Consider the following 144,179-nt stretch of genomic DNA (forward strand, 5'->3'; position numbering starts at 1 on the left):
ACAACGAGAACAGCGAGAACAACGAGAACAACGAGAACAACGAGAACAACGAGATCAACGAGAACAACGAGAACAACGAGATCAACGAGAACAACCAGAACAACGAGAACAACCAGAACAACGAGAACAACAAGAACAACAACAAGAGCAACAAGAGTAACAAGAACAACAAGATCAACAAGAACAACAAGCACAACAAGAACAACAATGACAAGAACAACAAGCACAACAAGAACAACAATGACAACAACAACAACTACAACAAGAACAGCAAGAACAACAAGAACAACAAGAACAACAAGAACAACAAGAACAACAAGAACAACAAGAACAACAAGAACAACAAGAACAACAAGAACAACAAGAACAACAAGAACAACAAGATCAACAAGAACAACAAGAACAACAAGAACAACAAGAACAACAAGAACAACAAGAACAACAAGAACAACAAGAACAACAAGAACAACAAGAACAACGAGAACAACGTGAACAACGAGAACAACGAGAACAACGAGAACAACGAGAACAACGAGAACAACGAGAACAACGAGAACAACAAGAACAGCAAGAACAACAAGAGCAACAAGAACAACAAGAACAACAAGAACAACAAGAACAACAAGATCAACAAGAGCAACAAGAGCAACAAGAGCAACAAGAGCAACAAGAGTAACCAGAACAACAAGATCAACAAGAACAACAAGCACAACAAGAACAACAATGACAACAACAACAAGGACAACAAGGACAACAAGAACAGTAAGAACAACAAGAACAACAAGGAGAGCAAGAACAACAAGAACAACAAGAACAACAAGAACAACAAGAACAACAAGAACAACAAGAACAACAAGAACAACAAGAACAACAAGAACAACAAGAACAACAAGAACAACAAGGACAACAACAACAATAACAACAAGAACAACAAGAACAACAAGAACAACAAGAACAACAACAACAACAGGAACAACAAGAACCACAACGACAAGAACAACAACAACAAGAACAACAAAAACAAGAACAACAAGAACAACAACAAGAACAACAAGAGCAACAAGAACAACAAGAGCCACAAGAACATCAAGAGCAACAAGATCAACAAGAACAACAAGAGCAACAAGAGCAACAAGAACAACAAGTACAACAAGAATAACAAGAACAACAAAAACAACAAGGACAACAACAACAACAACAAGAACAACAAAGAACAACATGACCAGCAAGAACAACAAGAACAACAAGAACAAGAACAGCAAGAAAAACAACAACAACAACAAAAATAAGAACAACAACAACAACAAGAACAAGAACATGAACAACCGGAACAACAAGAACAACAAGAACAACCAGAACAAGAACAACAACAACAACTAGAACAACAACAACAAGAACAACAAGAACAACAAGAACAACAAGAACAACAAGAACAACAAGAACAACAAGAACAACAAGAACAACAAGAACAACAAGAACAACAAGAACAACAAGAACAACAAGAACAACAAGAACAACAAGAACAACAAGAACAACAAGAACAACAAGAACAACAAGAACAACAAGAACAACAACAAGAACAACAAGAGCAACAAGAACAACAAGAGCCACAAGAACATCAAGAGCAACAAGAGCAACAAGAGCAACAAGAGCAACAAGAGCACCAAGAACAACAAGAACAACAAGAACAAAAAGAACAACAAGAACAACTAGAACAACAAGAACAACAAGAACAACAAGAAGAACAAGAACAGCAAGAACAAGAAGAACAACGAGAACAACAAGATCAACAAGAACAACAAGACCAACAAAAACAAATAGGACAACAAGAACAACAAGAACAAGAAGAACAACAAGAACAACAAGAAGAACAAGAAGAACAAGAAGAACAACAAGAACAACAAGAACAACAAGAACAACCAGGACAACAAGAACAGCAAGAACAACAAGAACAACAAGAACAACAAGAAGATCAACAAGAACAACAACAAGAACAACAACAACAACAACTAGAACAACAAGAACAACAAGAACAACAAGAGTAACAGGAGCAACAAGAGCAACAGGACCAACAAGAACAACAAGATCAACAAGAACAACAACAACAACAAGAACAACTAGAACAACAACAACAAGAACAACAAGAACAACAAGATCAACAAGAACAACAAGAACAACAAGAACAACAAGAACAACAAGAACAACAAGAACAACAACAACAACAAGAACAACTAGAACAACAACAACAAGAACAACAAGAACAACAAGAACAACAAGAACAACAAGAACAACAAGAACAACAAGAACAACAAGAACAACAAGAGCAACAAGAACAACAAGAACAACAAGAACAACAAGAACAACAAGTACAACAAGAACAACAAGAACAACAAGAACAACAAGAACAACAAGAACAACAAGAACAACAAGAACAACAAGAACAACAAGAACAACAAGAACAACAAGAACAACAAGAACAACAAGAACAACAAGAACAACAAGAACAGCAAGAACAACAAGAGCAACAAGAACAACAAGAACAACAAGAACAACAAGAACAACAAGATCAACAAGAGCAACAAGAGCAACAAGAGCAACAAGAGCAACAAGAGTAACCAGAACAACAAGATCAACAAGAACAACAAGCACAACAAGAACAACAATGACAACAACAAGGACAACAAGGACAACAAGAACAACATGAACAGTAAGAACAACAAGAACAACAAGGAGAGCAAGAACAACAAGAACAACAAGAACAACAAGAACAACAAGAACAACAAGAACAACAAGAACAACAAGAACAACAAGAACAACAAGAACAACAAGAACAACAAGAACAACAAGAACAACAAGAACAACAAGGACAACAACAACAATAACAACAAGAACAACAAGAACAACAAGAACAACAAGAACAACAAGAGCAACAAGAACAACAAGAACAACAAGAACAACCGGAACAACAAGAACAACCAGAACAACAACAACAAGAACTACATAAACAACAACAACAAGAACAACAACAAGAACAACAAGAGCAACAAGAACAACAAGAGCAACAAGAGCAACAAGAGCAACAAGAGCAACAAGAGCAACAAGAACAACAAGATCAACAAGGACAACAAGCACAACAAGAACAACAATGACAACAAGAACAACAAGAACAAGAACAGCAAGAACAACAACAACAAGAAGAACAACAAAAACAAGAACAACAACAACAACTAGAACAACAAGAACAACAAGACAACATGAACAGCAAGAACAACAAGAACAACAAGAACAACAAGAACAACAAGAACAACAAGAACAACAAGAAGAACAAGTACAACAAGAACAACAAGAACAAGAAGAACAAAAAGAACAACAAGAACAACAAAAACAACAAGAACAACAAGGACAACAACAACAACAACAAGGACAACAACAACAATAACAACAACAAGAACAACAAGAACAGCAAGAGCAACAACAACAACAACAACAAGAACACCAACAACAAGAACAACAACAACAACAAGAACAACAAGAACAACGAGAACAACAAGAAAAACAAGAACAACAAGCCCAACAAGAGCAAAAACAGCAACAAGAGCAACAAGAGCAACAAGAGCAACAAGAGCACCAAGAACAACAAGAACAACAAGAACAAAAACAGCAACAAGAGCAACAAGAGCAACAAGAGCAACAAGAGCACCAAGAACAACAAGAACAACAAGAACAACAAGAACAACAAGAACAACAAGAACAACTAGAACAACAAGAACAACAAGAACAACAAGAAGAACAAGAACAGCAAGAACAAGAAGAACAACAAGAACAACAAGAGCAACAAGAACAACAAGAACAACAAGAACAACCGGAACAACAAGAACAACAAGAACAACCAGAACAACAACAACAAGAACAACAAGAACAACAAGGACAACAACAACAACAACAACAAGGACAACAACAACAACAACAACAACAACAACAACATGATCAACTAGAACAACAAGAACAACAAGAACAACAAGAACAACAAGAACAACAAGAACAACAAGAACAACAAGGACAACAACAACAACAACAAGGACAACAACATCAACAACAACAACAACAAGATCAACAAGATCAACATGAACAGTAAGAACAACAAGAACAACAAGAACGACAAGAACGACAAGAACGACAAGAACAACAAGAACGACAAGAACAACAAGAACAACAACGAGAACAACAAGTACAACAAGAGCAACCAGAGCAACCAGAGCAACAAGAACAACAAAAACAACAAGAACAACAAGAACAACCAGAACAACAAGAACAACAAGATCAACAAGATCAACAAGAACAACAAGAACAACAAGAACAACAAGAACAACAAGAACAACAAGAACAACCAGAACAAACAAGAACAACAAGAACAACAAGAACAACAAGAACAACAAGAACAACAAGAACAACCAGAACAAACAAGAACAACAAGAACAACAAGAAAAACAAGAAGGACAAGCCCCACAAGCCCAACAAGAGCAACAAGAGCAACAAATGCAACAAGAGCAACAAGAGCAACAAGAACAAGATCAACAAGAACAACAAGCACAACAAGAACAACAAGGACAACAACAACAAGAACAACAAGGACAACAACAACAACAACAAGAACAACATGAACAGTAAGAACAACAAGAACAATAAGAACAACAAGAACAACAAGAAGAACAAGTACAACAAGAACAACAAGAACAACAAGGACAACAAGAACAACAAGAACAACAAGAACAACAAGAGCAACACCAACAACAAGAACAACAAGATCAACAAGAACAACAAGAACAACAAGAACAACAAGAACAACAAGAACAACAAGACCAACAAGAACAACAACGAGAAAAACAAGAACAACAAGAACAACAAGAACAACAAGAACAACAAGAACAACAAGAACAACAAGAACAACAAGAACAACAAGAACAACAAGAACAACAAGAACAACAAGAACAACAAGAACAACAAGAACAACAAGAACAACAAGAACAACAAGAACAACAAGAACAACAAGAACAACAAGAACAACAAGAACAGCAAGAACAACAAGAACAACAAGAACAACAACAACAACAAGAACAACAAGAACAACAAGAACAACAAGAACAACAAGATCAACAAGAGCAACAAGAGCAACAAGAACAACAGGAACAACAAGAACAACAAGAACGGCAAGGACAACAACAACAACAAGAACAACAAGAACAGAAAGAACAACAAGGACAACAAGAACAAGAACAGCAAGAACAACAAGGACAACAAGAACAAGAACAGCAAGAACAACAACAACAAGAACTACATGAACAACAACAACAAGAACAACAAGAACCACAACGACAAGAACAACAACAACAAGAACAACAAAAACAAGAACAACAAGAACAACAACAAGAACAACAAGAGCAACAAGAACAACAAGAGCAACAAGAGCAACAAGAGCAACAAGAGCAACAAGAGTAACAAGAACAACAAGATCAACAAGAACAACAAGCACAACAAGAACAACAATGACAACAACAACAAGAACAACAAGGACAACAACAACAACAACAAGAACAACATGAACAGTAAGAACAACAAGAACAACAAGGAGAACAAGAACAACAAGAACAACAAGAACAACAAGAACAACAAGAACAACAAGAACTACAAGAACAACAAGAACAACAAGAACAACAAGAACAACAAGAACAACAAGAACAACAAGAACAACAAGAACAACAAGAACAACAAGGACAACAACAACAATAACAACAAGAACAACGAGAACAACGAGAACAACGAGAACAACGAGAACAACGAGAACAACGAGAACAACGAGAACAACGAGAACAAGGAGAACAACAAGAACAACGAGAACAACAAGATCAACAAGAACAACAAGATCAACAAAAACAAATAGAACAACAAGAACAACAAGAACAACAAGAACAACAAGAACAACAAGAACAACAAGAACAACAAGAACAACAAGAACAACAAGAACAACAAGAAGAAGAACAGCAAGAACAACAACAACAGGAACAACAAAAACAAGAACAACAACAACAACAAGAACAACAACAACAGGAACAACAAGAACAACAAGTACAACAAGAACAACAAGGACAACAAGAACAACAAGAGCAACAAGAACAACAACGAGAAAAACAAGAACAACAAGAAAAACAAGAACAACAAGAACAACATGAACAACAAGAACAACAAGAACAACAAGAGCATCAAGGGCAACAAGAACAACATGAACAACAAGATCAACAAGAACGACAAACACAACAAGAACAACAAGAACAACCTGAACAACAAGAACAACAAGAACAACCTGAACAACATGAACAACAAAAACATCAAGAACAACAAGAACAACAAGAACAACAAGAACAACAAGAACAACAAGAACAACAAGAACAACAAGAACAACAAGAACAACAAGAACAACGAGAACAACAAGAACAACAAGAACAACAAGAACAACTAGAACAACAAGAACAACAAGACAACATGAACAGCAAGAACAACAAGAACAACAAGAACAACAAGAACAACAAGAACAACAAGAACAACAAGAACAACAAGAACAACAAGAACAACAAGAACAACAAGAACAACAAGAAGAACAAGTACAACAAGAACAACAAGAACAAAAAGAACAAAAAGAACAACAAGAACAACAAAAACAACAAGAACAACAAGAACAACAAGAACAACAAGAACAACAAGGACAACAACAACAATAACAACAACAAGAACAACAAGAACATAGCAACAACATCAACAACAAGAAGAACAACAACAACAAGAACAACAACAACAACAAGAACAACAAGAACAACAAGAACAACAAGAAAAACAAGAACAACAGCCCAACAAGAGCAACAAGAGCAACAAGAGCCCCAAGAACAACAAGAACAACAAGAACAAAAACAGCAACAAGAGCAACAGGAGCAACAAGAGCAACAAGAGCACCAAGAACAACAAGAACAACAAGAACAACAAGAACAACAAGAACAACAAGAACAACAAGGACAACAAGAACAACAAGAGCAACAAGAACAACAACGAGAAAAACAAGAACAACAAGAAAAACAAGAACAACAAGAACAACATGAAAAACAAGAACAACAAGAACAACAAGAACAACAAGAACAACAAGAACAACAAGAACAACAAGAACAACAAGAACAACAAGAACAACAAGAACAACAAGAACAACAAGAACAACAAGAACAACAAGAACAACAAGAACAACAAGAACAACAAGAACAACAAGAACAACAAGAACAACAAGAACAACAAGAACAACAAGAACAGCAAGAACAACAAGAGCAACAAGAACAACAAGAACAACAAGAACAACAAGAACAACAAGAGTAACAAGAGCAACAAGAACAACAAGAACAACAAGCACAACAAGAACAACAATGACAACAACAACAAGAACAACAAGGACAACAACAACAACAACAAGAACAACATGAACAGTAAGAACAACAAGAACAACAAGGAGAACAAGAACAACAAGAACAACAAGAACAACAAGAACAACAAGAACAACAAGAACAAGAACAACAAGAACAACAAGGACAACAACAACAATAACAACAAGAACAACAAGAACAACAAGAACAACAAGAGCAACAAGAGCAACAAGAACAACAAGAACAACCGGAACAACAAGAACAACCAGAACAACAACAACAACAAGAACAACTAAAACAACAACAACAAGAACAACAAGAATAACAAGAACAACAAGAACAACAAGGACAACAACAACAACAACAAGAACTACAGGAACATCATGAACAGCAAGAACAGCAAGAACAACAAGAACAACAAGAACAAGAACAGCAAGAACAACAACAACAAGAAGAACAACAAAAACAAGAACAACAACAACAACAAGAACAACAAGAACAACACGAACAACAACAAGAACAACAAGAACAACAACAACAACAACAACAACAACCAGAACAACAACAACAACAACAACAACCAGAACAACAAGAACTACAACAGCAACAAGAGCAACAAGAGCAACAAGAGCATCAAGGGCAACAAGAACAACAAGATCAACAAGATCAACAAGAACGACAAGCGCAACAAGAACAACAAGAACAACAAGAACAACATGAACAACATGAACAACAAGAACAACAAGAACAATAAGGACAACAACAACAATAACAACAAGAACAGCAAGAACAACAAGAACAACAAGAGCAAGAACAGCAAGAACAACAAGAAGAACTACATGAACAACAACAACAAGAACAACAAGAACAACAACAACAACAACAGGAACAACAACAACAACAACAACAACAAGAACAACAAGATCATCATGAACAGTAAGAACAACAAGAACAACAACAACAACAGGAACAACAAGAACCACAACGACAAGAACGACAACAACAAGAACAACAAAACCAAGAACATCAACAAGAACAACAAGAGCAAAAAGAACAACAAGAACAACAAGAACAACAAGAACAACAAGAACAACAAGAACAACAAGAACAACAAGAACAACAAGAACAACAAGAACAACAAGAACAACAAGAACAACAAGAACAACAAGAACAACAAGAACAACAAGAACAACAAGAACAACAAGAACAACAAGAACAACAGGAACAACAAGAACAACAAGAACAACAAGTACAACAAGAACAACAAGAACAAAAAGAACAAAAAGAACAACAAGAACAACAAAAACAACAAGAACAACAAGAACAACAAGAACAACAAGAACAACAAGAACAACAAGAACAACAAGAACAACAAGAACAACAAGAACAACAAGGACAACAACAACAATAACAACAAGAACAACAAGAACAACAAGAACAACAAGAGCAACAAGAACAACAAGAACAACAAGAACAACCGGAACAACAAGAACAACCAGAACAACAACAACAAGAACAACTAAAACAACAACAACAAGAACAACAAGAACAACAAGGACAACAACAACAACAACAAGAACTACAGGAACATCATGAACAGCAAGAACTACAAGAACAACAAGAACAACAAGAACAACAAGAACAAGAACAGCAAGAACAACAACAAAAAGAAGAACAACATAAACAAGAACAACAACAACAACAAGAACAACAATAACAAGAACAACAAGAACAACAACAACAACAACAACAACCAGAACAACAAGAACTACAACAGCAACAAGAGCAACAAGAACAAGATGAGCAACAAGAGCAACAAGAGCAACAAGAGCATCAAGGGCAACAAGAACAACATGAACAACAAGATCAACAAGAACGACAAGCACAACAAGAACAACAAGAACAACCTGAACAACATGAACAACAAGAACAACAAGAACAACAAGGACAACAACAACAATAACAACAAGAACAACGAGAACAACGAGAACAACGAGAACAATGAGAACAACGAGAACAACGAGAACAACGAGAACAAGGAGAACAACAAGAACAACGAGAACAACAAGATCAACAAGAACAACAAGATCAACAAAAACAAATAGAACAACAAGAACAACAAGAACAAGAAGAACAACAAGAACAACAAGAAGAACAAGAAGAACAACAAGAGCAACAAGAACAACAAGAACAACAAGAACTACAAGAACAACAAGGACAACAAGAACAGCAAGAACAACAAGAACAACAAGAAAAACAAGAAGAACAACAAGAACAACAACAAGAACAACAACAACAACAACTAGAACAACAAGAACAACAAGAACAACAAGAGTAACAGGATCAACAAGAGCAACAAGACCAACAAGAACAACAAGATCAACAAGCACAACAAGAACAACAAGAGCAACAAGAACAACAAGAAAAACAAGAACAACAAGAACAACAAGAACATCCAGAACAACAAGATCAACAAAAACAACAAGAACAACAAGAACAACAAGAACAGCAAGAACAACAACAACAAGAACAACAAAAACAAGAACAACAACAAGAACAACCAGAACAACAAGAACAACAAAAACAAGAACAACAAGAACATCAAGAACAACAAGAACAACAACAACATGAACAATAAGAACATCAACAACCAGAACAACAAGAACAACAACAGCAACAAGAGCAACAAGAGCAACAAGAGCAACAAGAACAACAAGAACAACAAGAACAACAAGAACAACAAGAACGGCAAGGACAACAACAACAACAACAACAACAAGAACAGAAAGAACAACAAGGACAACAAGAACAAGAACAGCAAGAGCCACAACAACAAGGACTACATGAACAACAACAACAAGAACAACAAGAACAACAACAACAACAGGAACAACAAGAACAACAAAAACAAGAACAACAAGAACAACAACAAGAACAACAAGAGCAACAAGAACAACAAGAGCAACAAGAACATCAAGAGCAACAAGAGCAACAAGAGCACCAAGAGCAACAAGAACAACAAGAACAACAAGAATAACAAGAACAACAAGAACAACAAGGACAACAACAACAACAACAACAAGAACAACAAGAACAGCATGACCAGCAAGAACAACAAGAACAAGAACAGCAAGAAAAACAACAACAACAACAACAAAAATAAGAACAACAACAACAACAACAACAAGAACAAGAACATGAACAACCGGAACAACAAGAACAACAAGAACAACTAGAAAAACAACAAGAAGAACAAGAAGAACAACAAGAACAACAAGGACAACAACAACAACAACAAGGACAACAACAACAACAACAACAACAAGAACAACAAGATCAACATGAACAGTAAGAACAACAAGAACAACAAGAACGACAAGAACGACAAGAACAACAAGAACGACAAGAACAACAAGAACAACAAGAACAACAACGAGAACAACAAGAACAACAACGAGAACAACAAGTACAACAAGAGCAACCAGAGCAACCAGAGCAACAAGAACAACAAAAACAACAAGAACAACAAAAACAACAAGAACAACAAGAACAACAAGAACAACAAGAACAACAAGAACAACAAGATCAACAAAAACAAATAGAACAACAAGAACAACAAGAACAAGAAGAACAACAAGAACAACAAGAAGAACAAGAAGAACAACAAGAGCAACAAGAACAACAAGAACAACAAGAACTACAAGAACAACAAGGACAACAAGAACAGCAAGAACAACAAGAACAACAAGAAAAACAAGAAGAACAACAAGAACAACAACAAGAACAACAACAACAACAACTAGAACAACAAGAACAACAAGAACAACAAGAGTAACAGGAGCAACAAGAGCAACAAGACCAACAAGAACAACAAGATCAACAAGCACAACAAGAACAACAAGAGCAACAAGAACAACAAGAAAAACAAGAACAACAAGAACAACAAGAACAACAAGAACATCCAGAACAACAAGATCAACAAAAACAACAAGAACAACAAGAACAACAAGAACAGCAAGAACAACAACAACAAGAACAACAAAAACAAGAACAACAACAAGAACAACCAGAACAACAAGAACAACAAAAACAAGAACAACAAGAACATCAAGAACAACAAGAACAACAACAACATGAACAATAAGAACATCAACAACCAGAACAACAAGAACAACAACAGCAACAAGAGCAACAAGAGCAACAAGAGCAACAAGAACAACAAGAACAACAAGAACAACAAGAACAACAAGAACGGCAAGGACAACAACAACAACAACAACAACAAGAACAGAAAGAACAACAAGGACAACAAGAACAAGAACAGCAAGAGCCACAACAACAAGGACTACATGAACAACAACAACAAGAACAACAAGAACAACAACAACAACAGGAACAACAAGAACAACAAAAACAAGAACAACAAGAACAACAACAAGAACAACAAGAGCAACAAGAACAACAAGAGCAACAAGAACATCAAGAGCAACAAGAGCAACAAGAGCACCAAGAGCAACAAGAACAACAAGAACAACAAGAATAACAAGAACAACAAGAACAACAAGGACAACAACAACAACAACAACAAGAACAACAAGAACAGCATGACCAGCAAGAACAACAAGAACAAGAACAGCAAGAAAAACAACAACAACAACAACAAAAATAAGAACAACAACAACAACAACAACAAGAACAAGAACATGAACAACCGGAACAACAAGAACAACAAGAACAACTAGAAAAACAACAAGAAGAACAAGAAGAACAACAAGAACAACAAGGACAACAACAACAACAACAAGGACAACAACAACAACAACAACAACAAGAACAACAAGATCAACATGAACAGTAAGAACAACAAGAACAACAAGAACGACAAGAACGACAAGAACAACAAGAACGACAAGAACAACAAGAACAACAAGAACAACAACGAGAACAACAAGAACAACAACGAGAACAACAAGTACAACAAGAGCAACCAGAGCAACCAGGGCAACAAGAACAACAAAAACAACAAGAACAACAAAAACAACAAGAACAACAAGAACAACAAGAACAACAAGAACAACAAGAACAACCAGAACAAACAAGAACAACAAGAACAACAAGAACAACCAGAACAAACAAGAACAACAAGAACAACAAGAAAAACAAGAAGGACAAGCCCCACAAGCCCAACAAGAGCAACAAGAGCAACAAATGCAACAAGAGCAACAAGAGCAACAAGAACAACAAGATCAACAAGAACAACAAGCACAACAAGAACAACAAGGACAACAACAACAACAACAACAAGAACAACATGAACAGTAAGAACAACAAGAACAACAAGAAGAACAAGTACAACAAGAACAACAAGAGCAACAAGAACAACAAGAATAACAAGAACAACAAGGACAACAACAACAATAACAACAACAAGAACAGCAAGAGCAACAACAACAGCAACAACAACAAGAACAACAACAACAACAAGAACAACAAGAACAACAAGAACAACAAGAAAAACAAGAAAAACAAGAACAACAAGCCCAACAAGAGCAAAAACAGCAACAAGAGCAACAAGAACAACAAGAGCAACAAGAGCAACAAGAGCAACAAGAACAACAAGAGCAACAAGAACAACAAGATCAACAAGAACAACAAGCACAACAAGAACAACAATGACAACAACAACAAGAACAACAAGGACAACAACAACAACAACAAGAACAACATGAACAGTAAGAACAACAAGAACAACAAGGAGAACAAGAACAACAAGAACAACAAGAACAACAAGATCAACAAGGACAACAAGAACAACAAGAACAACAAGAACAACAAGAACAACAAGAACAACAAGAACAACAAGAACAACAAGAACAACAACAACAACAAGAACAACAAAAACAAGAACAACAACAACAACAACAAGAAGAACAAGAAGAACAACAAGAACAACAAGAACAGCAAGAGCAACAACAACAACAACATCAACAAGAACAACAAGGACAGCAAGAACAACAAGAACAACAAGAACAACAAGAACAGCAAGAACAAGAACAACAAGAACAACAAAAACAAGAGCAACAACAAGAACAACAAGAACAACAACAAGAACAACCAGAACAACAAGAACAACAAAAACAAGAACAACAAGAACATCAAGAACAACAAGAACAACAACAACATGAACAACAAGAACATCAACAACCAGAACAACAAGAGCAACATGAACAGTAAGAACAACAAGAGCAACAAGAACAACAAGAACAACCGGAACAACAAGAACAACCAGAACAACAACAACGGCAAGGACATCATCAACAACAACAACAAGAACAACACGAACAACAACAAGAACAACAAGAACAACAACAACAACAACAACCAGAACAACAAGAACTACAACAGCAACAAGAGCAACAAGAACAAGATGAGCAACAAGAGCAACAAGAGCAACAAGAGCATCAAGGGCAACAAGAACAACAAGATCAACAAGATCAACAAGAACGACAAGCACAACAAGAACAACAAGAACAACCTGAACAACATGAGCAACAAGAACAACAAGAACAACAAGGACAACAACAACAATAACAACAAGAACAGCAAGAGCAACAAGAACAACAAGAGCAAGAACAGCAAGAACAACAAGAAGAACTACATGAACAATAACAACAAGAACAACAAGAACAACAACAACAACAGGAACAACAACAACAACAACAACAACAAGAACAACAAGATCAACAACAACAACAACAGGAACAACAACAACAACAACAACAACAACAAGAACAACAAGATCAACATGAACAGTAAGAACAACAAGAACAACAAGAACGACAAGAACGACAAGAACGACAAGAACGACAAGAACAACAAGAACGACAAGAACAACAAGAACAACAACGAGAACAACAAGAACAAAAACGAGAACAACAAGTACAACAAGAGCAACCAGAGCAACCAGAGCAACAAGAACAACAAAAACAACAAGAACAACAAGAACAACAAGCACAACAAGAACAACAAGAAGGACAAGCCCCACAAGCCCAACAAGAGCAACAAGAGCAACAAATGCAACAAGAGCAACAAGAGCCACACGAACAACAAGAGCAAAAAGAGCAACCAGAGCAACAAGAACAACAAGAACAACAAAAACAACAAGAACAACAAGAACAACAAGAACAACAAAAACAACAAGAACAACAAGAACAACAAGATCAACAAGATCAACAAGAACAACAAGAACAACAAGAACAACAAGAACAACAACAACAACAACAACAAGAACAACATGAACAGTAAGAACAACAAGAACAACAAGAACAACAAGAAGATCAAGTACAAAAAGAACAACAAGAACAACAAGAACAACAAGAAGATCAAGTACAAAAAGAACAACAAGAACAACAAGAACAACAAGAACAACAATAACAACAAGGACAACAAGAACAACAAGAACAACAAGAACAACAAGAACAACAAGAACATCAAGAACAACAAGAACAACAACAACATGAACAATAAGAACATCAACAACCAGTACAAACAAGAACAACAAGAGCAACAAGAGCAACAAGATCAACAAGAGCAACAAGAGCAACAAGAACAACAAGAACAACAAGAACAACAAGAACAACAAGAACAACAAGAACAACAAGAACAACAACAACAACAACAACAACAACAACAAGAACAGAAAGAACAACAAGGACAACAAGAACAAGAACAGCAAGAGCAACAACAACAAGGACTACATGAACAACAACAACAAGAACAACAAGAACAACAAGAACAACAACAACAACAGGAACAACAAGAACCACAACGACAAGAACAACAACAACAAAAACAACAAAAACAAGAACAACAAGAACAACAACAAGAACAACAAGAGCAACAAGAACAACAAGAGCAACAAGAACATCAAGAGCAACAAGAGCAACAAGAGCAACAAGAGCAACAAGAGCAACAAGAACAACAAGAACAACAAGAGCAACAAGAACTACCAGAACAACAAGAACAACAAGAACAACAAGAACAACAAGGACAACAACAACAACAACAACAACAACAAGATAACAAGATCAACATGACCAGCAAGAACAACAAGAACAACAAGAACAACAAGAACAACAAGAACAACAAGAACAACAAGAACAAGAACAACAAGAACAACAAGAACAAGAACAACAAGAACAACCGGAACAACCGGAACAACAAGAACAACAAGAACAGCAAGAACAACAACAACAACAACAAGAACAACAATTACAACAAGAACAACGAGAACAACGAGAACAACGAGAACAACGAGAACAACGAGAACAACGAGAACAACGAGAACAACGAAAACAACGAGAACAACAAGAACAACAACGAGAACAACGAGAACAACGAGAACAACGAGAACAACGAGAACACCGAGAACAACAAGAACAACAAGAACTACAAGAACAACAAGAACAACAAGAACGACAAGCACAACAAGAACAACAAGAACAACCTGAACAACATGAGCAACAAGAACAACAAGAACAACAAGGACAACAACAACAATAACAACAAGAACAGCAAGAGCAACAAGAACAACAAGAGCAAGAACAGCAAGAACAACAAGAAGAACTACATGAACAATAACAACAAGAACAACAAGAACAACAACAACAACAGGAACAACAACAACAACAACAACAACAAGAACAACAAGATCAACAACAACAACAACAGGAACAACAACAACAACAACAACAACAACAAGAACAACAAGATCAACATGAACAGTAAGAACAACAAGAACAACAAGAACGACAAGAACGACAAGAACGACAAGAACGACAAGAACAACAAGAACGACAAGAACAACAAGAACAACAACGAGAACAACAAGAACAAAAACGAGAACAACAAGTACAACAAGAGCAACCAGAGCAACCAGAGCAACAAGAACAACAAAAACAACAAGAACAACAAGAACAACAAGCACAACAAGAACAACAAGAAGGACAAGCCCCACAAGCCCAACAAGAGCAACAAGAGCAACAAATGCAACAAGAGCAACAAGAGCCACACGAACAACAAGAGCAAAAAGAGCAACCAGAGCAACAAGAACAACAAGAACAACAAAAACAACAAGAACAACAAGAACAACAAGAACAACAAAAACAACAAGAACAACAAGAACAACAAGATCAACAAGATCAACAAGAACAACAAGAACAACAAGAACAACAAGAACAACAACAACAACAACAACAACAAGAACAACATGAACAGTAAGAACAACAAGAACAACAAGAACAACAAGAAGATCAAGTACAAAAAGAACAACAAGAACAACAAGAACAACAAGAAGATCAAGTACAAAAAGAACAACAAGAACAACAAGAACAACAAGAACAACAATAACAACAAGGACAACAAGAACAACAAGAACAACAAGAACAACAAGAACAACAAGAACATCAAGAACATCAAGAACAACAACAACATGAACAATAAGAACATCAACAACCAGTACAAACAAGAACAACAAGAGCAACAAGAACAACAAGATCAACAAGAGCAACAAGAGCAACAGGAACAACAAGAACAACAAGAACAACAAGAACAACAACAACAACAAGAACAACAACAACAACAACAACAACAACAACAAGAACAGAAAGAACAACAAGGACAACAAGAACAAGAACAGCAAGAGCAACAACAACAAGGACTACATGAACAACAACAACAAGAACAACAAGAACAACAAGAACAACAACAACAACAGGAACAACAAGAACCACAACGACAAGAACAACAACAACAAAAACAACAAAAACAAGAACAACAAGAACAACAACAAGAACAACAAGAGCAACAAGAACAACAAGAGCAACAAGAACATCAAGAGCAACAAGAGCAACAAGAGCAACAAGAGCAACAAGAGCAACAAGAACAACAAGAACAACAAGAGCAACAAGAACTACCAGAACAACAAGAACAACAAGAACAACAAGAACAACAAGAACAACAAGGACAACAACAACAACAACAACAACAACAACAAGATAACAAGATCAACATGACCAGCAAGAACAACAAGAACAACAAGAACAACAAGAACAACAAGAACAACAAGAACAAGAACAACAAGAACAACAAGAACAAGAACAACAAGAACAACCGGAACAACCGGAACAACAAGAACAACAAGAACAGCAAGAACAACAACAACAACAACAAGAACAACAATTACAACAAGAACAACGAGAACAACGAGAACAACGAGAACAACGAGAACAACGAGAACAACGAGAACAACGAGAACAACGAGAACAACGAAAACAACGAGAACAACAAGAACAACAACGAGAACAACGAGAACAACGAGAACAACGAGAACAACGAGAACACCGAGAACAACAAGAACAACAAGAACAACAAGAACAACAAGAACTACAAGAACAACAAGAACAACAAGAACAACAAGAACAACTAGAACAACAAGAACAACAGGATCAACAAGAGCAACAAGAACTACCAGAACAACAAGAACAACAAGAACAACAAGGACAACAACAACAACAACAACAACAAGAACAACAAGATCAACATGACCAGCAAGAACAAGAAGAACAACAAGAACAACAAGAACAACAAGAACAAGAACAGCAAGAACAACAAGAACAACAAGAACAACTTGAACAACAAGAACAACAAGACAACATGAACAGCAAGAACAACAAGAACAACAAGAACAAGAACAACAAGAACAACCGGAACAACACGAACAATAAGAACAACCAGAACAACAACAACAAGTACCACTAGAACAACAACAAGAACAACAACAAGAACAACATGAACAACAAAAACAACAAGAACAACAAGAACAACAAGAACAACAAGAACAACAAGAACAACAAGAACAACAAGAACAACAAGAACAACAAGAACAACAAGAACAACAAGAACAACAAGAACAACAAGAACAACAAGAGCAACAAGAGCAACAAGAGCAACAAGAGCCACAAGAACAACAAGACCAAAAATTGCAACAAGAACAACAAGAACAACAAGAACAACAAGATCAACAAGATCAACAAGAACAACAAGAACAACAAGAACAACAAGAACAACAAGAACAACAAGAGCAACAAGATCAACAAGATCAACAAGAACAACAAGAACAACAAGAACAACAAGAACAACAAGAACAACAAGAGCAACAAGAACAACAAGAACAACAAGAACAACAAGAACAACAAGAACAACAAGAACAACAAGAACAACAAGAACAACAAGAACAACAAGATCAACATGACCAGCAAGAACAACAAGAACAACAAGAACAACAAGAACAACAAGAACAAGAACAGAAAGAACAACAAGAACAACAAGAACAACTAGAACAACAAGAACAACAAGACAACATGAACAGCAAGAACAACAAGAACAACAAGAACAACCGGAACAACAAGAACAATAAGAACAACCAGAACAACAACAACAAGTACCACTAGAACAACAACAAGAACAACAACAAGAACAACATGAACAACAAAAACAACAAGAACAACAAGAACAACAAGATCAACAAGAACAACAAGAACGGCAAGGACAACAACAACAACAACAACAACAAGAACAGAAAGAACAACAAGGACAACAAGAACAAGAACAGCAAGAGCCACAACAACAAGGACTACATGAACAACAACAACAAGAACAACAAGAACAACAACAACAACAGGAACAACAAGAACCACAACGACAAGAACAACAACAACAAGAACAACAAAAACAAGAACAACAAGAACAACAACAAGAACAACAAGAGCAACAAGAACAACAAGAGCAACAAGAACATCAAGAGCAACAAGAGCAACAAGAGCAACAAGAGCAACAAGAACAACAAGAACAACAAGAATAACAAGAACAACAAGAACAACAAGGACAACAACAACAACAACAACAAGAACAACAAGAACAGCATGACCAGCAAGAACAACAAGAACAAGAACAGCAAGAAAAACAACAACAACAACAACAAAAATAAGAACAACAACAACAACAACAACAACAACAAGAACAAGAACATGAACAACCGGAACAACAAGAACAACAAGAACAACTAGAAAAACAACAAGAAGAACAAGAAGAACAACAAGAACAACAAGGACAACAACAACAACAACAACAAGGACAACAACAACAACAACAACAACAAGAACAACAAGATCAACATGAACAGTAAGAACAACAAGAACAACAAGAACGACAAGAACGACAAGAACAACAAGAACGACAAGAACAACAAGAACAACAAGAACAACAACGAGAACAACAAGAACAACAACGAGAACAACAAGTACAACAAGAGCAACCAGAGCAACCAGAGCAACAAGAACAACAAAAACAACAAGAACAACAAAAACAACAAGAACAACAAGAACAACAAGAACAACAAGAACAACCAGAACAAACAAGAACAACAAGAACAACAAGAACAACAAGAACAACCAGAACAAACAAGAACAACAAGAACAACAAGAAAAACAAGAAGGACAAGCCCCACAAGCCCAACAAGAGCAACAAGAGCAACAAATGCAACAAGAGCAACAAGAGCAACAAGAACAACAAGATCAACAAGAACAACAAGCACAACAAGAACAACAAGAACAACAAGAACAACAAGAACAACAAGAACAACAAGAACAACAAGATCAACAAAAACAACAAGAACAACAAGAACAACAAGAACAACAAGAACAACAAGATCAACAAAAACAACAAGAACAACAAGAACAACAAGAGCAACCAGAACAACAAGAACAACAAGAACAACAACGAGAACAAGAACAACAAGAACAACAAGAACAACAAGAGCAACAAGAACAACAAGAACAACAAGAACAACAAGAGCAGCAAGATCAACAAGAACAACAAGATCATCAAGAGCAACAAGAGCAACAAGAACAACAAGAACAACAAGAACAACAAGAACAACAAGAACAACAAGAACAACAAGAACAACAAGAACAACAAGAACAACAAGAACAACAAGAACAACAAGAACAACAAGAACAACAAGATCAACAAAAACAACAAGAACAACAAGAACAACAAGAACAACAAGATCAACAAAAACAACAAGAACAACAACTACAACAAGAATAGCAAGAACAACAACAACAACAAGAACAACAAGAACAACAAGAACAACAAGAAGAACAAGAACAACCGGAACAACAAGAACAACCAGAACAACAACAAGAACAACCAGAACAACAACAAGAACAACCAGAACAACAAGAACAACAAAAACAAGAACAACCAGAACAACAACGACAACAAGAACAACAAAAACAAGAACAACAAGAACAACAACGACAACAAGAACAACAAGAACATCAAGAACAACAACAACATGAACAACAAGAACATCAACAACCAGAACAACAACAACAACAACAACAGGAACAACAAGAACAACAACAACATGAACAACAACAACAACAACAACAACAAGAACAAGAAGAGCAACAACAGCAACAAGAGCAACAAGAGCAATAAGAGTAACAAGAGCAACAAGAGCAACAAGAGCAACAAGAACAACAAGAACAACAAGATCAACAAGAACAACAAGAACAACAAGAGCAACAAGAACAACAAGAAAAACAAGAACAACAAGCCCAACAAGAAGAACAAGAACAACAAGAACAACAAGAACAACAACAACAACAACAAGAACAAGTAGAACAACAACAAGAGCAACAAGAACAACAAGAACAAGAACAGCAAGAATAACAACGACAACAAGAACAACAAGAACATCAAGAACAACAAGAACAACAACAACAACAACAACAACAACAACAAGAACAACAAGATCAACATGACCAGCAAGAACAACAAGAACAACAAGAACAACAAGAACAACAAGAACAAGAACAGCAAGAACAACAAGAACAACAAGAACAACTAGAACAACAAGAACAACAAGACAACATGAACAGCAAGAACAACAAGAACAACAAGAACAAGAACAACAAGAACAACCGGAACAACAAGAACAATAAGAACAACCAGAACAACAACAACAAGTACCACTAGAACAACAACAAGAACAACAACAAGAACAACATGAACAACAAAAACAACAAGAACAACAAGAACAACAAGAACAACAAGAACAACAAGAACAACAAGAACAACAAGAACAACAAGAACAACAAGAACAACAAGAACAACAAGAACAACAAGAGCAACAAGAACAACAAGAACAACAAGAACAACAAGAACAACAAGAACAACAAGAACAACAAGAACAACAAGAACAACAAGAACAACAAGATCAACATGACCAGCAAGAACAACAAGAACAACAAGAACAACAAGAACAACAAGAACAAGAACAGAAAGAACAACAAGAACAACAAGAACAACTAGAACAACAAGAACAACAAGACAACATGAACAGCAAGAACAACAAGAACAACAAGAACAACCGGAACAACAAGAACAATAAGAACAACCAGAACAACAACAACAAGTACCACTAGAACAACAACAAGAACAACAACAAGAACAACATGAACAACAAAAACAACAAGAACAACAAGAACAACAAGAACAACAAGAACAACAAGAACAACAAGAACAACAAGAACAACAAGAACAACAAGAACAACAAGAACAACAAGAACAACAAGAACAAGAACAACAAGAACAACAAGAACAAGAACAACAAGAACAACCGGAACAACAAGAACAACAAGAACAGCAAGAACAACAACAACAACAACAAGAACAACAATTACAACAAGAACAACGAGAACAACGAGAACAACGAGAACAACGAGAACAACGAGAGCAACGAGAACAACGAGAACAACGAGAACAACGAGAACAACGAGAACAACAAGAACAACAACGAGAACAACGAGAACAACGAGAACAACGAGAACAACGAGAACAACGAGAACACCGAGAACAACAAGAACAACAAGAACAACAAGAACAACAAGAACTACAAGAACAACAAGAACAACAAGAACAACAAGAACAACTAGAACAACAAGAACAACAGGAACAACAAGAGCAACAAGAACTACCAGAACAACAAGAACAACAAGAACAACAAGGACAACAACAACAACAACAACAACAAGAACAACAAGATCAACATGACCAGCAAGAACAACAAGAACAACAAGAACAACAAGAACAAGAACAACAAGAACAACCGGAACAACAAGAACAATAAGAACAACCAGAACAACAACAACAAGTACCACTAGAACAACAACAAGAACAACAACAAGAACAACATGAACAACAAAAACAACAAGAACAACAAGAACAACAAGAACAACAAGAACAACAAGAACAACAAGAACAACAAGAACAACAAGAACAACAAGAACAACAAGAACAACAAGAACAACAAGAACAACATGAACAACAAGAACAACAAGAACAACAAGAACAACAAGAACAACAAGAACAACAAGAACAACAAGAACAACAAGAACAACAAGAACAACCAGAACAACAAGAACAACAAGAACAACAAGAGCAACAAGAGCAACAAGAGCCACAAGAACAACAAGACCAAAAATTGCAACAAGAACAACAAGAACAACAAGAACAACAAGATCAACAAGATCAACAAGAACAACAAGAACAACAAGAACAACAAGAACAACAAGAACAACAAGAGCAACAAGAACAACAAGAACAACAAGAACAACAAGAACAACAAGAACAACAAGAACAACAAGAACAACAAGAACAACAAGAACAACAAGAACAACAAGAACAACCGGAACAACAAGAACAACAAGAACAACTAGAACAACAAGAACAACAGGAACAACAAGAGCAACAAGAACTACCAGAACAACAAGAACAACAAGAACAACAAGAACAACAAGGACAACAACAACAACAACAACAACAACAACAAGAACAACAAGATCAACATGACCAGCAAGAACAACAAGAACAACAAGAACAACAAGAACAACAAGAACAAGAACAGCAAGAACAACAAGAACAACAAGAACAACTAGAACAACAAGAACAACAAGACAACATGAACAGCAAGAACAACAAGAACAACAAGAACAAGAACAACAAGAACAACCGGAACAACAAGAACAATAAGAACAACCAGAACAACAACAACAAGTACCACTAGAACAACAACAAGAACAACAACAAGAACAACATGAACAACAAAAACAACAAGAACAACAAGAACAACAAGAACAACAAGAACAACAAGAACAACAAGAACAACAAGAACAACAAGAACAACAAGAACAACAAGAACAACAAGAACAACAAGAACAACAAGAACAACAAGAACAACAAGAACAACAAGAACAACAAGAACAACAAGAACAACAAGAACAACAAGAACAACAAGAACAACAAGAACAACAAGAACAACAAGAACAACAAGAACAACAAGAACAACAAGAACAACAAGAACAACAAGAACAACAAGAACGACAAGAGCAACAAGAGCAACAAGAGCAACAAGAGCCACAAGAACAACAAGACCAAAAATTGCAACAAGAACAACAAGAACAACAAGTACAACAAGATCAACAAGATCAACAAGAACAACAAGAACAACAAGAACAACAAGAACAACAAGAACAACAAGAACAACAAGAGCAACAAGAACAACAAGAACAACAAGAACAACAAGAACAACAAGAACAACAAGAACAACAAGAACAACAAGAACAACAAGAACAACAAGTACAACAAGAACAACAAGAACAACAAGAACAACAAGAACAACAAGAACAACAAGAACAACAAGAACAACAAGAACAACAAGAACAACAAGAACAACAAGATCAACAAAAACAACAAGAACAACAAGAACAACAAGAACAACAAGAACAACAAGATCAACAAAAACAACAAGAACAACAAGAACAACAAGAACAACAAGAACAACAAGAGCAACCAGAACAACAAGAACAACAAGAACAACAACGAGAACAAGAACAACAAGAACAACAAGAACAACAAGAGCAACAAGAACAACAAGAACAACAAGAACAACAAGAACAACAAGAGCAGCAAGATCAACAAGAACAACAAGATCATCAAGAGCAACAAGAGCAACAAGAACAACAAGAACAACAAGAACAACAAGAACAACAAGAACAACAAGAACAACAAGAACAACAAGAACAACAAGAACAACAAGAACAACAAGAACAACAAGAACAACAAGATCAACAAAAACAACAAGAACAACAAGAACAACAAGAACAACAAGAACAACAAGAACAACAAAAACAACAAGAACAACAACAACAACAACAACAAGAACAACAAGATCAACATGACCAGCAAGAACAACAAGAACAACAAGAACAACAAGAACAACAAGAACAAGAACAGCAAGAACAACAAGAACAACAAGAACAACTAGAACAACAAGAACAACAAGACAACATGAACAGCAAGAACAACAAGAACAACAAGAACAAGAACAACAAGAACAACCGGAACAACAAGAACAATAAGAACAACCAGAACAACAACAACAAGTACCACTAGAACAACAACAAGAACAACAACAAGAACAACATGAACAACAAAAACAACAAGAACAACAAGAACAACAAGAACAACAAGAACAACAAGAACAACAAGAACAACAAGAACAACAAGAACAACAAGAACAACAAGAACAACAAGAACAACAAGAACAACAAGAACAACAAGAACAACAAGAACAACAAGAACAACAAGAACAACAAGAACAACAAGAACAACAAGAACAACAAGAACAACAAGAACAACAAGAACAACAAGAACGACAAGAGCAACAAGAGCAACAAGAGCAACAAGAGCCACAAGAACAACAAGACCAAAAATTGCAACAAGAACAACAAGAACAACAAGTACAACAAGATCAACAAGATCAACAAGAACAACAAGAACAACAAGAACAACAAGAACAACAAGAACAACAAGAACAACAAGAGCAACAAGAACAACAAGAACAACAAGAACAACAAGAACAACAAGAACAACAAGAACAACAAGAACAACAAGTACAACAAGAACAACAAGAACAACAAGAACAACAAGAACAACAAGAACAACAAGAACAACAAGAACAACAAGAACAACAAGAACAACAAGAACAACAAGAACAACAAGATCAACAAAAACAACAAGAACAACAAGAACAACAAGAACAACAAGAACAACAAGATCAACAAAAACAACAAGAACAACAAGAACAACAAGAGCAACCAGAACAACAAGAACAACAAGAACAACAACGAGAACAAGAACAACAAGAACAACAAGAACAACAAGAGCAACAAGAACAACAAGAACAACAAGAACAACAAGAGCAGCAAGATCAACAAGAACAACAAGATCATCAAGAGCAACAAGAGCAACAAGAACAACAAGAACAACAAGAACAACAAGAACAACAAGAACAACAAGAACAACAAGAACAACAAGAACAACAAGAACAACAAGAACAACAAGAACAACAAGAACAACAAGAACAACAAGATCAACAAAAACAACAAGAACAACAAGAACAACAAGAACAACAAGATCAACAAAAACAACAAGAACAACAACTACAACAAGAATAGCAAGAACAACAACAACAACAAGAACAACAAGAACAACAAGAACAACAAGAAGAACAAGAACAACCGGAACAACAAGAACAACCAGAACAACAACAAGAACAACCAGAACAACAACAAGAACAACCAGAACAACAAGAACAACAAAAACAAGAACAACCAGAACAACAACGACAACAAGAACAACAAAAACAAGAACAACAAGAACAACAACGACAACAAGAACAACAAGAACATCAAGAACAACAACAACATGAACAACAAGAACATCAACAACCAGAACAACAACAACAACAACAACAGGAACAACAAGAACAACAACAACATGAACAACAACAACAACAACAACAACAAGAACAAGAAGAGCAACAACAGCAACAAGAGCAACAAGAGCAATAAGAGTAACAAGAGCAACAAGAGCAACAAGAGCAACAAGAACAACAAGAACAACAAGATCAACAAGAACAACAAGAACAACAAGAGCAACAAGAACAACAAGAAAAACAAGAACAACAAGCCCAACAAGAAGAACAAGAACAACAAGAACAACAAGAACAACAACAACAACAACAAGAACAAGTAGAACAACAACAAGAGCAACAAGAACAACAAGAACAAGAACAGCAAGAATAACAACGACAACAAGAACAACAAGAACATCAAGAACAACAAGAACAACAACAACAACAAGAACAACAAGGACAACAACAACAACAACAATAACAACATGAACAGCAAGAACAGCAAGAACAGCAAGAACAACAAGAACAGCAAGAACAACAACAACAAGAACAACAAAAACAAGGACAACAACAACAACAAGAACAACAAGAACAACACGAACAACAACAACAACAAGAACAACAAGAACAACAAGAACAACACGAACAACAACAACAAGAACAACAAGAACAACAAGAACAACAAGAACAACAAGAAAAACAAGAACAACAAGCCCAACAAGAGCAAAAAGAGCAACAAGAGCAACAAGAGCAACAAGTGCAACAAGAGCAACAAGATCAACAAGAGCAACAAGAGCAACAAGAGCAACAAGAACAACAAGAACAAAGAGAACAACGAGAACAACGAGAACAACGAGAACAACGAGAACAACGAGAACAACGAGAACAACGAGAACAACGAGAACAACGAGAACAGCGAGAACAACAAGAACAGCAAGAACAACAAGAACAGCAAGAACAACAAGATCAACAAGAACAACAACAAGAACAACAAGAGCAACAAGATCAACAAAAACAAATAGAACAACAAGAAGAACAAGGCCAACAAGAACAAGAAGAACAACAAGAACAACAAGAACAACAAGAACAACAAGAACAACGAGAACAACAAGAACAACGAGAACAACGAGAACAACGAGAACAACGAGAACAACGAGAACAACGAGAACAACGAGAACAACGAGAACAACGAGAACAACGAGAACAACGAGAACAACGAGAACAACGAGAACAACGAGAACAACAAGAACAACAACGAGAACAACGAGAACAACGAGAACAACGAGAACAACGAGAACACCGAGAACAACAAGAACAACAAGAACAACAAGAACAACAAGAACAACAAGAACTACAAGAACAACAAGAACAACAAGAACAACAAGAACAACTAGAGCAACAAGAACAACAGGAACAACAAGAGCAACAAGAACTACCAGAACAACAAGAACAACAAGAACAACAAGGACAACAACAACAACAACAACAACAAGAACAACAAGATCAACATGACCAGCAAGAACAACAAGAACAACAAGAACAACAAGAACAACAAGAACAAGAACAGCAAGAACAACAAGAACAACAAGAACAACTTGAACAACAAGAACAACAAGACAACATGAACAGCAAGAACAACAAGAACAACAAGAACAAGAACAACATGAACAGCAAGAACAACAAGAACAACAAGAACAACAAGAACAACAAGAACAACAAGAACAACAAGAACAACAAGAACAACAAGAACAACAAGAACAACAAGAACAACAAGAACAACAAGAACAACAAGAACAACAAGAACAACAAGAACAAAAAGAACAACAAGAACAAAAAGAACAAAAAGAACAACAAGAACAACAAAAACAACAAGAACAACAAGAACAACAAGAACAACAAGAACAACAAGAACAACAAGAACAACAAGAACAACAAGAACAACAAAAACAACAAGAACAACAAGGACAACAACAACAATAACGACAAGAACAACAACAACAACAATAACAACAAGAACAACAAGAACAACAAGAACAACAAGAACAACAAGAGCAACAAGAACAACAAGAACAACCTGAACAACATGAACAACAAGAACAACAAGAACAACAAGGACAACAACAACAATAACAACAAGAACAACGAGATCAACGAGAACAACGAGAACAACGAGAACAACGAGAACAACGAGAACAACGAGAACAACGAGAACAAGGAGAACAACAAGAACAACGAGAACAACAAGATCAACAAGAACAACAAGATCAACAAAAACAAATAGAACAACAAGAACAACAAGAACAAGAAGAACAACAAGAACAACAAGAACAACAAGAAGAACAACAAGAGCAACAAGAACAACAAGAACAACAAGGACAACAAGAACAGCAAGAACAACAAGAACAACAAGAACAACAAGAAGAACAACAAGAACAACAACAAGAACAACAACAACAACAACTAGAACAACAAGAACAACAAGAACAACAAGAGTAACAGGAGCAACAAGAGCAACAAGACCAACAAGAACAACAAGATCAACAAGAACAACAAGAACAACAAGAGCAACAAGAACAACAAGAGCAACAAGAACAACAAGAAAAACAAGAACAACAAGAACAACAAGAACAACAAGAACATCCAGAACAACAAGATCAACAAAAACAACAAGAACAACAAGAACAACAAGAACAGCAAGAACAACAACAACAAGAACAACAAAAACAAGAACAACAACAAGAACAACCAGAACAACAAGAACAACAAAAACAAGAACAACAAGAACATCAAGAACAACAAGAACAACAACAACATGAACAATAAGAACATCAACAACCAGAACAACAAGAACAACAACAGCAACAAGAGCAACAAGAGCAACAAGAGCAACAAGAACAACAAGAACAACAAGATCAACAAGAACAACAAGAACGGCAAGGACAACAACAACAACAACAACAACAAGAACAGAAAGAACAACAAGGACAACAAGAACAAGAACAGCAAGAGCCACAACAACAAGGACTACATGAACAACAACAACAAGAACAACAAGAACAACAACAACAACAGGAACAACAAGAACCACAACGACAAGAACAACAACAACAAGAACAACAAAAACAAGAACAACAAGAACAACAACAAGAACAACAAGAGCAACAAGAACAACAAGAGCAACAAGAACATCAAGAGCAACAAGAGCAACAAGAGCAACAAGAGCAACAAGAACAACAAGAACAACAAGAATAACAAGAACAACAAGAACAACAAGGACAACAACAACAACAACAACAAGAACAACAAGAACAGCATGACCAGCAAGAACAACAAGAACAAGAACAGCAAGAAAAACAACAACAACAACAACAAAAATAAGAACAACAACAACAACAACAACAAGAACAAGAACATGAACAACCGGAACAACAAGAACAACAAGAACAACTAGAAAAACAACAAGAAGAACAAGAAGAACAACAAGAACAACAAGGACAACAACAACAACAACAACAAGGACAACAACAACAACAACAACAACAAGAACAACAAGATCAACATGAACAGTAAGAACAACAAGAACAACAAGAACGACAAGAACGACAAGAACAACAAGAACGACAAGAACAACAAGAACAACAAGAACAACAACGAGAACAACAAGAACAACAACGAGAACAACAAGTACAACAAGAGCAACCAGAGCAACCAGAGCAACAAGAACAACAAAAACAACAAGAACAACAAAAACAACAAGAACAACAAGAACAACAAGAACAACAAGAACAACCAGAACAAACAAGAACAACAAGAACAACAAGAACAACAAGAACAACCAGAACAAACAAGAACAACAAGAACAACAAGAAAAACAAGAAGGACAAGCCCCACAAGCCCAACAAGAGCAACAAGAGCAACAAATGCAACAAGAGCAACAAGAGCAACAAGAACAACAAGATCAACAAGAACAACAAGCACAACAAGAACAACAAGGACAACAACAACAACAACAACAAGAACAACATGAACAGTAAGAACAACAAGAACAACAAGAAGAACAAGTACAACAAGAACAACAAGAGCAACAAGAACAACAAGAATAACAAGAACAACAAGGACAACAACAACAATAACAACAACAAGAACAGCAAGAGCAACAACAACAACAACAACAAGAACAACAACAAGAACAACAACAACAACAAGAACAACAAGAACAACAAGAACAACAAGAAAAACAAGAAAAACAAGAACAACAAGCCCAACATGAGCAAAAACAGCAACAAGAGCAACAAGAACAACAAGAGCAACAAGAGCAACAAGAGCAACAAGAACAACAAGAGCAACAAGAACAACAAGATCAACAAGAACAACAAGCACAACAAGAACAACAATGACAACAACAACAAGAACAACAAGGACAACAACAACAACAACAACAAGAACAACATGAACAGTAAGAACAACAAGAACAACAAGGAGAACATGAACAACAAGAACAACAAGAACAACAAGAACAACAAGAACAACAAGGACAACAAGAACAACAAGAACAACAAGAACAACAAGAACAACAAGAACAACAAGAACAACAAGAACAACAAGAACAACAACAACAACCAGAACAACAAAAACAAGAACAACAACAACAAGAAGAAGAAGAACAAGAAGAACAACAAGAACAACAAGAACAGCAAGAGCAACAACAACAACAACATCAACAAGAACAACAAGGACAGCAAGAACAACAAGAACAACAAGAACAACAAGAACAGCAAGAACAACAACAACAAGAACAACAAAAACAAGAGCAACAACAAGAACAACAACAAGAACAACCAGAACAACAAGAACAACAAAAACAAGAACAACAAGAACATCAAGAACAACAAGAACAACAACAACATGAACAACAAGAACATCAACAACCAGAACAGCAAGAGCAACATGAACAGTAAGAACAACAACAGCAACAAGAACAACAAGAACAACCGGAACAACAAGAACAAACAGAACAACAACAACGGCAAGGACATCATCAACAACAACAACAAGAACAACAAGAATAACAAGAACAACAAGAACAACAAGGACAACAACAACAACAACAAGAGCTACAGGAACATCATGAACAGCAAGAACAACAAGAACAACAAGAACAACAAGAACAACAAAAACAAGAACAGCAAGAACAACAACAACAAGAAGAACAACAAAAACAAGAACAACAACAACAACAAGGACAACAAGAACAACACGAACAACAACAAGAACAACAAGAACAACAACAACAACAACAACCAGAACAACAAGAACTACAACAGCAACAAGAGCAACAAGAACAAGATGAGCAACAAGAGCAACAAGAGCAACAAGAGCATCAAGGGCAACAAGAACAACAAGATCAACAAGATCAACAAGAACGACAAGCACAACAAGAACAACAAGAACAACCTGAACAACATGAGCAACAAGAACAACAAGAACAACAAGGACAACAACAACAATAACAACAAGAACAGCAAGAACAACAAGAACAACAAGAGCAAGAACAGCAAGAACAACAAGAAGAACTACATGAACAATAACAACAAGAACAACAAGAACAACAACAACAACAGGAACAACAACAACAACAACAACAACAACAACAACAACCAGAACAACAAGATCAACAACAACAACAACAGGAACAACAACAACAACAACAACAACAAGAACAACAAGATCAACATGAACAGTAAGAACAACAAGAACAACAAGAACGACAAGAACGACAAGATCGACAAGAACAACAAGAACGACAAGAACAACAAGAACAACAACGAGAACAACAAGAACAAAAACGAGAACAACAAGTACAACAAGAGCAACCAGAGCAACCAGAGCAACAAGAACAACAAAAACAACAAGAACAACAAGAACAACAAGCACAACAAGAACAACAAGAAGGACAAGCCCCACAATCCCAACAAGAGCAACAAGAGCAACAAATGCAACAAGAGCAACAAGAGCCACACGAACAACAAGAGCAAAAAGAGCAACCAGAGCAACAAGAACAACAAGAACAACAAAAACAACAAGAACAACAAGAACAACAAGAACAACAAAAACAACAAGAACAACAAGAACAACAAGATCAACAAGATCAACAAGAACAACAAGAACAACAACAACAACAACAACAACAAGAACAACATGAACAGTAAGAACAACAAGAACAACAAGAACAACAAGAACAACAAGAACAACAAGAACAACAAGAACAACAAGAACAACAAGAACAACAAGAAGAACAACAAGAACAACAACAACAACAAGAACAACAAGAACAACAAGAACAACAAGAACGACAAGAACTACAACAACAACAAGGACAACAACAACAACTACAACAAGAATAGCAAGAACAACAACAACAACAAGAACAACAAGAACAACAAGAACAACAAGAAGAACAAGAACAACCGGAACAACAAGAACAACCAGAACAACAACAAGAACAACCAGAACAACAACAAGAACAACCAGAACAAGAACAACAAGAACAACAACGACAACAAGAACAACAAAAACAAGAACAACAAGAACAACAACGACAACAAGAACAACAAGAACATCAAGAACAACAACAACATGAACAACAAGAACATCAACAACCAGAACAACAACAACAACAACAACAACAGGAACAACAAGAACAACAACAACATGAACAACAACAACAACAACAACAACAACAAGAACAAGAAGAGCAACAACAGCAACAAGAGCAACAAGAGCAATAAGAGTAACAAGAGCAACAAGAGCAACAAGAGCAACAAGAACAACAAGAACAACAAGATCAACAAGAACAACCAGAACAACAAGAGCAACAAGAACAACAAGAAAAACAAGAACAACAAGCCCAACAAGAAGAACAAGAACAACAAGAACAACAAGAACAACAACAACAACAACAAGAACAAGTAGAACAACAACAAGAGCAACAAGAACAACAAGAACAAGAACAGCAAGAATAACAACGACAACAAGAACAACAAGAACATCAAGAACAACAAGAACAACAACAACAACAAGAACAACAAGGACAACAACAACAACAACAATAACAACATGAACAGCAAGAACAGCAAGAACAGCAAGAACAACAAGAACAGCAAGAACAACAACAACAAGAACAACAAAAACAAGGACAACAACAACAACAAGAACAACAAGAACAACACGAACAACAACAACAACAAGAACAACAAGAACAACAAGAACAACACGAACAACAACAACAAGAACAACAAGAACAACAAGAACAACAAGAACAACAAGAAAAACAAGAACAACAAGCCCAACAAGAGCAAAAAGAGCAACAAGAGCAACAAGAGCAACAAGTGCAACAAGAGCAACAAGATCAACAAGAGCAACAAGAGCAACAAGAGCAACAAGACCAACAAGAACAACAAGATCAACAAGAACAACAAGAACAACAAGAGCAACAAGAACAACAAGAAAAACAAGAACAACAAGAACAACAAGAACAACAAGAACATCCAGAACAACAAGATCAACAAAAACAACAAGAACAACAAGAACAACAAGAACAGCAAGAACAACAACAACAAGAACAACAAAAACAAGAACAACAACAAGAACAACCAGAACAACAAGAACAACAAAAACAAGAACAACAAGAACATCAAGAACAACAAGAACAACAACAACATGAACAATAAGAACATCAACAACCAGAACAACAAGAACAACAACAGCAACAAGAGCAACAAGAGCAACAAGAGCAACAAGAACAACAAGAACAACAAGAACAACAAGAACAACAAGAACGGCAAGGACAACAACAACAACAACAACAACAAGAACAGAAAGAACAACAAGGACAACAAGAACAAGAACAGCAAGAGCCACAACAACAAGGACTACATGAACAACAACAACAAGAACAACAAGAACAACAACAACAACAGGAACAACAAGAACCACAACGACAAGAACAACAACAACAAGAACAACAAAAACAAGAACAACAAGAACAACAACAAGAACAACAAGAGCAACAAGAACAACAAGAGCAACAAGAACATCAAGAGCAACAAGAGCAACAAGAGCAACAAGAGCAACAAGAACAACAAGAACAACAAGAATAACAAGAACAACAACAACAACAACAAGAACAACAAGAACAGCATGACCAGCAAGAACAACAAGAACAAGAACAGCAAGAAAAACAACAACAACAACAACAAAAATAAGAACAACAACAACAACAACAACAAGAACAAGAACATGAACAACCGGAACAACAAGAACAACAAGAACAACTAGAAAAACAACAAGAAGAACAAGAAGAACAACAAGAACAACAAGGACAACAACAACAACAACAACAAGGACAACAACAACAACAACAACAACAACAAGAACAACAAGATCAACATGAACAGTAAGAACAACAAGAACAACAAGAACGACAAGAACGACAAGAACAACAAGAACGACAAGAACAACAAGAACAACAAGAACAACAACGAGAACAACAAGAACAACAACGAGAAAAACAAGTACAACGAGAGCAACCAGAGCAACCAGAGCAACAAGAACAACAAAAACAACAAGAACAACAAAAACAACAAGAACAACAAGAACAACAAGAACAACAAGAACAACAAGAACAACAAGAACAACCAGAACAAACAAGAACAACAAGAACAACAAGAACAACAAGAACAACAAGAACAACCAGAACAAATAAGAACAACAAGAACAACAAGAAAAACAAGAAGGACAAGCCCCACAAGCCCAACAAGAGCAACAAGAGCAACAAATGCAACAAGAGCAACAAGAGCAACAAGAACAACAAGATCAACAAGAACAACAAGCACAACAAGAACTACAAGGACAACAACAACAACAACAACAAGAACAACATGAACAGTAAGAACAACAAGAACAACAAGAAGAACAAGTACAACAAGAACAACAAGAGCAACAAGAACAACAAGAATAACAAGAACAACAAGGACAACAACAACAATAACAACAACAAGAACAGCAAGAGCAACAACAACAACAACAACAACAAGAACAACAACAAGAACAACAACAACAACAAGAACAACAAGAACAACAAGAACAACAAGAAAAACAAGAAAAACAAGAACAACAAGCCCAACAAGAGCAAAAACAGCAACAAGAGCAACAAGAACAACAAGAGCAACAAGAGCAACAAGAGCAACAAGAACAACAAGAGCAACAAGAACAACAAGATCACCAAGAACAACAAGCACAACAAGAACAACAATGACAACAACAACAAGAACAACAAGGACAACAACAACAACAACAACAAGAACAACATGAACAGTAAGAACAACAAGAACAACAAGGAGAACAAGAACAACAAGAACAACAAGAACAACAAGAACAACAAGAACAACAAGGACAACAAGAACAACAAGAACAACAAGAACAACAAGAACAACAAGAACAACAAGAACAACAAGAACAACAACAACAACAAGAACAACAAAAACAAGAACAACAACAACAACAACAAGAAGAACAAGAAGAACAACAAGAACAACAAGAACAGCAAGAGCAACAACAACAACAACATCAACAAGAACAACAAGGACAGCAAGAACAACAAGAACAACAAGAACAACAAGAACAGCAAGAACAACAACAACAAGAACAACAAAAACAAGAGCAACAACAAGAACAACAAGAACAACAACAAGAACAACCAGAACAACAAGAACAACAAAAACAAGAACAACAAGAACATCAAGAACAACAAGAACAACAACAACATGAACAACAAGAACATCAACAACCAGAACAACAAGAGCAACATGAACAGTAAGAACAACAAGAGCAACAAGAACAACAAGAACAACCGGAACAACAAGAACAACCAGAACAACAACAACGGCAAGGACATCATCAACAACAACAACAAGAACAACAAGAATAACAAGAACAACAAGAACAACAAGGACAACAACAACAACAACAAGAACTACAGGAACATCATGAACAGCAAGAACAACAAGAACAACAAGAACAACAAGAACAACAAAAACAAGAACAGCAAGAACAACAACAACAAGAAGAACAACAAAAACAAGAACAACAACAACAACAAGAACAACAAGAACAACACGAACAACAACAAGAACAACAAGAACAACAACAACAACAACAACAACCAGAACAACAAGAACTACAACAGCAACAAGAGCAACAAGAACAAGATGAGCAACAAGAGCAACAAGAGCAACAAGAGCATCAAGGGCAACAAGAACAACAAGATCAACAAGATCAACAAGAACGACAAGCACAACAAGAACAACAAGAACAACCTGAACAACATGAGCAACAAGAACAACAAGAACAACAAGGACAACAACAACAATAACAACAAGAACAGCAAGAACAACAAGAACAACAAGAGCAAGAACAGCAAGAACAACAAGAAGAACTACATGAACAATAACAACAAGAACAACAAGAACAACAACAACAACAGGAACAACAACAACAACAACAACAACAACAACCAGAACAACAAGATCAACAACAACAACAACAGGAACAACAACAACAACAACAACAACAACAAGAACAACAAGATCAACATGAACAGTAAGAACAACAAGAACAACAAGAACGACAAGAACGACAAGAACGATAAGAACGACAAGAACAACAAGAACGACAAGAACAACAAGAACAACAAGAACAACAAGAGCAACAAGTACAACAAGAACAACAAGAACAACAAGAACAACAAGAACAACAAGAACAACAAGAACAACAAGAACAACAAGAACAACAAGAACAACAAGATCAACAAAAACAACAAGAACAACAAGAACAACAAGAACAACAAGAACAACAAGATCAACAAAAACAACAAGAACAACAAGAACAACAAGAACAACAAGAACAACAAGAACAACAAGAACAACAAGAACAACAACGAGAACAAGAACAACAAGAACAACAAGAACAACAAGAGCAACAAGAACAACAAGAACAACAAGAACAACAAGAGCAGCAAGATCAACAAGAACAACAAGATCATCAAGAGCAACAAGAGCAACAAGAACAACAAGAACAACAAGAACAACAAGAACAACAAGAACAACAAGAACAACAAGAACAACAAGAACAACAAGAACAACAAGAACAACAAGCACAACAACAACAATACCAACATCAAGAACAACAAGAACAGCAAGTGCAACAACAACAACAACAAGATCAACAACAACAACAAGAACAACAACAACAAGAACAACAAGAACAACAAGAACAACAAGAACAACAAGAACAACAAGAAAAACAAGAACAACAAGAACAACAACAACAAGAACAACAAGAACAACAAGAACAACAAGAACAACAAGAACAACAAGAACAACAAGAAAAACAAGAACAACAAGCCCAACAAGAGCAAAAAGAGCAACAAGAGCAACAACAGCAACAAGAGCAACAAGAACAACAAGAACAACAAGAACAACAACAACAACAAGAACAACAAGAACAACAAGAACAACAAGAACGACAAGAACTACAACAACAACAAGGACAACAACAACAACTACAACAAGAACAGCAAGAACAACAAGAACAACAAGAACAACAAGAACAACAAGAACAACAAGAAGAACAAGAACAACCGGAACAACAAGAACAACCAGAACAACAACAAGAACAACCAGAACAACAACAAGAACAAGCAGAACAACAAGAACAACAAAAACAAGAAAGACAACGACAACAAGAACAACAAAAACAAGAACAACAAGAACAACAACGACAACAAGAACAACAAGAACATCAAGAACAACAACAACATGAACAACAAGAACATCAACAACCAGAACAACAACAACAACAACAACAACAGGAACAACAAGAACAACAACAACATGAACAACAAGAACAACAACAACAACAACAAGAACAAGAAGAGCAACAACAGCAACAAGAGCAACAAGAGCAATAAGAGTAACAAGAGCAACAAGAGCAACAAGAGCAACAAGAACAACAAGAACAACAAGATCAACAAGAACAACAAGAACAACAAGAGCAACAAGAACAACAAGAAAAACAAGAACAACAAGCCCAACAAGAAGAACAAGAACAACAAGAACAACAACAACAACAACAACAACAACAAGAACAAGTAGAACAACAACAACAAGAGCTACAAGAACAACAAGAACAAGAACAGCAAGAATAACAACAACAACAAGAACAACAAGAACAACAAGAACAACAAGAACAACAAGAACAACAAGAACAACAAGAACAACAAGAACAACAAGAACAACAAGAACAACAAGGACTACAACAACAACAACAATAACAACATGAACAGCAAGAACAGCAAGAACAACAAGAACAGCAAGAACAACAACAACAAGAACAACAAAAACAAGGACAACAACAACAACAAGAACAACAAGAACAACACGAACAACAACAACAACAAGAACAACAAGAACAACACGAACAACAACAACAAGAACAACAAGAACAACAAGAGCAACAAGAACAACAAGAAAAACAAGAACAACAAGCACAACAAGAGCAACAAGAGCAACAAGAGCAACAAGAGCAACAAGTGCAACAAAAGCAACAAGATCAACAAGAGCAACAAGAGCAACAAGAGCAACAAGAACAAAGAGAACAACGAGAACAACGAGAACAACGAGAACAACGAGAACAACGAGAACAACGAGAACAACAAGAACAGCAAGAACAACAAGAACAGCAAGAACAACAAGATCAACAAGAACAACAACAAGAACAACAAGAGCAACAAGATCAACAAAAACAAATAGAACAACAAGAAGAACAAGGCCAACAAGAACAAGAAGAACAACAAGAACAACAAGAACAACGAGAACAACGAGAACAACGAGAACAACGAGAACAACGAGAACAACGAGAACAACGAGAACAACAACGAGAACAACGAGAACAACGAGAACAACGAGAACAACGAGAACAACAAGAGCAACAAGAACAACAAGAACAACAAGAACAACAAGAACAGCTAGAACAGCAAGAACAGCAAGAACAACAACAACAACAACAACAACAACAACAAGAACAACAATTACAACAAGAACAACGAGAACAACGAGAACAACGAGAACAACGAGAACAACGAGAACAACGAGAACAACGAGAACAACGAGAACAACGAGAACAACGAGAACAACGAGAACAACAACGAGAACAACGAGAACAACGAGAACAACAACAACAACAACAAGAACAAGTAGAACAACAACAAGAGCAACAAGAACAACAAGAACAAGAACAGCAAGAATAACAACGACAACAAGAACAACAAGAACATCAAGAACAACAAGAACAACAACAACAACAAGAACAACAAGGACAACAACAACAACAACAATAACAACATGAACAGCAAGAACAGCAAGAACAGCAAGAACAACAAGAACAGCAAGAACAACAACAACAAGAACAACAAAAACAAGGACAACAACAACAACAAGAACAACAAGAACAACACGAACAACAACAACAACAAGAACAACAAGAACAACAAGAACAACACGAACAACAACAACAAGAACAACAAGAACAACAAGAACAACAAGAACAACAAGAAAAACAAGAACAACAAGCCCAACAAGAGCAAAAAGAGCAACAAGAGCAACAAGAGCAACAAGTGCAACAAGAGCAACAAGATCAACAAGAGCAACAAGAGCAACAAGAGCAACAAGACCAACAAGAACAACAAGATCAACAAGAACAACAAGAACAACAAGAGCAACAAGAACAACAAGAAAAACAAGAACAACAAGAACAACAAGAACAACAAGAACATCCAGAACAACAAGATCAACAAAAACAACAAGAACAACAAGAACAACAAGAACAGCAAGAACAACAACAACAAGAACAACAAAAACAAGAACAACAACAAGAACAACCAGAACAACAAGAACAACAAAAACAAGAACAACAAGAACATCAAGAACAACAAGAACAACAACAACATGAACAATAAGAACATCAACAACCAGAACAACAAGAACAACAACAGCAACAAGAGCAACAAGAGCAACAAGAGCAACAAGAACAACAAGAACAACAAGAACAACAAGAACAACAAGAACGGCAAGGACAACAACAACAACAACAACAACAAGAACAGAAAGAACAACAAGGACAACAAGAACAAGAACAGCAAGAGCCACAACAACAAGGACTACATGAACAACAACAACAAGAACAACAAGAACAACAACAACAACAGGAACAACAAGAACCACAACGACAAGAACAACAACAACAAGAACAACAAAAACAAGAACAACAAGAACAACAACAAGAACAACAAGAGCAACAAGAACAACAAGAGCAACAAGAACATCAAGAGCAACAAGAGCAACAAGAGCAACAAGAGCAACAAGAACAACAAGAACAACAAGAATAACAAGAACAACAACAACAACAACAAGAACAACAAGAACAGCATGACCAGCAAGAACAACAAGAACAAGAACAGCAAGAAAAACAACAACAACAACAACAAAAATAAGAACAACAACAACAACAACAACAAGAACAAGAACATGAACAACCGGAACAACAAGAACAACAAGAACAACTAGAAAAACAACAAGAAGAACAAGAAGAACAACAAGAACAACAAGGACAACAACAACAACAACAACAAGGACAACAACAACAACAACAACAACAACAAGAACAACAAGATCAACATGAACAGTAAGAACAACAAGAACAACAAGAACGACAAGAACGACAAGAACAACAAGAACGACAAGAACAACAAGAACAACAAGAACAACAACGAGAACAACAAGAACAACAACGAGAAAAACAAGTACAACGAGAGCAACCAGAGCAACCAGAGCAACAAGAACAACAAAAACAACAAGAACAACAAAAACAACAAGAACAACAAGAACAACAAGAACAACAAGAACAACAAGAACAACCAGAACAAACAAGAACAACAAGAACAACAAGAACAACAAGAACAACAAGAACAACCAGAACAAATAAGAACAACAAGAACAACAAGAAAAACAAGAAGGACAAGCCCCACAAGCCCAACAAGAGCAACAAGAGCAACAAATGCAACAAGAGCAACAAGAGCAACAAGAACAACAAGATCAACAAGAACAACAAGCACAACAAGAACTACAAGGACAACAACAACAACAACAACAAGAACAACATGAACAGTAAGAACAACAAGAACAACAAGAAGAACAAGTACAACAAGAACAACAAGAGCAACAAGAACAACAAGAATAACAAGAACAACAAGGACAACAACAACAATAACAACAACAAGAACAGCAAGAGCAACAACAACAACAACAACAACAAGAACAACAACAAGAACAACAACAACAACAAGAACAACAAGAACAACAAGAACAACAAGAAAAACAAGAAAAACAAGAACAACAAGCCCAACAAGAGCAAAAACAGCAACAAGAGCAACAAGAACAACAAGAGCAACAAGAGCAACAAGAGCAACAAGAACAACAAGAGCAACAAGAACAACAAGATCACCAAGAACAACAAGCACAACAAGAACAACAATGACAACAACAACAAGAACAACAAGGACAACAACAACAACAACAACAAGAACAACATGAACAGTAAGAACAACAAGAACAACAAGGAGAACAAGAACAACAAGAACAACAAGAACAACAAGAACAACAAGAACAACAAGGACAACAAGAACAACAAGAACAACAAGAACAACAAGAACAACAAGAACAACAAGAACAACAAGAACAACAACAACAACAAGAACAACAAAAACAAGAACAACAACAACAACAACAAGAAGAACAAGAAGAACAACAAGAACAACAAGAACAGCAAGAGCAACAACAACAACAACATCAACAAGAACAACAAGGACAGCAAGAACAACAAGAACAACAAGAACAACAAGAACAGCAAGAACAACAACAACAAGAACAACAAAAACAAGAGCAACAACAAGAACAACAAGAACAACAACAAGAACAACCAGAACAACAAGAACAACAAAAACAAGAACAACAAGAACATCAAGAACAACAAGAACAACAACAACATGAACAACAAGAACATCAACAACCAGAACAACAAGAGCAACATGAACAGTAAGAACAACAAGAGCAACAAGAACAACAAGAACAACCGGAACAACAAGAACAACCAGAACAACAACAACGGCAAGGACATCATCAACAACAACAACAAGAACAACAAGAATAACAAGAACAACAAGAACAACAAGGACAACAACAACAACAACAAGAACTACAGGAACATCATGAACAGCAAGAACAACAAGAACAACAAGAACAACAAGAACAACAAAAACAAGAACAGCAAGAACAACAACAACAAGAAGAACAACAAAAACAAGAACAACAACAACAACAAGAACAACAAGAACAACACGAACAACAACAAGAACAACAAGAACAACAACAACAACAACAACAACCAGAACAACAAGAACTACAACAGCAACAAGAGCAACAAGAACAAGATGAGCAACAAGAGCAACAAGAGCAACAAGAGCATCAAGGGCAACAAGAACAACAAGATCAACAAGATCAACAAGAACGACAAGCACAACAAGAACAACAAGAACAACCTGAACAACATGAGCAACAAGAACAACAAGAACAACAAGGACAACAACAACAATAACAACAAGAACAGCAAGAACAACAAGAACAACAAGAGCAAGAACAGCAAGAACAACAAGAAGAACTACATGAACAATAACAACAAGAACAACAAGAACAACAACAACAACAGGAACAACAACAACAACAACAACAACAACAACCAGAACAACAAGATCAACAACAACAACAACAGGAACAACAACAACAACAACAACAACAACAAGAACAACAAGATCAACATGAACAGTAAGAACAACAAGAACAACAAGAACGACAAGAACGACAAGAACGATAAGAACGACAAGAACAACAAGAACGACAAGAACAACAAGAACAACAAGAACAACAAGAGCAACAAGTACAACAAGAACAACAAGAACAACAAGAACAACAAGAACAACAAGAACAACAAGAACAACAAGAACAACAAGAACAACAAGAACAACAAGATCAACAAAAACAACAAGAACAACAAGAACAACAAGAACAACAAGAACAACAAGATCAACAAAAACAACAAGAACAACAAGAACAACAAGAACAACAAGAACAACAAGAACAACAAGAACAACAAGAACAACAACGAGAACAAGAACAACAAGAACAACAAGAACAACAAGAGCAACAAGAACAACAAGAACAACAAGAACAACAAGAGCAGCAAGATCAACAAGAACAACAAGATCATCAAGAGCAACAAGAGCAACAAGAACAACAAGAACAACAAGAACAACAAGAACAACAAGAACAACAAGAACAACAAGAACAACAAGAACAACAAGAACAACAAGAACAACAAGCACAACAACAACAATACCAACATCAAGAACAACAAGAACAGCAAGTGCAACAACAACAACAACAAGATCAACAACAACAACAAGAACAACAACAACAAGAACAACAAGAACAACAAGAACAACAAGAACAACAAGAACAACAAGAAAAACAAGAACAACAAGAACAACAACAACAAGAACAACAAGAACAACAAGAACAACAAGAACAACAAGAACAACAAGAACAACAAGAAAAACAAGAACAACAAGCCCAACAAGAGCAAAAAGAGCAACAAGAGCAACAACAGCAACAAGAGCAACAAGAACAACAAGAACAACAAGAACAACAACAACAACAAGAACAACAAGAACAACAAGAACAACAAGAACGACAAGAACTACAACAACAACAAGGACAACAACAACAACTACAACAAGAACAGCAAGAACAACAAGAACAACAAGAACAACAAGAACAACAAGAACAACAAGAAGAACAAGAACAACCGGAACAACAAGAACAACCAGAACAACAACAAGAACAACCAGAACAACAACAAGAACAAGCAGAACAACAAGAACAACAAAAACAAGAAAGACAACGACAACAAGAACAACAAAAACAAGAACAACAAGAACAACAACGACAACAAGAACAACAAGAACATCAAGAACAACAACAACATGAACAACAAGAACATCAACAACCAGAACAACAACAACAACAACAACAACAGGAACAACAAGAACAACAACAACATGAACAACAAGAACAACAACAACAACAACAAGAACAAGAAGAGCAACAACAGCAACAAGAGCAACAAGAGCAATAAGAGTAACAAGAGCAACAAGAGCAACAAGAGCAACAAGAACAACAAGAACAACAAGATCAACAAGAACAACAAGAACAACAAGAGCAACAAGAACAACAAGAAAAACAAGAACAACAAGCCCAACAAGAAGAACAAGAACAACAAGAACAACAACAACAACAACAACAACAACAAGAACAAGTAGAACAACAACAACAAGAGCTACAAGAACAACAAGAACAAGAACAGCAAGAATAACAACAACAACAAGAACAACAAGAACAACAAGAACAACAAGAACAACAAGAACAACAAGAACAACAAGAACAACAAGAACAACAAGAACAACAAGAACAACAAGGACTACAACAACAACAACAATAACAACATGAACAGCAAGAACAGCAAGAACAACAAGAACAGCAAGAACAACAACAACAAGAACAACAAAAACAAGGACAACAACAACAACAAGAACAACAAGAACAACACGAACAACAACAACAACAAGAACAACAAGAACAACACGAACAACAACAACAAGAACAACAAGAACAACAAGAGCAACAAGAACAACAAGAAAAACAAGAACAACAAGCACAACAAGAGCAACAAGAGCAACAAGAGCAACAAGAGCAACAAGTGCAACAAAAGCAACAAGATCAACAAGAGCAACAAGAGCAACAAGAGCAACAAGAACAAAGAGAACAACGAGAACAACGAGAACAACGAGAACAACGAGAACAACGAGAACAACGAGAACAACAAGAACAGCAAGAACAACAAGAACAGCAAGAACAACAAGATCAACAAGAACAACAACAAGAACAACAAGAGCAACAAGATCAACAAAAACAAATAGAACAACAAGAAGAACAAGGCCAACAAGAACAAGAAGAACAACAAGAACAACAAGAACAACGAGAACAACGAGAACAACGAGAACAACGAGAACAACGAGAACAACGAGAACAACGAGAACAACAACGAGAACAACGAGAACAACGAGAACAACGAGAACAACGAGAACAACAAGAGCAACAAGAACAACAAGAACAACAAGAACAACAAGAACAGCTAGAACAGCAAGAACAGCAAGAACAACAACAACAACAACAACAACAACAACAAGAACAACAATTACAACAAGAACAACGAGAACAACGAGAACAACGAGAACAACGAGAACAACGAGAACAACGAGAACAACGAGAACAACGAGAACAACGAGAACAACGAGAACAACGAGAACAACAACGAGAACAACGAGAACAACGAGAACAACAACGAGAACAACGAGAACAACGAGAACAACGAGAACAACGAGATCAACGAGAACAACGAGAACAACGAGAACAACGAGAACAACGAGAACAACGAGAACAACGAGAACAACGAGAACAACAACGAGAACAACGAGAACAACGAGAACAACGAGAACAACGAGAACAACGAGAACAACGAGAACAATGAGAACAACGAGAACAACGAGAACAACGAGAACAACAACGAGAACAACGAGAACAACGAGAACAACGAGAACAACGAGAACAACAAGAACAACTAGAACAACAAGAGCAACAAGAACTACCAGAACAACAAGAACAACAAGAACAACAAGAACAACAAGGACAACAACAATAACAACAACAACAACAAGAACAACAAGAACAACATGACCAGCAAGAACAACGAGAACAACGAGAACAACGAGAACAACGAGAACAACGAGAACAACGAGAACAACGAGAACAACGAGAACAACGAGAACAACGAGAACAACAAGAACAACAACGAGAACAACGAGAACAACGAGAACAACGAGAACAACGGGAACAACAAGAGCAACAAGAACAACAAGAACAACAAGAACAACAAGAACAGCAAGAACAGCAAGAACAGCAAGAACAACAACAACAACAACAAGAACAACAATTACAACAAGAACAACGAGAACAACGAGAACAACGAGAACAACGAGAACAACGAGAACAACGAGAACAACGAGAACAACGAGAACAACGAGAACAACGAGAACAACGAGAACAACGAGAACAACGAGAACAACGAGAACAACGAGAACAACGAGAAAAACGAGAACAACGAGAACAACAACGAGAACAACGAGAACAACGAGAACAACGAGAACAACGAGATCAACGAGAACAACGAGAACAACGAGAACAACGAGAACAACGAGAACAACAACGAGAACAACGAGAACAACGAGAACAACGAGAACAACGAGAACAACGAGAACAACAAGAACAACTAGAACAACAAGAGCAACAAGAACTACCAGAACAACAAGAACAACAAGAACAACAACAACAACAAGGACAACAACAACAACAACAACAACAAGAACAACAAGAACAACAAGAACAACAAGAACAACAAGAACAACAAGAACAACAAGAACAACAAGAACAACAAGAACAACAAGAACAACAAGAACAAGAACAACAAGAACAACAAGAACAAGAACAACAAGAACAACCGGAACAACAAGAACAACAAGAACAACCAGAACAGCAACAACAAGGACCACTAGAACAACAACAAGAACAACAACAAGAACAACATGAACAACAAAAACAACAAGAACAACAAGAACAACAAGAACAACAAGAACAACAAGAACAACAAGAACAACAAGAACAACAAGAACAACAAGAACAACAAGAACAACAAGAACAACAAGAACAACAAGAACAACAAGAACAACAAGAACAACAAGAACAACAAGAACAACAAGAACGACAAGAACTACAACAACAACAAGGACAACAACAACAACTACAACAAGAATAGCAAGAACAACAACAACAACAAGAACAACAAGAACAACAAGAACAACAAGAACAACAAGAACAACAAGAACAACAAGAACAACAAGAAAAACAAGAACAACAAGAACAACAACAACAAGAACAACAAGAACAACAAGAACAACAAGAACAAGAAGAACAACAAGAACAACAAGAAAAACAAGAACAACAAGCCCAACAAGAGCAAAAAGAGCAACAAGAGCAACAACAGCAACAAGAGCAACAAGAACAACAAGAACAACAAGAACAACAACAACAACAAGAACAACAAGAACAACAAGAACAACAAGAACAACAAGAACAACAAGAACAACAAGAAGAACAAGAACAACCGGAACAACAAGAACAACCAGAACAACAACAAGAACAACAAGAACAACAAGAAGAACAAGAACAACCGGAACAACAAGAACAACCAGAACAACAACAAGAACAACCAGAACAACAACAAGAACAAGCAGAACAACAAGAACAACAAAAACAAGAACAACAACGACAACAAGAACAACAAAAACAAGAACAACAAGAACAACAACGACAACAAGAACAACAAGAACATCAAGAACAACAACAACATGAACAACAAGAACATCAACAACCAGAACAACAACAACAACAACAACAACAGGAACAACAAGAACAACAACAACATGAACAACAAGAACAACAACAACAACAACAAGAACAAGAAGAGCAACAACAGCAACAAGAGCAACAAGAGCAATAAGAGTAACAAGAGCAACAAGAGCAACAAGAGCAACAAGAACAACAAGAACAACAAGATCAACAAGAACAACAAGAACAACAAGAGCAACAAGAACAACAAGAAAAACAAGAACAACAAGCCCAACAAGAAGAACAAGAACAACAAGAACAACAACAACAACAACAACAACAACAAGAACAAGTAGAACAACAACAACAAGAGCTACAAGAACAACAAGAACAAGAACAGCAAGAATAACAACAACAACAAGAACAACAAGAACAACAAGAACAACAAGAACAACAAGAACAACAAGAACAACAAGAACAACAAGAACAACAAGAACAACAAGAACAACAAGGACTACAACAACAACAACAATAACAACATGAACAGCAAGAACAGCAAGAACAACAAGAACAGCAAGAACAACAACAACAAGAACAACAAAAACAAGGACAACAACAACAACAAGAACAACAAGAACAACACGAACAACAACAACAACAAGAACAACAAGAACAACACGAACAACAACAACAAGAACAACAAGAACAACAAGAGCAACAAGAACAACAAGAAAAACAAGAACAACAAGCACAACAAGAGCAAAAAGAGCAACAAGAGCAACAAGAGCAACAAGTGCAACAAAAGCAACAAGATCAACAAGAGCAACAAGAGCAACAAGAGCAACAAGAACAAAGAGAACAACGAGAACAACGAGAACAACGAGAACAACGAGAACAACGAGAACAACGAGAACAACAAGAACAGCAAGAACAACAAGAACAGCAAGAACAACAAGATCAACAAGAACAACAACAAGAACAACAAGAGCAACAAGATCAACAAAAACAAATAGAACAACAAGAAGAACAAGACCAACAAGAACAAGAAGAACAACAAGAACAACAAGAACAACGAGAACAACGAGAACAACGAGAACAACGAGAACAACGAGAACAACGAGAACAACGAGAACAACGAGAACAACAACGAGAACAACGAGAACAACGAGAACAACGAGAACAACGAGAACAACAAGAGCAACAAGAACAACAAGAACAACAAGAACAACAAGAACAGCTAGAACAGCAAGAACAGCAAGAACAACAACAACAACAACAACAACAACAACAAGAACAACAATTACAACAAGAACAACGAGAACAACGAGAACAACGAGAACAACGAGAACAACGAGAACAACGAGAACAACGAGAACAACGAGAACAACGAGAACAACGAGAACAACGAGAACAACGAGAACAACGAGAACAACAACGAGAACAACGAGAACAACGAGAACAACGAGAACAACGAGATCAACGAGAACAACGAGAACAACGAGAACAACGAGAACAACGAGAACAACGAGAACAACGAGAACAACAACGAGAACAACGAGAACAACGAGAACAACGAGAACAACGAGAACAACGAGAACAACGAGAACAACGAGAACAATGAGAACAACGAGAACAACGAGAACAACGAGAACAACGAGAATAACGAGAACAACGAGAACAACGAGAACAACGAGAACAACGAGAACAACAACGAGAACAACGAGAACAACGAGAACAACGAGAACAACGAGATCAACGAGAACAACGAGAACAACGAGAACAACGAGAACAACGAGAACAACGAGAACAACGAGAACAACAACGAGAACAACGAGAACAACGAGAACAACGAGAACAACGAGAACAACGAGAACAACAAGAACAACTAGAACAACAAGAGCAACAAGAACTACCAGAACAACAAGAACAACAAGAACAACAAGAACAACAAGGACAACAACAATAACAACAACAACAACAAGAACAACAAGAACAACATGACCAGCAAGAACAACGAGAACAACGAGAACAACGAGAACAACGAGAACAACGAGAACAACGAGAACAACGAGAACAACGAGAACAACGAGAACAACGAGAACAACGAGAACAACAAGAACAACAACGAGAACAACGAGAACAACGAGAACAACGAGAACAACGGGAACAACAAGAGCAACAAGAACAACAAGAACAACAAGAACAACAAGAACAACAAGAACAACAAGAACAACAAGAAGAACAACAAGAACAACAACAACAACAAGAACAACAAGAACAACAAGAACAACAACAACAACAAGAACAACAAGAACAACAAGAACAACAAGAACGACAAGAACTACAACAACAACAAGGACAACAACAACAACTACAACAAGAATAGCAAGAACAACAACAACAACAAGAACAACAAGAACAACAAGAACAACAAGAACAACAAGAAGAACAAGAACAACCGGAACAACAAGAACAACCAGAACAACAACAAGAACAACCAGAACAACAACAAGAACAACCAGAACAACAAGAACAACAAAAACAAGAACAACAAGAACAACAACGACAACAAGAACAACAAAAACAAGAACAACAAGAACAACAACGACAACAAGAACAACAAGAACATCAAGAACAACAACAACATGAACAACAAGAACATCAACAACCAGAACAACAACAACAACAACAACAGGAACAACAAGAACAACAACAACATGAACAACAACAACAACAACAACAACGACAACAAGAACAAGAAGAGCAACAGCAGCAACAAGAGCAACAAGAGCAATAAGAGTAACAAGAGCAACAAGAGCAACAAGAGCAACAAGAACAACAAGAACAACAAGATCAACAAGATCAACAAGAACAACAAGAACAACAAGAAAAACAAGAACAACAAGCCCAACAAGAAGAACAAGAACAACAAGAACAACAAGAACAACAACAACAACAACAAGAACAAGTAGAACAACAACAAGAGCAACAAGAACAACAAGAACAAGAACAGCAAGAATAACAACGACAACAAGAACAACAAGAACATCAAGAACAACAAGAACAACAACAACAACAAGAACAACAAGGACAACAACAACAACAACAATAACAACATGAACAGCAAGAACAGCAAGAACAGCAAGAACAACAAGAACAGCAAGAACAACAACAAGAAGAACAACAAAAACAAGAACAACACGAACAACAACAACAACAAGAACAACAAGAACAACAAGAACAACACGAACAACAACAACAAGAACAACAAGAACAACAAGAACAACAAGAACAACAAGAAAAACAAGAACAACAAGCCCAACAAGAGCAAAAAGAGCAACAAGAGCAACAAGAGCAACAAGTGCAACAAGAGCAACAAGATCAACAAGAGCAACAAGAGCAACAAGAGCAACAAGAACAACAAGAACAAAGAGAACAACGAGAACAACGAGAACAACGAGAACAACGAGAACAACGAGAACAACGAGAACAACGAGAACAACGAGAACAGCGAGAACAACAAGAACAGCAAGAACAACAAGAACAGCAAGAACAACAAGATCAACAAGAACAACAACAAGAACAACAAGAGCAACAAGATCAACAAAAACAAATAGAACAACAAGAAGAACAAGGCCAACAAGAACAAGAAGAACAACAAGAACAACAAGAACAACAAGAACAACAAGAACAACGAGAACAACAAGAACAACGAGACCAACGAGAACAACGAGAACAACGAGAACAACGAGAACAACGAGAACAACGAGAACAACGAGAACAACGAGAACAACGAGAACAACAACGAGAACAACGAGAACAACGAGAACAACAAGAACAACAAGAACAACAAGAACAACAAGAACAACAAGAACAGCAAGAACAGCAAGAACAGCAAGAACAACAACAACAACAACAACAACAACAACAACAAGAACAACAATTACAACAAGAACAACGAGAACAACGAGAACAACGAGAACAACGAGAACAACGAGAACAACGAGAACAACGAGAACAACGAGAACAACGAGAACAACGAGAACAACGAGAACATCGAGAACAACGAGAACAACGAGAACAACGAGAACAACGAGAACAACGAGAACAACGAGAACAACGAGAACAACGAGAACAACGAGAACAACGAGAACAACGAGAACAACGAGAACAACGAGAACAACGAGAACAACGAGAACAACAACGAGAACAACGAGATCAACGAGAACAACGAGAACAACGAGAACAACAACGAGAACAACAACGAGAACAACAACGAGAACAACAACGAGAACAACGAGAACAACGAGAACAACAAGAACAACTAGAACAACAAGAGCAACAAGAACTACCAGAACAACAAGAACAACAAGGACAACAAGAACAACAAGGACAACAACAACAACAACAACAACAACAACAAGAACAACAAGATCAACATGACCAGCAAGAACAACAAGAACAACAAGAACAACAAGAACAACAAGAACAACAAGAACAACAAGAACAAGAACAACAAGAACAACAAGAACAAGAACAACAAGAACAACAAGAACAACCGGAACAACAAGAACAACAAGAACAACCAGAACAACAACAACAAGGACCACTAGAACAACAACAAGAACAACAACAAGAACAACATGAACAACAAAAACAACAAGAACAACAAGAACAACAAGAACAACAAGAACAACAAGAACAACAAGAACAACAAGAACAACAAGAACAACAAGAACAACAAGAACAACAAGAACAACAAGAACAACAAGAACAACAAGAACAACAAGAACAACAAGAACAACAAGAACAACAAGAACAACAAGAACAACAAGAAGAACAACAAGAACAACAAGAAGAACAACAAGAACAACAAGAAGAACAACAAGAACAAGAAGAACTACAAGAAGAACAACAAGAACAACAACAAGAACAACAACAACAACAACTAGAACAAGAAGAACAACAAGAACACCAAGAACACCAAGAACAACAAGAACAACAAGATCAACAAGAACAACGAGAACAACGAGAACAACGAGAACAACGAGAACAACCAGAACAACAAGAACAACAAGAAAAGCAAGAACAACAAGAACAACAAGAACAACCGGAACAACAAGAACAACAAGAACAACCAGAACAACAACAACAAGGACCACTAGAACAACAACAAGAACAACAACAAGAACAACATGAACAACAAAAACAACAAGAACAACAAGAACAACAAGAACAACAAGAACAACGAGAACAACGAGAACAACGAGAACAACGAGAACAACGAGAACAACGAGAACAACGAGAACAACGAGAACAACGAGAACAACGAGAACAACGAGAACAACGAGAACAACGAGAACAACGAGAACAACGAGAACAACGAGAACAACGAGAACAACGAGAACAACGAGAACAACGAGAACAACGGGAACAACGAGAACAACGAGAACAACGAGAACAACGACAACAACGAGAAAAACAAGAACAACAACGAGAACAACGAGAATAACAAGAACAACAACGAGAACAACGAGAACAACAAGAACAACAAGAACAACAAGAACAACAAGAACAACAAGAACAACAAGAACAACAAGAACAACAAGAACAACAAGAACAACAAGAACAACCGGAACAACAAGAACAACAAGAACAACTAGAACAACAAGAACAACAGGAACAACAAGAGCAACAAGAACAACCAGAACAACAAGAACAACAAGAACAACAAGAACAACAAGGACAACAACAACGACAACAACGACAACAACAAGAACAACAAGATCAACATGACCAGCAAGAACAACAAGAACAACAAGAACAACAAGAACAACAAGGACAAGAACAACAACTACAACAAGAACAGCAAGAACAACAACAACAACAACAACAACGACAACAAGAACAGCAAGAACAACAACAACAACAAGAACAACAACAAGAACAACAAGAACAACAAGATCAACAATAACAACAAGAACAAGAAGAACAACAAGAACAACAAGAACAACAAGAACAACAAGAACAACAAGAACAACAAGAACAACAAGAACAACAAGAACAACAAGAACAAAAAGAACAACAAGAACGACAAGAACAACAAGAACAACATGAACAACAAGTACAACAAGAACAACAAGAACAACAAGAACAACAACAAGAACTACAACAACAACAAGGACAACAACAACAACAACAAGAGCAGCAAGAACAACAACAACAACAACAAGAACAACAAGAACAACAATTACAACAAGAACAACGAGAACAACGAGAACAACGAGAACAACGAGAACAACGAGAACAACGAGAACAACGAGAACAACGAGAACAACGAGAACAACGAGAACAACGGGAACAACGAGAACAACGAGAACAACGAGAACAACGACAACAACGAGAACAACAAGAACAACAACGAGAACAACGAGAACAACAAGAACAACAAGAACAACAAGAACAACAAGAACAACAAGAACAACAAGAACAACAAGAACAACAAGAACAACAAGAACAACAAGAACAACCGGAACAACAAGAACAACAAGAACAACTAGAACAACAAGAACAACAGGAACAACAAGAGCAACAAGAACAACCAGAACAACAAGAACAACAAGAACAACAAGGACAACAACAACGACAACAACAACAACAACAAGAACAACAAGATCAACATGACCAGCAAGAACAACAAGAACAACAAGAACAACAAGAACAACAAGGACAAGAACAACAACTACAACAAGAACAGCAAGAACAACAACAACAACAACAACGACAACAAGAACAGCAAGAACAACAACAACAACAAGAACAACAACAAGAACAACAAGAACAACAAGATCAACAATAACAACAAGAACAAGAAGAACAACAAGAACAACAAGAACAACAAGAACAACAAGAACAACAAGAACAACAAGAACAACAAGAACAACAAGAACAACAAGAACAACAAGAACAACAAGAACAACAAGAACAACAAGAACAACAAGAACAACAAGAACAACAAGAACAACAAGAACAACAAGAACAACAAGATCAACAAAAACAACAAGAACAACAAGAACAACAAGAACAACAAGAACAACAAGAACAACAAGAACAACAAGAACTACAACAACAACAAGGACAAGAACAACAACTACAACAAGAACAGCAAGAACAACAACAAGAACAACAACAAGAACAACAACAACAACAACTAGAACAACAAGAACACCAAGAACACCAAGAACAACAAGAACAACAAGAACAACGAGAACAACGAGAATAACGAGAACAACAAGAACAACAAGAACAACAAGAACAACAAGAACAACAAGAACAACAAGAACAACAAGAACAACAAGAACAACAAGAACAACAAGAACAACAAGAACAACAAGGACAACAAGAACAACAAGAACAACAAGAACAACAAGAACAACAAGAACAACAAGAACAACAAGAACAACAAGAACAACAAGAAGAACAACAAGAACAAGAAGAACAACAAGAACAACAACAAGAACAACAACAACAACAACTAGAACAAGAAGAACAACAAGAACACCAAGAACAACAAGAACAACAGGAACAACAAGTACACCAAGATCAACAAGATCAACAAGAACAACAAGAACAACAAGATCAACAAAAACAACAAGATCAACAAGAGCAACAAGAACAACAAGGACAACAAGAACAACAAGAACAACAAGAACAACAAGAACAACAAGAACAACAAGAACAACAAGAACAACAAGAACTACAACAACAACAAGGACAACAACAACAACTACAACAAGTACAGCAAGAACAACAACAACAACAACAAGAACAACAAGAACAACAATTACAACAAGAACAACGAGAACAACGAGAACAACGAGAACAACGAGAACAACGAGAACAACGAGAACAACGAGAACAACGAGAACAACGAGAACAACGAGAACAACGAGAACAACGAGAACAACGGGAACAACGAGAACAACGAGAACAACGAGAACAACGAGGACAACGAGAACAACCAGAACAACAAGAACAACAAGAACAGCAAGAACAACAAGAACTACAACAACAACAAGGACAACAACAACAACTACAACACGAACAGCAAGAACAACAACAACAACAAGAACAACAAGAACAACAAGATCAACAAAAACCACAAGAACAACAAGAACGACAAGAACAACAAGAACAACATGAGCAACAAGTACAACAAGAACAACAAGAACTACAAGAACAACAAGAAGAACAACAAGAACAACAAGAACAACAAGAAGAACAACAAGAACAACAAGAACAACAAGAAGAACAACAAGATCAAGAAGAACAACAAGAAGAACAACAAGAACAACAACAAGAACAACAACAACAACAACTAGAACAACAAGAACACCAAGAACACCAAGAACAACAAGAACAACAAGAACAACAAGAACAACGAGAACAACGAGAACAACGAGAACAACGAGAACAACCAGAACAACAAGAACAACAAGAACAGCAAGAACAACAAGAACAACAAGAACAACAAGGACAACAAGAACAACAAGAACAACAAGAACAACAAGAACAACAAGAACAACAACAACTACAACAAGAACAGCAAGAACAACAAGAACAACAAGAACAACAAGAACAACAAGAACAACAAGAACAACAAGAACAACAAGAACAACAAGAACAACAAGAACAACAAGAACAACAAGAACAACAAGAACAACAAGAACAACAAGAACAACAAGAACAACAAGAACAACAAGAACAACAAGAACAACAAGAACAACAAGAACAACAAGAACGACAAGAACAACAAGAACAACATGAACAACAAGTACAACAAGAACAACAAGAACTACAAGAACAACAAGAAGAACAACAAGAACAACAAGAACAACAAGAAGAACAACAAGAACAACAAGAACAACAAGAAGAACAACAAGATCAAGAAGAACAACAAGAACAACAAGAACAACAAGAACAACAAGAACAACAAGAACAACAAGAACAACAAGAACAACAAGAACAACAAGAACAACAAGAACAACAAGAACAACAAGAACAACAAGAACAACAAGAAGAACAACAAGAACAAGAAGAACAACAAGAAGAACAACAAGAACAACAACAAGAACAACAACTACAACAACTAGAACAAGAAGAACAACGAGAACACCAAGAACAACAAGAACAACAGGAACAACAAGTACACCAAGATCAACAAGATCAACAAAAACAACAAGATCAACAAGAGCAACAAGAACAACAAGGACAACAAGAACAACAAGAACAACAAGAACAACAAGAACAACAAGAACAACAAGAACAACGAGAACAACAAGAACAACAAGAACAACAAGAACAGCAAGAACAACAAGAACGACAAGAACAACAAGAACAACATGAACAACAAGTACAACAAGAACAACAAGAACAACAAGAACAACAGGAAGAACAACAAGAACAACAATAACAACAAGAAGAACAACAAGAACAACAAGAAGAACAACAAGAACAAGAAGAACAACAAGAAGAACAACAAGAACAACAACAAGAACAACAACAACAACAACTAGAACAAGAAGAACAACAAGAACACCAAGAACACCAAGAACAACAAGAACAACAAGAACAACGAGAACAACGAGAACAACGAGAACAACGAGAACAACGAGAACAACGTGAACAACGAGAACAACCAGAACAACAAGAACAGCAAGAACAACAAGAACTACAACAACAACAAGGACAACAACAACAACTACAACAAGAACAGCAAGAACAACAACAACAACAAGAACAACAAGAACAACAAGAACAGCAAGAACAACAAGAACGACAAGAACAACAAGAACAGCAAGAACAACAAGAACTACAACAACAACAAGGACAACAAGAACAACAAGAACAACAAGAACAACAAGAACAACAAGATCAACAAGAGCAGCAAGAACTACAACAACAACAAGGACAACAACAACAACTATAGCAAGAACAAAAACAACAACAAGAACAACAAGAGCAACAAGAACAACAAGAACAACAAGAACAACAAGAACAACAAGAACAACAAGAACAACAAGAACAACAAGAACAACAAGAACAACAAGAACAACAAGAACAACAAGAACAACAAGAACAACAAGAACAACAAGAACAACAAGAACAACAAGAACAACAAGAACAACAAGAACAACAAGAACCACAAGAACAACAAGAACAACAAGAACAACAAGAACAACAAGAACAACAAGAACAACAAGAACAACAAGAACAACAAGAGCAACAAGAACAACAAGAACAACAAGAACAACAAGAACAACAAGAACAACAAGAACAACAAGAACAACAAGAAGAACAACAAGAACAAGAAGAACAACAAGAACAACAACAAGAACAACAACTACAACAACTAGAACAAGAAGAACAACGAGAACACCAAGAACAACAAGAACAACAGGAACAACAAGTACACCAAGATCAACAAGATCAACAAAAACAACAAGATCAACAAGAGCAACAAGAACAACAAGGACAACAAGAACAACAAGAACAACAAGGACAACAAGAACAACAAGAACAACAAGAACAACAAGAACAACAAGAACAACAAGAACAACAAGAACAACAAGAACAACATGAACTACAACAACAACAAGGACAACAACAACAACTACAACAAGAACAGCAAGAACAACAAGAACGACAAGAACAACAAGAACAACATGAACAACAAGTACAACAAGAACAACAAGAACAACAAGAACAACAGGAAGAACAACAAGAACAACAATAACAACAAGAAGAACAACAAGAACAACAAGAAGAACAACAAGAACAACAAGAACAACAAGGACAACAAGAACAACAAGAACAACAAGAACAACAACAACAACAACTAGAACAACAAGAACAACAACAACAACTAGAACAAGAAGAACAACAAGAACACCAAGAACACCAAGAACAACAAGAACAACAAGAACAACGAGAACAACGAGAACAACGAGAACAACGAGAACAACGAGAACAACGAGAACAACGAGAACAACCAGAACAACAAGAACAGCAAGAACAACAAGAACTACAACAACAACAAGGACAACAACAACAACTACAACAAGAACAGCAAGAACAACAACAACAACAAGAACAACAAGAACAACAAGATCAACAAAAACCACAAGAACAACAAGAACAACAAGAACAACAAGAACAACAAGGACAACAAGAACAACAAGAACAACAAGAACAACAAGAACTACAACAACAACAACTACAACAAGAACGGCAAGAACAACAAGAACAACAAGAACAACAAGAGCAACAAGAACAACAAGAACAACAAGAACAACAAGATCAACAAAAACAACAAGAACAACAAGAACAACAAGAACAACAAGAACAACAAGAACAACAAGAACTACAACAACAACAAGGACAAGAACAACAACTACAACAAGAACAGCATGAACAACAACAAGAACAACAACAAGAACAACAACAACAACTAGAACAAGAAGAACAACAAGAACAACAAGAAGAACAACAAGAACAAGAAGAACAACAAGAAGAACAACAAGAACAACAACAAGAACAACAACAACAACAACTATAACAAGAAGAACAACAAGAACACGAAGAACACCAAGAACAACAAGAACAACAAGAACAACGAGAACATCGAGAACAACGAGAACAACGAGAACAACGAGAACAACGAGAACAACGAGAACAACCAGAACAACAAGAACAGCAAGAACAACAAGAACTACAACAACAACAAGGACAACAACAACAACTACAACAAGAACAGCAAGAACAACAACAACAACAAGAACAACAAGAACAACAAGATCAACAAAAACCACAAGAACAACAAGAACAACAAGAACAACAAGGACAACAAGAACAACAAGAACAACAAGAACAACAAGAACAACAAGAACTACAACAACAACAACTACAACAAGAACAGCAAGAACAACAAGAACAACAAGAACAACAAGAACAACAAGAACAACAAGAACAACAAGAACAACAAGAACAACAAGAACAACAAGAACAACAAGAACAACAAGAACAACAAGAACAACAAGAACAACAAGAACAACAAGAACAACAAGAAGAACAAGAACAACAAGAAGAACAAGAACAACAAGAACAACAAGAACAACAAGAACAACAAGAACAACAAGAACAACAAGAACAACAAGAACAACAAGAACAACAAGAACAACAAGAACAACAAGAACAACAAGAACAACAAGAACAACAAGAACAACAAGAACAACGAGAACAACAAGAACAACAAGAACAACAAGAACAACAAGAACAACAAGAACAACAAGAACAACAAGAACAACAAGAACAACAAGAACAACAAGAACAACAAGAACAACAAGAACAACAAGAACAACAAGAACAACAAGAAGAACAACAAGAACAAGAAGAACAACAAGAAGAACAACAAGAACAACAACAAGAACAACAACTACAACAACTAGAACAAGAAGAACAACGAGAACACCAAGAACAACAAGAACAACAGGAACAACAAGTACACCAAGATCAACAAGATCAACAAAAACAACAAGATCAACAAGAGCAACAAGAACAACAAGGACAACAAGAACAACAAGAACAACAAGAACAACAAGAACAACAAGAACAACAAGAACAACAAGAACAACAAGAACAACAAGAACAACAAGAACAGCAAGAACAACAAGAACGACAAGAACAACAAGAACAACATGAACAACAAGTACAACAAGAACAACAAGAACAACAAGAACAACAGGAAGAACAACAAGAACAACAATAACAACAAGAAGAACAACAAGAACAACAAGAAGAACAACAAGAACAAGAAGAACAACAAGAAGAACAACAAGAACAACAACAAGAACAACAACAACAACAACTAGAACAAGAAGAACAACAAGAACACCAGGAACACCAAGAACAACAAGAACAACAAGAACAACGAGAACAACGAGAACAACGAGAACAACGAGAACAACGAGAACAACGTGAACAACGAGAACAACCAGAACAACAAGAACAGCAAGAACAACAAGAACTACAACAACAACAAGGACAACAACAACAACTACAACAAGAACAGCAAGAACAACAACAACAACAAGAACAACAAGAACAACAAGATCAACAAAAACCACAAGAACAACAAGAACAACAAGAACAACAAGGACAACAAGAACAACAAGAACAACAAGAACAACAAGAACTACAACAACAACAACTACAACAAGAACTGCAAGAACAACAAGAACAACAAGAACAACAAGAACAACAAGAACAACAAGAACAACAAGAACAACAAGAACAACAAGAACAACAGGAACAACAAGAACAACAAGAACAACAAGAACAACAAGAACAACAAGAACAACAAGAACAACAAGAACAACAAGAACAACAAGAACAACAAGAACAACAAGAACAACAAGAACGACAAGAACAACAAGAACAACATGAACAACAAGTACAACAAGAACAACAAGAGCAACAAGAACAACAAGAACAACAAGAACAACAAGAACAACCGGAACAACAAGAACAACAAGAACAACTAGAACAACTAGAACAACAGGAACAACAAGAACAACAAGATCAACATGACCAGCAAGAACAACAAGAACAACAAGAACAATAAGAACAACAAGAACAACAAGAACAGCAAGAACAACAAGAACAACAAGATCAACGAGAGCAACAAGAGCAACAAGAACAACAAGAACAACAAGAACAACAAGAACAACAAGCACAACAACAACAATACCAACAACAAGAACAACAAGAACAGCAAGTGCAACAACAACAACAACAAGATCAACAACAACAACAAGAACAACAACAACAAGAACAACAAGAACAACAAGAACAACAAGAACAACAAGAACAACAAGAAAAACAAGAACAACAAGCCCAACAAGAGCAAAAAGAGCAACAAGAGCAACAAGAGCAACAAGAGCAACAAGAGCAACAAGATCAACAAGAGCAACAAGAGCAACAAGAGCAACAAGAACAACAAGAACAACAAGAACAACAACAACAACAACAAGAACAAGAAGAGCAACAACAGCAACAAGAGCAACAAGAGCAACAAGAGTAACAAGAGCAACAAGAGCAACAAGAGCAACAAGAACAACAAGAACAACAAGATCAACAAGAACAACAAGAACAACAAGAACAAGAGCAGCAAGAATAACAACAACAACAAGAACAACAAGAGCAACAAGAACAACAAGAACAACAAGAACAACAAGAACAACAAGAACAACAAGAACTACAAGGACAACAACAACAACAACAATAACAACATGAACAGCAAGAACAGCAAGAACAGCAAGAACAGCAAGAACAACAAGAACAAGAACAGCAAGAACAACAAAAACAAGAACAACAAAAACAAGGACAACAACAACAACAAGAACAACGAGAACAACAAGAACAGCAAGAACAACAAGAACAGCAAGAACAACAAGAACAGCAAGAACAACAAGATCAACAATTACAACAACAAGAACAACAAGAGCAACAAGATCAACAAAAACAAATAGAACAACAAGAAGAACAAGGCCAACAAGAACAAGAAGAACAGCAAGAACAAGAAGAACATCAAGAACAACAAGAACAACAAGAACAACAAGAACAACAAGAACAACGAGAACAACGAGAACAACGAGAACAACGAGAACAACGAGAACAACGAGAACAACGAGAACAACGAGAACAACGAGAACAACGAGAACAACAAGAACAGCAAGAACAACAAGAACAGCAAGAACAACAAGAACAACAAGAACAACAAGAACAACAAGAACAACGAGAACAACGAGAACAACGAGAACAACGAGAACAACGAGAACAACGAGAACAACGAGAACAACGAGAACAACGAGAACAACGAGAACAACGAGAACAACGAGAACAACAACGAGAACAACGAGAACAACGAGAACAACGAGAACAACGAGAACAACAAGAACAACAAGAACAACAAGAACAACAAGAACAGCAAGAACAGCAAGAACAGCAAGAACAACAACAACAACAACAACAACAACAAGAACAACAATTACAACAAGAACAACGAGAACAACGAGAACAACGAGAACAACGAGAACAACGAGAACAACGAGAACAACGAGAACAACGAGAACAACGAGAACAACGAGAACAACGAGAACAACGAGAACAACGAGAACAACGAGAACAACGAGAACAACAACGAGAACAACGAGAACAACGAGAACAACGAGAACAACGAGAACAACGAGAACAACGAGAACAACGAGAACAACGAGAACAACGAGAACAACGAGAACAACGAGAACAACAAGAACAACAACGAGAACAACGAGAACAACAAGAACAACTAGAACAACAAGAGCAACAAGAACAACAAGAACAACGAGAACAACAAGAACAACAAGGACAACAAGAACAACAAGAACAACAAGAACAACGAGAACAACAAGAACAACAAGAAGAACAACAAGAACAACAAGAAGAACAACAAGAACAACAAGAAGAACAACAAGAACAAGAAGAACAACAAGAAGAACAACAAGAAGAACAACAAGAACAACAACAAGAACAACAACAACAACAACTAGAACAAGAAGAACAACAAGAACACCAAGAACACCAAGAACAACAAGAACAACAAGAACAACAAGAACAACGAGAACAACGAGAACAACGAGAACAACGAGAACAACCAGAACAACAAGAACAACAAGAACAGCAAGAACACAAAGAACTACAACAACAACAAGGACAACAACAACAACTACAACAAGAACAGCAAGAACAACAACAACAACAAGAACAACAAGAACAACAAGATCAACAAAAACCACAAGAACAACAAGAACAACAAGAACAACAAGGACAACAAGAACAACAAGAACAACAAGAACAATAAGAACAACAAGAACAACAAGAACAACAAGAACTACAACAACAACAACTACAACAAGAACAGCAAGAACAACAACAAGAACAACAAGAACAACAAGAACAACAAGAACGACAAGAACAACAAGAACAACATGAACAACAAGTACAACAAGAACAACAAGAACAACAAGAACAACAAGAAGAACAACAAGAACAACAAGAAGAACAAGAAGAACAACAAGAACAACAAGAAGAACAACAAGAACAACAAGAAGAACAACAAGAACAAGAAGAACAACAAGAACACCAAGAACAACAAGAACAACAGGAACAACAAGTACACCAAGATCAACAAGATCAACAAGAACAACAAGATCAACAAAAACAACAAGATCAACAAGAGCAACAAGAACAACAAGGACAACAAGAACAACAAGAACAACAAGAACAACAAGAACAAGAAGAACAACAAGAAGAACAACAAGAAGAACAACAAGAACAACAACAAGAACAACAACAACAACAACTAGAACAAGAAGAACAACAAGAACACCAAGAACACCAAGAACAACAAGAACAACAAGAACAACAAGAACAACGAGAACAACGAGAACAACGAGAACAACGAGAACAACCAGAACAACAAGAACAACAAGAACAGCAAGAACAAGAAGAACTACAACAACAACAAGGACAACAACAACAACTACAACAAGAACAGCAAGAACAACAACAACAACAAGAACTACAACAACAACAAGGACAACAACAACAACTACAACAAGAACAGCAAGAACAACAACAACAACAAGAACAACAAGAACAACGAGAACAACAAGAACAACAAGAACAACAAGAAGAACAAGAACTACAACAACAACAACTACAACAAGAACAGCAAGAACAACAACAAGAACAACAAGAACAACAAGAACAACAAGAACAACAAGAACAACAAGAACAACAAGAACAACAAGAACAACAAGAACAACAAGAACAACAAGAACAACAAGAACAACAAGAACAACAAGAACAACAAGAACAACAAGAACAACAAGAACAACAAGAACAACAAGAACAACAAGAACAACAAGAACAACAAGAACAACAAGAACAACAAGAACAACAAGAACAACAAGAACAACAAGAACGACAAGAACAACAAGAACAACATGAACAACAAGTACAACAAGAACAACAAGAACAACAAGAACAACAAGAAGAACAACAAGAACAACAAGAACAACAAGAAGAACAACAAGAACAACAAGAAGAACAACAAGAACAAGAAGAACAACAAGAAGAACAACAAGAACAACAACAAGAACAACAACAACAACAACTAGAACAACAAGAACACCAAGAACACCAAGAACAACAAGAACAACAAGAACAACGAGAACAACGAGAACAACGAGAACAACGAGAACAACGAGAACAACGAGAACAAAGAGAACAACGAGAACAACGAGAACAACGAGAACAACCAGAACAACAAGAACAACAAGAACAACAAGAACAACAAGAACAACAAGAACAACAAGAACAACGAGAACAACGAGAACAACGAGAGCAACGAGAACAACAAGAACAACCAGAACAGCATGAACCACCAGAACAGCAAGAACAACCAGAACAGCAAGAAGAACAACAAGAACAACAAGAACAACAAGAAGAACAAGATCAACAAAACCAACAAGTAAAGACGAACAACAAGAACAACAAGGACAACAAGAACAACAAGAACAACAAGAACAACAAGAACTACAACAACAACAAGGACAACAACAACAACTACAACAAGAACAGCAAGAACAACAACAACAAGAAGAACAACAAGAACAACAAGAACAACTAGAAAAACAAAAATAAGAACAACGAGAACAACAAGAACAACAAGAACAACAAGAACAACAAGAACAACAAGAACAACAAGAACAACAAGAACAACAAGAACAACAAGAACAACAAGAACAACAAGAACAACAAGAACAACAAGAACAACAAGACCAACAAGAACAACAAGAACAACAAGAACAACAAGAATAACAAGAACAACAAGAACAACAAGAACAACAAGAACAACAAGAACAACAAGAACAACAAGAACAACAAGAACAACAAGAACAACAAGAACAACAAGAACAACCAGAACAACAACAACAAGAACAACTAGAACAACAACAATAAGAACAACAAGAACAACAAGAACAACTAGAACAACAAGAACAACAAGAACAACAAGAACAACAAGAACAACAAGAACAACAAAAACAACAAGAACAACAAGAACAACAAGAACAACAAGAACAACAAGAACAACAAGAACAACAAGATCAACAAGAACAACAAGAACAACAAGAACAACAAGAACAACAAGAACAACAAGAACAACAAGAGCAACAAGAACAACAAGAACAACAAGAACAACAAGAACAACAAGAACAACAAGAACAACAAGAGCAACAAGAACAACAAGAGCAACAAGAACAACAAGAACAACAAGAACAACAAGAGCAACAAGAACAACAAGAGCAACAAGAACAACAAGAACAACAAGAACAACAAGAACAACAAGAACAACAAGAACAACAAGAACAACAAGAACAACAAGAACAACAAGAACAACAAGAACAACAAGAACAACAAGAACAACAAGAACAACAAGAACAACAAGAACAACAAGAACAACAAGAACAACAAGAACACCAAGAACACCAAGAACAACAAGAACAACAAGAACAACAAGAACAACAAGAACAACAAGAACAACAAGAACAACAAGAACAACAAGAACAACAAGAACAACAAGAACAACAAGAACAACAAGAACAACAAGAACAACAAGAACAACAAGAACAACAAGAACAACAAGAACAACAAGAACAACAAGAACAACAAGAACAACAAGAACAACAAGAGCAACAAGAGCAACAAGAACAACAAGAACAACAAGAACAACAAGAGCAACAAGAACAACAAGAACAACAAGAACAACAAGAACAACAAGAACAACAAGAACAACAAGAACAACAAGAACAACAAGAACAACAAGAACAACAAGAACAACAAGAACAACAAGAACAACAAGAACAACAAGAACAACAAGAGCAACAAGAACAACAAGAACAACAAGAACAACAAGAACAACAAGAACAACAAGAGCAACAAGAACAAGAACAGCAAGAACAACAACAACAACAACAACAACAACAAGAACAACAGGAACAACAACAGCAAGAACAACAAGAACAACAAGAACAACAAGAGCAACAAGAACAACAAGAACAAGAACAGCAAGAACAACAACAACAACAACAACAACAACAAGAACAACAAGAACAACTACAACAAGAACAACGGGAACAACAACAGCAAGAACAACAAGGACAAAAAGAATAACAAGAACAAGAAGAACAACAAGAACAACAAGAGCAACAAGAGCAACAATAACAACAAGAACAACAAGAACAACAAGAACAACAAGAACATCAAGAACAACAAGAAAAACAAGAACAAGAACAACAACATCAACCAGAACAACAACAACATGAACAACAAGAACAACAACAGCAACAACAACAACAAGGACAACAAGAACAACAAGAGCAAAAAGAACAACAAGAACAACGAGAACAACGAGAACAACGAGAACAACGAGAACAACAACAAGAACAACAACAACAAGGACAACAAGAACAACAAGAACAAAAGGAACAACAAGAACAACGAGAACAACGAGAACAACGAGAACAACGAGAACAACAACAAGAACAACAACAACAACAACAACAACTAGAGCAACAAGAACAACAAGAACACCAAGAACAACAAGAACGACAAGAACAACAAGAACATCAAGAACAACAAGAACAACAAGACCAAGAACAACAACAACAACAACAACAAGAACAAAAAGAACAACAACAACATAAACAACAAGAACATCAACAACCAGAACAACAACAGCAACAACAGCAACAAGAGCAACAAGAGCAACAAGAGCAACAAGAGCAACAAGAGCAACAAGAGCAACAAGAACAACAAGAACAACAAGAACACCAAGAACAACAAGAACAACAAGATCAACAAGAACAACAAGAACAACAAGAACAACAAGAACAACAAGAACAACAAGAACAACAAGAACAACAAGAACAACAAGAACAACAACAAGATCAACAAGAACAACAAGAACAACTACAACAAGATCAACAAGAACAACAGCAACATGAACAACAAGAAAAACAAGAACAACAAGAACAACAAGAACAACAAGAACAACAAGAACAACAAGAACAACAAGAACAACAAGAACAACAAGAACAACAAGAACAACAAGAACAACAAGAACAACAAGAACAACAAGAACAACAAGAACAACAAGAACAACAAGAACAACAAGAACAACAAGAACAACAAGAACAACAAGAACAACAAGAACAACAAGAACAACAAGAACAACAAGAACAACAAGAACAACAACAAGATCAACAAGAACAACAAGAACAACTACAACAAGATCAACAAGAACAACAGCAACATGAACAACAAGAAAAACAAGAACAACAAGAACAACAAGAACAACAAGAACAACAAGAACAACAAGAACAACAAGAACAACAAGAACAACAAGAACAACAAGAACAACAAGAACAACAAGAACAACAAGAACAACAAGAACAACAAGAACAACAAGAACAACAAGAACAACAAGAACAACAAGAACAACAAGAACAACAAGAACAACAAGAACAACAAGAACAACAAGAACAACAAGAACAACAAGAGCTACAAGAGCAACAAGAACAACAAGAACAACAAGAACAACAAGAACAACAAGAACAACAAGAACAACAAGAGCAACAAGAACAACAAGAGCAACAAGAACAACAAGAGCAACAAGAACAACAAGAGCAACAAGAACAACAAGAACAACAAGAACAACAAGAACAACAAGAACAACAAGAACAACAAGAACAACAAGAACAACAAGAACAACAAGAACAACAAGAGCAACAAGAACAACAAGAACAACAAGAACAACAAGAACAACAAGAACAACAAGAACAACAAGAACAACAAGAACAACAAGAACAACAAGAACAACAAGAACAACAAGAACAACAAGAACACCAAGAACACCAAGAACAACAAGAACAACAAGAACAACAAGAACAACAAGAACAACAAGAACAACAAGAACAACAAGAACAACAAGAACAACAAGAACAACAAGAACAACAAGAACAACAAGAACAACAAGAACAACAAGAACAACAAGAACAACAAGAACAACAAGAACAACAAGAACAACAAGAACAACAAGAACAACAAGAACAACAAGAACAACAAGAACAACAAGAACAACAAGAACAACAAGAACAACAAGAGCAACAAGAGCAACAAGAACAACAAGAACAACAAGAACAACAAGAGCAACAAGAACAACAAGAGCAACAAGAACAAGAACAGCAAGAACAACAACAACAACAACAACAACAAGAACAACAAGTACAACAAGAACAACAAGAACAACAAGAACAACAAGAACAACAAGAGCAACAAGAGCAACAAGAACAACAAGAGCAACAAGAGCAACAAGAGCAACAAGAGCAACAAGAGCAACAAGAACAACAAGAACAACAAGAGCAACAAGAGCAACAAGAGCAACAAGAACAACAAGAACAACAAGAACAACAAGAACAACAAGAACAACAAGAACAACAAGAACAACAAGAACAACAAGAGCAACAAGAACAAGAACAGCAAGAACAACAACAACAACAACAACAACAACAACAACAGGAACAACAACAGCAAGAACAACAAGAACAACAAGAACAACAAGAGCAACAAGAACATCAAGAACAACAAGAAAAACAAGAACAAGAACAACAACATCAACCAGAACAACAACAACATGAACAACAAGAACAACAACAGCAACAACAACAACAAGGACAACAAGAACAACAAGAGCAAAAAGAACAACAAGAACAACGAGAACAACGAGAACAACGAGAACAACGAGAGCAACAACAAGAACAACAACAACAAGGACAACAAGAACAACAAGAACAAAAGGAACAACAAGAACAACGAGAACAACGAGAACAACGAGAACAACAACAAGAACAACAACAACAACAACAACAACTAGAGCAACAAGAACAACAAGAACACCAAGAACAACAAGAACGACAAGAACAACAAGAACATCAAGAACAACAAGAACAACAAGACCAAGAACAACAACAACAACAACAACAACAAGAACAAAAAGAACAACAACAACATAAACAACAAGAACATCAACAACCAGAACAACAACAGCAACAACAGCAACAAGAGCAACAAGAGCAACAAGAGCAACAAGAGCAACAAGAGCAACAAGAACAACAAGAACAACAAGAACAACAAGAACACCAAGAACAACAAGAACAACAAGATCAACAAGAACAACAAGATCAACAAGAAGAACAACAAGAACAACAAGAAGGAGAACAAGAACAACAAGAACAACAAGAAGAACAACGAGAACAACAACAAGAACAACAACAACAACAACTAGAACAACAAGAACAACAAGAACACCAAAAACAACAAGAACAACAAGAACAACAAGAACAACAAGAACAACAAGAACAACAAGATCAACAACAACATGAACAACAAGAGCATCAACAACTAGAACAACAAGAACAACAACAGCAACAAGAGCAACAAAAGCAACAAGAGCAACAAGAACGACAAGAACAACAAGAACAACAAGATCAACAAAAACAACAAGAACAACAAGAACAACAAGAACAACAAGAACAACAAGAACTACAACAATAACAAGGACAACAACAACAACTACAACAAGAACAGCAAGAACAACAACAACAACAAGAACAACAACAAGAACAACAAGAACAACAAGATCAACAAAAACAACAACTACAACAAGAACAGCAAGAACAACAACATCAACAAGAACAACAAGAACAGAAAGAACAACAAGGACAACAAGAACAAGATCAGCAAGAGCAACAACAACAAGAACCACATGAACAACAACAACAAGAACAACAAGAACAACAACAACAACAGGAACAACAAGAACCACAACGCCAAGAACAACAACAACAAGAACAACAAAAACAAGAACAACAAGAACAACAACAAGAACAACAAGAGCAACAAGAACAACAAGAGCAACAAGAACAACAAGAGCAACAAGAGCAACAAGAGCAACAAGAACAACAAGAACAACAAGCACAGCAAGAACAACAAGGACAACAACAACAAGAACAACAAGGACAACAACAACAAGGACAACTAGAACAACAACAAGAAGAACAACAAGAACAACATGAACAGCAAAAACAACAAGAACGACAAGAACAACAAGAACAACAAGAACAACAAGAACAACCAGAACAACAAGAACAACAAGAACAACAAGAACAACAAGAACAACAAGAACAACAACAACAACAACAACGACAACAAGAACAACAACAACAAGAACAAGAACAACGGGAACACAACAACAAGAACAACAAGAACCAGAACAACGGGAACAACAACGACGAGAGCAACAAGAACAACAAGAACAACAAGAACAATAAGAACAACAAGAACAACAAGAACAACAAGAACAACAAGAACAACAAGAACAACAACAAGATCAACACGAACAACAAGAACAACTACAACAAGATCAACAAGAACAACAGCAACATGAACAACAAGAAAAACAAGAACAACAAGAACAACAAGAACAACAAGAACAACAAGAACAACAAGAACAACAAGAACAACAAGAACAACAAGAACAACAAGATCAACAAGAACAACAAGAACAACAAGAACAACAAGAACAACAAGAACAACAAGAACAACAAGAACAACAAGAACAACAAGAACAACAAGAACAACAAGAACAACAAGAACAACAAGAACAACAAGAACAACAAGAACAACAAGAACAACAACAAGATCAACAAGAACAACAAGAACAACTACAACAAGATCAACAAGAACAACAGCAACATGAACAACAAGAAAAACAAGAACAACAAGAACAACAAGAACAACAAGAACAACAAGAACAACAAGAACAACAAGAACAACAAGAACAACAAGAACAACAAGAACAACAAGAACAACAAGAACAACAAGAACAACAAGAACAACAAGAACAACAAGAACAACAAGAACAACAAGAACAACAAGAACAACAAGAACAACAAGAACAACAAGAACAACAAGAACAACAAGAACAACAAGAACAACAAGAACAACAAGAACAACAAGAACAACAAGAACAACAAGAACAACAAGAACAACAAGAACAACAAGAACAACAAGAACAACAAGAGCAACAAGAACAACAAGAACAACAAGAACAACAAGAACAACAAGAACAACAAGAGCAACAAGAGCAACAAGAACAACAAGAGCAACAAGACCAACAAGAACAACAAGAGCAACAAGAACAACAAGAACAACAAGAACAACAAGAACAACAAGAACAACAAGAACAACAAGATCAACAAGAACAACAAGAACAACAAGAACAACAAGAACAACAAGAACAACAAGAACAACAAGAACAACAAGAACAACAAGAACAACAAGAACAACAAGAACAACAAGAACAACAAGAACAACAAGAACAACAAGAGCAACAAGAACAACAAGAACAACAACAAGATCAACAAGAACAACAAGAACAACTACAACAAGATCAACAAGAACAACAGCAACATGAACAACAAGAAAAACAAGAACAACAAGAACAACAAGAACAACAAGAACAACAAGAACAACAAGAACAACAAGAACAACAAGAACAACAAGAACAACAAGAACAACAAGAACAACAAGAACAACAAGAACAACAAGAACAACAAGAACAACAAGAACAACAAGAACAACAAGAACAACAAGAACAACAAGAACAACAAGAACAACAAGAACAACAAGAACAACAAGAACAACAAGAACAACAAGAACAACAAGAACAACAAGAACAACAAGAACAACAAGAACAACGAGAACAACAAGAACAACAAGAACAACAAGAACAACAAGAGCAACAAGAACAACAAGAACAACAAGAACAACAAGAACAACAAGAACAACAAGAGCAACAAGAGCAACAAGAACAACAAGAGCAACAAGAACAACAAGAACAACAAGAGCAACAAGAACAACAAGAACAACAAGAACAACAAGAACAACAAGAACAACAAGAACAACAAGAACAACAAGAACAACAAGAACAACAAGAACAACAAGAACAACAAGAACAACTACAACAAGATCAACAAGAACAACAGCAACATGAACAACAAGAAAAACAAGAACAACAAGAACAACAAGAACAACAAGAACAACAAGAACAACAAGAACAACAAGAACAACAAGAACAACAAGAACAACAAGAACAACAAGAACAACAAGAACAACAAGAACAACAAGAACAACAAGAACAACAAGAACAACAAGAACAACAAGAACAACAAGAACGACAAGAACAACAAGAACAACAAGAACAACAAGAACAACAAGAACAACAAGAACAACAAGAACAACAGGAACAACAGGAACAACAAGAACAACAGGAACAACAAGAACAACAAGAACAACAAGAGCAACAAGAACAACAAGAACAACAAGAACAACAAGAACAACAAGAACAACAAGAACAACAAGAACAACAAGAACAACAAGAACAACAAGAACAACAAGAACAACAAGAACAACAAGAACAACAAGAACAACAAGAACAACAAGAACAACAAGAACAACAAGAACAACAAGAACAACAAGAACAACAAGAACAACAAGAACAACAAGAACAACAAGAACAACAAGAACAACAAGAACAACAAGAACAACAAGAACAACAAGAACAACAAGAACAACAAGAACAACAAGAACAACAAGAACAACAAGAACAACAAGAACAACAAGAACAACAAGAGCAACAAGAGCAACAAGAACAACAAGAACAACAAGAACAACAAGAACAACAAGAACAACAAGAGCAACAAGAGCAACAAGAACAACAAGAGCAACAAGAACAACAAGAGCAACAAGAACAACAAGAGCAACAAGAACAACAAGAACAACAAGAACAACAAGAACAACAAGAACAACAAGAACAACAAGAACAACAAGAACAACAAGAACAACAAGAACAACAAGAACAACAAGAACAACAAGAACAACAAGAACAACAAGAACAACAAGAACAACAAGAACAACAAGAACAACAAGAACAACAAGAACAACAAGAACAACAAGAACAACAAGAACACCAAGAACACCAAGAACAACAAGAACAACAAGAACAACAAGAACAACAAGAACAACAAGAACAACAAGAACAACAAGAACAACAAGAACAACAAGAACAACAAGAACAACAAGAACAACAAGAACAACAAGAACAACAAGAACAACAAGAACAACAAGAACAACAAGAACAACAAGAACAACAAGAACAACAAGAACAACAAGAACAACAAGAACAACAAGAACAACAAGAACAACAAGAACAACAAGAACAACAAGAGCAACAAGAACAACAAGAGCAACAAGAGCAACAAGAACAACAAGAACAACAAGAACAACAAGAACAACAAGAACAACAAGAACAACAAGAACAACAAGAACAACAAGAACAACAAGTACAACAAGAACAACAAGAACAACAAGAACAACAAGAACAACAAGAACAACAAGAGCAACAAGAACAACAAGAGCAACAAGAGCAACAAGAGCAACAAGAGCAACAAGAGCAACAAGAACAACAAGAACAACAAGAGCAACAAGAGCAACAAGAGCAACAAGAACAACAAGAACAACAAGAACAACAAGAACAACAAGAACAACAAGAACAACAAGAACAACAAGAACAACAAGAGCAACAAGAACAAGAACAGCAAGAACAACAACAACAACAACAACAACAACAACAACAGGAACAACAACAGCAAGAACAACAAGAACAACAAGAACAACAAGAGCAACAAGAACATCAAGAACAACAAGAAAAACAAGAACAAGAACAACAACATCAACCAGAACAACAACAACATGAACAACAAGAACAACAACAGCAACAACAACAACAAGGACAACAAGAACAACAAGAGCAAAAAGAACAACAAGAACAACGAGAACAACGAGAACAACGAGAACAACGAGAGCAACAACAAGAACAACAACAACAAGGACAACAAGAACAACAAGAACAAAAGGAACAACAAGAACAACGAGAACAACGAGAACAACGAGAACAACGAGAACAACAACAAGAACAACAACAACAACAACAACAACTAGAGCAACAAGAACAACAAGAACACCAAGAACAACAAGAACGACAAGAACAACAAGAACATCAAGAACAACAAGAACAACAAGACCAAGAACAACAACAACAACAACAACAACAAGAACAAAAAGAACAACAACAACATAAACAACAAGAACATCAACAACCAGAACAACAACAGCAACAACAGCAACAAGAGCAACAAGAGCAACAAGAGCAACAAGAGCAACAAGAGCAACAAGAGCAACAAGAACAACAAGAACAACAAGAACAACAAGAACACCAAGAACAACAAGAACAACAAGATCAACAAGAACAACAAGATCAACAAGAAGAACAACAAGAACAACAAGAAGGAGAACAAGAACAACAAGAACAACAAGAAGAACAACGAGAACAACAACAAGAACAACAACAACAACAACTAGAACAACAAGAACAACAAGAACACCAAAAACAACAAGAACAACAAGAACAACAAGAACAACAAGAACAACAAGAACAACAAGAACAACAAGATCAACAACAACATGAACAACAAGAGCATCAACAACTAGAACAACAAGAACAACAACAGCAACAAGAGCAACAAAAGCAACAAGAGCAACAAGAACGACAAGAACAACAAGAACAACAAGATCAACAAAAACAACAAGAACAACAAGAACAACAAGAACAACAAGAACAACAAGAACTACAACAATAACAAGGACAACAACAACAACTACAACAAGAACAGCAAGAACAACAACAACAACAAGAACAACAACAAGAACAACAAGAACAACAAGATCAACAAAAACAACAACTACAACAAGAACAGCAAGAACAACAACATCAACAAGAACAACAAGAACAGAAAGAACAACAAGGACAACAAGAACAAGATCAGCAAGAGCAACAACAACAAGAACCACATGAACAACAACAACAAGAACAACAAGAACAACAACAACAACAGGAACAACAAGAACCACAACGCCAAGAACAACAACAACAAGAACAACAAAAACAAGAACAACAAGAACAACAACAAGAACAACAAGAGCAACAAGAACAACAAGAGCAACAAGAACAACAAGAGCAACAAGAGCAACAAGAGCAACAAGAACAACAAGAACAACAAGCACAGCAAGAACAACAAGGACAACAACAACAAGAACAACAAGGACAACAACAACAAGGACAACTAGAACAACAACAAGAAGAACAACAAGAACAACATGAACAGCAAAAACAACAAGAACGACAAGAACAACAAGAACAACAAGAACAACAAGAACAACCAGAACAACAAGAACAACAAGAACAACAAGAACAACAAGAACAACAAGAACAACAACAACAACAACAACGACAACAAGAACAACAACAACAAGAACAAGAACAACGGGAACACAACAACAAGAACAACAAGAACCAGAACAACGGGAACAACAACGACGAGAGCAACAAGAACAACAAGAACAACAAGAACAATAAGAACAACAAGAACAACAAGAACAACAAGAACAACAAGAACAACAAGAACAACAACAAGATCAACACGAACAACAAGAACAACTACAACAAGATCAACAAGAACAACAGCAACATGAACAACAAGAAAAACAAGAACAACAAGAACAACAAGAACAACAAGAACAACAAGAACAACAAGAACAACAAGAACAACAAGAACAACAAGAACAACAAGAACAACAAGAACAACAAGATCAACAAGAACAACAAGAACAACAAGAACAACAAGAACAACAAGAACAACAAGAACAACAAGAACAACAAGAACAACAAGAACAACAAGAACAACAAGAACAACAAGAACAACAAGAACAACAAGAACAACAAGAACAACAAGAACAACAAGAACAACAACAAGATCAACAAGAACAACAAGAACAACTACAACAAGATCAACAAGAACAACAGCAACATGAACAACAAGAAAAACAAGAACAACAAGAACAACAAGAACAACAAGAACAACAAGAACAACAAGAACAACAAGAACAACAAGAACAACAAGAACAACAAGAACAACAAGAACAACAAGAACAACAAGAACAACAAGAACAACAAGAACAACAAGAACAACAAGAACAACAAGAACAACAAGAACAACAAGAACAACAAGAACAACAAGAACAACAAGAACAACAAGAACAACAAGAACAACAAGAACAACAAGAACAACAAGAACAACAAGAACAACAAGAACAACAAGAGCAACAAGAACAACAAGAACAACAAGAACAACAAGAACAACAAGAACAACAAGAGCAACAAGAGCAACAAGAACAACAAGAGCAACAAGAACAACAAGAACAACAAGAGCAACAAGAACAACAAGAACAACAAGAACAACAAGAACAACAAGAACAACAAGAACAACAAGATCAACAAGAACAACAAGAACAACAAGAACAACAAGAACAACAAGAACAACAAGAACAACAAGAACAACAAGAACAACAAGAACAACAAGAACAACAAGAACAACAAGAGCAACAAGAACAACAAAAACAACAACAAGATCAACAAGAACAACAAGAACAACTACAACAAGATCAACAAGAACAACAGCAACATGAACAACAAGAAAAACAAGAACAACAAGAACAACAAGAACAACAAGAACAACAAGAACAACAAGAACAACAAGAACAACAAGAACAACAAGAACAACAAGAACAACAAGAACAACAAGAACAACAAGAACAACAAGAACAACAAGAACAACAAGAACAACAAGAACAACAAGAACAACAAGAACAACAAGAACAACAAGAACAACAAGAACAACAAGAACAACAAGAACAACAAGAACAACAAGAACAACAAGAACAACAAGAACAACAAGAACAACAAGAACAACAAGAACAACAAGAACAACAGGAACAACAGGAACAACAAGAACAACAAGAACAACAAGAGCAACAAGAACAACAAGAACAACAAGAACAACAAGAACAACAAGAACAACAAGAACAACAAGAACAACAAGAACAACAAGAACAACAAGAACAACAAGAACAACAAGAACAACAAGAACAACAAGAACAACAAGAGCAACAAGAGCAACAAGAGCAACAAGAGCAACAAGAGCAACAAGAGCAAGAAGAACAACAAGAACAACAAGAACAACAAGAACAACAAGAGCAACAAGAACAACAAGAACAACAAGAACTACAAGAACAACAAGAACAACAAGAACAACAAGAACAACAAGAACAACAAGAACAACAAGAACAACAAGAACAACAAGAACAACAAGAACAACAAGAACAACAAGAACAACAAGAACAACAAGAACAACAAGAACAACAAGAACAACAAGAACAACAAGAGCAACAAGAACAACAACAGCAAGAACAACAAGAACAACAAGAGCAACAAGAACAACAAGAACAAGAACAACAACATCTACCAGAACCACAACAACATGAACAACAAGAACAAGAACAACAACAACAACAACAAGAACAACTACAACAAGAACAACGGGAACAACAACAGCAAGAACAACAAGGACAAAAAGAATAACAAGAACAAGAAGAACAACAAGAACAACAAGAGCAACAAGAGCAACAATAACAACAAGAACAACAAGAACAACAAGAAAAACAAGAACAGGAACAACAACATCAACCAGAACAACAACAACATGAACAACAAGAACAACAACAGCAACAACAACAACAAGGACAACAAGAACAACAAGAGCAAAAAGAACAACAAGAACAACGAGAACAACGAGAACAACGAGAACAACGAGAACAACAACAAGAACAACAACAACAAGGACAACAAGAACAACAAGAACAAAAGGAACAACAAGAACAACGAGAACAACGAGAACAACGAGAACAACGAGAACAACAACAAGAACAACAACAACAACAACAACAACAACTAGAGCAACAAGAACAACAAGAACACCAAGAACAACAAGAACAACAAGAACGACAAGAACAACAAGAACATCAAGAACAACAAGAACAATAAGAACAACAAGAACAACAAGAACAACAAGAACAACAAGAACAACAAGAACAACAAGAACAACAAGAACAACAAGAACAACAAGAACACCAAGAACACCAAGAACAACAAGAACAACAAGAACAACAAGAACAACAAGAACAACAAGAACAACAAGAACAACAAGAACAACAAGAACAACAAGAACAACAAGAACAACAAGAACAACAAGAACAACAAGAACAACAAGAACAACAAGAACAACAAGAACAACAAGAACAACAAGAACAACAAGAGCAACAAGAGCAACAAGAACAACAAGAACAACAAGAACAACAAGAGCAACAAGAACAACAAGAACAACAAGAACAACAAGAACAACAAGAACAACAAGAACAACAAGAACAACAAGAACAACAAGAACAACAAGAACAACAAGAACAACAAGAACAACAAGAACAACAAGAACAACAAGAACAACAAGAACAACAAGAACAACAAGAACAACAAGAGCAACAAGAACAACAAGAGCAACAAGAGCAACAAGAGCAACAAGAACAACAAGAGCAACAAGAACAACAAGAACAACAAGAGCAACAAGAGCAACAAGAACAACAAGAACAACAAGAACAACAAGAACAACAAGAACAACAAGAACAACAAGAACAACAAGAACAACAAGAACAACAAGAACAACAAGAGCAACAAGAACAAGAACAGCAAGAACAACAACAACAACAACAACAACAAGAACAACAGGAACAACAACAGCAAGAACAACAAGAACAACAAGAACAACAAGAGCAACAAGAACAACAAGAACAAGAACAACAACATCTACCAGAACCACAACAACATGAACAACAAGAACAAGAACAACAACAACAACAACAAGAACAACTACAACAAGAACAACGGGAACAACAACAGCAAGAACAACAAGGACAAAAAGAATAACAAGAACAAGAAGAACAACAAGAACAACAAGAGCAACAAGAGCAACAATAACAACAAGAACAACAAGAACAACAAGAACAACAAGAACATCAAGAACAACAAGAAAAACAAGAACAAGAACAACAACATCAACCAGAACAACAACAACATGAACAACAAGAACAACAACAGCAACAACAACAACAAGGACAACAAGAACAACAAGAGCAAAAAGAACAACAAGAACAACGAGAACAACGAGAACAACGAGAACAACGAGAACAACAACAAGAACAACAACAACAAGGACAACAAGAACAACAAGAACAAAAGGAACAACAAGAACAACGAGAACAACGAGAACAACGAGAACAACGAGAACAACAACAAGAACAACAACAACAACTAGAGCAACAAGAACAACAAGAACACCAAGAACAACAAGAACGACAAGAACAACAAGAACATCAAGAACAACAAGAACAACAAGACCAAGAACAACAACAACAACAACAACAAGAACAAAAAGAACAACAACAACATAAACAACAAGAACATCAACAACCAGAACAACAACAGCAACAACAGCAACAAGAGCAACAAGAGCAACAAGAGCAACAAGAGCAACAAGAGCAACAAGAGCAACAAGAACAACAAGAACAACAAGAACAACAAGAACACCAAGAACAACAAGAACAACAAGATCAACAAGAACAACAAGAACAACAAGAACAACAAGAACAACAAGAACAACAAGAACAACAAGAACAACAAGAACAACAAGAACAACAACAAGATCAACAAGAACAACAAGAACAACTACAACAAGATCAACAAGAACAACAGCAACATGAACAACAAGAAAAACAAGAACAACAAGAACAACAAGAACAACAAGAACAACAAGAACAACAAGAACAACAAGAACAACAAGAACAACAAGAACAACAAGAACAACAAGAACAACAAGAACAACAAGAACAACAAGAACAACAAGAACAACAAGAACAACAAGAACAACAAGAACAACAAGAACAACAAGAACAACAAGAACAACAAGAACAACAAGAACAACAAGAACAACAAGAACAACAAGAACAACAAGAACAACAAGAACAACAAGAACAACAAGAACAACAAGAACAACAAGAACAACAACAAGATCAACAAGAACAACAAGAACAACTACAACAAGATCAACAAGAACAACAGCAACATGAACAACAAGAAAAACAAGAACAACAAGAACAACAAGAACAACAAGAACAACAAGAACAACAAGAACAACAAGAACAACAAGAACAACAAGAACAACAAGAACAACAAGAACAACAAGAACAACAAGAACAACAAGAACAACAAGAACAACAAGAACAACAAGAACAACAAGAACAACAAGAACAACAAGAACAACAAGAACAACAAGAACAACAAGAACAACAAGAACAACAAGAGCAACAAGAACAACAAGAACAACAAGAACAACAAGAACAACAAGAACAACAAGAGCAACAAGAACAACAAGAGCAACAAGAACAACAAGAGCAACAAGAACAACAAGAGCAACAAGAACAACAAGAACAACAAGAACAACAAGAACAACAAGAACAACAAGAACAACAAGAACAACAAGAACAACAAGAACAATAAGAACAACAAGAACAACAAGAACAACAAGAACAACAAGAACAACAAGAACAACAAGAACAACAAGAACAACAAGAACAACAAGAACACCAAGAACACCAAGAACAACAAGAACAACAAGAACAACAAGAACAACAAGAACAACAAGAACAACAAGAACAACAAGAACAACAAGAACAACAAGAACAACAAGAACAACAAGAACAACAAGAACAACAAGAACAACAAGAACAACAAGAACAACAAGAACAACAAGAACAACAAGAACAACAAGAACAACAAGAACAACAAGAACAACAAGAACAACAAGAACAACAAGAACAACAAGAACAACAAGAACAACAAGAGCAACTATAGCAACAAGAACAACAAGAACAACAAGAACAACAAGAGCAACAAGAACAACAAGAACAACAAGAACAACAAGAACAACAAGAACAACAAGAACAACAAGAACAACAAGAACAACAAGAACAACAAGAACAACAAGAACAACAAGAACAACAAGAACAACAAGAACAACAAGAACAACAAGAGCAACAAGAACAACAAGAGCAACAAGAGCAACAAGAGCAACAAGAGCAACAAGAACAACAAGAACAACAAGAGCAACAAGAGCAACAAGAGCAACAAGAACAACAAGAACAACAAGAACAACAAGAACAACAAGAACAACAAGAACAACAAGAACAACAAGAACAACAAGAACAACAAGAGCAACAAGAACAAGAACAGCAAGAACAACAACAACAACAACAACAACAACAACAACAGGAACAACAACAGCAAGAACAACAAGAACAACAAGAACAACAAGAGCAACAAGAACATCAAGAACAACAAGAAAAACAAGAACAAGAACAACAACATCAACCAGAACAACAACAACATGAACAACAAGAACAACAACAGCAACAACAACAACAAGGACAACAAGAACAACAAGAGCAAAAAGAACAACAAGAACAACGAGAACAACGAGAACAACGAGAACAACGAGAGCAACAACAAGAACAACAACAACAAGGACAACAAGAACAACAAGAACAAAAGGAACAACAAGAACAACGAGAACAACGAGAACAACGAGAACAACAACAAGAACAACAACAACAACAACAACAACTAGAGCAACAAGAACAACAAGAACACCAAGAACAACAAGAACGACAAGAACAACAAGAACATCAAGAACAACAAGAACAACAAGACCAAGAACAACAACAACAACAAGAACAAAAAGAACAACAACAACATAAACAACAAGAACATCAACAACCAGAACAACAACAGCAACAACAGCAACAAGAGCAACAAGAGCAACAAGAGCAACAAGAGCAACAAGAGCAACAAGAACAACAAGAACAACAAGAACAACAAGAACACCAAGAACAACAAGAACAACAAGATCAACAAGAACAACAAGATCAACAAGAAGAACAACAAGAACAACAAGAAGGAGAACAAGAACAACAAGAACAACAAGAAGAACAACAAGAACAACAACAAGAACAACAACAACAACAACTAGAACAACAAGAACAACAAGAACACCAAAAACAACAAGAACAACAAGAACAACAAGAACAACAAGAACAACAAGAACAACAAGATCAACAACAACATGAACAACAAGAGCATCAACAACTAGAACAACAAGAACAACAACAGCAACAAGAGCAACAAAAGCAACAAGAGCAACAAGAACGACAAGAACAACAAGAACAACAAGATCAACAAAAACAACAAGAACAACAAGAACAACAAGAACAACAAGAACAACAAGAACTACAACAATAACAAGGACAACAACAACAACTACAACAAGAACAGCAAGAACAACAACAACAACAAGAACAACAACAAGAACAACAAGAACAACAAGATCAACAAAAACAACAACTACAACAAGAACAGCAAGAACAACAACATCAACAAGAACAACAAGAACAGAAAGAACAACAAGGACAACAAGAACAAGATCAGCAAGAGCAACAACAACAAGAACCACATGAACAACAACAACAAGAACAACAAGAACAACAACAACAACAGGAACAACAAGAACCACAACGCCAAGAACAACAACAACAAGAACAACAAAAACAAGAACAACAAGAACAACAACAAGAACAACAAGAGCAACAAGAACAACAAGAGCAACAAGAGCAACAAGAGCAACAAGAGCAACAAGAGCAACAAGAACAACAAGAACAACAAGCACAGCAAGAACAACAAGGACAACAACAACAAGAACAACAAGGACAACAACAACAAGGACAACTAGAACAACAACAAGAAGAACAACAAGAACAACATGAACAGCAAAAACAACAAGAACGACAAGAACAACAAGAACAACAAGAACAACAAGAACAACCAGAACAACAAGAACAACAAGAACAACAAGAACAACAAGAACAACAAGAACAACAACAACAACAACAACGACAACAAGAACAACAACAACAAGAACAAGAACAACGGGAACACAACAACAAGAACAACAAGAACCAGAACAACGGGAACAACAACGACGAGAGCAACAAGAACAACAAGAACAACAAGAACAATAAGAACAACAAGAACAACAAGAACAACAAGAACAACAAGAACAACAAGAACAACAACAAGATCAACACGAACAACAAGAACAACTACAACAAGATCAACAAGAACAACAGCAACATGAACAACAAGAAAAACAAGAACAACAAGAACAACAAGAACAACAAGAACAACAAGAACAACAAGAACAACAAGAACAACAAGATCAACAAGAACAACAAGAACAACAAGAACAACAAGAACAACAAGAACAACAAGAACAACAAGAACAACAAGAACAACAAGAACAACAAGAACAACAAGAACAACAAGAACAACAAGAACAACAAGAACAACAAGAACAACAAGAACAACAAGAACAACAAGAACAACAACAAGATCAACAAGAACAACAAGAACAACTACAACAAGATCAACAAGAACAACAGCAACATGAACAACAAGAAAAACAAGAACAACAAGAACAACAAGAACAACAAGAACAACAAGAACAACAAGAACAACAAGAGCAACAAGAACAAGAACAGCAAGAACAACAACAACAACAACAACAACAACAGGAACAGGAACAACAACAGCAAGAACAACAAGAACAACAAGAACAACAAGAGCAACAAGAACATCAAGAACAACAAGAAAAACAAGAACAAGAACAACAACATCAACCAGAACAACAACAACATGAACAACAAGAACAACAACAGCAACAACAACAACAAGGACAACAAGAACAACAAGAGCAAAAAGAACAACAAGAACAATGAGAACAACGAGAACAACGAGAACAACGAGAGCAACAACAAGAACAACAACAACAAGGACAACAAGAACAACAAGAACAAAAGGAACAACAAGAACAACGAGAACAACGAGAACAACGAGAACAACGAGAACAACAACAAGAACAACAACAACAACAACAACAACTAGAGCAACAAGAACAACAAGAACACCAAGAACAACAAGAACGACAAGAACAACAAGAACATCAAGAACAACAAGAACAACAAGACCAAGAACAACAACAACAACAAGAACAAAAAGAACAACAACAACATAAACAACAAGAACATCAACAACCAGAACAACAACAGCAACAACAGCAACAAGAGCAACAAGAGCAACAAGAGCAACAAGAACAACAAGAACAACAAGAACAACAAGAACACCAAGAACAACAAGAACAACAAGATCAACAAGAACAACAAGATCAACAAGAAGAACAACAAGAACAACAAGAAGGAGAACAAGAACAACAAGAACAACAAGAAGAACAACAAGAACAACAACAAGAACAACAACAACAACAACTAGAACAACAAGAACAACAAGAACACCAAAAACAACAAGAACAACAAGAACAACAAGAACAACAAGAACAACAAGAACAACAAGAACAACAAGATCAACAACAACATGAACAACAAGAGCATCAACAACTAGAACAACAAGAACAACAACAGCAACAAGAGCAACAAAAGCAACAAGAGCAACAAGAACGACAAGAACAACAAGAACAACAAGATCAACAAAAACAACAAGAACAACAAGAACAACAAGAACAACAAGAACAACAAGAACTACAACAATAACAAGGACAACAACAACAACTACAACAAGAACAGCAAGAACAACAACAACAACAAGAACAACAACAAGAACAACAAGAACAACAAGATCAACAAAAACAACAACTACAACAAGAACAGCAAGAACAACAACATCAACAAGAACAACAAGAACAGAAAGAACAACAAGGACAACAAGAACAAGATCAGCAAGAGCAACAACAACAAGAACCACATGAACAACAACAACAAGAACAACAAGAACAACAACAACAACAGGAACAACAAGAACCACAACGCCAAGAACAACAACAACAAGAACAACAAAAACAAGAACAACAAGAACAACAACAAGAACAACAAGAGCAACAAGAACAACAAGAGCAACAAGAACAACAAGAGCAACAAGAGCAACAAGAGCAACAAGAACAACAAGAACAACAAGCACAGCAAGAACAACAAGGACAACAACAACAAGAACAACAAGGACAACAACAACAAGGACAACTAGAACAACAACAAGAAGAACAACAAGAACAACATGAACAGCAAAAACAACAAGAACGACAAGAACAACAAGAACAACAAGAACAACAAGAACAACCAGAACAACCAGAACAACAAGAACAACAAGAACAACAAGAACAACAAGAACAACAAGAACAACAACAACAACAACAACGACAACAAGAACAACAAGAACAACAAGAACAACAAGAACAACAAGAACAACAAGAACAACAAGAACAACAAGAACAACAAGAACAACAAGAACAACAAGAACAACAAGAACAACAAGAACAACAAGAACAACAAGAGCAACAAGAACAACAAGAACAACAAGAACAACAAGAACAACAAGAACAACAAGAGCAACAAGAGCAACAAGAACAACAAGAGCAACAAGAACAACAAGAACAACAAGAGCAACAAGAACAACAAGAACAACAAGAACAACAAGAACAACAAGAACAACAAGAACAACAAGAACAACAAGAACAACAAGAACAACAAGAACAACAAGAACAACAAGAACAACAAGAACAACAAGAACAACAAGAACAACTACAACAAGATCAACAAGAACAACAGCAACATGAACAACAAGAAAAACAAGAACAACAAGAACAACAAGAACAACAAGAACAACAAGAACAACAAGAACAACAAGAACAACAAGAACAACAAGAACAACAAGAACAACAAGAACAACAAGAACAACAAGAACAACAAGAACAACAAGAACAACAAGAACAACAAGAACAACAAGAACAACAAGAACAACAAGAACAACAACAAGATCAACAAGAACAACAAGAACAACTACAACAAGATCAACAAGAACAACAGCAACATGAACAACAAGAAAAACAAGAACAACAAGAACAACAAGAACAACAAGAACAACAAGAACAACAAGAACAACAAGACCTACAAGAACAACAAGAACAACAAGAACAACAAGAACAACAAGAACAACAAGAACAACAAGAACAACAAGAACAACAAGAACAACAAGAACAACAAGAACAACAAGAACAACAAGAACAACAAGAACAACAAGAACAACAAGAACAACAAGAACAACAAGAACAACAAGAACAACAAGAACAACAAGAACAACAAGAACAACAAGAACAACAAGAGCAACAAGAACAACAAGAACAACAAGAACAACAAGAACAACAAGAACAACAAGAGCAACAAGAGCAACAAGAACAACAAGAGCAACAAGAACAACAAGAACAACAAGAGCAACAAGAACAACAAGAACAACAAGAACAACAAGAACAACAAGAACAACAAGAACAACAAGATCAACAAGAACAACAAGAACAACAAGAACAACAAGAACAACAAGAACAACAAGAACAACAAGAACAACAAGAACAACAAGAACAACAAGAACAACAAGAACAACAAGAACAAAAAGAACAACAAGAACAACAAGAACAACAAGAACAACAAGAACAACAAGAACAACAACAAGATCAACAAGAACAACAAGAACAACTACAACAAGATCAACAAGAACAACAGCAACATGAACAACAAGAAAAACAAGAACAACAAGAACAACAAGAACAACAAGAACAACAAGAACAACAAGAACAACAAGAACAACAAGAACAACAAGAACAACAAGAACAACAAGAACAACAAGAACAACAAGAACAACAAGAACAACAAGAACAACAAGAACAACAAGAGCAACAAGAGCAACAAGAACAACAAGAGCAACAAGAACAACAAGAACAACAAGAGCAACAAGAACAACAAGAACAACAAGAACAACAAGAACAACAAGAACAACAAGAACAACAAGAACAACAAGAGCAACAAGAACAACAAGAACAACAAGAACAACAAGAACAACAAGAACAACAAGAACAACAAGAACAACAAGAACAAAAAGAACAACAAGAACAACAAGAACAACAAGAACAACAAGAACAACAAGAACAACAACAAGATCAACAAGAACAACAAGAACAACAAGAACAACAAGAACAACAAGAACAACAAGAACAACAAGAACAACAAGAACAACAAGAACAACAAGAACAACAAGAACAACTACAACAAGATCAACAAGAACAACAGCAACATGAACAACAAGAAAAACAAGAACAACAAGAACAACAAGAACAACAAGAACAACAAGAACAACAAGAACAACAAGAACAACAAGAACAACAAGAACAACAAGAACAACAAGAACAACAAGAACAACAAGAACAACAAGAACAACAAGAACAACAAGAACAACAAGAACAACAAGAACAACAAGAACAACAAGAACAACAAGAACAACAAGAACAACAAGAACAACAAGAACAACAAGAACAACAAGAACAACAAGAACAACAAGAACAACAAGAACAACAAGAACAACAAGAACAACAAGAACAACAAGAACAACAGGAACAACAGGAACAACAAGAACAACAGGAACAACAAGAACAACAAGAACAACAAGAGCAACAAGAACAACAAGAACAACAAGAACAACAAGAACAACAAGAACAACAAGAACAACAAGAACAACAAGAACAACAAGAACAACAAGAACAACAAGAACAACAAGAACAACAAGAGCAACAAGAGCAACAAGAGCAAGAAGAGCAACAAGAACAACAAGAGCAACAAGAGCAACAAGAACAACAAGAACAACAAGAGCAACAAGAACAACAAGAACAACAAGAACAACAAGAACAACAAGAACAACAAGAACAACAAGAACAACAAGAACAACAAGAACAACAAGAACAACAAGAACAACAAGAACAACAAGAACAACAAGAACAACAAGAACAACAAGAACAACAAGAACAACAAGAGCAACAAGAACAACAACAGCAAGAACAACAAGAACAACAAGAGCAACAAGAACAACAAGAACAAGAACAACAACATCTACCAGAACCACAACAACATGAACAACAAGAACAAGAACAACAACAACAACAACAAGAACAACTACAACAAGAACAACGGGAACAACAACAGCAAGAACAACAAGGACAAAAAGAATAACAAGAACAAGAAGAACAACAAGAACAACAAGAGCAACAAGAGCAACAATAACAACAAGAACAACAAGAACAACAAGAAAAACAAGAACAGGAACAACAACATCAACCAGAACAACAACAACATGAACAACAAGAACAACAACAGCAACAACAACAACAAGGACAACAAGAACAACAAGAGCAAAAAGAGCAACAAGAACAACGAGAACAACGAGAACAACGAGAACAACGAGAACAACAACAAGAACAACAACAACAAGGACAACAAGAACAACAAGAACAAAAGGAACAACAAGAACAACGAGAACAACGAGAACAACGAGAACAACGAGAACAACAACAAGAACAACAACAACAACAACAACAACTAGAGCAACAAGAACAACAAGAACACCAAGAACAACAAGAACAACAAGAACATCAAGAACAACAAGAACAACAAGACCAAGAACAACAACAACAACAACAACAAGAACAAAAAGAACAACAACAACATAAACAACAAGAACATCAACAACCAGAACAACAACAGCAACAACAGCAACAAGAGCAACAAGAGCAACAAGAGCAACAAGAGCAACAAGAGCAACAAGAGCAACAAGAGCAACAAGAACAACAAGAACAACAAGAACAACAAGAACACCAAGAACAACAAGAACAACAAGATCAACAAGAACAACAAGAACAACAAGAAGAACAACAAGAACAACAAGAAGGAGAACAAGAACAACAAGAACAACAAGAAGAACAACAAGAACAACAACAAGAACAACAACAACAACAACTAGAACAACAAGAACAACAAGAACACCAAAAACAACAAGAACAACAAGAACAACAAGAACAACAAGAACAACAACAACAACAACTAGAACAACAAGAACAACAAGAACACCAAAAACAACAAGAACAACAAGAACAACAAGAACAACAAGAACAACAAGAACAACAAGATCAACAACAACATGAACAACAAGAACAACAAGATCAACAAGAGCAACAAGAGCTACAAGAACAACAAGAACAACAAGAACAACAAGATCAACAACAACATGAACAACAAGAGCATCAACAACTAGAACAACAAGAACAACAACAGCAACAAGAGCAACAAAAGCAACAAGAGCAACAAGAACGACAAGAACAACAAGAACAACAAGAGCAACAAGAGCAACAAGAGCAACAAGAGCAACAAGAGCAACAAGAGCAACAAGAACAACAAGAACAACAAGAACAACAAGAACAACAAGAACAACGAGAACAACGAGTACAACGAGAACAACTAGAACAACGAGAACAACAAGAACAACCAGAACAGCATGAACCACCAGAACAGCAAGAACAACCAGAACAGCAAGAACAACAAGAGCAACAAGAACAACTACAACAACAAGGACAACAAGACAACATGAACAGCAAGAACAACAAGAACAACAAGAACAAGAACAACAAGAACAACCGGAACAACAAGAACAACAAGAACAACCAGAACAACTACAACAAGAACAACTAGAACAACAACAACAACAACAAGAACAACAACAACAACAACAAGAACTACAAGAACAACAAGAACAACAACAACAACAACAACAACCACAACAAGAACAACAACAACAAGAACAACGGGAACAACAACAGCAAGAACAACGAGGACAAAAAGAATAACAAGAACAAGAAGAACAACAAGAACAACAAGAGCAACAAGAGCAACAATAACAACAAGAACAACAAGAACAACAAGAACAACAAGAACAACAAGAAAAACAAGAACAAGAACAACAACATCAACCAGAACAACAACAACATGAACAACAAGAACAACAACAGCAACAACAACAACAAGGACAACAAGAACAACAAGAGCAAAAAGAACAACAAGAACAACGAGAACAACGAGAACAACGGGAACAACGAGAACAACAACAACAACAACAACAACAACAACAACAACAACTAGAACAACAAGAACAACAAGAACACCAAGAACACCAAGAGCAAAAAGAACAACAAGAACAACAAGAACAACAAGAACATCAACAACCTGAACAACAACAACAACAACAACAAGAACAAAAAGAACAACAACAACATGAACAACAAGAACATCAACAACCAGAACAACAAGAACAACAACAGCAACAAGAGCAACAAGAGCAACAATAACAACAAGAACAACAAGAACAACAAGAACAACAAGAACAACAAGAACAACAAGAACAACAAGAACAACAAGAACAACAAGAACAACAAGAACAACAAGAACAACAAGAACAACAAGAACAACAAGAACAACAAGAACAACAAGAACAACAAGAACAACAAGAACAACAAGAACAACAAGAACAACAAGAACAACAAGAACAACAAGAACAACAAGAACAACAAGAACAACGAGAACAACGAGAACAACAACAACAAGGACAACTAGAACAACAACAAGAAGAACAACAAGAACAACATGAACAACAAGAACAATAAGAACAACAAGAACAACAAGAGCAACAAGAACAACAAGAACAACAAGAACAACAAGAACAACATGAACAACAAGAACAACAAGAACAACAAGAACAACAAGAACAACAAGAACAACAAGAACAACAAGAACAACAATAACAACAAGAACAGCGAGAACAACGAGTACAACGAGAACAACGAGAACAACGAGAACAACCAGAACAACCAGAACAGCATGAACCACCAGAACAGCAAGAACAACCAGAACAGCAAGAAGAACAACAAGAACAACAAGAACAACAAGAAGAACAAGATCAACAAAAACAACAAGAAAAGACGAACAACAAGAACAACAAGGACAACAAGAACAACAAGAACAACAAGAACAACAAGAACTACAACAACAACAAGGACAACAACAACAACTACAACAAGAACAGCAAGAACAACAACGACAACAAGAACAACAAGAACAACTAGAAAAACAACAAAAAGAACAACGAGAACAACAAGAACAACAAGAACAACAAGAACAACAAGAACAACAAGAACAACAAGAACAACAAGAACAACAAGAACAACAAGAACAACAAGAACAACAAGAACAACAAGAACAACAAGAACAACAAGAACAACAAGAACAACAAGAACAACAAGAACAACAAGAACAACAAGAACAACAAGAACAACAAGAACAACAAGAACAACAAGAACAACAAGAACAACAAGAACAACAAGAACAACAAGAACAACAAGAACAACAAGAACAACAAGAACAACAAGAACAACAAGAACAACAAGAACAACAAGAACAACAAGAACAACAAGAACAACAAGAACAACAAGAACAACAAGAACAACAAGAACAACCAGAACAACAACAACAAGAACAACTAGAACAACAACAATAAGAACAACAAGAACAACAAGAACAACTAGAACAACAAGGACAACAAGACAACATGAACAGCAAGAACAACAAGAACAACAAGAACAAGAGCAACAAGAACAACCGGAACAACAAGAACAACAAGAACAACCAGAACAACAACAACAAGGACAACTAGAACAACAACAACAAGAACAACAAGAACAACAAGAACAACAAGAGCAACAAGAACAACAAGAACAACAAGAACAACAAGAACAACAAGAACAACAAGAACAACAAGAACAACAAGGACAACAAGAACAACAAGAACAACGAGAACTACAAGAACAACGAGAACAACGAGAACAACGAGAACAACGAGAACAACAAGAATAACAAGAACAACAAGGACAACCAGAACAGCAAGAAGAACAACAAGAACAACAAGATCAACAAAAACAACAAGAACAACAAGAACAACAAGAACAACAAGAACAACAAGAACAACAAGAACAACAAGAACAACAAGAACTACAACAATAACAAGGACAACAACAACAACTACAACAAGAACAGCAAGAACAACAACAACAACAAGAACAACAACAAGAACAACAAGAACAACAAGATCAACAAAAACAACAACTACAACAAGAACAGCAAGAACAACAACATCAACAAGAACAACAAGAACAGAAAGAACAACAAGGACAACAAGAACAAGAACAGCAAGAGCAACAACAACAAGAACCACATGAACAACAACAACAAGAACAACAAGAACAACAACAACAACAGGAACAACAAGAACCACAACGCCAAGAACAACAACAACAAGAACAACAAAAACAAGAACAACAAGAACAACAACAAGAACAACAAGAGCAACAAGAACAACAAGTGCAACAAGAACAACAAGAGCAACAAGAGCAATAAGAGCAACAAGAACAACAAGATCAACAAGAACAACAAGCACAACAAGAACAACAAGGACAACAACAACAAGAACAAGGACAACAACAACAAGGACAACTAGAACAACAACAAGAAGAACAACAAGAACAACATGAACAGCAAAAACAACAAGAACGACAAGAACAACAAGAACAACAAGAACAACAATAACAACCAGAACAACCAGAACAACAAGAACAACAAGAACAACAAGAACAACAAGGACAACAAGAACAACAACAACAACAACAACGACAACAAGAACAACAACAACAAGAACAAGAACAACGGGAACACAACAACAAGAACAACAAGAACCAGAACAACGGGAACAACAACGACGAGAGCAACAAGAACAACAAGAACAACAAGAACAATAAGAACAACAAGAACAACAAGAACAACAAGAACAACAAGAACAACAAGAACAACAACAAGATCAACAAGAACAACAAGATCAACAAGAACAACAGCAACATGAACAACAAGAACAACAAGAACAACAAGAACAACAAGAACAACAAGAACAACAAGAGCAACAAGAACAACAACAGCAAGAACAACAAGAACAACAAGAGCAACAAGAACAACAAGAACAAGAACAACAACATCTACCAGAACCACAACAACATGAACAACAAGAACAAGAACAACAACAACAACAACAAGAACAACTACAACAAGAACAACGGGAACAACAACAGCAAGAACAACAAGGACAAAAAGAATAACAAGAACAAGAAGAACAACAAGAACAACAAGAGCAACAAGAGCAACAATAACAACAAGAACAACAAGAACAACAAGAAAAACAAGAACAGGAACAACAACATCAACCAGAACAACAACAACATGAACAACAAGAACAACAACAGCAACAACAACAACAAGGACAACAAGAACAACAAGAGCAAAAAGAACAACAAGAACAACGAGAACAACGAGAACAACGAGAACAACGAGAACAACAACAAGAACAACAACAACAAGGACAACAAGAACAACAAGAACAAAAGGAACAACAAGAACAACGAGAACAACGAGAACAACGAGAACAACGAGAACAACAACAAGAACAACAACAACAACAACAACAACTAGAGCAACAAGAACAACAAGAACACCAAGAACAACAAGAACAACAAGAACATCAAGAACAACAAGAACAACAAGACCAAGAACAACAACAACAACAACAACAAGAACAAAAAGAACAACAACAACATAAACAACAAGAACATCAACAACCAGAACAACAACAGCAACAACAGCAACAAGAGCAACAAGAGCAACAAGAGCAACAAGAGCAACAAGAGCAACAAGAGCAACAAGAGCAACAAGAGCAACAAGAACAACAAGAACAACAAGAACAACAAGAACACCAAGAACAACAAGAACAACAAGATCAACAAGAACAACAAGAACAACAAGAAGAACAACAAGAACAACAAGAAGGAGAACAAGAACAACAAGAACAACAAGAAGAACAACAAGAACAACAACAAGAACAACAACAACAACAACTAGAACAACAAGAACAACAAGAACACCAAAAACAACAAGAACAACAAGAACAACAAGAACAACAAGAACAACAACAACAACAACTAGAACAACAAGAACAACAAGAACACCAAAAACAACAAGAACAACAAGAACAACAAGAACAACAAGAACAACAAGAACAACAAGATCAACAACAACATGAACAACAAGAACAACAAGATCAACAAGAGCAACAAGAGCTACAAGAACAACAAGAACAACAAGAACAACAAGATCAACAACAACATGAACAACAAGAGCATCAACAACTAGAACAACAAGAACAACAACAGCAACAAGAGCAACAAAAGCAACAAGAGCAACAAGAACGACAAGAACAACAAGAACAACAAGAGCAACAAGAGCAACAAGAGCAACAAGAGCAACAAGAGCAACAAGAACAACAAGAACAACAAGAACAACAAGAACAACAAGAACAACAAGAACAACGAGAACAACGAGTACAACGAGAACAACTAGAACAACGAGAACAACAAGAACAACCAGAACAGCATGAACCACCAGAACAGCAAGAACAACCAGAACAGCAAGAACAACAAGAGCAACAAGAACAACTACAACAACAAGGACAACAAGACAACATGAACAGCAAGAACAACAAGAACAACAAGAACAAGAACAACAAGAACAACCGGAACAACAAGAACTACAACAATAACAAGGACAGCAACAACAACTACAACAAGAACAGCAAGAACAACAACAACAACAACAAGAACAACAACAAGAACAACAAGAACAACAAGATCTACAAAAACAACATCTACAACAATAACAGCAAGAACAACAACAAGAACAACAAGAACAACAAGAACAGAAAGAACAACAAGGGCAACAAGAACAACAAGGACAACAACAACAACTACAACAAGAACAGCAAGAACAACAACAACAAGAAGAACAACAAGAACAACAAGAACAACTAGAAAAACAAAAAAAAGAACAACGAGAACAACAAGAACAACAAGAACAACAAGAACAACAAGAACAACAAGAACAACAAGAACAACAAGAACAACAAGAACAACAAGAACAACAAGAACAACAAGAACAACAAGAACAACAAGAATAACAAGAACAACAAGAACAACAAGAACAACAAGAACAACAAGAACAACAAGAACAACAAGAACAACAAGAACAACAAGAACAACAAGAACAACAAGAACAACAAGAACAACCAGAACAACAACAACAAGAACAACTAGAACAACAACAATAAGAACAACAAGAACAACAAGAACAACTAGAACAACAAGGACAACAAGACAACATGAACAGCAAGAACAACAAGAACAACAAGAACAAGAGCAACAAGAACAACCGGAACAACAAGAACAACAAGAACAACCAGAACAACAACAACAAGGACAACTAGAACAACAACAATAACAAGAACAACAAGAGCAACAAGAACAACAAGAACAACAAGAACAACAAGAACAACAAGAACAACAAGAACAACAAGAGCAACAAGAACAACAAGAACAACAAGAACAACAAGAACAACAAGAACAACAAGAACTACAACAATAACAAGGACAACAACAACAACTACAACAAGAACAGCAAGAACAACAACAACAACAAGAACAACAACAAGAACAACAAGAACAACAAGATCAACAAAAACAACAACTACGACAAGAACAGCAAGAACAACAACATCAACAAGAACAACAAGAACAGAAAGAACAACAAGGACAACAAGAACAAGAACAGCAAGAGCAACAACAACAAGAACCACATGAACAACAACAACAAGAACAACAAGAACAACAACAACAACAGGAACAACAAGAACCACAACGCCAAGAACAACAACAACAAGAACAACAAAAACAAGAACAACAAGAACAACAACAAGAACAACAAGAGCAACAAGAACAACAAGAGCAACAAGAACAACAAGAGCAACAAGAGCAACAAGAGCAACAAGAACAACAAGATCAACAAGAACAACAAGCACAGCAAGAACAACAAGGACAACAACAACAAGAACAACAAGGACAACAACAACAAGGACAACTAGAACAACAACAAGAAGAACAACAAGAACAACAAGAACAACAAGAACAACAAGAACAACAAGAACAACAAGAACAACAAGAACAACAAGAACAACAAGAACAACAAGAACAACAAGAACAACAAGAACAACAAGAACAACAAGAACAACAAGAACAACAAGAGCAACAAGAACAACAAGAACAACAAGAACAACAAGAACAACAAGAGCAACAAGAACAACAAGAGCAACAAGAACAACAAGAACAACAAGAACAACAAGAACAACAAGAACAACAAGAACAACAAGAACAACAAGAACAACAAGAACAACAAGAACAACAAGAACAACAAGAACAACAAGAACAACAAGAACAACAAGAACAACAAGAACAACAAGAACAATAAGAACAACAAGAACAACAAGAACAACAAGAACAACAAGAACAACAAGAACAACAACAAGATCAACAAGAACAACAAGAACAACTACAACAAGATCAACAAGAACAACAGCAACATGAACAACAAGAAAAACAAGAACAACAAGAACAACAAGAACAACAAGAACAACAAGAACAACAAGAACAACAAGAACAACAAGAACAACAAGAACAACAAGAACAACAAGAACAACAAGAACAACAAGAACAACAAGAACAACAAGAACAACAAGAACAACAAGAACAACAAGAACAACAAGAACAACAAGAACAACAAGAACAACAAGAACAACAAGAACAACAAGAACAACAAGAACAACAAGAACAACAAGAACAACAAGAACAACAAGAACAACCAGAACAACAACAACAAGAACAACTAGAACAACAACAACAAGAACAACAAGAACAACAAGAACAACAAGAGCAACAAGAACAACAAGAACAACAAGAACAACAAGAACAACAAGAACAACAAGAACAACAAGAACAACAAGGACAACAAGAACAACAAGAACAACGAGAACTACAAGAACAACGAGAACAACGAGAACAACGAGAACAACGAGAACAACAAGAATAACAAGAACAACAAGGACAACCAGAACAGCAAGAAGAACAACAAGAACAACAAGATCAACAAAAACAACAAGAACAACAAGAACAACAAGAACAACAAGAACAACAAGAACAACAAGAACAACAAGAACAACAAGAACAACAAGAACAACAAGAACTACAACAATAACAAGGACAACAACAACAACTACAACAAGAACAGCAAGAACAACAACAACAACAAGAACAACAACAAGAACAACAAGAACAACAAGATCAACAAAAACAACAACTACAACAAGAACAGCAAGAACAACAACATCAACAAGAACAACAAGAACAGAAAGAACAACAAGGACAACAAGAACAAGAACAGCAAGAGCAACAACAACAAGAACCACATGAACAACAACAACAAGAACAACAAGAACAACAACAACAACAGGAACAACAAGAACCACAACGCCAAGAACAACAACAACAAGAACAACAAAAACAAGAACAACAAGAACAACAACAAGAACAACAAGAGCAACAAGAACAACAAGTGCAACAAGAACAACAAGAGCAACAAGAGCAATAAGAGCAACAAGAACCACAAGATCAACAAGAACAACAAGCACAACAAGAACAACAAGGACAACAACAACAAGAACAAGGACAACAACAACAAGGACAGCTAGAACAACAACAAGAAGAACAACAAGAACAACATGAACAGCAAAAACAACAAGAACGACAAGAACAACAAGAACAACAAGAACAACAAGAACAACCAGAACAACCAGAACAACAAGAACAACAAGAACAACAAGAACAACAAGAACAACAACAACAACAACAACGACAACAAGAACAACAACAACAAGAACAAGAACAACGGGAACACAACAACAAGAACAACAAGAACCAGAACAACGGGAACAACAACGACGAGAGCAACAAGAACAACAAGAACAACAAGAACAATAAGAACAACAAGAACAACAAGAACAACAAGAACAACAAGAACAACAAGAACAACAACAAGATCAACAAGAACAACAAGATCAACAAGAACAACAGCAACATGAACAACAAGAAAAACAAGAACAACAAGAACAACAAGAACAACAAGAACAACAAGAACAACAAGAACAAAAAGAACAAAAAGAACAACAAGAACAACAAGAACAACAAGAACAACAAGAACAACAAGAACAACAAGAACAACAAGAACAACAAGAACAACAAGAACAACAAGAACAACAAGAACAACAAGAACAACAAGAACAACAAGAACAACAAGAACAACAAGAACAACAAGAACAACAAGAACAACAAGAACAACAAGAACAACAAGAACAACAAGAACAACAAGAACAACAAGAACAACAAGAACAACAAGAACAACAAGAACAACAAGAACAACAAGAACAACAAGAACAACAAGAACAACAAGAACAACAAGAACAACAAGAACTACAACAATAACAAGGACAGCAACAACAACTACAACAAGAACAGCAAGAACAACAACAACAACAACAAGAACAACAACAAGAACAACAAGAACAACAAGATCTACAAAAACAACATCTACAACAATAACAGCAAGAACAACAACAACAACAACAAGAACAACAAGAACAGAAAGAACAACAAGGGCAACAAGAACAAGAACAGCAAGAGCAACAACAACAAGAACCGCATGAACAACAACAACAAGAACAACAAGAACAACAACAAGAACAACAAGAGCAACAAGAACGACAAGAGCAACAAGAACAACAAGAACAACAAGATCAATAAGAACAACAAGCACAACAAGAACAACAAGGACAACAACAACAAGAACAACAAGGACAACAACTACAAGGACAACTAGAACAACAACAAGAAGAACAACAAGAACAACATGAACAGCAAAAACAACAAGAACAACAAGAACAACAAGAACAACAAGAACAACAAGAACAACCGGATCAAAAAGAACAACAAGAACAACCGGAACAACAAGAACAACAAGAACAACCAGAACAACAACAACAAGAACAACTAGAACAACAACAAGAACAACAACAACAACAACAAGAACAACAACAACAACAACAAGAACAACAAGAACAACAAGAACAACAACAACAACAACAACAAGAACAACAAGAACAACAAGAACAACAAGAACAACGAGAACAACGAGTACAACGAGAACAACGAGAGCAACGAGAACAACAAGAACAACCAGAACAGCATGAACCACCAGAACAGCAAGAACAACCAGAACAGCAAGAAGAACAACAAGAACAACAAGAACAACAAGAAGAACAAGATCAACAAAACCAACAAGTAAAGACGAACAACAAGAACAACAAGGACAACAAGAACAACAAGAACAACAAGAACAACAAGAACTACAACAACAACAAGGACAACAACAACAACTACAACAAGAACAGCAAGAACAACAACAACAAGAAGAACAACAAGAACAACAAGAACAACTAGAAAAACAAAAAAAAGAACAACGAGAACAACAAGAACAACAAGAACAACAAGAACAACAAGAACAACAAGAACAACAAGAACAACAAGAACAACAAGAACAACAAGAACAACAAGAACAACAAGAACAACAAGAATAACAAGAACAACAAGAACAACAAGAACAACAAGAACAACAAGAACAACAAGAACAACAAGAACAACAAGAACAACAAGAACAACAAGAACAACAAGAACAACCAGAACAACAACAACAAGAACAACTAGAACAACAACAATAAGAACAACAAGAACAACAAGAACAACTAGAACAACAAGGACAACAAGACAACATGAACAGCAAGAACAACAAGAACAACAAGAACAAGAGCAACAAGAACAACCGGAACAACAAGAACAACAAGAACAACCAGAACAACAACAACAAGGACAACTAGAACAACAACAATAACAAGAACAACAAGAGCAACAAGAACAACAAGAACAACAAGAACAACAAGAACAACAAGAACAACAAGATCAACAAAAACAACAAGAACAACAAGAACAACAAGAACAACAAGAACAACAAGAACAACAAGAACTACAACAATAACAAGGACAACAACAACAACTACAACAAGAACAGCAAGAACAACAACAACAACAAGAACAACAACAAGAACAACAAGAACAACAAGATCAACAAAAACAACAACTACGACAAGAACAGCAAGAACAACAACATCAACAAGAACAACAAGAACAGAAAGAACAACAAGGACAACAAGAACAAGAACAGCAAGAGCAACAACAACAAGAACCACATGAACAACAACAACAAGAACAACAAGAACAACAACAACAACAGGAACAACAAGAACCACAACGCCAAGAACAACAACAACAAGAACAACAAAAACAAGAACAACAAGAACAACAACAAGAACAACAAGAGCAACAAGAACAACAAGAGCAACAAGAACAACAAGAGCAACAAGAGCAACAAGAGCAACAAGAACAACAAGATCAACAAGAACAACAAGCACAGCAAGAGCAACAAGGACAACAACAACAAGAACAACAAGGACAACAACAACAAGGACAACTAGAACAACAACAAGAAGAACAACAAGAACAACAAGAACAACAAGAACAACAAGAACAACAAGAGCAACAAGAACAACAAGAACAACAAGAACAACAAGAACAACAAGAACAACAAGAACAACAAGAACAACAAGAACAACAAGAACAACAAGAGCAACAAGAACAACAAGAACAACAAGAACAACAAGAACAACAAGAACAACAAGAGCAACAAGAACAACAAGAGCAACAAGAACAACAAGAACAACAAGAACAACAAGAACAACAAGAACAACAAGAACAACAAGAACAACAAGAACAACAAGAACAACAAGAACAACAAGAACAACAAGAACAACAAGAACAACAAGAACAACAAGAACAACAAGAACAACAAGAACAACAAGAACAACAAGAACAACAAGAACAATAAGAACAACAAGAACAACAAGAACAACAAGAACAACAAGAACAACAACAAGATCAACAAGAACAACAAGAACAACTACAACAAGATCAACAAGAACAACAGCAACATGAACAACAAGAAAAACAAGAACAACAAGAACAACAAGAACAACAAGAACAACAAGAACAACAAGAACAACAAGAACAACAAGAACAACAAGAACAACAAGAACAACAAGAACAACAAGAACAACAAGAACAACAAGAACAACAAGAACAACAAGAAAAACAAGAACAACAAGAACAACAAGAACAACAAGAACAACAAGAACAACAAGAACAACAAGAACAACAAGAACAACAAGAACAACAAGAACAACAAGAACAACAAGAACAACAAGAACAACAAGAGCAACAAGAGCAACAAGAGCAACAAGAGCAACAAGAACAACAAGAGCAACAAGAACAACAAGAACAACAAGAGCAACAAGAGCAACAAGAACAACAAGAACAACAAGAACAACAAGAACAACAAGAACAACAAGAACTACAAGAACAACAATAACAACAAGAACAACAAGAACAACAAGAACAACAAGAACAACAAGAACAACAAGAACAACAAGAGCAACAAGAACAAGAACAGCAAGAACAACAACAACAACAACAACAACAAGAACAACAGGAACAACAACAGCAAGAACAACAAGAACAACAAGAACAACAAGAGCAACAAGAACAACAAGAACAAGAACAACAAGAGCAACAAGAACAACAAGAACAACAAGAACAACAAGAACAACAAGAACAACAAGAACAACAAGAACAACAAGAACAACAAGAACAACAAGAACAACAAGAACAACAAGAACAACAAGAACAACAAGAACAACAAGAACAACAAGAACAACAAGAACAACAAGAACAATAAGAACAACAAGAACAACAAGAACAACAAGAACAACAAGAACAACAACAAGATCAACAAGAACAACAAGAACAACTACAACAAGATCAACAAGAACAACAGCAACATGAACAACAAGAAAAACAAGAACAACAAGAACAACAAGAACAACAAGAACAACAAGAACAACAAGAACAACAAGAACAACAAGAACAACAAGAACAACAAGAACAACAAGAACAACAAGAACAACAAGAACAACAAGAAAAACAAGAACAACAAGAACAACAAGAACAACAAGAACAACAAGAACAACAAGAACAACAAGAACAACAAGAACAACAAGAACACCAAGAACACCAAGAACAACAAGAACAACAAGAACAACAAGAACAACAAGAACAACAAGAACAACAAGAACAACAAGAACAACAAGAACAACAAGAACAACAAGAACAACAAGAACAACAAGAACAACAAGAACAACAAGAACAACAAGAACAACAAGAACAACAAGAACAACAAGAACAACAAGAACAACAAGAACAACAAGAACAACAAGAACAACAAGAACAACAAGAACAACAAGAGCAACAAGAGCAACAAGAACAACAAGAACAACAAGAACAACAAGAGCAACAAGAACAACAAGAACAACAAGAACAACAAGAACAACAAGAACAACAAGAACAACAAGAACAACAAGAACAACAAGAACAACAAGAACAACAAGAACAACAAGAACAACAAGAGCAACAAGAGCAACAAGAGCAACAAGAGCAACAAGAACAACAAGAGCAACAAGAACAACAAGAACAACAAGAGCAACAAGAGCAACAAGAACAACAAGAACAACAAGAACAACAAGAACAACAAGAACAACAAGAACTACAAGAACAACAATAACAACAAGAACAACAAGAACAACAAGAACAACAAGAACAACAAGAACAACAAGAACAACAAGAGCAACAAGAACAAGAACAGCAAGAACAACAACAACAACAACAACAACAAGAACAACAGGAACAACAACAGCAAGAACAACAAGAACAACAAGAACAACAAGAGCAACAAGAACAACAAGAACAACAACATCTACCAGAACCACAACAACATGAACAACAAGAACAAGAACAACAACAACAACAACAAGAACAACTACAACAAGAACAACGGGAACAACAACAGCAAGAACAACAAGGACAAAAAGAATAACAAGAACAAGAAGAACAACAAGAACAACAAGAGCAACAAGAGCAACAATAACAACAAGAACAACAAGAACAACAAGAACAACAAGAACATCAAGAACAACAAGAAAAACAAGAACAAGAACAACAACATCAACCAGAACAACAACAACATGAACAACAAGAACAACAACAGCAACAACAACAACAAGGACAACAAGAACAACAAGAGCAAAAAGAACAACAAGAACAACGAGAACAACGAGAACAACGAGAACAACGAGAACAACAACAAGAACAACAACAACAAGGACAACAAGAACAACAAGAACAAAAGGAACAACAAGAACGACGAGAACAACGAGAACAACGAGAACAACGAGAACAACAACAAGAACAACAACAACAACAACAACAACTAGAGCAACAAGAACAACAAGAACACCAAGAACAACAAGAACGACAAGAACAACAAGAACATCAAGAACAACAAGAACAACAAGACCAAGAACAACAACAACAACAACAACAAGAACAAAAAGAACAACAACAACATAAACAACAAGAACATCAACAACCAGAACAACAACAGCAACAACAGCAACAAGAGCAACAAGAGCAACAAGAGCAACAAGAGCAACAAGAGCAACAAGAGCAACAAGAACAACAAGAACAACAAGAACAACAAGAACACCAAGAACAACAAGAACAACAAGATCAACAAGAACAACAAGATCAACAAGAAGAACAACAAGAACAACAAGAAGGAGAACAAGAACAACAAGAACAACAAGAGCAACAAGAGCAACAATAACAACAAGAACAACAAGAACAACAAGAACAACAAGAACAACAAGAAAAACAAGAACAAGAACAACAACATCAACCAGAACAACAACAACATGAACAACAAGAACAACAACAGCAACAACAACAACAAGGACAACAAGAACAACAAGAGCAAAAAGAACAACAAGAACAACGAGAACAACGAGAACAACGGGAACAACGAGAACAACAACAACAACAACAACAACAACAACAACAACAACAACAACTAGAACAACAAGAACAACAAGAACACCAAGAACACCAAGAGCAAAAAGAACAACAAGAACAACAAGAACAACAAGAACATCAACAACCTGAACAACAACAACAACAACAACAAGAACAAAAAGAACAACAACAACATGAACAACAAGAACATCAACAACCAGAACAACAAGAACAACAACAGCAACAAGAGCAACAAGAGCAACAATAACAACAAGAACAACAAGAACAACAAGAACAACAAGAACAACAAGATCAACAAGAACAACAAGAACAACAAGAACAACAAGAACAACAAGAACAACAAGAACAACAAGAACAACAAGAACAACAAGAACAACAAGAACAACAAGAACAACAAGAACAACAAGAACAACAAGAACAACAAGAACAACAAGAACAACAAGAACAACAAGAACAACGAGAACAACGAGAACAACAACAACAAGGACAACTAGAACAACAACAAGAAGAACAACAAGAACAACATGAACAACAAGAACAATAAGAACAACAAGAACAACAAGAACAACAAGAACAACAAGAACAACAAGAGCAACATGAACAACAAGAACAACAAGAACAACAAGAACAACAAGAACAACAAGAACAACAAGAACAACAAGAACAACAATAACAACAAGAACAACGAGAACAACGAGTACAACGAGAACAACGAGAACAACGAGAACAACAAGAACAACCAGAACAGCATGAACCACCAGAACAGCAAGAACAACCAGAACAGCAAGAAGAACAACAAGAACAACAAGAACAACAAGAAGAACAAGATCAACAAAAACAACAAGAAAAGACGAACAACAAGAACAACAAGGACAACAAGAACAACAAGAACAACAAGAACAACAAGAACTACAACAACAACATGGACAACAACAACAACTACAACAAGAACAGCAAGAACAACAACGACAACAAGAACAACAAGAACAACAAGAACAACTAGAAAAACAACAAAAAGAACAACGAGAACAACAAGAACAACAAGAACAACAAGAACAACAAGAGCAACAAGAACAACAAGAACAACAAGAACAACAAGAACAACAAGAACAACAAGAACAACAAGAACAACAAGAACAACAAGAACAACAACAATAAGAACAACAAGAACAACAAGAACAACTAGAACAACAAGGACAACAAGACAACATGAACAGCAAGAACAACAAGAACAACAAGAACAAGAGCAACAAGAACAACCGGAACAACAAGAACAACAAGAACAACCAGAACAACAACAACAAGGACAACTAGAACAACAACAACAAGAACAACAAGAACAACAAGAACAACAAGAGCAACAAGAACAACAAGAACAACAAGAACAACAAGAACAACAAGAACAACAAGAACAACAAGAACAACAAGGACAACAAGAACAACAAGAACAACGAGAACTACAAGAACAACGAGAACAACGAGAACAACGAGAACAACGAGAACAACAAGAATAACAAGAACAACAAGGACAACCAGAACAGCAAGAAGAACAAGAGCAACAAGAACAACAAGAGCAACAAGAACAACAAGAACAACAAGAACAACAAGAACAACAAGAACAACAAGAACAACAAGAACAACAAGAACAACAAGAACAACAAGAACAACAAGAACAACAAGAACAACAAGAACAACAAGAGCAACAAGAACAAGAACAGCAAGAACAACAACAACAACAACAACAACAACAACAAGAACAACAACAGCAAGAACAACAAGAACAACAAGAACAACAAGAGCAACAAGAACAACAAGAACAAGAACAACAACATCTACCAGAACCACAACAACATGAACAACAAGAACAAGAACAACAACAACAACAACAAGAACAACTACAACAAGAACAACGGGAACAACAACAGCAAGAACAACAAGGACAAAAAGAATAACAAGAACAAGAAGAACAACAAGAGCAACAAGAGCAACAATAACAACAAGAACAACAAGAACAACAAGAACAACAAGAACAACAAGAACAACAAGAAAAACAAGAACAAGAACAACAACATCAACCAGAACAACAACAACATGAACAACAAGAACAACAACACCAACAACAACAACAAGGACAACAAGAACAACAAGAACAACGAGAACAACGAGTACAACGAGAACAACGAGAACAACGAGAACAACAAGAACAACCAGAACAGCATGAACCACCAGAACAGCAAGAACAACCAGAACAGCAAGAACAACAAGAGCAACAAGAACAACTACAACAACAAGGACAACAAGACAACATGAACAACAAGAACAACAAGAACAACAAGAACAAGAACAACAAGAACAACCGGAACAACAAGAACAACAAGAACAACCGGAACAACAAGAACAACAAGAACAACCAGAACAACTACAACAAGAACAACTAGAACAACAACAACAACAACAAGAACAACAACAACAACAACGAGAACTACAAGAACAACAAGAACAACAAGAACAACAAGAACAACAACAACAACAACAACAACAACAACAAGAACAACGGGAACAACAACAGCAAGAACAACGAGGACAAAAAGAATAACAAGAACAAGAAGAACAACAAGAACAACAAGAGCAACAAGAGCAACAATAACAACAAGAACAACAAGAACAACAAGAACAACAAGAACAACAAGAACAACAAGAAAAACAAGAACAAGAACAACAACATCAACCAGAACAACAACAACATGAACAACAAGAACAACAACAGCAACAACAACAACAAGGACAACAAGAACAACAAGAGCAAAAAGAACAACAAGAACAACGAGAACAACGAGAACAACGGGAACAACGAGAACAACAACAACAACAACAACAACAACAACAACAACAACTAGAACAACAAGAACAACAAGAACACCAAGAACACCAAGAGCAAAAAGAACAACAAGAACAACAAGAACAACAAGAACATCAACAACCTGAACAACAACAACAACAACAACAAGAACAAAAAGAACAACAACAACATGAACAACAAGAACATCAACAACCAGAACAACAAGAACAACAACAGCAACAAGAGCAACAAGAGCAACAATAACAACAAGAACAACAAGAACAACAAGAACAACAAGAACAACAAGAACAACAAGAACAACAAGAACAACAAGAACAACAAGAACAACAAGAACAACAAGAACAACGAGAACAACGAGAACAACAACAACAAGGACAACTAGAACAACAACAAGAAGAACAACAAGAACAACATGAACAACAAGAACAATAAGAACAACAAGAACAACAAGAACAACAAGAACAACAAGAACAACAAGAACAACAAGAACAACATGATCAACAAGAACAACAAGAACAACAAGAACAACAAGAACAACAAGAACAACAAGAACAACAAGAACAACAAGAACAACAATAACAACAAGAACAACGAGAACAACGAGTACAACGAGAACAACGAGAACAACGAGAACAACAAGAACAACCAGAACAGCATGAACCACCAGAACAGCAAGAACAACCAGAACAGCAAGAAGAACAACAAGAACAACAAGAACAACAAGAAGAACAAGATCAACAAAAACAACAAGAAAAGACGAACAACAAGAACAACAAGGACAACAAGAACAACAAGAACAACAAGAACAACAAGAACTACAACAACAACAACAACAACTACAACAAGAACAGCAAGAACAACAACAACAACAAGAACAACAAGAACAACAAGAACAACTAGAAAAACAACAAAAAGAACAACGAGAACAACAAGAACAACAAGAACAACAAGAACAACAAGAACAACAAGAACAACAAGAACAACAAGAACAACAAGAACAACAAGAACAACAAGAACAACAAGAACAACAAGAACAACAAGAACAACAAGAACAACAAGAACAACAAGAACAACAAGAACAACAAGAACAACAAGAACAACAAGAACAACAAGAACAACAAGAACAACAAGAACAACAAGAACAACAAGGACAACAAGAACAACAAGAACAACGAGAACAACAAGAACAACGAGAACAACGAGAACAACGAGAACAACGAGAACAACAAGAATAACAAGAACAACAAGGACAACCAGAACAGCAAGAAGAACAACAAGAACAGCAAGAAGAACAACAAGAACAACAAGAACAACAAGAACAACAAGAACAACAAGAACAACAAGAACAACAAGAACAACAAGAACAACAAGAACAACAAGAACAACAAGAACAACAAGAACAACAAGAACAACAAGAACAACAAGAGCAACAAGAACAACAAGAACAACAAGAGCAACAAGAACAACAAGAGCAACAAGAACAACAAGAGCAACAAGAACAACAAGAACAACAAGAACAACAAGAACAACAAGAACAACAAGAACAACAAGAACAACAAGAACAACAAGAGCAACAAGAACAAGAACAGCAAGAACAACAACAACAACAACAACAACAACAAGAACAACAACAGCAAGAACAACAAGAACAACAAGAACAACAAGAGCAACAAGAACAACAAGAACAAGAACAACAACATCTACCAGAACCACAACAACATGAACAACAAGAACAAGAACAACAACAACAACAACAAGAACAACTACAACAAGAACAACGGGAACAACAACAGCAAGAACAACAAGGACAAAAAGAATAACAAGAACAAGAAGAACAACAAGAACAACAAGAGCAACAAGAGCAACAATAACAACAAGAACAACAAGAACAACAAGAACAACAAGAACAACAAGAACAACAAGAACAACAAGAACAACAAGAAAAACCAGAACAAGAACAACAACATCAACCAGAACAACAACAACATGAACAACAAGAACAACAACACCAACAACAACAACAAGGACAACAAGAACAACAAGAACAACGAGAACAACGAGTACAACGAGAACAACGAGAACAACGAGAGCAACAAGAACAACCAGAACAGCATGAACCACCAGAACAGCAAGAACAACCAGAACAGCAAGAACAACAAGAGCAACAAGAACAACTACAACAACAAGGACAACAAGACAACATGAACAGCAAGAACAACAAGAACAACAAGAACAAGAACAACAAGAACAACCGGAACAACAAGAACAACAAGAACAACCGGAACAACAAGAACAACAAGAACAACCAGAACAACTACAACAAGAACAACTAGAACAACAACAACAACAACAAGAACAACAACAACAACAACAAGAACTACAAGAACAACAAGAACAACAAGAACAACAACAACAACAACAACAACAACAAGAACAACGGGAACAACAACAGCAAGAACAACGAGGACAAAAAGAATAACAAGAACAAGAAGAACAACAAGAACAACAAGAGCAACAAGAGCAACAATAACAACAAGAACAACAAGAACAACAAGAACAACAAGAACAACAAGAACAACAAGAAAAACAAGAACAAGAACAACAACATCAACCAGAACAACAACAACATGAACAACAAGAACAACAACAGCAACAACAACAACAAGGACAACAAGAACAACAAGAGCAAAAAGAACAACAAGAACAACGAGAACAACGAGATCAACGGGAACAACGAGAACAACAACAACAACAACAACAAGAACAACAAGAACAACAACAAGAACAACAAGAGCAACAAGAACAACAAGAGCAACGAGAACAACAAGAACAACAAGAAAAACAAGAACAAGAACAACAACATCAACCAGAACAACAACAACATGAACAACAAGAACAACAACAGCAACAACAACAACAAGGACAACAAGAACAACAAGAGCAAAAAGAACAACAAGAACAACGAGAACAACGAGAACAACGGGAACAACGAGGACAACAACAAGAACAACAACAACAACAACAACAACAACAACTAGAACAACAAGAACAACAAGAACACCAAGAACACCAAGAACAAAAAGAACAACAAGAACAACAAGAACAACAAGAACATCAAGAACAACAACAACATGAACAACAAGAACATCAACAACCAGAACAGCAACAACAACAACAACAACAAGAACAAAAAGAACAACAACAACATGAACAACAAGAACATCAACAACCAGAACAACAAGAACAACAACAGCAACAAGAGCAACAAGAGCAACAATAACAACAAGAACAACAAGAACAACAAGAACAACAAGAACAACAAGAACAACAAGAACAACAAGAACAACAAGAACAACAAGAACAACAAGAACAACAAGAACAACAAGAACAACAAGAACAACGAGAACAACGAGAACAACAACAACAAGGACAACTAGAACAACAACAAGAAGAACAACAAGAACAACATGAACAACAAGAACAATAAGAACAACAAGAACAACAAGAACAACAAGAACAACAAGAACAACAAGAACAACAAGAACAACATGATCAACAAGAACAACAAGAACAACAAGAACAACAAGAACAACAAGAACAACAAGAACAACAAGAACAACAATAACAACAAGAACAACGAGAACAACGAGTACAACGAGAACAACGAGAACAACGAGAACAACAAGAACAACCAGAACAGCATGAACCACCAGAACAGCAAGAACAACCAGAACAGCAAGAAGAACAACAAGAACAACAAGAACAACAAGAAGAACAAGATCAACAAAAACAACAAGAAAAGACGAACAACAAGAACAACAAGGACAACAAGAACAACAAGAACAACAAGAACAACAAGAACTACAACAACAACAAGGACAACAACAACAACTACAACAAGAACAGCAAGAACAACAACAACAACAAGAACAACAAGAACAACAAGAACAACTAGAAAAACAACAAAAAGAACAACGAGAACAACAAGAACAACAAGAACAACAAGAACAACAAGAACAACAAGAACAACAAGAACAACAAGAACAACTAGAACAACAAGAACAACAAGAACAACAGAACAACAAGAACAACAAGAACAACAAGAACAACAAGAACAACAAGAGCAACAAGAACAACAAGAACAACAAGAACAACAAGAACAACAAGAACAACAAGAACAACAAGAACAACAAGGACAACAAGAACAACAAGAACAACGAGAACAACAAGAACAACGAGAACAACGAGAACAACGAGAACAACAAGAATAACAAGAACAACAAGGACAACCAGAACAGCAAGAAGAACAACAAGAACAGCAAGAAGAACAACAAGAACAACAAGAACAACAAGAACAACAAGAACAACAAGAACAACAAGAACAACAAGAACAACAAGAACAACAAGAACAACAAGAACAACAAGAACAACAAGAACAACAAGAACAACAAGAACAACAAGAACAACAAGAACAACAAGAACAACAAGAGCAACAAGAACAACAAGAACAACAAGAGCAACAAGAACAACAAGAGCAACAAGAACAACAAGAGCAACAAGAACAACAAGAACAACAAGAACAACAAGAACAACAAGAACAACAAGAACAACAAGAACAACAAGAGCAACAAGAACAAGAACAGCAAGAACAACAACAACAACAACAACAACAACAAGAACAACAACAGCAAGAACAACAAGAACAACAAGAACAACAAGAGCAACAAGAACAACAAGAACAAGAACAACAACATCTACCAGAACCACAACAACATGAACAACAAGAACAAGAACAACAACAACAACAACAAGAACAACTACAACAAGAACAACGGGAACAACAACAGCAAGAACAACAAGGACAAAAAGAATAACAAGAACAAGAAGAACAACAAGAACAACAAGAGCAACAAGAGCAACAATAACAACAAGAACAACAAGAACAACAAGAACAACAAGAACAACAAGAACAACAAGAACAACAAGAACAACAAGAACAACAAGAACAACAAGAACAACAAGAACAACAAGAACAACAAGAACAACAAGAAAAACAAGAACAAGAACAACAACATCAACCAGAACAACAACAACATGAACAACAAGAACAACAACACCAACAACAACAACAAGGACAACAAGAACAACAAGAACAACGAGAACAACGAGTACAACGAGAACAACGAGAACAACGAGAACAACAAGAACAACCAGAACAGCATGAACCACCAGAACAGCAAGAACAACCAGAACAGCAAGAACAACAAGAGCAACAAGAACAACTACAACAACAAGGACAACAAGACAACATGAACAGCAAGAACAACAAGAACAACAAGAACAACAAGAACAAGAACAACAAGAACAACCGGAACAACAAGAACAACAAGAACAACCGGAACAACAAGAACAACAAGAACAAACAGAACAACTACAACAAGAACAACTAGAACAACAACAACAACAACAAGAACAACAACAACAACAACAAGAACTACAAGAACAACAAGAACAACAAGAACAACAACAACAACAACAACAACAACAAGAACAACGGGAACAACAACAGCAAGAACAACGAGGACAAAAAGAATAACAAGAACAAGAAGAACAACAAGAACAACAAGAGCAACAAGAGCAACAATAACAACAAGAACAACAAGAACAACAAGAACAACAAGAACAACAAGAACAACAAGAAAAACAAGAACAAGAACAACAACATCAACCAGAACAACAACAACATGAACAACAAGAACAACAACAGCAACAACAACAACAAGGACAACAAGAACAACAAGAGCAAAAAGAACAACAAGAACAACGAGAACAACGAGATCAACGGGAACAACGAGAACAACAACGACAACAACAACAAGAACAACAAGAACAACAACATGAACAACAAGAACAACAACAGCAACAACAACAACAAGGACAACAAGAACAACAAGAGCAAAAAGAACAACAAGAACAACGAGAACAACGAGAACAACGGGAACAACGAGGACAACAACAAGAACAACAACAACAACAACAACAACAACAACTAGAACAACAAGAACAACAAGAACACCAAGAACACCAAGAACAAAAAGAACAACAAGAACAACAAGAACAACAAGAACATCAAGAACAACAACAACATGAACAACAAGAACATCAACAACCAGAACAACAACAACAACAACAACAACAAGAACAAAAAGAACAACAACAACATGAACAACAAGAACATCAACAACCAGAACAACAAGAACAACAACAGCAACAAGAGCAACAAGAGCAACAATAACAACAAGAACAACACGAACAACAAGAACAACAAGAACAACAAGAACAACAAGAACAACAAGAACAACAAGAACAACGAGAACAACGAGAACAACGAGAACAACGAGAACAACGAGAACAACAAGGACAACCAGAACAGCAAGAAGAACAACGAGAACAACAAGAACAACAAGAACAACAAGATCAACAATAACAACAAGAACAACAAGAACAACAAGAACAACAAGAACAACAAGAACAACAAGAACAACAAGAACAACAACAACAACAACAACAACAACAACTAGAACAACAAGAACAACAAGAACACCAAGAACACCAAGAACAACAACAACATGAACAACAAGAACATCAACAACCAGAACAACAACAACAACAACAAGAACAAAAAGAACAACAACAACATGAACAACAAGAACATCAACAACCAGAACAACAAGAACAACAACAGCAACAAGAGCAACAAGAGCAACAATAACAACAAGAACAACAAGAACAACAAGAACAACAAGAACAACAAGAACAACAAGAACAACAAGAACAACGAGAACAACGAGAACAACGAGAACAACCAGAACAACGAGAACAACGAGAACAACAAGAACAACCAGAACAGCAAGAAGAACAACAAGAACAACAAGAACAATAAGAACAACAAGAACAACAAGAACAACAAGATCAACAATAACAACAAGAACAACAAGAACAACAAGAACAACAAGAACAACAAGAACAACAAGAACAACAAGAACTACAACAATAACAAGGACAGCAACAACAACTACAACAAGAACAGCAAGAACAACAACAACAACAACAAGAACAACAACAAGAACAACAAGAACAACAATATCAACAAAAACAACATCTACAACAATAACAGCAAGAACAACAACAACAACAACAAGAACAACAAGAACAGAAAGAACAACAAGGACAACAAGAACAAGAACAGCAAGAGCAACAACAACAAGAACCGCATGAAAAACAACAACAAGAACAACAAGAACAACAAGGACAACAACAACAAGGACAACTAGAACAACAACAAGAAGAACAACAAGAACAACATGAACAGCAAAAACAACAAGAACAACAAGAACAACAAGAACAACAAGAACAACAAGAACAACAAGAACAACAAGAACAACCGGAACAAAAAGAACAACAAGAACAACCGGATCAACAAGAACAACAAGAACAACCAGAACAACAACAACAAGAACAACTAGAACAACAACAAGAGCAACAACAACAACAACAAGAACAACAACAACAACAACAAGAACAACAAGAACAACAAGAACAACAAGAACAACAACAACAACAACAACGACAACAAGAACAACAACAACAAGAACAAGAACAACGGGAACACAACAACAAGAACAACAAGAACCAGAACAACGGGAACAACAACGACGAGAGCAACAAGAACAACAAGAACAACAAGAACAATAAGAACAACAAGAACAACAAGAACAACAAGAACAACAAGAACAACAACAAGATCAACAAGAACAACAAGATCAACAAGAACAACAGCAACATGAACAACAAGAGCAACAAGAGCAACAATAACAACAAGAACAACAAGAACAACAAGAACAACAAGAACAACAAGAACAACAAGAACAACAAGAACAACAAGAACAACAAGAAAAACAAGAACAAGAACAACAACATCAACCAGAACAACAACAACATGAACAACAAGAACAACAACACCAACAACAACAACAAGGACAACAAGAACAACAAGAGCAAAAAGAACAACAAGAACAACGAGAACAACGAGAACAACAACAAGAACAACAACAACAAGGACAACAAGAACAACAAGAACAAAAGGAACAACAAGAACAACGAGAACAACGAGAACAACGAGAACAACGAGAACAACGAGAACAACAACAAGAACAACAACAACAACAACAACAACTAGAACAACAAGAACAACAAGAACACCAAGAACAACAAGAACAACAAGAACGACAAGAACAACATGACGATCAAGAACAACAAGAACAACAAGACCAAGAACAACAACAACAACAACAAGAACAAAAAGAACAACAACAACATAAACAACAAGAACATCAACAACCAGAACAACAACAGCAACAACAGCAACAAGAGCAACAAGAGCAACAAGAGCAACAAGAGCAACAAGAGCAACAAGAGCAACAAGAGCAACAAGAGCAACAAGAACAACAAGAACAACAAGAACAACAAGAACACCAAGAACAACAAGAACAACAAGATCAACAAGAACAACAAGAACAACAAGAAGAACAACAAGAACAACAAGAAGGAGAACAAGAACAACAAGAACAACAAGAAGAACAACAAGAACAACAACAAGAACAACAACAACAACAACTAGAACAACAAGAACACCAAAAACAACAAGAACAACAAGAACAACAAGAACAACAAGAACAACAAGACCAAGAACAACAAGAACAACAAGACCAAGAACAACAACAACAACAACAACAAGAACAAAAAGAACAACAACAACATAAACAACAAGAACATCAACAACCAGAACAACAACAGCAACAACAGCAACAAGAGCAACAAGAGCAACAAGAGCAACAAGAGCAACAAGAGCAACAAGAGCAACAAGAACAACAAGAACAACAAGAACAACAAGAACACCAAGAACAACAAGAACAACAAGATCAACAAGAACAACAAGAACAACAAGAAGAACAACAAGAACAACAAGAAGGAGAACAAGAACAACAAGAACAACAAGAAGAACAACAAGAACAACAACAAGAACAACAACAACAACAACTAGAACAACAAGAACAACAAGAACACCAAAAACAACAAGAGCAACAAGAACAACAAGAGCAACAAGAACAACAAGAACAACAAGAACAACAAGAACAACAAGAACAACAAGAACAACAAGAACAACAAGAACAACAAGAACAACAAGAACAACAAGAGCAACAAGAACAAGAACAGCAAGAACAACAACAACAACAACAACAACAACAAGAACAACAACAGCAAGAACAACAAGAACAACAAGAACAACAAGAGCAACAAGAACAACAAGAACAAGAACAACAACATCTACCAGAACCACAACAACATGAACAACAAGAACAAGAACAACAACAACAACAACAAGAACAACTACAACAAGAACAACGGGAACAACAACAGCAAGAACAACAAGGACAAAAAGAATAACAAGAACAAGAAGAACAACAAGAACAACAAGAGCAACAAGAGCAACAATAACAACAAGAACAACAAGAACAACAAGAACAACAAGAACAACAAGAACAACAAGAACAACAAGAACAACAAGAAAAACAAGAACAAGAACAACAACATCAACCAGAACAACAACAACATGAACAACAAGAACAACAACACCAACAACAACAACAAGGACAACAAGAACAACAAGAACAACGAGAACAACGAGTACAACGAGAACAACGAGAACAACGAGAACAACAAGAACAACCAGAACAGCATGAACCACCAGAACAGCAAGAACAACCAGAACAGCAAGAACAACAAGAGCAACAAGAACAACTACAACAACAAGGACAACAAGACAACATGAACAGCAAGAACAACAAGAACAACAAGAACAAGAACAACAAGAACAACCGGAACAACAAGAACAACAAGAACAACCGGAACAACAAGAACAACAAGAACAACCAGAACAACTACAACAAGAACAACTAGAACAACAACAACAACAACAAGAACAACAACAACAACAACAAGAACTACAAGAACAACAAGAACAACAAGAACAACAACAACAACAACAACAACAAGAACAACGGGAACAACAACAGCAAGAACAACGAGGACAAAAAGAATAACAAGAACAAGAAGAACAACAAGAACAACAAGAGCAACAAGAGCAACAATAACAACAAGAACAACAAGAACAACAAGAACAACAAGAACAACAAGAAAAACAAGAACAAGAACAACAACATCAACCAGAACAACAACAACATGAACAACAAGAACAACAACAGCAACAACAACAACAAGGACAACAAGAACAACAAGAGCAAAAAGAACAACAAGAACAACGAGAACAACGAGATCAACGGGAACAACGAGAACAACAACAACAACAACAACAAGAACAACAAGAACAACAACAAGAACAACAAGAGCAACAAGAACAACAAGAGCAACGAGAACAACAAGAACAACAAGAAAAACAAGAACAAGAACAACCACATCAACCAGAACAACAACAACATGAACAACAAGAACAACAACAGCAACAACAACAACAAGGACAACAAGAACAACAAGAGCAAAAAGAACAACAAGAACAACGAGAACAACGAGAACAACGGGAACAACGAGGACAACAACAAGAACAACAACAACAACAACAACAACAACAACTAGAACAACAAGAACAACAAGAACACCAAGAACACCAAGAACAAAAAGAACAACAAGAACAACAAGAACAACAAGAACATCAAGAACAACAACAACATGAACAACAAGAACATCAACAACCAGAACAGCAACAACAACAACAACAACAAGAACAAAAAGAACAACAACAACATGAACAACAAGAACATCAACAACCAGAACAACAAGAACAACAACAGCAACAAGAGCAACAAGAGCAACAATAACAACAAGAACAACAAGAACAACAAGAACAACAAGAACAACAAGAACAACAAGAACAACAAGAACAACAAGAACAACAAGAACAACAAGAACAACAAGAACAACAAGAACAACAAGAACAACGAGAACAACGAGAACAACAACAACAAGGACAACTAGAACAACAACAAGAAGAACAACAAGAACAACATGAACAACAAGAACAATAAGAACAACAAGAACAACAAGAACAACAAGAACAACAAGAACAACATGATCAACAAGAACAACAAGAACAACAAGAACAACAAGAACAACAAGAACAACAAGAACAACAAGAACAACAATAACAACAAGAACAACGAGAACAACGAGTACAACGAGAACAACGAGAACAACGAGAACAACAAGAACAACCAGAACAGCATGAACCACCAGAACAGCAAGAACAACCAGAACAGCAAGAAGAACAACAAGAACAACAAGAACAACAAGAAGAACAAGATCAACAAAAACAACAAGAAAAGACGAACAACAAGAACAACAAGGACAACAAGAACAACAAGAACAACAAGAACAACAAGAACTACAACAACAACAAGGACAACAACAACAACTACAACAAGAACAGCAAGAACAACAACAACAACAAGAACAACAAGAACAACAAGAACAACTAGAAAAACAACAAAAAGAACAACGAGAACAACAAGAACAACAAGAACAACAAGAACAACAAGAACAACAAGAACAACAAGAACAACAAGAACAACAAGAACAACAAGAACAACTAGAACAACAAGAACAACAAGAACAACAAGAACAACAAGAACAACAAGAACAACAAGAACAACAAGAACAACAAGAACAACAAGAACAACAAGAACAACAAGAACAACAAGAACAACAAGAACAACAAGAACAACAAGAACAACAAGGACAACAAGAACAACAAGAACAACGAGAACAACAAGAACAACGAGAACAACGAGAACAACGAGAACAACGAGAACAACAAGAATAACAAGAACAACAAGGACAACCAGAACAGCAAGAAGAACAACAAGAACAGCAAGAAGAACAACAAGAACAACAAGAACAACAAGAACAACAAGAACAACAAGAACAACAAGAACAACAAGAACAACAAGAACAACAAGAACAACAAGAACAACAAGAACAACAAGAACAACAAGAACAACAAGAACAACAAGAACAACAAGAACAACAAGAACAACAAGAGCAACAAGAACAACAAGAACAACAAGAGCAACAAGAACAACAAGAGCAACAAGAACAACAAGAGCAACAAGAACAACAAGAACAACAAGAACAACAAGAACAACAAGAACAACAAGAACAACAAGAACAACAAGAGCAACAAGAACAAGAACAGCAAGAACAACAACAACAACAACAACAACAACAAGAACAACAACAGCAAGAACAACAAGAACAACAAGAACAACAAGAGCAACAAGAACAACAAGAACAAGAACAACAACATCTACCAGAACCACAACAACATGAACAACAAGAACAAGAACAACAACAACAACAACAAGAACAACTACAACAAGAACAACGGGAACAACAACAGCAAGAACAACAAGGACAAAAAGAATAACAAGAACAAGAAGAACAACAAGAACAACAAGAGCAACAAGAGCAACAATAACAACAAGAACAACAAGAACAACAAGAACAACAAGAACAACAAGAACAACAAGAACAACAAGAACAACAAGAACAACAAGAACAACAAGAACAACAAGAACAACAAGAACAACAAGAACAACAAGAACAACAAGAAAAACAAGAACAAGAACAACAACATCAACCAGAACAACAACAACATGAACAACAAGAACAACAACACCAACAACAACAACAAGGACAACAAGAACAACAAGAACAACGAGAACAACGAGTACAACGAGAACAACGAGAACAACGAGAACAACAAGAACAACCAGAACAGCATGAACCACCAGAACAGCAAGAACAACCAGAACAGCAAGAACAACAAGAGCAACAAGAACAACTACAACAACAAGGACAACAAGACAACATGAACAGCAAGAACAACAAGAACAACAAGAACAACAAGAACAAGAACAACAAGAACAACCGGAACAACAAGAACAACAAGAACAACCGGAACAACAAGAACAACAAGAACAACCAGAACAACTACAACAAGAACAACTAGAACAACAACAACAACAACAAGAACAACAACAACAACAACAAGAACTACAAGAACAACAAGAACAACAAGAACAACAACAACAACAACAACAACAACAAGAACAACGGGAACAACAACAGCAAGAACAACGAGGACAAAAAGAATAACAAGAACAAGAAGAACAACAAGAACAACAAGAGCAACAAGAGCAACAATAACAACAAGAACAACAAGAACAACAAGAACAACAAGAACAACAAGAAAAACAAGAACAAGAACAACAACATCAACCAGAACAACAACAACATGAACAACAAGAACAACAACAGCAACAACAACAACAAGGACAACAAGAACAACAAGAGCAAAAAGAACAACAAGAACAACGAGAACAACGAGATCAACGGGAACAACGAGAACAACAACAACAACAACAAGAACAACAAGAACAACAACATGAACAACAAGAACAACAACAGCAACAACAACAACAAGGACAACAAGAACAACAAGAGCAAAAAGAACAACAAGAACAACGAGAACAACGAGAACAACGGGAACAACGAGGACAACAACAAGAACAACAACAACAACAACAACAACAACAACTAGAACAACAAGAACAACAAGAACACCAAGAACACCAAGAACAAAAAGAACAACAAGAACAACAAGAACAACAAGAACATCAAGAACAACAACAACATGAACAACAAGAACATCAACAACCAGAACAACAACAACAACAACAACAACAACAAGAACAAAAAGAACAACAACAACATGAACAACAAGAACATCAACAACCAGAACAACAAGAACAACAACAGCAACAAGAGCAACAAGAGCAACAATAACAACAAGAACAACACGAACAACAAGAACAACAAGAACAACAAGAACAACAAGAACAACAAGAACAACAAGAACAACGAGAACAACGAGAACAACGAGAACAACGAGAACAACGAGAACAACAAGGACAACCAGAACAGCAAGAAGAACAACGAGAACAACAAGAACAACAAGAACAACAAGATCAACAATAACAACAAGAACAACAAGAACAACAAGAACAACAAGAACAACAAGAACAACAAGAACAACAAGAACAACAAGAACAACAACAACAACAACAACAACAACAACTAGAACAACAAGAACAACAAGAACACCAAGAACACCAAGAACAACAACAACATGAACAACAAGAACATCAACAACCAGAACAACAACAACAACAACAAGAACAAAAAGAACAACAACAACATGAACAACAAGAACATCAACAACCAGAACAACAAGAACAACAACAGCAACAAGAGCAACAAGAGCAACAATAGCAACAAGAACAACAAGAACAACAAGAACAACAAGAACAACAAGAACAACAAGAACAACGAGAACAACGAGAACAACGAGAACAACCAGAACAACGAGAACAACGAGAACAACAAGAACAACCAGAACAGCAAGAAGAACAACAAGAACAACAAGAACAATAAGAACAACAAGAACAACAAGAACAACAAGATCAACAATAACAACAAGAACAACAAGAACAACAAGAACAACAAGAACAACAAGAACAACAAGAACAACAAGAACTACAACAATAACAAGGACAGCAACAACAACTACAACAAGAACAGCAAGAACAACAACAACAACAACAAGAACAACAACAAGAACAACAAGAACAACAATATCAACAAAAACAACATCTACAACAATAACAGCAAGAACAACAACAACAACAACAAGAACAACAAGAACAGAAAGAACAACAAGGACAACAAGAACAAGAACAGCAAGAGCAACAACAACAAGAACCGCATGAACAACAACAACAAGAACAACAAGAACAACAAGGACAACAACAACAAGGACAACTAGAACAACAACAAGAAGAACAACAAGAACAACATGAACAGCAAAAACAACAAGAACAACAAGAACAACAAGAACAACAAGAACAACAAGAACAACAAGAACAACCGGAACAAAAAGAACAACAAGAACAACCGGATCAACAAGAACAACAAGAACAACCAGAACAACAACAACAAGAACAACTAGAACAACAACAAGAGCAACAACAACAACAACAAGAACAACAACAACAACAACAAGAACAACAAGAACAACAAGAACAACAAGAACAACAACAACAACAACAACGACAACAAGAACAACAACAACAAGAACAAGAACAACGGGAACACAACAACAAGAACAACAAGAACCAGAACAACGGGAACAACAACGACGAGAGCAACAAGAACAACAAGAACAACAAGAACAATAAGAACAACAAGAACAACAAGAACAACAAGAACAACAAGAACAACAACAAGATCAACAAGAACAACAAGATCAACAAGAACAACAGCAACATGAACAACAAGAGCAACAAGAGCAACAATAACAACAAGAACAACAAGAACAACAAGAACAACAAGAACAACAAGAACAACAAGAACAACAAGAACAACAAGAACAACAAGAAAAACAAGAACAAGAACAACAACATCAACCAGAACAACAACAACATGAACAACAAGAACAACAACACCAACAACAACAACAAGGACAACAAGAACAACAAGAGCAAAAAGAACAACAAGAACAACGAGAACAACGAGAACAACAACAAGAACAACAACAACAAGGACAACAAGAACAACAAGAACAAAAGGAACAACAAGAACAACGAGAAGAACGAGAACAACGAGAACAACGAGAACAACGAGAACAACAACAAGAACAACAACAACAACAACAACAACTAGAACAACAAGAACAACAAGAACACCAAGAACAACAAGAACAACAAGAACGACAAGAACAACATGACGATCAAGAACAACAAGAACAACAAGACCAAGAACAACAACAACAACAACAAGAACAAAAAGAACAACAACAACATAAACAACAAGAACATCAACAACCAGAACAACAACAGCAACAACAGCAACAAGAGCAACAAGAGCAACAAGAGCAACAAGAGCAACAAGAGCAACAAGAGCAACAAGAGCAACAAGAGCAACAAGAGCAACAAGAACAACAAGAACAACAAGAACAACAAGAACACCAAGAACAACAAGAACAACAAGATCAACAAGAACAACAAGAACAACAAGAAGAACAACAAGAACAACAAGAAGGAGAACAAGAACAACAAGAACAACAAGAAGAACAACAAGAACAACAACAAGAACAACAACAACAACAACTAGAACAACAAGAACACCAAAAACAACAAGAACAACAAGAACAACAAGAACAACAAGACCAAGAACAACAAGAACAACAAGACCAAGAACAACAACAACAACAACAACAAGAACAAAAAGAACAACAACAACATAAACAACAAGAACATCAACAACCAGAACAACAACAGCAACAACAGCAACAAGAGCAACAAGAGCAACAAGAGCAACAAGAGCAACAAGAGCAACAAGAGCAACAAGAACAACAAGAACAACAAGAACAACAAGAACACCAAGAACAACAAGAACAACAAGATCAACAAGAACAACAAGAACAACAAGAAGAACAACAAGAACAACAAGAAGGAGAACAAGAACAACAAGAACAACAAGAAGAACAACAAGAACAACAACAAGAACAACAACAACAACAACTAGAACAACAAGAACAACAAGAACACCAAAAACAACAAGAACAACAAGAACAACAAGAACAACAAGAACAACAAGAACAACAAGAACAACAAGAACAACAAGATCAACAACAACATGAACAACAAGAGCATCAACAACTAGAACAACAAGAACAACAACAGCAACAAGAGCAACAAAAGCAACAAGAGCAACAAGAACGACAAGAACAACAAGAACAACAAGATCAACAAGAGCAACAAGAGCTACAAGAACAACAAGAACAACAAGAACAACAAGATCAACAACAACATGAACAACAAGAGCATCAACAACTAGAACAACAAGAACAACAACAGCAACAAGAGCAACAAAAGCAACAAGAGCAACAAGAACGACAAGAACAACAAGAACAACAAGAGCAACAAGAGCAACAAGAGCAACAAGAGCAACAAGAGCAACAAGAGCAACAAGAACAACAAGAACAACAAGAACAACAAGAACAACAAGAACAACAAGAACAACAAGAACAACGAGAACAACGAGTACAACGAGAACAACGAGAACAACGAGAACAACAAGAACAACCAGAACAGCATGAACCACCAGAACAGCAAGAACAACCAGAACAGCAAGAACAACAAGAGCAACAAGAACAACTACAACAACAAGGACAACAAGACAACATGAACAGCAAGAACAACAAGAACAACAAGAACAAGAACAACAAGAACAACCGGAACAACAAGAACAACAAGAACAACCAGAACAACTACAACAAGAACAACTAGAACAACAACAACAACAACAAGAACAACAACAACAACAACAAGAACTACAAGAACAACAAGAACAACAACAACAACAACAAGAACAACGGGAACAACAACAGCAAGAACAACGAGGACAAAAAGAATAACAAGAACAAGAAGAACAACAAGAACAACAAGAGCAACAAGAGCAACAATAACAACAAGAACAACAAGAACAACAAGAACAACAAGAACAACAAGAAAAACAAGAACAAGAACAACAACATCAACCAGAACAACAACAACATGAACAACAAGAACAACAAGAACAACAAGAACAACCGGAACAAAAAGAACAACAAGAACAACCGGATCAACAAGAACAACAAGAACAACCAGAACAACAACAACAAGAACAACTAGAACAACAACAAGAGCAACAACAACAACAACAAGAACAACAACAACAACAACAAGAACAACAAGAACAACAAGAACAACAAGAACAACAACAACAACAACAACGACAACAAGAACAACAACAACAAGAACAAGAACAACGGGAACACAACAACAAGAACAACAAGAACCAGAACAACGGGAACAACAACGACGAGAGCAACAAGAACAACAAGAACAACAAGAACAATAAGAACAACAAGAACAACAAGAACAACAAGAACAACAAGAACAACAAGAACAACAACAAGATCAACAAGAACAACAAGATCAACAAGAACAACAGCAACATGAACAACAAGAGCAACAAGAGCAACAATAACAACAAGAACAACAAGAACAACAAGAACAACAAGAACAACAAGAACAACAAGAACAACAAGAACAACAAGAACAACAAGAAAAACAAGAACAAGAACAACAACATCAACCAGAACAACAACAACATGAACAACAAGAACAACAACACCAACAACAACAACAAGGACAACAAGAACAACAAGAGCAAAAAGAACAACAAGAACAACGAGAACAACGAGAACAACAACAAGAACAACAACAACAAGGACAACAAGAACAACAAGAACAAAAGGAACAACAAGAACAACGAGAACAACGAGAACAACGAGAACAACGAGAACAACGAGAACAACAACAAGAACAACAACAACAACAACAACAACTAGAACAACAAGAACAACAAGAACACCAAGAACAACAAGAACGACAAGAACAACATGACGATCAAGAACAACAAGAACAACAAGACCAAGAACAACAACAACAACAACAAGAACAAAAAGAACAACAACAACATAAACAACAAGAACATCAACAACCAGAACAACAACAGCAACAACAGCAACAAGAGCAACAAGAGCAACAAGAGCAACAAGAGCAACAAGAGCAACAAGAGCAACAAGAGCAACAAGAACAACAAGAACAACAAGAACAACAAGAACACCAAGAACAACAAGAACAACAAGATCAACAAGAACAACAAGAACAACAAGAAGAACAACAAGAACAACAAGAAGGAGAACAAGAACAACAAGAACAACAAGAAGAACAACAAGAACAACAACAAGAACAACAACAACAACAACTAGAACAACAAGAACACCAAAAACAACAAGAACAACAAGAACAACAAGAACAACAAGAACAACAAGAACAACAAGAACAACAAGAACAACAAGACCAAGAACAACAACAACAACAACAACAAGAACAAAAAGAACAACAACAACATAAACAACAAGAACATCAACAACCAGAACAACAACAGCAACAACAGCAACAAGAGCAACAAGAGCAACAAGAGCAACAAGAGCAACAAGAGCAACAAGAGCAACAAGAACAACAAGAACTACAAGAACAACAAGAACACCAAGAACAACAAGAACAACAAGAAGAACAACAAGAACAACAACAAGAACAACAACAACAACAACTAGAACAACAAGAACAACAAGAACACCAAAAACAACAAGAACAACAAGAACAACAAGAACAACAAGAACAACAAGAACAACAAGAACAACAAGATCAACAACAACATGAACAACAAGAGCATCAACAACTAGAACAACAAGAACAACAACAGCAACAAGAGCAACAAAAGCAACAAGAGCAACAAGAACGACAAGAACAACAAGAACAACAAGATCAACAAGAGCAACAAGAGCTACAAGAACAACAAGAACAACAAGAACAACAAGATCAACAACAACATGAACAACAAGAGCATCAACAACTAGAACAACAAGAACAACAACAGCAACAAGAGCAACAAAAGCAACAAGAGCAACAAGAACGACAAGAACAACAAGAACAACAAGAGCAACAAGAGCAACAAGAGCAACAAGAGCAACAAGAGCAACAAGAGCAACAAGAACAACAAGAACAACAAGAACAACAAGAACAACAAGAACAACAAGAACAACAAGAACAACGAGAACAACGAGTACAACGAGAACAACGAGAACAACGAGAACAACAAGAACAACCAGAACAGCATGAACCACCAGAACAGCAAGAACAACCAGAACAGCAAGAACAACAAGAGCAACAAGAACAACTACAACAACAAGGACAACAAGACAACATGAACAGCAAGAACAACAAGAACAACAAGAACAAGAACAACAAGAACAACCGGAACAACAAGAACAACAAGAACAACCGGAACAACAAGAACAACAAGAACAACCAGAACAACTACAACAAGAACAACTAGAACAACAACAACAACAACAAGAACAACAACAACAACAACAAGAACTACAAGAACAACAAGAACAACAAGAACAACAACAACAACAACAAGAACAACGGGAACAACAACAGCAAGAACAACGAGGACAAAAAGAATAACAAGAACAAGAAGAACAACAAGAACAACAAGAGCAACAAGAGCAACAATAACAACAAGAACAACAAGAACAACAAGAACAACAAGAAAAACAAGAACAAGAACAACAACATCAACCAGAACAACAACAACATGAACAACAAGAACAACAACAGCAACAACAACAACAAGAACAACAAGAACAACAAGAACAACAAGAACAACAAGAACAACAAGAACAACAAGAACAACAAGAACAACAAGAACAACAAGAACAACAAGAACAACAAGAACAACAAGAACAACAAGAACAACAAGAACAACAAGAACAACAAGAACAACAAGAACAACAAGAACAACAAGAACAACAAGAACAACAAGAACAACAAGAACAACAAGAGCAACAAGAACAACAAGAGCAACAAGAACAACAAGAACAACAAGAGCAACAAGAACAACAAGAACAACAAGAACAACAAGAACAACAAGAACAACAAGAACAACAAGAACAACAAGAACAACAAGAACAACAAGAACAACAAGAACAACAAGAACAACAAGAACAACAAGAACAACAAGAACAACAAGAACAACAAGAACAACAAGAGCAACAAGAACAAGAACAGCAAGAACAACAACAACAACAACAACAACAACAAGAACAACAACAGCAAGAACAACAAGAACAACAAGAACAACAAGAGCAACAAGAACAACAAGAACAAGAACAACAACATCTACCAGAACCACAGCAACATGAACAACAAGAACAAGAACAACAACAACAACAACAAGAACAACTACAACAAGAACAACGGGAACAACAACAGCAAGAACAACAAGGACAAAAAGAATAACAAGAACAAGAAGAACAACAAGAACAACAAGAGCAACAAGAGCAACAATAACAACAAGAACAACAAGAACAACAAGAACAACAAGAACAACAAGAACAACAAGAACAACAAGAAAAACAAGAACAAGAACAACAACATCAACCAGAACAACAACAACATGAACAACAAGAACAACAACAGCAACAACAACAACAAGGACAACAAGAACAACAAGAGCAAAAAGAACAACAAGAACAACGAGAACAACGAGAACAACAACAAGAACAACAACAACAAGGACAACAAGAACAACAAGAACAAAAGGAACAACAAGAACAACGAGAACAACGAGAACAACGAGAACAACGAGAACAACGAGAACAACAACAAGAACAACAACAACAACAACAACAACTAGAACAACAAGAACAACAAGAACACCAAGAACAACAAGAACAACAAGAACGACAAGAACAACATGAAGATCAAGAACAACAAGAACAACAAGACCGAGAACAACAACAACAACAACAACAAGAACAAAAAGAACAACAACAACATAAACAACAAGAACATCAACAACCAGAACAACAACAGCAACAACAGCAACAAGAGCAACAAGAGCAACAAGAGCAACAAGAGCAACAAGAGCAACAAGAGCAACAAGAGCAACAAGAACAACAAGAACAACAAGAACAACAAGAACACCAAGAACAACAAGAACAACAAGATCAACGAGAACAACAAGAACAACAAGAAGAACAACAAGAACAACAAGAAGGAGAACAAGAACAACAAGAACAACAAGAAGAACAACAAGAACAACAACAAGAACAACAACAACAACAACTAGAACAACAAGAACACCAAAAACAACAAGAACAACAAGAACAACAAGAACAACAAGAACAACAAGAACAACAAGAACAACAAGAACAACAAGACCAAGAACAACAACAACAACAACAAGAACAAAAAGAACAACAACAACATAAACAACAAGAACATCAACAACCAGAACAACAACAGCAACAACAGCAACAAGAGCAACAAGAGCAACAAGAGCAACAAGAGCAACAAGAGCAACAAGAGCAACAAGAACAACAAGAGCAACAAGAGCAACAATAACAACAAGAACAACAAGAACAACAAGAACAACAAGAACAACAAGAAAAACAAGAACAAGAACAACAACATCAACCAGAACAACAACAACATGAACAACAAGAACAACAACAGCAACAACAACAACAAGGACAACAAGAACAACAAGAGCAAAAAGAACAACAAGAACAACGAGAACAACGAGAACAACGGGAACAACGAGAACAACAACAACAACAACAACAACAACAACAACAACTAGAACAACAAGAACAACAAGAACACCAAGAACACCAAGAGCAAAAAGAACAACAAGAACAACAAGAACAACAAGAACATCAACAACCTGAACAACAACAACAACAACAACAAGAACAAAAAGAACAACAACAACATGAACAACAAGAACATCAACAACCAGAACAACAAGAACAACAACAGCAACAAGAGCAACAAGAGCAACAATAACAACAAGAACAACAAGAACAACAAGAACAACAAGAACAACAAGAACAACAAGAACAACAAGAACAACAAGAACAACAAGAACAACAAGAACAACGAGAACAACGAGAACAACAACAACAAGGACAACTAGAACAACAACAAGAAGAACAACAAGAACAACATGAACAACAAGAACAATAAGAACAACAAGAACAACAAGAACAACAAGAACAACAAGAACAACAAGAACAACAAGAACAACATGATCAACAAGAACAACAAGAACAACAAGAACAACAAGAACAACAAGAACAACAAGAACAACAAGAACAACAATAACAACAAGAACAACGAGAACAACGAGTACAACGAGAACAACGAGAACAACGAGAACAACAAGAACAACCAGAACAGCATGAACCACCAGAACAGCAAGAACAACCAGAACAGCAAGAAGAACAACAAGAACAACAAGAACAACAAGAAGAACAAGATCAACAAAAACAACAAGAAAAGACGAACAACAAGAACAACAAGAACAACAAGAAGAACAACAAGAACAACAAGAAGGAGAACAAGAACAACAAGAACAACAAGAAGAACAACAAGAACAACAAGGAGGAGAACAAGAACAACAAGAACAACAAGAAGAACAACAAGAACAACAACAAGAACAACAACAACAACAACTAGAACAACAAGAACACCAAAAACAACAAGAACAACAAGAACAACAAGAACAACAAGAACAACAAGAACAACAAGATCAACAACAACATGAACAACAAGAACATCAACAACCAGAACAACAAGAACAACAACAGCAACAAGAGCAACAAAAGCAACAAGAGCAACAAGAACGACAAGAACAACAAGAACAACAAGATCAACAAGAGCAACAAGAGCAACAAGAACAACAAGAACAACAAGAACAACAGGAACAAGAACAGCAAGAAAAACTACAAAAACAACAAAAAATAAGAACAACAACAACAACAAGAACAACAACATGAACAACCGGAACAACAAGAACAACAAGAACAACCAGAACAAAAACAACAAGAACAACTAGAACAACAACAACAAGAACAACAAGAACAACAAGAACAACTAAAACAACAAGGACAACAAGACAACATGAACAGCAAGAACAACAAGAACAACAAGAACAACCGGAACAACAAGAACAACAAGAACAACCAGAACAACAACAACAAGGACAACTAGAACAACAACAAGAAGAACAACAAGAACAACAAGAACAACAAGAACAACAAGTACAACAAGAACAACAAGAACAACAAGAACAACAAGAACAACAAGAACAACAAGAACAACAAGAACAACAAGAACAACAAGAACAACAAGAACAACAAGAACAACAAGAACAACAAGAACAACAAGAACAACGAGAACAACGAGAACAACGAGAACAACGAGAACAACGAGAACAACGAGAACAACGAGAACAACAACAAGAACAACAAGAACAACCAGAACAGCAAGATCAACAATAACAACAATAACAACAAGAACAACAAGAACAACAAGAACAACAAGAACAACAAGAACAACAAGAACAACAAGAACAACAAGAACAACAAGAACAACAAGAACAACAAGAACAACAAGAACTACAACAATAACAAGGACAGCAACAACAACTACAACAAGAACAGCAAGAACAACAACAACAACAACAAGAACAACAACAAGAACAACAAGATCAACAAAAACAACATCTACAACAAGAACAGCAAGAACAACAACAACAACAACAAGAACAACAAGAACAGAAAGAACAACAAGGACAACAAGAACAAGAACAGCAAGAGCAACAACAACAAGAACCGCATGAACAACAACAACAAGAACAACAAGAACAACAACAAGAACAACAAGAGCAACAAGAACAACAAGAGCAACGAGAACAACAAGAACAACAAGAAAAACAAGAACAAGAACAACAACATCAACCAGAACAACAACAACATGAACAACAAGAACAACAACAGCAACAACAACAACAAGGACAACAAGAACAACAAGAGCAAAAAGAACAACAAGAACAACGAGAACAACGAGAACAACGGGAACAACGAGGCCAACAACAAGAACAACAACAACAACAACAACAACAACAACAACAACTAGAACAACAAGAACAACAAGAACACCAAGAACACCAAGAACAAAAAGAACAACAAGAACAACAAGAACAACAAGAACATCAAGAACAACAACAACATGAACAACAAGAACATCAACAACCAGAACAACAACAACAACAACAACAACAAGAACAAAAAGAACAACAACAACATGAACAACAAGAACATCAACAACCAGAACAACAAGAACAACAACAGCAACAAGAGCAACAAGAGCAACAATAACAACAAGAACAACATGATCAACAAGAACAACAAGAACAACAAGAACAACAAGAACAACAAGAACAACAAGAACAACGAGAACAACGAGAACAACGAGAACAACGAGAACAACGAGAACAACAAGAACAACCAGAACAGCAAGAAGAACAACGAGAACAACAAGAACAACAAGAACAACAAGATCAACAATAACAACAATAACAACAAGAACAACAAGAACAACAAGAACAACAAGAACAACAAGAACAACAAGAACAACAAGAACAACAAGAACAACAAGAACAACAAGAACAACAAGAACAACAAGAACAACAACAACAACAACAACAACAACAACAACAACTAGAACAACAAGAACAACAAGAACACCAAGAACACCAAGAACAACAACAACATGAACAACAAGAACATCAACAACCAGAACAACAACAACAACAACAACATGAACAACAAGAACATCAACAACCAGAACAACAAGAACAACAACAGCAACAAGAGCAACAAGAGCAACAATAACAACAAGAACAACAAGAGCAACAAGAACAACAAGAACAACAAGAACAACAAGAACAACAAGAACAACGAGAACAACGAGAACAACGGGAACAACGAGAACAACGAGAACAACGAGAACAACAAGAACAACCAGAACAGCAAGAAGAACAACAAGAACAACAAGAACAACATGAACAGCAAAAACAACAAGAACAACAAGAACAACAAGAACAACAAGAACAACAAGAACAACAAGAACAACCGGAACAAAAAGAACAACAAGAACAACAAGAACAACCAGAACAACAACAACAAGAACAACTAGAACAACAACAAGAGCAACAAGAACAACAACAAGAACAACAACAACAACAACAAGAACAACAAGAACAACAAGAACAACAACAACAACAACAACAACAAGAACAACAAGAACAACAAGAACAACGAGAACAACGAGTACAACGAGAACAACGAGAACAACGAGAACAACAAGAACAACCTGAACAGCATGAACCACCACAACAGCAAGAACAACCAGAACAGCAAGAAGAACAACAAGAACAACAAGAACAACAAGAAGAACAAGATCAACAAAAACAACAAGAACAACAAGAACAACAAGAACAACAAGTACAACAAGAACAACAAGAACAACAAGAACAACAAGAACAACAAGAACAACAAGAACAACAAGAACAACAAGAACTACAACAATAACAAGGACAGCAACAACAACTACAACAAGAACAGCAAGAACAACAACAACAACAACAAGAACAACAACAAGAACAACAAGATCAACAAAAACAACATCTACAACAAGAACAGCAAGAACAACAACAACAACAACAAGAACAACAAGAACAGAAAGAACAACAAGGACAACAAGAACAAGAACAGCAAGAGCAACAACAACAAGAACCGCATGAACCACAACAACAAGAACAACAAGAACAACAACAAGAACAACAAGAGCAACAAGAACAACAAGAGCAACGAGAACAACAAGAACAACGAGAACAACGAGAACAACGAGAACAACGAGAACAACGAGAACAACGAGAACAACAAGAACAACCAGAACAGCAAGAAGAACAACAAGAACAACAAGAACAACAAGAACAACAAGAACAACAAGATCAACAATAACAACAAGAACAACAAGAACAACAAGAACAACAAGAACAACAAGAACAACAAGAACTACAACAATAACAAGGACAGCAACAACAACTACAACAAGAACAGCAAGAACAACAACAACAACAACAAGAACAACAACAAGAACAACAAGAACAACAATATCAACAAAAACAACATCTACAACAATAACAGCAAGAACAACAACAACAACAACAAGAACAACAAGAACAGAAAGAACAACAAGGACAACAAGAACAAGAACAGCAAGAGCAACCACAACAAGAACCGCATGAACAACAACAACAAGAACAACAAGAACAACAAGGACAACAACAACAAGGACAACTAGAACAACAACAAGAAGAACAACAAGAACAACATGAACAGCAAAAACAACAAGAACAACAAGAACAACAAGAACAACAAGAACAACAAGAACAACAAGAACAACCGGAACAAAAAGAACAACAAGAACAACCGGATCAACAAGAACAACAAGAACAAGCAGAACAACAACAACAAGAACAACTAGAACAACAACAAGAGCAACAACAACAACAACAAGAACAACAACAACAACAACAAGAACAACAAGAACAACAAGAACAACAAGAACAACAACAACAACAACAACAACAAGAACAACAAGAACAACAAGAACAACGAGAACAACGAGTACAACGAGAACAACGAGAACAACGAGAACAACAAGAACAACCAGAACAGCATGAACCACCAGAACAGCAAGAACAACCAGAACAGCAAGAAGAACAACAAGAACAACAAGAACAACAAGAAGAACAAGATCAACAAAAACAACAAGAAAAGACGAACAACAAGAACAACAAGGGCAACAAGAACAACAAGAACAACAAGAACAACAAGAACTACAACAACAACAAGGACAACAACAACAACTACAACAAGAACAACAAGAACAACTAGAAAAACAACAAAAAGAACAACGAGAACAACAAGAACAACAAGAACAACAAGAACAACAAGAACAACAAGAACAACAAGAACAACAAGAACAACAAGAACAACAAGAACAACAAGAACAACAAGAACAACAAGAACAACAAGAACAACAAGAACAACAAGAACAACAAGAACAACAAGAACAACAAGAACAACAAGAACAACAAGAACAACAAGAACAACAAGAACAACAAGAACAACAAGAACAACAAGAACAACAAGAACAACAAGAACAACAAGAACAACAAGAACAACAAGAACAACAAGAACAACAAGAACAACAAGAACAACAAGAGCAACAAGAACAAGAACAGCAAGAACAACAACAACAACAACAACAACAACAAGAACAACAACAGCAAGAACAACAAGAACAACAAGAACAACAAGAGCAACAAGAACAACAAGAACAAGAACAACAACAACAACAACAAGAACAACTACAACAAGAACAACGGGAACAACAACAGCAAGAACAACAAGGACAAAAAGAATAACAAGAACAAGAAGAACAACAAGAACAACAAGAGCAACAAGAGCAACAATAACAACAAGAACAACAAGAACAACAAGAACAACAAGAACAACAAGAACAACAAGAACAACAAGAAAAACAAGAACAAGAACAACAACATCAACCAGAACAACAACAACATGAACAACAAGAACAACAACAGCAACAACAACAACAAGGACAACAAGAACAACAAGAGCAAAAAGAACAACAAGAACAACGAGAACAACGAGAACAACAACAAGAACAACAACAACAAGGACAACAAGAACAACAAGAACAAAAGGAACAACAAGAACAACGAGAACAACGAGAACAACGAGAACAACGAGAACAACAACAAGAACAACAACAACAACAACAACAACTAGAACAACAAGAACAACAAGAACACCAAGAACAACAAGAACAACAAGAACGACAAGAACAACATGAACATCAAGAACAACAAGAACAACAAGACCAAGAACAACAACAACAACAACAACAAGAACAAAAAGAACAACAACAACATAAACAACAAGAACATCAACAACCAGAACAACAACAGCAACAACAGCAACAAGAGCAACAAGAGCAACAAGTGCAACAAGAGCAACAAGAGCAACAAGAGCAACAAGAGCAACAAGAACAACAAGAACAACAAGAACAACAAGAATACCAAGAACAACAAGAACAACAAGATCAACAAGAACAACAAGAACAACAAGAACAACAAGAAGGAGAACAAGAGCAACAAGAACAACAAGAAGAACAACAAGAACAACAACAAGAACAACAAGAACACCAAAAACAACAAGAACAACAAGAACAACAAGAACAACAAGAACAACAAGAACAACAAGATCAACAACAACATGAACAACAAGAACATCAACAACCAGAACAACAAGAACAACAACAGCAACAAGAGCAACAAAAGCAACAAGAACAACAAGAACAACCAGAACAACAACAACAAGAACAACTAGAACAACAACAACAAGAACAACAAGAACAACAAGAACAACTAGAACAACAAGGACAACAAGACAACATGAACAGCAAGAACAACAAGAACAACAAGAACAACCGGAACAACAAGAACAACAAGAACAACCAGAACAACAACAACAAGGACAACTAGAACAACAACAAGAAGAACAACAAGAACAACAAGAACAACAAGAACAACAAGTACAACAAGAACAACAAGAACAACAAGAACAACAAGAACAACAAGAACAACAAGAACAACAAGAACAACAAGAACAACAAGAACAACAAGAACAACAAGAACAACAAGAACAACAAGAACAACAAGAACAACAAGAACAACGAGAACAACGAGAACAACGAGAACAACGAGAACAACGAGAACAACGAGAACAACAACAAGAACAACAAGAACAACCAGAACAGCAAGATCAACAATAACAACAAGAACAACAAGAACAACAAGAACAACAAGAACAACAAGAACAACAAGAACAACAAGAACAACAAGAACAACAAGAACAACAAGAACAACAAGAACAACAAGAACAACAAGAACAACAAGAACTACAACAATAACAAGGACAGCAACAACAACTACAACAAGAACAGCAAGAACAACAACAACAACAACAAGAACAACAACAAGAACAACAAGATCAACAAAAACAACATCTACAACAAGAACAGCAAGAACAACAACAACAACAACACGAACAACAAGAACAGAAAGAACAACAAGGACAACAAGAACAAGAACAGCAAGAGCAACAACAACAAGAACCGCATGAACAACAACAACAAGAACAACAAGAACAACAACAAGAACAACAAGAGCAACAAGAACAACAAGAGCAACGAGAACAACAAGAACAACAAGAAAAACAAGAACAAGAACAACAACATCAACCAGAACAACAACAACATGAACAACAAGAACAACAACAGCAACAACAACAACAAGGACAACAAGAACAACAAGAGCAAAAAGAACAACAAGAACAACGGGAACAACGAGGACAACAACAAGAACAACAACAACAACAACAACAACAACAACAACAACAACAACTAGAACAACAAGAACAACAAGAACACCAAGAACACCAAGAACAAAAAGAACAACAGGAACAACAAGAACAACAAGAACATCAAGAACAACAACAACATGAACAACAAGAACATCAACAACCAGAACAACAACAACAACAACAACAAGAACAAAAAGAACAACAACAACATGAACAACAAGAACATCAACAACCAGAACAACAAGAACAACAAGAACAACAAGAACAACAAGAACTACAACAATAACAAGGACAGCAACAACAACTACAACAAGAACAGCAAGAACAACAACAACAACAACAAGAACAACAACAAGAACAACAAGATCAACAAAAACAACATCTACAACAAGAACAGCAAGAACAACAACAACAACAACAAGAACAACAAGAACAGAAAGAACAACAAGGACAACAAGAACAAGAACAGCAAGAGCAACAACAACAAGAACCGCATGAACAACAACAACAAGAACAACAAGAACAACAACAAGAACAACAAGAGCAACAAGAACAACAAGAGCAACGAGAACAACAAGAACAACAAGAAAAACAAGAACAAGAACAACAACATCAACCAGAACAACAACAACATGAACAACAAGAACAACAACAGCAACAACAACAACAAGGACAACAAGAACAACAAGAGCAAAAAGAACAACAAGAACAACGAGAACAACGAGAACAACGGGAACAACGAGGCCAACAACAAGAACAACAACAACAACAACAACAACAACAACAACAACTAGAACAACAAGAACAACAAGAACACCAAGAACACCAAGAACAAAAAGAACAACAAGAACAACAAGAACAACAAGAACATCAAGAACAACAACAACATGAACAACAAGAACATCAACAACCAGAACAACAACAACAACAACAACAACAAGAACAAAAAGAACAACAACAACATGAACAACAAGAACATCAACAACCAGAACAACAAGAACAACAACAGCAACAAGAGCAACAAGAGCAACAATAACAACAAGAACAACATGATCAACAAGAACAACAAGAACAACAAGAACAACAAGAACAACAAGAACAACAAGAACAACGAGAACAACGAGAACAACGAGAACAACGAGAACAACGAGAACAACAAGAACAACCAGAACAGCAAGAAGAACAACGAGAACAACAAGAACAACAAGAACAACAAGATCAACAATAACAACAAGAACAACAAGAACAACAAGAACAACAAGAACAACAAGAACAACAAGAACAACAAGAACAACAAGAACAACAAGAACAACAAGAACAACAAGAACAACAAGAACAACAACAACAACAACAACAACAACAACAACAACTAGAACAACAAGAACAACAAGAACACCAAGAACACCAAGAACAACAACAACATGAACAACAAGAACATCAACAACCAGAACAACAACAACAACAACAACATGAACAACAAGAACATCAACAACCAGAACAACAAGAACAACAACAGCAACAAGAGCAACAAGAGCAACAATAACAACAAGAACAACAAGAGCAACAAGAACAACAAGAACAACAAGAACAACAAGAACAACAAGAACAACGAGAACAACGAGAACAACGGGAACAACGAGAACAACGAGAACAACGAGAACAACAAGAACAACCAGAACAGCAAGAAGAACAACAAGAACAACAAGAACAACATGAACAGCAAAAACAACAAGAACAACAAGAACAACAAGAACAACAAGAACAACAAGAACAACAAGAACAACCGGAACAAAAAGAACAACAAGAACAACAAGAACAACCAGAACAACAACAACAAGAACAACTAGAACAACAACAAGAGCAACAAGAACAACAACAAGAACAACAACAACAACAACAAGAACAACAAGAACAACAAGAACAACAACAACAACAACAACAACAAGAACAACAAGAACAACAAGAACAACGAGAACAACGAGTACAACGAGAACAACGAGAACAACGAGAACAACAAGAACAACCTGAACAGCATGAACCACCACAACAGCAAGAACAACCAGAACAGCAAGAAGAACAACAAGAACAACAAGAACAACAAGAAGAACAAGATCAACAAAAACAACAAGAACAACAAGAACAACAAGAACAACAAGTACAACAAGAACAACAAGAACAACAAGAACAACAAGAACAACAAGAACAACAAGAACAACAAGAACAACAAGAACTACAACAATAACAAGGACAGCAACAACAACTACAACAAGAACAGCAAGAACAACAACAACAACAACAAGAACAACAACAAGAACAACAAGATCAACAAAAACAACATCTACAACAAGAACAGCAAGAACAACAACAACAACAACAAGAACAACAAGAACAGAAAGAACAACAAGGACAACAAGAACAAGAACAGCAAGAGCAACAACAACAAGAACCGCATGAACCACAACAACAAGAACAACAAGAACAACAACAAGAACAACAAGAGCAACAAGAACAACAAGAGCAACGAGAACAACAAGAACAACGAGAACAACGAGAACAACGAGAACAACGAGAACAACGAGAACAACGAGAACAACAAGAACAACCAGAACAGCAAGAAGAACAACAAGAACAACAAGAACAACAAGAACAACAAGAACAACAAGATCAACAATAACAACAAGAACAACAAGAACAACAAGAACAACAAGAACAACAAGAACAACAAGAACTACAACAATAACAAGGACAGCAACAACAACTACAACAAGAACAGCAAGAACAACAACAACAACAACAAGAACAACAACAAGAACAACAAGAACAACAATATCAACAAAAACAACATCTACAACAATAACAGCAAGAACAACAACAACAACAACAAGAACAACAAGAACAGAAAGAACAACAAGGACAACAAGAACAAGAACAGCAAGAGCAACCACAACAAGAACCGCATGAACAACAACAACAAGAACAACAAGAACAACAAGGACAACAACAACAAGGACAACTAGAACAACAACAAGAAGAACAACAAGAACAACATGAACAGCAAAAACAACAAGAACAACAAGAACAACAAGAACAACAAGAACAACAAGAACAACAAGAACAACCGGAACAAAAAGAACAACAAGAACAACCGGATCAACAAGAACAACAAGAACAAGCAGAACAACAACAACAAGAACAACTAGAACAACAACAAGAGCAACAACAACAACAACAAGAACAACAACAACAACAACAAGAACAACAAGAACAACAAGAACAACAAGAACAACAACAACAACAACAACAACAAGAACAACAAGAACAACAAGAACAACGAGAACAACGAGTACAACGAGAACAACGAGAACAACGAGAACAACAAGAACAACCAGAACAGCATGAACCACCAGAACAGCAAGAACAACCAGAACAGCAAGAAGAACAACAAGAACAACAAGAACAACAAGAAGAACAAGATCAACAAAAACAACAAGAAAAGACGAACAACAAGAACAACAAGGGCAACAAGAACAACAAGAACAACAAGAACAACAAGAACTACAACAACAACAAGGACAACAACAACAACTACAACAAGAACAACAAGAACAACTAGAAAAACAACAAAAAGAACAACGAGAACAACAAGAACAACAAGAACAACAAGAACAACAAGAACAACAAGAACAACAAGAACAACAAGAACAACAAGAACAACAAGAACAACAAGAACAACAAGAACAACAAGAACAACAAGAACAACAAGAACAACAAGAACAACAAGAACAACAAGAACAACAAGAACAACAAGAACAACAAGAACAACAAGAACAACAAGAACAACAAGAACAACAAGAACAACAAGAACAACAAGAACAACAAGAACAACAAGAACAACAAGAACAACAAGAACAACAAGAACAACAAGAACAACAAGAACAACAAGAGCAACAAGAACAAGAACAGCAAGAACAACAACAACAACAACAACAACAACAAGAACAACAACAGCAAGAACAACAAGAACAACAAGAACAACAAGAGCAACAAGAACAACAAGAACAAGAACAACAACAACAACAACAAGAACAACTACAACAAGAACAACGGGAACAACAACAGCAAGAACAACAAGGACAAAAAGAATAACAAGAACAAGAAGAACAACAAGAACAACAAGAGCAACAAGAGCAACAATAACAACAAGAACAACAAGAACAACAAGAACAACAAGAACAACAAGAACAACAAGAACAACAAGAAAAACAAGAACAAGAACAACAACATCAACCAGAACAACAACAACATGAACAACAAGAACAACAACAGCAACAACAACAACAAGGACAACAAGAACAACAAGAGCAAAAAGAACAACAAGAACAACGAGAACAACGAGAACAACAACAAGAACAACAACAACAAGGACAACAAGAACAACAAGAACAAAAGGAACAACAAGAACAACGAGAACAACGAGAACAACGAGAACAACGAGAACAACAACAAGAACAACAACAACAACAACAACAACTAGAACAACAAGAACAACAAGAACACCAAGAACAACAAGAACAACAAGAACGACAAGAACAACATGAACATCAAGAACAACAAGAACAACAAGACCAAGAACAACAACAACAACAACAACAAGAACAAAAAGAACAACAACAACATAAACAACAAGAACATCAACAACCAGAACAACAACAGCAACAACAGCAACAAGAGCAACAAGAGCAACAAGTGCAACAAGAGCAACAAGAGCAACAAGAGCAACAAGAGCAACAAGAACAACAAGAACAACAAGAACAACAAGAATACCAAGAACAACAAGAACAACAAGATCAACAAGAACAACAAGAACAACAAGAACAACAAGAAGGAGAACAAGAGCAACAAGAACAACAAGAAGAACAACAAGAACAACAACAAGAACAACAAGAACACCAAAAACAACAAGAACAACAAGAACAACAAGAACAACAAGAACAACAAGAACAACAAGATCAACAACAACATGAACAACAAGAACATCAACAACCAGAACAACAAGAACAACAACAGCAACAAGAGCAACAAAAGCAACAAGAACAACAAGAACAACCAGAACAACAACAACAAGAACAACTAGAACAACAACAACAAGAACAACAAGAACAACAAGAACAACTAGAACAACAAGGACAACAAGACAACATGAACAGCAAGAACAACAAGAACAACAAGAACAACCGGAACAACAAGAACAACAAGAACAACCAGAACAACAACAACAAGGACAACTAGAACAACAACAAGAAGAACAACAAGAACAACAAGAACAACAAGAACAACAAGTACAACAAGAACAACAAGAACAACAAGAACAACAAGAACAACAAGAACAACAAGAACAACAAGAACAACAAGAACAACAAGAACAACAAGAACAACAAGAACAACAAGAACAACAAGAACAACAAGAACAACAAGAACAACGAGAACAACGAGAACAACGAGAACAACGAGAACAACGAGAACAACGAGAACAACAACAAGAACAACAAGAACAACCAGAACAG

The sequence above is a fragment of the Megalopta genalis genome, unplaced genomic scaffold (genome assembly GCF_051020955.1).
Source record: "Megalopta genalis isolate 19385.01 unplaced genomic scaffold, iyMegGena1_principal scaffold0024, whole genome shotgun sequence".
Lineage (NCBI taxonomy): Eukaryota > Metazoa > Arthropoda > Insecta > Hymenoptera > Halictidae > Megalopta > Megalopta genalis.